This window comes from Pelodiscus sinensis, chromosome 28, assembly GCF_052426305.1.
Source record: "Pelodiscus sinensis isolate ZL-2025 chromosome 28, ASM5242630v1, whole genome shotgun sequence".
Taxonomy (NCBI): Eukaryota; Metazoa; Chordata; order Testudines; family Trionychidae; genus Pelodiscus; species Pelodiscus sinensis.
In genome coordinates this window covers 15,726,880-15,848,775 of record NC_143079.1, presented here as the reverse complement: position 1 = coordinate 15,848,775, position 121,896 = coordinate 15,726,880, and the positions used below count along the sequence as shown (strand labels likewise).

The 121,896-nt window shown below is 50.1% G+C and overlaps 1 protein-coding gene across 1 annotated transcript; it reads left to right on the top strand.

Moving 5' to 3' along the window:
• Positions 1–4,930: 4,930 nt before the first annotated feature.
• On the top strand, positions 4,931–58,758 carry TGFA (transforming growth factor alpha). Its single transcript, XM_075910695.2, has 6 exons — positions 4,931–6,275; positions 20,543–20,596; positions 45,698–45,815; positions 46,827–46,976; positions 50,293–50,402; positions 53,572–58,758. Exons 1-6 carry the CDS (start codon positions 6,236–6,238, stop codon positions 53,577–53,579), a joined length of 480 nt encoding a protein of 159 aa, XP_075766810.1. The 5' UTR covers positions 4,931–6,235; the 3' UTR covers positions 53,580–58,758.
• The last annotated feature ends 63,138 nt before the right edge of the window (positions 58,759–121,896 follow it).

Below are 121,896 nucleotides of genomic sequence, written 5' to 3'. Positions count from 1 at the left end.
TTCTGGGACTTTAGGGTTCACACTTCCTGGCATTTCTGTGTAGCCACAAGACCTGTGAACTCTCTTTATTCTTTGTTTACATGAAAGCTGAGATTCTCCTGTGACTGCAGGCCTGTCTGGGCTGAGGCACGAAGGAAAAGAGCCAGTACTGCAAGACCAGTAAGAAAACTGTCAGCCAGCAATCTCAGCAAGGGAGGTTTCTCAGAGCCCCTGCTGAAGAGTTGGATTCAAGCTAGATGAGTCAGGCCAGCATGGCCCCCACTGAAGAATCCCCCACGGAGGTGGGGAGGAAGATGGAAAGCAGCAATACCAAAGCGCACTTAGAGCAGTGAGGTGCTGGAGTTGAGGGGAAAGGCCGGTTTACCCACTTCTCATTGTGGGAGGTCAGGTTATTTTACCCCCTTTTTTTACCATGCTCTCACTGGGGTAGCGCTAAGCTACATCCTGGACCAGCAGTGGGCAACCTAAGCTAGTGCGAGGGCTGCATGAGTGGCCTCCTCCAGCTCCGTGGGTCGTGAGATTGTTGTACCCAAGACAGGCTCCAGGAGCAGTTAGTTTTGGTAACTGCACTTGTGTTCCTAGAATTTGCGGGCGGTGCTGACTGAACCGGAGCCGCTGGGACGGGCTGCGGAGGGAGCCCCCAGCTCTCACAGTCAGTGCTGTGTGCAGTCTGCCCGCCCCTCACTCCACTGGCCCTTGCTTTACACACGTAATACCGATAGGATGTGGATGGAAACCAGCGGAATCTTGCACGTGGCCAACACTAAACAGAATGTCTCACAGGCCACAAAGAACCCCAGGGGCCACACGTGGCCCTCGGGCTGCACGTTGCTCACCACTGTCTTAGACTGTCACTGGAATGGTTATCTGTGGCCAACGGGAGCTGCAGTCGCCCGTACCTGCAGATGCACAGGTAAACATAGTGGTGGCGGCTCGCCAGGGGCTCACCTGGTTTATATGGGTGTGTCTAGACTACACAACCTGCGTCTACACTACCGCCGAGTTCTGTCGGCATAACATCGACAGTTTTGTCGACAGTGGTAAACCTCATTCTACGAGGAATAACGCCTTTTGTCGACAGAGTTCTGTTGATAGAAGGCGTTATTGCATCTACACTGTCCTTTGCGTCTACACTCCCATGTCGACAGAGCAGCTTGCTTTGTCGACAGAACTGGATGCAGTCTAGACCAGGGTTCCCAAACTTTTTGACACAGGGACCAGTAAATCCATTCACAAACTTTTGGAGGACCGGTAATGTTCATTTGCATATTTGCATATTCATTTATCAAATGATGAATATTCAAATAAGTGGTTTCTGGTCCTCCCAAAACCCCCAGTGCCAGCTTTAGCAAAGCTTTTGATATGGTCACCCACAATATTGTTGCCAGCAAGTTAAGGAATATGGATTGGATAAATGGGCTGTAAGACAGACAGAAAGCTGGTTAGACCAGGGTTTCCCAAACTTTTTACTTTAGTTGGAACCTTTTTTTTTCCAATACTGCTTTTTGCAGCCCAAAAATATAAACACATAAAAAAGAAACTGAGAAAATACCAGACATAGAACATGTCTGATATTTTCTCATTAAGTAAGTTGTATTATTACTAGATGTATCAGTTTGTAGTTTCGAACTGCCTGGCTGGTAAATGTGCTCAGGCTGCATGAGTGTGTCTAGCAGCCAGACAGTTCACAAATACTCGAGGGGTGTGTGTGTGTGTGTGCGGGGGGGGACAATAGAATCCCCGGGCCGGACTAACTCACCCTTTGTGCTTTGTGGAGGGGAGGGGGAACGAGGGCAGCGCCCCAAGATCTACATATGGCCGGGTCAGTCCCACTCCCCGCAGGCTGATTCATTCCTCCACCCTGCTCCCCCTGCTGTGCCTCTGGCCAGCCCCACTTCCCCCAACCCCCTCCCAGGCAGCCAGTTCTCCCCCGCTTCTCCTCCCAATCTCCCTTGGCCAGCCCTCCTTCCGGCTGCCGCTCTCTCCCCCCCCCCCATCTTCCCCAGCCTGCTCCCTGCCCCCAACCTCACACCCCCTGGCAGCCCTGCTTCCACCAGCCTCCCAGTCTCCCCAGCCTGCCCCGATTCCCCCGTCCAGTGCTGCTTCCAGTGGCCAACTCTCCCCTCCTCCTCACCCCAGAATCCCCTGGCACCTGCACCTTCCCTTAGCCCTGCACCCTCCTGGTGCCTGCCCCTTCCCTTACTGCCCCTGTCCTCTTTCCCTCTTTTTCCCTAATACCCACCCCCTCACCACTCTCTGCCCCATTCCCCTCCTGCCCCCCTGTGCCCTCACACATGATTTGCTCCATCCTGGCCTTCCTCATGCCCACCCCTTCTTTCAAACCTTCTCCCAGCACCTCCCCCTCCAGCCCCCAATGCCCTTCCCCCCTCCTCTCTTCTCCCAGCATCACCCCTCCCCCCTCCCACTGACACCTCCCCTCCTGCCCTTTCCCTCATTGTCTGCACTTAGCTCCCTGGAATTTCTCTCTCTCTCCTGCACCCTGCCCCTTGGTGCCTTCCCCTCCACTGCCACTGCCGCCTCCGCCCCAGCCCACTGTCGCTGCCTCACCGCCCAAGCCCATTCCCTGCCTTTTGCCTTCCACATTGCGGGGCTGCAGGCCGTGCTCAGGCCCCGGAGGCTGAACCCGGAGTCAGCGTGGCCCAGCCACGTGCCTCCGAAGAGTTTTAAAATCCCGGGTCGTGACATCACATCACGCCCGGGCATCCTCCCCACCCATGTGCAACGCCGCACATGGGCAGCAGCAGGCGGTGAGGAGGAGCCGCGCACGGCGGGGACGCTCTGGGGGCGGGGTGGGAGGATGCACGTGGCCAACAGCAAAAGCTTTGCGCAAAAGGGACTTTTGCCCGACCGGGAGCAGCATAGCATTTCCGCAAGAACACTGACAATCTTACATGAGATCGTCAGTGTTCTTGTGGAAATTCAAGCGGCCAGTGTAGACAGCTGGCAAGTTTTTCCACAAAAGCAACTGCTTTTGTGGAAAAACTTGCCAGTCTAGATGCAGCCTAGACATACCCATATGGCAGGGAGGCAAATTTTCAAGTTGAGTTGGGTCTGCGCCATTCAGAGCTTTGTACATCGGGAATTCGTTCGAGCAGCCAATTGTCAGCCAGTAAAAAAAAAAAGTGAAGGATGTATTGATGATAGGTGGCTCATCGACCTTGCACACAACAGTGTACAGGATCCAGGGGCTGGCATCTGAAGCTGGACAAGCTTAAACAAATATTTAACAGCGCAGGTCATTAACCATTGAAATAATGTATCAAGGGCTGGTGCCTTCTCTCTCACCAGCAATTTTTAAAATCAAGATTGGCTGTTTTTCAAAAGGCGATGCTCTAATTCAAACAGGAATTTATACAGGGAAGTCCTAGGGACAGGAGAAGGCCAGGCCAGCTGGGGTGTGTCTACATTCACACACTGCATTGGGGTAGCTGCAGCAGTGCAGCACTTTAATAAGGATACTCTAAGACTTTGTTTACACTACAGACCTTACACCCGCACAGTTGTCCTATTGCAACACCACCACTGTAAAATCTTCTGTGTGGCGACCCTGTGTAGTACTGGAAGGAAAAAAACTACGTGGATGGAAGGTAGCAGGTTCTTGCGCGTGGCCAACAGTAAACAAAATGTCTCGAGGGCCACATATACACAAACACACACTAACATAGATCTCTCTCTCTCACACACACACACACACACACACACACACACACACACTCTCATACCGACATAGGTCTGTAGTGTAGACCAGAGTAACAGCAGTCCTAGATCTACAAGGTAAGAGCTGGCTCTGAGAGATCTGAGAGGAAGGGGCGTAGTTGCTCCGCCAGCCCTGAATGAAAGAATGTTCTTGTGGTTTGTGCAATCTGGGAGTCTTGGATCTGTGATTACATACACAAAGGGCAGGGCTGCTCCTTAGTTTCCTCCTGCTCCACGCCTCCTACAAACTAAGCACAGCGGGCTGAGGGCACAGCCCATTCCTACATAGTCTTTTTCTAAAGCGATTTGATATGAAAGAGGCCCTAGCGATGCTGAGTGATAGCCTCCCGGTAAGAACACAGGCTTTCCTGAGCCAGGCTCTCGTGGCATTTCCCATTTTTACTCCACGGCTTCTGTATATAAAAAGCTGCCATTTGCATGTGGAGCCAGGGCACTTCCTGCTCTCGGGAGCACCCTGCTCACTTTGACTTTGAGACACCTGAGATCAGGGGTGGGCAATAAGCAGCCTGCAGGCCGGACACAGTGCACCAGGATTAGCTGCTGTCCGGCTGCCAGACACTTTATTTACCTGAGCATCTGCAGGTTCGGCCACTCGCAGCTCTCCTCCCTGGCCAATGGGAGCTGTGGGAAGCCGTGTGGGCTGCCACAGGCTAATCCTGGTGAACCACATCTGGCTCACAGGCTGCGTATTACCTGCCCCTGCCTTGGATGTATTAGCTTCCATCTCAGCATCATTAGTATTCATGATAGTGCCTGGAAGATAGATCAGGGTCCCCTCTTGCAAGGGGCTGCACATAGGGGTAGTAAGAGACAGCCCCTGTTCCAAAGACCTTACAATGGAAACCGACCAAAGAAATGACTCCTGTTTTACAGGTGGGGCATTGAGGGCCAGTGACATTACATGGCTTGCTCAAGAAAACTGTAGCAGAGCCAGAAAGCTGAACCCAGATATTCTGCGCAGCAGGGCAGTGCCCCAACCCCAAAACCTATTTCCTCTCATTTGGTGAGCTCAGCCTTCATCCCTTGCACTTTTGGGCTGTCAGCTGCCTTCCCCTCTGCCCCAGGTGGCCTTCCAAGTTTTCAGAGCATGTTCCATAAGAGAGATTGGGGAGAGAGGGGGTTGTCTGTAGGCAAAATCGCTCCCTCCACCCCCCCGTGCACGGTGTCATTGCATGTCTGTGTACTGCTGTGCCGCACTGCCGGGCCCGGCCGTTCAGAGCTGCGCTGAGATACTTGCCGCTTCGTTCCCAGTCCGCTTTGGAACTGTCATTCCGCAAAGAGCACCGGGCACAGCGAGTTGCCGGATAGTCACTGCTGTGCCGAGGCACTAACAGGCAGCACCTTGACGGGCTGTTCTTCGGAGGATAGTTCGGGGAGGACGGATCGGCCCTCGGGCACTTGGTGTAGGTCTCTGTTGATAGGCTAACGCCTGGCAGCTCCTGTTTGCCGTGCGCACCTGAGCAGAGACCGGCCTCGTTGCAAATGGCTTCGGACCCGCAATCCAGCTCCCGGCTCCGCTTTCCAACGCTCAAACCTGAGCGTGCAGCCGCCCCTGCTTGGCTGCGGGTGTGAAACCCTCCCCCCTCTTCCAGAGGCAAGGGGCTGACCCACGTGCTGGGTGGCGAGTCAGTCCAGGCACTTCCACGCCGAAGCTCTCCCGCCGAGCGGCAGCAAATCCAGGTGTCGCTCCACGCCAGGCCCTGGGCCAGCCAGCTGGAAACGTGCCCGCGCGGTTCCAGTTGGTCCGGCCCGGCCGTCAGGGGCGAGATCTCGGGAGGAGCCGCGGAAAGGAGGCAGCACATTTCTGACCCTCGCCTGCCGCCTAGAGTTCGCGGCGGGCTCCCGAGCGCTCCGGCTGATCCAGCAGGCGCGGCCCCTCCTCTCCAATCGGCCGTGGGAGGGCAGCCCCAGCGGGTCCCGTCTATGCTGTAATGGCCGGAGGGGTCGTGGGTGGGCAGACGGGGAAACCCCACACGGCTGCCCAATAAAAATCTCTCCGCCGGAGGAAGAGGCTCATGTGCTGCGCCCGACCGGCTGCAGGGGCTGCTGAAGTTTAGGGCTCGCTCCCAGCCCGGGGGACTCGGTGTGCGCCCTAGCGCGCTGCGCTCCGGGGCTCTCCAAGGCGGAGGCGCACGGAATCTACTCTGCGCGCTGCTCTCTCCCTTCGGGATGCGGGGCCGACCTCCCTGCACTATCTAGGGGCAGCTCCCTGCTGCGCCCCCCGTCTAGGCGCTAATCTCTGCCCGCCCCACTTGTGCTCTTCCCCCAGCGCCTGCCCCCTTCCGAAGGAGGCCCCCTCGCAGCCCCCCAGCAGCCGCGGGTCCCGCGCCCCTCTCGGAGAGGTCGATGGTGACTCTGCCCAGGCCAAGTGGTTAAAAGGTGAATCCGCCTCCATTTCCGCCTGCGACGGAGCCCTGCCCACCTCCAGCCCGCAGGGAGCAGAGGGAACCGGCGTGCAACCACTTCGGGCGCAGCAGGGCTGGGAGACGCCTGCAAAATGGTCAGCTCCGCCGGGGAGGTTGCAGTGGTCGCTCTGGGTAGGTCGAAGCCTTTTGTGCTCGTGCGCCTCTTGCTTTGGGTCTCTTCTCCCCCTTTCCTCACTTTAGCACCTTTCCGCCCTTTTGTGCCGCCTTCCCTCCCCCGCCACTTTATCTCCCGCTTCTCCCTCCTTCGGTCTCCGCTTCCCTCGGCTGCTCCCCCGCCCCCCATTTGCTTGCTTTCCAACCCCCTTTCTCAGGAGGCAAGCTCCGGACCAAGGTGCGGCCTCGGCTCCTGCCTGGAGCCACAAGCACCCATGCTTGATTTCTCCCTCTGGTTCCCATGGGAAGATCGCTCTGACCCCAGCCGGTTCCATCTGCTGCTCCTTTAAGAAGTGGGGGTGGAATGGCAGGATTAACTGAATCAAGGCGACTTGGGGGTTAATTATATAAGCAGGAGGGCAACATAAAACCTTGTAGTGTGTGAGAGTGGGGGGGGTGCAACCTTTTTGGGGTGTTGTGATTCTTCCCCTTTCCCCCTAGATGCTGAGAGAAGGAATAGGGTGTTTGCTAGTCACCCATCTATAAGATGTCTCAGCCAGTTACATTTTCACTGCCCCTTCCTTGTGCCCTTCAGAGCCCCAACCACTTATGTCCAGTTTGAACTGTGTGTCTTGGGTGGCTTTTAAGTGAGTCTTCTCCCAGTCCTTTTATGATGAGGATTGCTCTGAACCAGGAGGCTGAAATGTAACTCTGTGTGAACCCTTATGAATTGTCTTCCTCTAGAGCAGTGGTCCCCAACCTTTTGGCTTGCCTGGTTTGCGTGCCTGGGGTGAGGGCTGCACGTGCACTGTGCACCCGAGGCCTGGGGCGCAAGAATGGGTTGGGCTGGCCCAGGTCGACTCTGCAGGCTCACATAAATGCCCCGGCGTCTGCAGGCACCGTGTTGTGGACCACTGCTCTAGAGCCTGTGCCTGTCAACAAGCAGTTGGCTGAGAATTTCAAAAGCAACAGAGGTTGAACCCCTCTAGTCTGGCACACTCGGGACTTGACTGGTTCCGAACGAGAGAATTTTCTGGAGGTCAATGTTGTCTAGCAGCATTACCAACACTTCCACTGCTTGCTGGGCTAAATTAGAGCTCAGTAACAGCACAGAACACTGAGAGCTAGCACTGGTGGCTGTAAACAAACTTTATGGGACCGTGGGAAAGTTGGCCACACCCATGAAAAATTGATGTCTGGCTAACTTAAAATCATTCAGGATGACAGATGTTTCTGAATTAGAGAGGTTCAACCTGTATCTTTGGGTATCTTTTGAATGCCTATTTATCTCTTGGGCAGTTTGCCATTCATGTGTTTGCTTCCTTCTGGGCCTGGTTTGCACTAGATGATGGGCAATATTGGTTTAAAATTTAAACTGTGTAATTAGTGTTGGGCCATTTAAAGCAAGACCATGATGTAAAGTTTAGTATCTGCCTGCCACAAGAGAAGAGTTTTACATGTTGGCATGAGGCATGTGTTTCCCACGTGCACGAAAATGCATATTTATTTCCTGTGTAAATGTAAGAAACCCTCTGTGGAAAATTAAGGTCCCAATCCCATAAAAGCGTATCTACCTGAGCGTTTACATTGGACAAGGTCACCCACGTCCAATTCTGCTTTTGGGCTAATGCCAATTGGGATTAACGCTCTTTAAATCAGTGGCATGTCATTGATATAAAATGCTGAGCAGAAGTGGGCCCAGTGGATGTTCTGGATCAATAGGAGCTCTGTGCCTGGATGGTTTCCACATTATACCATGGGGGGGGGGGGAATCCTATTTTAATAGCTAGATCTGTTCTGTGTCTGGGCCCAGTCTTACTGCAAACACTCGCCCAGAATGGGTTTGTGTCAAAAGTGCATTTCCACTGTGAGGAAATGCACCAGCAAGTTGGTCCCTACGGCTCCGTTACAGCATATGGAGCGGGTACCAGCAACTGCCTCCTGAACAGAGTGGGGCCTCCCATGTCTGCACAGCTATTGCATCTGCTACAGATCTTTGCCGGCCGGGGTAGGTCATGTGCCTAGAAATCCCCAAACCCGGGAAACCAAGCTTTGGGCTGAGTGCATTCATCTGCTTCTCCCCAAGTGGGCCTGGAAGCTCTGACTCCCCGGCAGCTGCAGGGGACGGTTTTGTCATGGAAATGGCTGATTTCACGCTGGGCAGACCCTGCCAATGAGTTGCAGCACTTTACTTCATTCTTCTGTAGGAAAACTGTGCTTGTCAGGCTCTTACCTCTCCTCTTGAGTATTATCACTTATTATTTCTATAACCCTGGAACTTAGGAGCCCTGGTCATGAATCAGACACCCAACTCTGCTAGGTGCTGTGCAAACATTGCCTCAGTTTACTTAGTTGTCAGGTTTTTTACATTCTCCTTCCTTTCACCAGGGTAAGTTATGAATAATTCAGTTGAGGTCAGTGAGAAAAAATCAGGCTCTGAAGCAGCTATAGACGCTGTCAGATTCTGATACCACTTTACAGTGGTGTAAATCTGGAGGAATTCCAGCACCTTTTGGTTTTATTTCTGTGTTGCTGTGACTTTGTCTGCAGGAGGGGATTTTAGTCCCAGTATAGCTGTATCTATGCAAAATCTTTGAGGCTGAAGCCACCTCAGTGCCTTGAATCACTGCTGGAAATCTCCACCAGGGCTGACAAGCCCAGAGTGCAGATCTGCACAGAATGAGCCTTTTTGCTTTGATGGGTTTAAAAAAAATCAAACAGGGGGCCTGATTTTTTTTTTCCCCCTCTCTAGAGCGGTTGTGGGTCAGCAGCAGTAGAGTTACTCCTGATGGAGGGCAGAATGGGGACTGGATGCCTGTTCTGCAAAGTACTGAACTTAACCCATACTCAGTTAAAATTCTGGATACAGGATGAGGGTGATGGTGTCTGGTTTGTCTTGATGGGCTCAGGACAGGTTATTGGTGAACACAGGCAGCCTGTTAGCTTCAGTGATAGCTACGAGTTCTGGACACTTCTGAAAACCCGTCTCTATGTGGTGTTCCACCTCTCTGAGGCCATGTTGTGGACTTTGTGTGTTTTATAAGGTGCATTGTACAAGAAAGGAGGTTCATGCCAGGCATCTGTGCAATTTCTAGTTGGATCATGGTAGCCTTGTAACAAGAAAAGCCCTCTAATCAGTAACTTTCTTTAAAAGTCGAAGGAGAGGGAAGAGGATGGTGGTTGTAGAACTTTGTTAGCAGTGAAAATCTGATTGGTCTGAATTTTCTAGCTAGAGAAACTCTCTTGCTTCTATGTAAAGGGACAGTTAAAACTCTTCTGGCTCAGAGAAGAGCTTGATTCTGTCCAGCTAAAACACCCTCCCCCTATGCTCATTGTCTGCCGAGCATGCTGCAGTCTGCAGCTCTGTCATGTATGGTCTGTGCTTGTTGTGTCCCGGAATTTCATCTGCACCTGCTCTGGAAAGCTGGTCTCTAAGTGGGAGCCTACATTTATCATTCATAATTACAGCTGCTGCACTTGGGGCTGCCTTCTCTGCAGCTTCAAGGTAAAAATAGAATGGGAGTTAAAAAGAAACTCTGAGTTCAGTGAGGTTACCTGCTTCCCCCTGCGTTACTAGCAGACTTACCCTTACAGATAGAAAAGCTTCAGAGGGGTAGGCGAGTTAGTCTGTAACAGGAAAAACTTAAAAAAACAACACAGAGGATCTGGACTTATTATACTCCTGTCGTCTTCAGAAGTGGGTTTGGCCCACGAGAGCTCATGATACCATCTTCATGTTTTGTTGGCCTTTAAGGTGCTACTAGACTATTCGTTGTTTAAGTTTTGCCTTACGGCTAGGAAAGCCCCAAAACGGCTGCTCTGACAGGCGGGTCTACCTGTTGGTGAGTGCAGAGCAATGGAACTTCAGAGAGGCGCTGCTGGCAGTTAGTGGAATAGTCCAGCAGCCTCAATGAAGGAGCATTTCTGGGAGAGTTAATATTTTACCTGCAGTCCTAACTGCAACCCAACATTCTGTTCTGAGCTCAGTCTTGGGAGTCGTGCAGTTCAGAGAGGATAGGAAGTGCAGGGTTTTCTGCCTCTTGCCTGAGGGAGCCCTGGTTAAGCTGTGGGGAGATGGGCTGTTTCAAAGGGAACTTGACCTGTTTGTTTACCAGGGTGTTATATGAAAAGCATTTGAGCTCTCCGGGGAACTCCAGGCAGGCGGAATGTAATTCCTCGCATTACAGCCGGGCTGCGATGGAGGCTTCCGCACGCCTGCTCTGGTGAAAAACCCTGTTTGTTCCTTTGCAAACCGAAAGAGCGCCTTGTAGTGCGAGTGCACGTGCCTCTGGTGGAGAGACTGAGAAACAGCCGAGTGTGCGGCATAGGTCCTGGGCACTGCAATTAGAACCGTAGACTGAGATTCAGAGAATTCACCCTAGTCCAAATTCTACAGCAGTCTCCAGAGTGCGGCTGTCTGCTATTTTCTTGTAGCACTCCTGCTCAAATAAATAGGAGTAAAGCTGTTGAGGCTTTGGATAGTGCCTTGTATTTTATTTTCCACCTCTTTGTTGATCTATTGATTGATTTCACATAGCCATTGAACATCAGCTCTTTCTTGAGTGGTGACAGTGAATTCAGTGAATTTTGTATGTCTCGTTGGGATTATGTTTTCTAATACAAATTACTTTGCACTTTATTGCTGCTGAATTTAATCTGCTATTTTATTTCCCTGTACTCCTGCACTGAGAGATCCTTTGTAACTCTTTGCATTCTGCTTTAACTATCTTGAGTAATTTTGTGTCATCTGCAAACTTTACCATCTCACTGGTTACCTCTTTTTTTTTTTTTTTTTTTTTCCAGATGACTTGTGATTATGTTGAATGGTGTTGGTCCTGATACCGTAACAAGGAGTGTTTTGTCTCAACGCATCTGTAATGGGTCCCCTCTGTTTTTTTCACTGTCTCAATTCATGTTGAAGAAAGGAATTGATTTTATTCTGCTATTTAATGAAACTTAGTAATTCCACTAACCATTGTCTGAATGCCTGTGACCGGTTTCTTTTACTGCAGGGTACTGATCTGTAGGCCCTCACTTTTAAGACCTAACAGACACTTGGCTTTGGTTGCTTTCTGTGTTGTTTACTCAGTCACTCCTTGCTAGCAGGGATGGTCTCTGAAGATGGCTTGCTAAGCAGAACTGCCACTCAGTCACTTAATTCATTTAGGGCGGATCTAATTTAATGAGGGGTTGTTGTCTGCTTATAATTAAAAGGACAGGGTATTAATATCATGTTCCTTGACATGGGAACAGTAAACATGTTGAAATGACCCTATTTCTAGACTGTATCTGCATCATCATCTAGAACTGGAGACTCTAGTTCTGCTCCAACTTCCATTAAAATCCGTTGAGATTTTTGGGGATTCCAGACTCAGGAATGTGTTGGCTCCTAACTCCCATTGTAATCTATGGAAGTTAGCAACCCAAATACCTTTTGGGTATCTTGGCCCTGTTCCTATCAATGGGGTTTGGTCTGGACTCTTAGGTCTTTGTGCTAATGTAGATGCAGAGGATCTCTTTGTGCTGCCCCAAGGTTTAATAAAAAGTTTCTCAGAGCCAATCTGGGGTTAAATTCAGAGACAAAACAATAGTGGAGGGAACAGGATGTAGCCAGACTGTTTTCAGAAAGGTGTGGTCTGGGATTTGTTCTAGGAATTGAGGGATCCAAAGGGAAGGCTTCAGCAGGGAGATGCTTTTCCAAACCCATTGTTGCTTGTGAGATGACGGCCCTGTAACTGGTCTGGCGTGGACAGCATCGCGGTTTTAGTTTTGACATCGGGTTGTTCAAAGGCTGATGTCTCGTGGCTTTTCCTTTACTTGATAAATGAAAAGGTTTGGAGTCCTCAGAGTCTCCCTTTGGGACGCCACACAATGAGCCTGGGTGATTCTTCTCAGAACGGTTCTGCTGAGTCGGTTCCCGCAATAGGCTTTCTGGAGCAGGGCCCGTGCATGGCTCCGCCATGGCAGCGTCTGCTTGGGATTCAGCAGCACTGCAGGCCCGGGAAAGGACCCTTGCCTCTGCCTCCTGCAAGGGAATCCGGCTCCCTCAGCCAGGCGCACAAGGTCCTGCCCCTGGCTAGCCGGCAGTGCCTCCGCCATGGCTTGGCAGAAGATAGCTGAGACTGGACGTGTGCTTGGCAGTGAGAAGGCTGGGCAGCTGATCCAAAGGAAACTAAGCACCAGCGCAGGAGTAACCCACAGGCCATTGTGTGTCAGGCATCTCCTATCTGTGCCTGAGCCAGAGGAGAGGAGTCTGTTAGGGTGTCAGTGTGGAGCTTGGCTGTAATGGCCTCCGTCTCAGAGGGACAGAAGGGGACACACTGCACGGACAAAGCAGGGGTTGTCCTTTCCTCACTTGTGCTCAGAAATTAACTTCCCACCCCAGTTCTGCTCCTGCCGTGTTTCTTCCTGTTCTCCTCCTCCCCTCTCTCAGCCGCAGGCCCTTCTCTGGCTCCCTCTCTGCAATGCCCGCCTCCTTCCTGCAGCAATGGCTGCCCCCAGCTCTGCCCCTCTCCTGTGTCCTCTAATGCCTTCCTCCCAGAGAGCCAAGCCTCTTGTCCGAAAGGGAAGGCCCAGGTGTCAATGCCACCCAGGTCCCATCCAAAGTCTGAGACGTAGACTTCCAAGCCGCTCCCTTGTGACTGCCGACGCGCTGCGGTTCATTGAGTGCCTTTTAGCGGGAAGTGCCTGGCTTCCGGTCGGTGGTTGTATTGAATTCCCCGTAGTGCCATTAGCTTTCCTGTTTTAATATCCTTGCCCCCGAGGAGCTTTGGGCTCTACGCTGGAGGCCAAACCTTCCTAATGAGTGAGGCCTTTGACAGTACGTCTACACGATGGTAGCTCAGCTAGAGCAGCGGGGAAGCTGCCAACGCTTCCTGCTGCAGCCACAGAAGGGGTTCTCCCCTTGCTGTAGCGAATCTCCCTCTCTAAGAGGCTGTGATGAGATAAACAGAAGCATTTTTCCAGCAACTTTGCGCAGTCTGTGCTGGGGGCCGCACTGCGTCTCTCGGGTGGGCGCTTTTCACATCCATGTTGGTGGTGTAGTTAGGGTGACCTAGCTCTCTAGTGTAGAGCAACCCTGAAGGACTTGTTTGGTTGTGCAGGGACCCCTGGGAATCCGGCAGCAAGTGAAAGGTTGGACTGTTCATTTGCATTTGCTTAAAATGGAAAACGTCAGGAGTGGATGCAAAGAGGGGACATCTTTGCCCAACCAATGACAGCTAAATCTTAGCATGGGCAGGGGCGGCCCTAGACTAGCTGCCAGCAACTGGTGCCCTAGGTGAACCATGCAATCAGTGCCCCCAAAAGCCCTCCATGATATTGCACCACCATTTAGCTTGGCGCCCTAGGCGACCGCCTAGTTCGCTTATATGGATAGGCTGCCCCTGAGCATGGGGCTCCTTCGAGCCCCCTCAAATACTGAGTTCTGGGAAAGGTGACCTACCCTGGTGCCCATCTAGCTCAGTACTCCTGTTCTGATGGCCTCCCCACATGGGCGGTGGTCTCATGGGGTGTGTCTAGACTACAGGGTTTTGTCGACAAAAGTGGACTTTTGTTGACAAAACTATACCTGCGTCTACACTGCCGCTGAGTTCTGTCAACATAACATCAACAGGACTCAGCAATTTTGTCAACGGCTGTAAACCTCATTCTACGAGGAATAACGCCTTTTGTCCACAGAGTTCTGTCGACAGAAAGCATTCTTGCATCTACACTGTCCTTTGCGTCAACACTGTCATGTCGCCAAAGTGGCTTGCTTTGTCGACAGAACTGGATGTAATATAGATTCTCTTTGTCGACAGAAGCTTCTGTCGACAGATACTGTCGACAACTTCTGTCGACAAAAGCCTGTAGTCTAGACGTAGCCATGGATCCTTGTTGGCCATGTATCAGTGGCATCCCCATATTGCAGGTCACCAGTGAGGACCAGACCTGACAGAACCAAAAACAAACTCCTTTGGCTCGAGCTGTGGAGACTTGTACCTTTCCAGGGGTAGCTCCTGGCTTCAATTGCAACTGGTGGTGAGGGATTCACATTGTAAACCTCAGTCTTTGTCCAGAGAAAGCTGCAGGTTTTCCAAAGAGATGAAGAGCGTGGGGCACCCAGATCCCGTTTGAGTTGAGTAGCCCATTGGTCTATGCTGGAAAGCCTGACCTTGCTACTTTCGAATGCTTCTGTCCTGTGGAGGTGACACCACACAGGAAAGCGTGATGACCCCAGAGTGGATTGTTACAGCTACCATGCTGCATGATCCTAAATTCACCACCCTCAGTGCTGGGTTGTCGCTCATGTTCACTGTAGTTTGCGCTCAGTCACCTAAACCCTATTTACTCAGCTGCCAGGCCTCGCTTGTGTGAATCACTGACCTCAGGCAATCACCGGGTGACTGAACCCGGAGAGTCTGTGGTTAGTGAGTCCAAGCTTTCGGATAAAAAACAAACTTGTGGGAAGAAGTGGAAAAGTCGCCCTTTAATGAGAACAGAAGAAGGGAACCGGTGGCCTAAAGTTGTGGAGTCCCTGGCAGATCAGTGCGGATAACAAGAGCATGGCGCATTAGACTAGGCCGGGACCGGGCCACCGGATCCAGCCTGCAGATGCAGCAGGGAGCCTTAGGCAGATGCCCCGTGCACACCCCTCGCCCCCCCCATACTGCTCAGAAAAGGCTGCTGCAGTTGTTTCTCTCTCAGCTGTGAGTCCGGGGAGGGGGGGAGTGAAGAGTGGTACTTCACATGCTGCTCCTGCCCTCAGTATACTCCCATTGGCCAATTTCTGACCAATGGGAGCTAACAGGCAGCGCACGAAGCACCCTTCCATCAGGCTCTCATTCACCAATGCACATGGCCCCTGCAGTCTGTTCCGGGGGGGCAGGCTGGCTGCCTGAGAAGCCTGGTTGGCTACTGTCCAGGAGTCACCTAGGTAAGTCTCCCTGCCAGGACCTGCCTCTAGCACCCCTAACCCCTCCCTCCCCACTCCTGTCCCCCTGCCTCACATAAGGCAAACCCTCTGTCCCTGTCCTGAACCCATACCCCCTCCCAAACCCTGCACCCCAATCTCCTGCCCAAGGTAACAATCCAAACCCCAGTACCCTGCCCTAGGTCACAACTACCTCCTTCACCCAAACTCTCTCCGAGACCCCCACATGCCCTCTTGCACCCCACCTCCATCCCAGACCCCACATCTCCTCCATTAAGATCATGGGCTTTCAGACCTTCCCTGACAGCTCTAAGTGTGATTGCTTCTGCCTCAGTGAGGGAGGTCAAATTAACTAACCTCGTGATCTCTTCTAGTCTAGGCATGTAAGCAATTAGTTGACTATCTGATAAGCAAAAGCTGATCGGATAGTTGACACACTAGTTGCTTTTCCCCCCTTGCTGCCTCTATCGGGAGGGGGGAGAGAAGAGGGGGGAGAGAAGAGGGGTGCTGGGGGAAGCCAGCTTAAAAAGCTGTTCTCCCCTCCCCTCCCTCACTACAGCTCCGTGAGAGGGGGCAGGGGCACGGGCACAGCAGTGTCATTCTATCTTTGAAATGTACGAGAGTCCCCACTGGGCTCTTGTACATATCAAAGCAGAAGCACCACTGATTAGCTGATCTAATTTTAACATCCCTAGGGCAAGACAATTCGATAGAACTCGCCACCAGCAATCCAGACAAGTTAAAAGTTCAAATCTCCCGACCAATTCTCCACCTTTCCAAACTTGCTCATTTTTTGTTTTTGTTTTTTTTTTTTTCCCAGCAGCTGTGGGTGGGGGGAAATGCTCTTTGTGTCGTCTTGAAAAGTAATTATGTTGGGATTGTTTCAGACACAGAGAATCCCTCACCAGCAGCCCTCTCTTGACATTCAGTGGAATTAAAAGATAAGAAAATCAAAGCTAGTGAAAGGAAATATATCCCTCTTTTCTGAATGGGTAGATTGAGGAACTCCTTGCCACAGGATGTTGTGGAGGACAAGACTGTAAATCTTGCTTAAGAGGGACTGGCTGCTAAGAATATTGAGAATTACAATAGTGCCAGAAGAACAGTGTTGGCTTGGCTGTAAAATGTCCTGCTTTGGAATTGAGTTCAGTCGATTCCGCTTAGAAGTTAGGACCAGACAGCATCTTCCTGCTGTGGAATTTCTTGCACTTTCCTTCGCAGCAGCTGGTGCTAGTCACTATCACAAAAGGGGTTGTTGGTCTGGATGGATTACAGGCCCAATCGGTGTTAGCAGTCCCTCTGTTCCCACATTCTAAGGGGGCTGTAACACCATATAATTAACTAACTTAAAGAATGTGGGTGAAGCAATATCTTTGGATCGTCTTCTGCTGGTGGAAAAGACAAGCTTTCCAGCTACACACGCTCTTCAGTTACAAGCTCTGCTGACAGGGAGAGCTTGTCTTTCACCGACGGAGAGGTGGGCCAATAAGTAATATTACCTCTCCCACCCGGTCTCTCTAACATCCTGGGGCCGGCAGGGTTACAACAACACTGCAAACCGTAATTAATGAGTTGTTGGTGGCACAGTATTTCCGGAGGTCACTGGTTGTTTAACATCACACATTTTCTGTATGATTTCACCATCTTTACAGACTTCCACTGAGAAGTATCTACTCTGTTTGGACAAGGTGGGCTGCTCAATTTTTAACAGGTTCCACACATGATCTAGCTAACAATTGTTGCCTGTTTCTTTGTGGGAGGTAAAGATCCTCCAAAATAACTGCTCTCTCTGAGGAGCTCCTATCTGTAGGCCACCTTGACTCATCACAGGCTGGATAGTTGAGGAGGAGACCAGCTTGGGGATGTGTAAAACATTCTTCTCTTCAGACTGGATCTGCTGTTGGCATCTCTCTGGGTCCCAGCCTGGAGGTGATGGTCTGTGAGCTAGGTTCTCTCTTGTGGAACTCCATGGCAGTTGGGCGGTGATGGGGAGTTTGGCCCCAAATGTCACCCAAGGGCACTTCCCGAGACTGGAAGCAAATCATGCAGAGGTGGTGCTGGAAAGGTTCCCACCTGGGTTCTGATGCACTTCTTGTTAAAACTCTGTGCTGCCCCCAGGTAGCCCAGCCGGGTGCGCCGTTGAGCACAGTTTGGGGGAAATGCCAGCATTCCGAGGGCTGAATCCTTTTTTAAAACCAGCAGGTGTGTAAAATCTAGGACTGGGGGGAGGGCCACCTATTTTGGGGGGGGGGCTGCTGACTCAGAAAAATCAGTCAGGTGGCAGTGGGAGGGGGCGCCTGCAAAGCTGGAGGGGAGGAGCCCTGACCTGGGGGCTGGATCCAGAGGACCACATCTGGCCTAAGGTTCCTCACGCGGATCTAGGCGGTGGCAGTGAGTTGCGTGGTCCTTTTCCTTATTGACGCTCGGGTGTTTTTGCCGGTGCCTTGTAGCTTCAATCTCAACTTCACAGCTGAATGTTCATAACCAGGCACCTGTTTGTGACATTACCAGTTTTTCTGGCTGGTGTTTTCATTGCAGACCTAGAACGCCAACCAACTTCACTTGGGATTATGAGCCCTTTGTTTGAGCAAGAGGTTTATGGTGGGAGTCTTAGTGGATTTGACCCAAAGCCAGCAGAACTAGTTGGCTTCAGTAGAGTGTTGCTTTAGGTCTGGGGTTTGTTTTGGCCCAGGGCTCAGAGGGGAGGGAATTCAAATGGTGCATGATCCAAAACCAGGCAAAGGTTGGAGAATCCTGCAGGCTGGAACAGCTGAGCCTCACTCTTGGCTCTGCTTATTAAAGATCCTCATTTTGGTCTTAATTGTGACCGTCTCTGTTTTAGGAAGGGGTATTTACATCCAGATTCCTAGATCCCAACTTGCTGCCTTGGCCTGGCCTTTTTCCAAGAGAGAACAAAAGGCAATTTCAAAGCTTTTTATTTGTATTTAAAAAAAAAAAAAATCTCCCAAGAGTCTGGTTCAGGGACACCCATCTTTGGCTGACATGGGATTTCCTAATTTTAATATTCTGCCAGGTGAACTGATGTAGTGAAATTCAGTCTCAAGGCTAATACTCTAAAATCATATAAGCCATCCAGACTGTGCTCCTCTTCCTCAGGCCTGTGACATACAAGGTCAGACTCCATGATTTGATGGCTTCTTCTGGCTTCACATTCTGTGAGCCTCACCAGCACCTCTGCCTGAATGAAATCTCTGGCAACTGTTTTCCCTAAGTCCGTGATCCCTCTTGTTAGATCAATGAAGCCTGGCTTTACATTTCTGTTGGACCTGATTTCCAGAGAATTGAATCTAAATTAATCCTAATTGTTTTCTGGATTTGCTATTAGTTCTGCATCTAGTGGTCAGTTTCCTCCTAACTCCCAGCATGGGAAAAGAATGCCCTTCACAAATATATAGTGCATGGAGATTTTTCCCCCCCTCTTTAAATCCTCTTAAAACAAGGATTGTTTAGAATCCTTCCTTTACGTTCAGACCAGTTTGGCTCTAGGCTTCTGTTGAGGATTGTGATTACATTGTTACACTTCTTTGCCTTTCTGATGCACACTTTGTCCATTTTTGTAAACAACTGGTAACACAAAGAGCTGGAACTCTACTTGTCTGCATGGAATTGGGGAGTGTGGAATTTGTGATAAACCTGGCTTTCAAATAAAGAGGGCTATTTTAATGTAGATGATGGACAATCTTTGAATAAGAGCTTTATGGTACACACAGTTCTTTGAGTTTGGATAGATGAGAGCCACCAGGACTTGGGATTCCTGGGTTCTTGAATGACTTGCCCATTGTGGTCAATGGTTACAGGATCACACCATAGCTGTGTGGTCTTAGGCAAGTTGTTTAACTATCAGCATCCTAATTTGTAGCTGGATATAACTATAGTGCACACAGATGTGCTCACCTCATTTCACAGATATCTTGGCACTGGAAAAAGTTCAGAAGAGGGTGTAAAAAATCTCCAGGGGTATGGAATAGCTGCCATATGAGGAGAGATTAATAAGACTTGGAAAAGAGGAGACTAAGGAGATATAATCAGTCTAAAATCATGACAGGTGTGGAAAAGTGAAGAGTGGTGTTTTGTGTTTTTCCCCTTCCTGTACCATGAGAACTAGGGGTCATCAAATGAAATAAATAGGTAGCAGGGTTAAAACAAACAAAAGGAAGTATTTCTATTAGGGCTGTCAATTAACATGCCTTAATGCCTGTGATTAACACAACACAATGAACACGTTAATTTTTTAACGTTAATTGCAGATGTTTCTGTGGCACTGCCCCTTTGAAATGCTGTCAGAGCATTTCAAAGGGGCAGCACAGTAGGAGCCTGGGGTCAGCTGGAGTCCCCAGCTGACCCCAGGCAGTGCTGCCCCTTTGAAACGCTGCTGCTGCGTTTCAAAGGGGCAGCGCACGCAATTAATCGCACGATGAATTTTTTTTTAATCGCTCGGCAGCCCTAATTTCTAAGTATAGTGAACCTGTAGAACTCCTTGCCAGAGGATGGTGTGAAGGCCAAGGCTATAACAGCGGCGAGGAGTCCTGTGGCACCTTATAGACTAACCAAAGTGGTGGAGCATGAGCTTTCGTGGGCAAAGACCCACTTCGTCAGATGCATGTAGTGGAAATTTCCAGAGGCAGGTATTTATAAATTTCCACTACATGCATCTGATGAAGTGGGTCTTTGCCCATGAAAGCTTATGCTCCAACACTTCGGTTAGTCTATAAGGTGCCACAGGACTCCTCGCCACTTTTGCAGATTCAGACTAACACGGCTACCCTTCTGATACTCAGAGCTATAACAGTGTGTTTTTGTTTAAGCTAGATAGCCATTGATGGATTTATCCTCCATGAAGTTATTAGCCAGGATGGACAAGGATGATGTCTCTAGCTTCTGTTTATCAGAAGGTGGGAATGGGCGACTGGGGATGGATTGCTTGATGATTACCTGTTCTATTCATTCATTTTTGGGGTGCCTAGTATTGGTCAGAAGACAGGACACTGCTAGATGGACCATCTGGTCTGACCCAGTGTGGCTGTTCTCACATATTAAGAATTAATGTTTGTAGAAGAGCATTGAGATCCTTGGATGAAAGTTTCCATAGATGTTAAGTATTATTGCTGCTCCTACTCTGTTTTGTATTGATGGAAGTATTGTGTGTGTGGAGAGAGAGACTCCTTCTGGCCTTAAAATATATGGATCTGTTCCCAAAACTGTTGACCCCTTTTTAGTCTCCTAAAGGTCTCTTTGTATGTTTGACTCTGCCCATAAAGCTAGAAGCTGAAAAGTCTTCTGTATGTCTCAATACTGACTATTTAAATCAACTGTTTGTTGTATTGTTTCTGACCCATATTTTTTTCCCTAGGTATTTTACTAGCTGTGTGCCATGCCCTGGAGAACACAACATCTGCCTTGAGCGGTAAGTTCACTGGCATAAAATATTAACCCTAGATCTTACAATCAAAATTACTATGCGTCTTCTGCATTGAGAGCTTTGCACAGTAGGGTTTCAATTAACTCCTCAGCCGCCAATGCTGGTTTCCTAATCATAATCTGTGGAGACCACAGGGTTTCTTTCTCATCATGCCTGTGCTCTTGTTTCCTGGCTTTCTCTTACTTATTCAGCTCAGATGTCACCTTTGTAGATCACTGAAAACCCCACAGATTTCTGCTCTGCTAAGTTCCATGAGCTTTGATTCAAATGTTTCCCAAGGCCTCTCTAGTGTTCCTTCCCAGCTTTGTGCTCTCAGCTTTGCTGTCTCTCTGCCCTGGTGGTGGTGGTTAGAGGGTTGGATATCTTGTTTTTCTTTGAATCCTCCCTCTGCTAGGAATTTTAATCTAGTTACTAGACCGGGAAATAGGATCCCTATTCTAGCTATGCCACTAAAGCTGTGCCCTTTGGCATGTCACTTAATGTGTTTGTGCCTACAAGAGGTCAATAGTACTTGCCTTCATGTGGAAGGTGATCTGTCACACCTGCAACCTTCTGATGAAAGTGCATAGAAGTACAGTAGAGCTGGTTAGAATTTCTTTTAAATGTTACATTGTATTTTTTTTATTTGAAAGAATTTACCAATAATCTGACTCCCATCCTACCCCCTTTTTTGACCCCGCTCTACTACTAGTGCACTGAAGCGGCAAACACAGGCTTACTTGGCCCACTGCTGTTTTGGAATCCGAACTGCTCCACTGCATGGCCTTTGTCCTCTGCAGCGAGCAGAGAGTCTCCTTTGCAGCTGAAACAGGAGTGGCCAGCTCTTTATGCAACCAATGGCCCAGAGTACAGCCCAAGCTTTGCTTTCAGTAGGAATCTCCCGCCGGCTGTGGTGTGCTGCATAGGGACAGCCAAGGAGTCTGGCCTTGAGTTGGTTATATGGTAAATGTCCACATCCCCGTGAAGGTGGAAAGCTGGGTAGGGAGATGGAGTAGGTGTTTGGATGGAGTGATGTCTGTCTGTGCTCGAAAGTGCAAAAAATCCTGTGGTGGCTCTTCATGGAGGTAAAGCTGGCTCGCCTCTTCTGAGAGAGAAGAGTTTGTGTGCTTCCAGCTATGCCGGCCTGCTGCCAGCCATTTCAAACGCTCGGGCTCACCATCGCACAGTGGCTTGCAGAGTATATAAAATAAGGCCCTCTCCACGACGGGGGCTGGCTGTACCCAGGAGCAAACAATGCTGTTGCTAGCTCTTGGGGAATGTTGTTTGTGTTTGTACAGCACCCAGCACAATCCAGGTGTGGCTTTGGAGAGCTATTTTAGTGTTAATCACAGGGTCCGTGCAGATCAGTGTGGCTGACATGCCAGTAGCCACGTATACAAACGATCCCGGGATGTGGCCTTATTCCATAGTATCCGTGGCTGGGTTGGTGCAAAGCTGGGATTGGGCTATTGCCTCCTCTTTACAGGATGCATCTTTTAGTGGGCTGGCTAGTCTGTGTGGAGCATGACCACCCTCTACTGGATGGAATCAGAACAGCTCTGCCACGTGTCGTAGTCCTCATGCTGCTCCCCAGGATTCAGCGTAGCATGAAGTGTCTGTCAGTGCTAATTGGCTTGCTTAGATTTACTGGCTGAAAACCACTCTCTTAGCCCAAAAGAGGCTATTGCCATTCTGGCCCTGAAAGGGGTTGAGCTGTCACGTTCATATCTGGGCCTGAACTTCCTCCAAGCTCTGGTGGTGAGTTGGCGCCGATCTCCTGGGTCCCATCCTGCAGTGACCTGGAGAGCCAGCCTGTGGGCGAAGCGCTGAGCTCTGGGGGTATGGTGCGTGCACGCACAATGGAGTTCCAGAGAATGAGGTGGTTTTGCAACATCTGCTTTGACTTGCAAATAGGTGGAAGGAGGGCCAGCCAGCACCAGTCCCTGTGTATATGATACTGTTGCTCAACAGCAGCCTTTCCAAATTCCCAGCTACTTCTCCATTCCATTCTCTGCCTGGCTTTTCTCCCAGAAGGCACTAGGGTGGGGTTGTGCTAAAATTAGAAAACTCACATTTCGTGTGTGGGGTGTGTGTGTTACCTGCTCCGGAATTCCTGCACCCTAGTCACTACATGCACGATTCTTGCTTCAGTTTTACCACCCTGACGGCGGCGGCGTGGCTCTCGATTTGTACTGGGGTGAAAGATTCGAGCCGCGTGCTCGGGTCCTCTCATCTTGCAGCTTCGATTCTTCTCGGGAATGTTGACGTGTCTGTTGGCTGAATAAATGGCTTCTTTCATTCCGCCTGGACTGAATGGCCCATTGAGAGAGCTGTGGCCCCTACTTCTTACAATGATGGGGCTGTCCACCCAAATCAAAATGACACCCGTGGGTTGGGTGTGTTTTTTTCCTTATTCTAATCATTGGCTCGGTGCGATTCTTTGGCCATACGCATGGTCTGCTCCTTTCCCTGTGCGGGATCCTGAAGTTCAGCGAGGAAGGGGAGAGCATCCTTTTTAGGTGTTTGAGTTCAGTTACTTGTGGTCCCCCATTCGTAGCATTCTCCCGTCATCTTGATCCTGCACCCATTAAAGTGAGGGCAAAACTCTCATTTTAAACACCCTGGTTCTACCCATGTACAGCTGCTAGCACCACGGGACACTTCTTGGGACCTGTAGGTGTTACCACGAGGCAAGGGACCCTTGACTATCTCTACCAAATTATCTTGCAGTGACTGTTCGTAACAATGGGCTCTCGTCTCCCTTTGCATCACCCCAGAAGTGCGCACAGTGCAAAGGGTAGGCTCTGGCTTGGAGAGGTCACCCCAGTGCAAGATGAGGTGATGCTATCTTGTAAAAGATTTCTCCTCCCCCACCCATTTGTGATGACCTCATTCTAATCACAAGGGAGTCTAATCGTCTAACGTGTCTAAGTGGCTGCTTTTTTCCGTGGGTGGTTAGCCTGCCCCTCCCCCGAGGGGGACAGACGAAGCTGTGAAACTCTGTAGAGTAAATAATGGCCCAGAGATCAAAGCCCAGCTCAAACTTGTGAGGTGGTTTCTGGGGGTCGCCTCTGCCTGTCGGGTGGTAATCACAGCTGGAGCTGCAGGGGTGCCTGGGAGGACGGCTCATTGCTCTTGGAGCCCTTAATTGTCCACACAAGGAGTGGGCAAGAGGTGGTTAGCAGGCCAGATCTGCACTCTGGGCTGGGAGGAGACAGCTTCATGCACTGTTCCTGCCCCCTAGCTCCCATTGGCTAGTTTCCAGCCAATAGGAACTGAAAAATGTTGCTGAAGGTGGGGGCAGCGAACGACGCTTCCTCGCGCCCTGTGCTGGAGCTGAGCCACATGGTGCAGCCCACCCAGCACACAGGCAGGGAATCTAGGTAAGCACCTCCCCCGCTACAGCCTGCCTCTGGTACCTCACCTCCTCTCCCTCCAAAACGACCTGCCCCAGGCCACCACCCAGACCCTCTGTATCCCCTCTCCCCACCTCCTCCAGGTCACAACTCTCCCCCAGACCAGAATCCTCCCCTACACCCATAATCCCTCCTGGACCCTGCACCTCAAACTCCTCCCCTACATCACAGAATTGGAAGAGACCTCGAGAGGTCATAGTCCAGTCCCCTGCCCTCAGCAGGACCAAGCACTGTCTGGATAATCCCTGGCATGTGACTGTCTAACCTGCTCTTAAATATCTCCAGGGAGGGAGATTCTACAACCCCCCCCCCCCCCCCCCCCCGGGCAATTGATTCCAGTGCTTAACCACCCTGACAGGTAGAACGTTTTCCTAATGTCCAACCTAAACCTCCCCTGCTACAATTTAAGCCCATTGCTTCTTGTCTGATCATCAGAGGCCAAAGCAATTTTTCTCCCTCCTCCTTGTAACACCCTTTTAGATACTTGGGACATGATTTGTAATTTTCCTCTGTCTTCTCTTGTCTAAACTAAATAAGTCAAATTCTTTCAGTCTTCCCTCCGAGCTCATATTCTCTAGACCTTTAATCATTTGTGTTACTCTTCTCTGGACCTTCTCCACTTTCTCCACATCGTTCTTAAAATGTGGTGCCCAGAACTGGACACAATACTCCAAGTGAGGCCTTAACCAGCGCAGAGTAGAGCAGAAGAATGACTTCTCGTGTCTCGTTCACAACACTCCTGTTAATGCAGCCCAGAATCATGTTTGCTTTTTTTTTTTTGCAAGTGTCACAGTGTTGACTCATTTTTAACTTGTGACCCCTAGGTCCCTTTCTGCAGTACTCCTTCCTAGACAGTCGCTTCCTGTTCTGTATGTGTGAAACTGATTGATTGTTCCTTCCGAAGTGGAGCACTTTGCATTTGTCCTTACTAAACGTCATCCTATTTACCCCCCTCCTTCACCCAAACTCCCTCTCAGACCCCACACTCCCTCCTGCCCCCCAGTCCTCTTCCCAGGCTCCATTCTACACCTCACCTGCTGTCTCAGACCCCATGTTCCCGCCACAGAAGTTTAGCCCTGACTACTTTCCAAAATCTTGAAGTGACACCCCCCCATTAAAAATTATTGCCCATCCCTGCTCTATACAGTAACTTCAGTCCTGCTAGAGGCCTCTGTCTCAAAGCTGATTTTTATTTGCAGCCTTAGGATAGTGGTGATTTTTTTCATATGGAGTGGAGGCAGTTTGCCCCCCAGAGGTCCCAGCCATCCACAGATCTCATCCACCTGCCATTTGAAGCCACTTCCAAATACTAGCAAAGCAACAGAGAGCCCCTTGGCGCTTGAGAAGCCTGGTGTGATCAGGGCAGCTAAGAGGAAGCCAGCAGACCCAAGGATCCTCCCTGGGTGAGTCACCACATCTCTGCACCTCCGTTCGCCCTCCCACCTTCTCAGTCCTCGCTAAGCTTTTTGCAGCAGTGTCTGAACAGCACCCAGCACAATGGGGCCCTGGTCTTAGGAGGGGCTTCTGGGTGCTATTTTTAGAGCACTAACATCAGTCCAGGCTGGGGGGCTGGCTCTTGAGGGCAATGGAGATGTAGCCTTTAGGGTGATTAAAAACAAAAAAGTCACCCAAAGGCTATGTCTACACTGCACCATTATTTCAGAATAAGCTATTCTGGAACTATTATTCCGAAATAGCACACCTACAGTAGAGAAGCCTGCCTCGGAGTAATTTTGAGGCTTCCTTGCAGTGTAGACATGCTATCTTGATTTAGAGCCCCGGGAGGAATAACTTAGAATGGCCCTGGTGAGGGGCTATTTCAAAATAGCAGAAGTGGAGCGTGTACACACACCTTATTTCGAAATAACTATTTCAGAATAGGCGTTATTCTTTGTAGAATGAGGTTTTCATAAACTGGAATAAGCTGTCCGTTATTTCGAAATAACGAAATTGCTGTATACACGATTGCATAGTTATTTCAAAATAACTTTGCTGTGTCTACACACCTAAGTGACCTAGGAGACTTGAAGGTCAGTGGCTCCTAAGTGCCAACTTGCTTCTGAAAATGAGGTTTAGGTGCTTTTGAAAATTCCACCCTGAGTCAACACTGCTACAGTTAGGGATGTTAAAGTAGCTAACTAGTTCCATGTAACTACTGAGAATCTTAGTGATTATACACTGCAGGCTCTACAGTATAAAGCTTATACTGCAAAGTCTGCAACACGAGGTGGTAGCTGGCTCCCTGGGAGTGGGGCCCGGAGCCGGCATGTAACCGTTATGGTAACCAAGAAGCTCGTGCTTATCTGTTAACTATTCAAACGGTTATGTTGTTACATCCCTAGCTACAGGATCAAAGGACTGCAATGGGGGAAGGAATTTTGTACCTTACCTGCGTAACTCTGCTTTCACTTATTAAAACGGAAGGAATCTGACCAATCCAACCTGCTCACCTCTTGTAGAAATCTTTAAGTGGACAGTAAGAACAGACTAGTCAGTTTCACCTGCTGCAGTCGGTTTCTAGTCTTTCGCTTTCATTTGCACGAGACCAGGGCGGCAGCGTTTGGGCTACAAATTCTGCAGGGGACTGTTTGGCTTTAAACAAATGTTGCCACTTGAATGCAAGAAGAGGATTTTATAGAAATGGCTCTCACCCTCCCGTTGTTGTTGTTAAATCAGTGTCTAAGTTTTAGACATACACGTTTTAGTATTTGTGCTGTGGTGGCCCTAGAAACTCCAGTCAAGGACAAGGTCCCCTTCTACTAGGTGCTGTGCAGTTCAGAGCAACAAGATGGTCCCTTCCCCAAGGAGCTGAACTTCTAACTTCAAATTACTCCATATAGCTGTTTCATTAGTTTCAATTTCTGAAGAAACCCTGGGGTAATGGGTTAGTAGCATAGTTCAGAAGGGGTGACAATTATTAGATGGTAACAACTAGTACAGTATCTCTCCTCTGTAGGTCTCAAAGCATTTTACAAAGGAGGTCTATGTCAACATGCCCATTTTACAGAGGGGGAAATTGAGGCACAGCACGGGGGAAGTGACTTGCCCAAGGATGTGCTGGGTGACAGTGGCAGGGCTGGGAGTAGAATCTAGATCTACTGAGAATCAGATTAGTGCTCTGTGCACTAGGCCACACTGCCTGCCTCAATTCCAGGGTTGGAAATCTCTCAAGAGCGTTTGTTCTCATGACCGTTCTGGTCTGGGCTTGGGTTACATTCCTGCGTCATGGACAGTCTTTTATACTACATTAAAAGCTGGTTTTATTAAACCATTGCCCCCATGCTGAGGGCTTCTGCGAGTTCTGTCGTAGCAGCATTATCTTCTTTGAACCCCTCAGCAGCTTCAAGCTGTATGGGGCAAGGCACAGGGCAATCTCTCCCTGGCAACCCTTTGGAGTGCTGTACTTGTGCACTCTGGATTTCAGGCTCACGTTGCAGGGGATGCTGTGCTCAGGTTCCCAGCACTGGAAGCTTTGCTCGTCCCTCAGAAGCTGTCCCTGGCGAATGGCAGTGGTGGGCTAGGCTGATAGAACAGGCGTCTGCCTGTCGGGCCAGGCAGGACCGCCACAAGCAGCGCACGTGGGCACAAGGTGTTCAGGGAGGGTTTAAGTTAGTTTAATGGAAAGCTTATCCCTAGGAGAACTGGGCTCGTATCCAGATTCGTTTCATTTTCCACTTCTAAAATCAGTGGTGTTGCAGTGCGGCTGCTCCTTGTTCACGTCCATCTAAGGCAGTGGTCCTTAAAGTGCCGTCTGCAGACCACTCGTGGTCCATAACCGCCTTACAAGTTGTCTGTGGTTCGAGCTCCGCCCCCTCTTCCTTCCACAGTGGGGAGCCTAAGCTGGGACTCCAGCCTCACAGTCCCCATGCAGCTCCAAAACTGGAGCACCAACTGCCCCCCTCCCTCCTGGCCAGGCACGCTATCCCAGCCTGCTCCTGCCCCCTCCCTCCTGGCCAGGCACGCTATCCCAGCCTGCTCCTGCCCCCTCCCTCCTGGCCAGGCACGCTATCCCAGCCTGCTCCTGCACCCCCCTCCTGGCCAGGCACACTATCCCAGCCTGCTCCTGCCCCCTCCCTCCTGGCCAGGCACGCTATCCCAGCCTGCTCCTGCCCCCTCCCTCCTGGCCAGACACCGTACTCCCAGCCTGCTCCTGCACCCTCCCTCCTGGCCAGGCACGCTATCCCAGCCTGCTCCTGCCCCCTCCCTCCTGGCCAGGCACGCTATCCCAGCCTGCTCCTGCCCCCTCCCTCCTGGCCAGGCACGCTATCCCAGCCTGCTCCTGCACCCCCCTCCTGGCCAGGTACGCTATCCCAGCCTGCTCCTGCACCCTCCCTCCTGGCCAGACACCGTACTCCCAGCCTGCTCCTGCACCCCCCTCCTGGCCAGACACCGTACTCCCAGCCTGCTCCTGCATCCAGCCTTCCACTCAGACCTCGCCTCCACACCCCCCTCCTCCACCCTACCTCCTACCCAGATCCTGCACCCTCATCCCGTTAGTTGGCAGCCCTGTCCCGCACACCGAACTCCTCATTTTTGTCCTACCCACAAAGCCATGAAGGGCAGGGAGCCATGAAATCCACTAACCCTGGAACCCCAGAAGAGTAAATCTGGCCTATGGTAAGCCCTGAACCTCAGTCCTCCCTGCCCATATCCTTCTCCTGACATTGGAAAACAAATGATGTATCCAGTTCCCATTGGTGGTCAGAGAGGCACCTTAAAATATCCCCAATAAGCAAGCCTGAGAACTCCTAACCTCCCCACAGAGATGTTGCCATGTCTGCAGCTGGAGGTCCCAGACTGAATGTAGGAAGGAACATATGACATCCTGTCCCCAGATGCTGGTACCAGATGCTTCAGAGAAAGGTGCCCAGCAGCCTACAGTACTTCATTCAGAATAACCTGTTCCCAGGGAGCATTTTCCAGTAGATCCCAGCGGGCATGTTCCCTGTTGCCTTGGTGGTCGTGTCCTTTCCGCAGCCTCTTTTGTATGTTTAATGTTTGTTCTTATCACTGGATAGAAAGTAGGGAAACCTTGCCCCTTAACTCAGGCCTGGGCAAAATAGGGGCGGCAGGCTCTTGAACACGGATCCGGCCCATGAACGCGGCGGAAAGCCTCAGGCAGACTCCCTGCCCGCCCCTTCCGCCTCTGGGAAGAGTGGCTGCTGGGCTGTTTGTGTTTCACAGCTGTGGGGGCGGAAGAGGGAAGAACCTTCATGTGCTATCCCCGCCCCTAGTGCAATCCTATTGGTTGGTTTCTTGCCGATAGGAGCTGCCTGTTTGAAGAATAGACAATGTGCAGAGCACCACTCTCCCCTCCCCTCAGGCGCGTACGCATGCATCTCGCACAGCTTGTGAAAAACATGCTGGGCTGCTGGCCAGGAGTCACCCAGGTAAGTCTTCTGATCAGAACCTGCCTCTGGTCATCAGTCCCTCCCTCCCCCTTCCCCAACCCACTGCCACCCCACACAACCCTCTCCCGTTCCCCCCAACCCATACCCCCTCCCAGATCCTGTACCCCCTCCTACACCCCAGTTCCATTTCCCCAGGTCATAACTGCCTCTTTTTCACGTAAACCCCATGTGCCCTCCTGCGCCCCAATCCCTTACCCCAAGCTTCCTTCTGCACTCAACCTTCATCCCAGACCTCGTGCCTCCTCCATTAATATCATGGAAGAGCACGGCCCTTGACAATGTTTGAAAATCTTGTTGTGGCTTCCCATCAAAAATTATTGCCCACCCCACCTTAACTGTTTCCTAGAGCATGAAATGGAACCCTTTGAAATAGCTGTGAGTGACCAGGAGAGAGAGTTTTTGCTTTCTGCAGCAGAAATCAGGCTTTCAGAAGCAAGTTCTGCAGTGGGTAGTGTTTGTAGCAACCTCCATCTGGTATCTGAAGCTGGGTATATGGCAGCAGAGTGGCGTAGTGCATAGACTATTGGATTGGGGCTTGGGAGACTTGGGATGAATTCTGCCTCTGGCCTCCAGGGTGAGCTGGGGCAAGCCACTGAATTGCCACGTGCCTCTGTTTTTCCCATCTGTAAAATGGGGCCAAGGATTCTTTGCTCCCTTTGTAAAGTGCTGTGAGCTCTGCTGATGGAAGAGCTCTACGTATTTCTCCTGTCATGTCCTTCCTTCCTTTGCAAAGACTCTGGGCTATGCGGACGTTATAGATTAAAATCTGCCCCTGCTGAAGTCAATGGGAGTTTTGCCCTCTGATCTCTTCTCTCTGCCTATCACAGGAAAGAAGAGCCTCTCTCTGCCATTGGGGGGGCCTAGCAGGAGGTATTGCAAAGGGGTCTGAACGTGAGAGAGAGGGCCGAGCACTTTCTGGAAACTGCCGGCTTGTCTACCCTTAGCTCTAGACGGTGCCGCAGCAGGGTAGCTCCGCCGTTGTAGCTGCGGTGCATCTGGTGAAGGTGGTCTGTGTTGCTGGGAAAGAGCTCTCCTGCCAGCATAAAAACCTCACTTCTGTGAGTGGCAGAAGCTGCTCCTGCTGCCATAGCATCATGCCCGTGTGCACGTATCCCAGGGTAACTTGTGGTGCGAATGCTCTCGCAGTGTCAGTGTATCTGATCTCGGCTGCACTGCAGCATTGGTTTGCAGCGGCCCCAGTGCTTCGTGAAGACGCTACCTTGGGTGTACTTTATCCACCTCCCTCTGAGGCAGTAGCTACCTGGATAGGAGTTCTCTGTTTCCCATAGTGCTGTCTACCCAGGCGTTGGGTGGGTGTAACTGCGTCATACCCGGGATTTACGCTGACACACGTTTTAACGCTAACAAGGGTCGGATCTTAAATTGGACTCTGAAAACCCTGGTGTGATGACACGTTGTGGACCCCCCCCCCCCCGATCCTGCACCCCCATCCGCAGCCAGATGTGACTCTCAGCTGGCCAGTAGAGTGGAAGGTTTTTTCACCTCTCGGAGACACGGTATAGCACAGGAGCGATGTTAACACAGGCACTGAGAGCAGACGGCTGTATTCCTCACAGGCCTTGAACTCCAACCCTTGACCCAGCCGAGACTGCTCCAGCTCTGTCCCTACCCCCCAGTCAGGTCTCCGTCCCCACCTATCTTCTTTTGTGTCTCTCTGGGAACAGCCTTGTTATTTGCTCAGGCTGGGACTAGGTGTCTGGACCAATCCACATGTGGAGTGAATCATCGGGAATCAAGGGACACAGCCAGGATGTGAACACGGAGGGTATGTCTACACTACCCCCCTAGTTCGAACTAGGGGGGTAATGTATGCATACCGAACTTGCTAATGAAGCCCGGGATTTGAATTTCCCGGGCTTCATTAGCATAAAGCCGGCGCCGCCATTTTTAAAAGCCGGCTAGTGCGAACCCCGTGCCGCGCAGCTACACGAGGCACGGACTAGATAGTTCGGATTAGGCTTCCTAGTGTAGACATACCCTAAGTTGCGAGACAGACAGCACCCCCACTACGGCACACTTGGCTTGAGAGAAATCCTGGCAGGTGACTTGATATCTGCTGTAACTTTGACCTGCGGCTCTGAAGGAACGGAAGCAAGCTGCAGTGGGGAACGAGGCCCCGGCTGGAGCCTACTGGGCACTTTTCGAGGGAGAATGGGAAATGTCTGTATACCAATCTGGCTCTGAGGACTCGCGTTGCCAGCCACAGCACATTCTGCATTACGTTCACGACTCCTGCAGCCTTAGTCATCTGTGCCGATTTGCATTGTAACAGATCGATTTATGCGAAGTCAATTGCTTCATTCATAAAACGCGTAGAAGAAGCTGTGAAACCCAAAACACTAACTCATTCTTTTTTTTTTTCCCCCCCCCGCCCCAGTAACTTTCCCATTTCACAGAACGTCAAGTGGGTTTTATGAATGGGCTAGAGGAGGCTTTTCAAAGGGCTATAAACATGTCAATGCTTCCCCTTCTGACATCTTCTGAAGTGTAAAGAAATACGGCTTGTGTAGCAAGCACATGTGTAGGGGGTTTGTCCTGATCCTTTGGCCAGAATGATGGAGACTTAACAAGCCGGATGTCATCTTTTTTTCATGGTTTGCTTGTGTTCAAAGTGAGAGAAAACTCCGGAGGGCTTCTAAGGGGCCAATTCATCCATAACTGATTATTTATCCAGTGCCATGTTGAAAGGCATTTGTGTCTCTTGGAAGTTATATTTGTAAATATCACTTCTGGCAGTGGAATAAAACCTCCTTTCTAGGCTGGAGGGATTGGAGTCCAACTGCATAAGGAAGTCCAACTGCATACAAGGAAACTCTGTGCTCTCTGAGTAGAAGGGAGAACTTGCCTTGAGTTTCTGTAGCCTCACAGTAAAAATCTCACTGTGGGGCAGACACTAGCAAAGCAAAAATTGAATCTTGCTAAGAAAACAGTTTTTTAAATTTAGAAAGAGGCAGGAACTAAGCTTCAGTTTGGATCTGAACTTCACAGCTTTGGCCCTTTTCATACAGGTTGATCCAAAAAGTTTTCTTAGGTTCCCTTCTGACCTTGGATTATTTTAATGTAATCATTCAGTCTCCCCTCCAGTGCAACACAGGCCCTAGAATTTCCCTGAATTAATCCTTGTTCACGCTAAAGCACCTTTTTGCGGAAAACATCCCATCTTTAACAATTGTTAGTGATGGAGACACAGCCTTTGGTAATAAAATGATCTCAAAGGTAAGAGATTTAACGGCAATAAGCATGCAGGTTTATGTGGTTGGGCAGAAGGTCGTTCCTTGTACTCCTGGTATTGATGCTAATCTGAAAGAGGGACTGATGGGTAAGGCACCGGACAGGGACTTGGGAAACAAGTTCAGATCTTGGCTCTGCCACAATGCCTGATGTGACCTTGGGCAAGTCATTTTTCCTCCCTATGCCTCGGTTCCCATCAGCTGCAATCAGTAAAGGGGTGCTGATTTACACCTTTGAAGGGTTGGTCAGGTTGAGCTGAAGGACTGATCAGACAGTTTCTGTGCCAGAGTTGGTCGCATCATAGCAAAAGCCTCAGGCCATTGCATTCTAAACCCTGTGAGTCTCCCATTGATCTCGCAGTAAGTAGAGATGAGCCCTAAGAGCAATCTGCCAAGGTTTGATTTACTGGGTCTAGTAAAGACCTGCTAAATAGACTGCTGATCATACCCCCGTCAACTCCAGTATGCCACCAGGTCGTGAGGAGTAAGGGAAGTTGACAGAGTTTTTTCCATTGACCTTCCACAGTGAGGATGCTGCAGAAAGTTGACCTAAGATATGTTGACTCCAGCTAAGCTATCCACATAGCTGGAGTTGCGTCTCTTAGGTTGACTTTCTCTCCTAGGGTAGACCAGTATCAATGCTACACACTTTAAGAGCATCTCTATCGGCAGACCTCAATGATTTGCAAGTTACAACAGGCTCAACCTCTCCCACACCCACAAGGCAAGTAGTAATATCCTCCATTTTGCAGATGGAGAAACTGAGGCACAAGATTTGCTCAAGGTCAGTCTGAGGCAGAGCCCTTTGCCTCAGTCCGCCATTGATACCAGATTGTGTCCAGCTTTAGGGGTCTTGGGGGAAAGAACTGGTGAATGTTCTGCATTGCTTAGATCTTTAGAACATGATTTCTCTCCACATAGACCCCTTTGGCACTATGCAGACCATGTCAGCAATCCCTTGGCAGTGCTGGGCTGCTGACTGACTTGTGCAACTCCCTGAAGAGGGGAAGCCGTGGAAAGGTCCTGAAATTGCATACGGGGAAGTGGCACAGTGTATCGAGTTGATCATGCAACCCAGAGGCAGTATGCAGGAGAGAGAGAGAGTGCTGTTCCCTGGCTGAGAAGTTCTTGCAGAGGAGGTTAGAAGCAGGGATCAGGGAGCTTAGAAGTGGGGAGTGTTCCTGGCTGTCATCCATGTGCCCAAGGGTTCATGATTTAGTTTGGGTGTGGAAGGTGGGGTTTCCATGGGGGGGGGGGGGTGAGGAGGAGAAGGAAGCAATGTTAAGCCGGTTTAGGTTTGTTTGACCTGGAGATAGGCAATTCCCAAATCTACCTTTCTAATCCCTCCTATGTGAAGGGGCTTTGGTGCAGGAGGTTCATTATGATCAATATAAGCCGCCTTCTGAAGCATCAGATACCAGGTGCCCTAAGGCAGCTTATGGGACTGGATGGGCCATTTCTTATATTGCTGTGAGAAGACCTTAAAGCAACAAGAGCAAACGAGGTCACCGAAGTCAGTGAAAGGAGTCCCGGGCACTTCATTAGACTCTGGATTGGGTCCCAAGAAAGTCCCTGGAGAGGGGAGGAGAAGAGCCAGGCAGAGGGGAAGATCGGGGGGGCCCCAGTGGGGGATGTAAAGGTAGAAAACCCAACAAGATCTCAGCACTGTAAGGAACTTCCCCGGGCTGCGGGAATCAGCCAGGTCGTCGGTCAGTTGCAAGGGAGAGAGGGGGGGCCCATTGTAGATTCCTCAGAGATTTGATGCCCCTGGAATCAGCAGTTGAGTTTTGCTCCTGATTGTTATCCATGTATTTGGCCAATCCAAAGCCCCAGGATGGGGTTCTGGACTGTGAACTTTGGGAAAATGCTGGATCTGGATGAAGCCTCTGGCTCTGGCACCTCTCTAGTCATTGCACAGAGGTTAACCCCACAACGTGCAGCGTGACTGCGGATTCACACATTGTTTGACTGGCCACTGGAAGGGGCCACGTTCTGCTGGAACCATGTTGAGGGAGAACCTGGTCTGAAACAGTTTAGTGCTGATCACTCTGGCTGCTCGTTGGAACCCAGTTTGATCACAGCCTGGTCCACACCACTCGTCAGCACCGCTGTTTTTCACAGGCCTGTGTGGGCAGCATACAATGGACATAACTGGTCTACTCTTCTGTATTTCCCTGATCAAGTGCTTGAGTCTTGGTATTTAGATTTCCAGGCCCCCAGAGCCCATGCCAAGGAGAGCTCTGCCCTGCTGGTCCATGGAGGGGAGTGGAACAAAAGAAGATGGAAGGAGGGTGAGAAATTACAGGAGGAAAGTGCATTGAACAACGTGAAGGACAAAGGAGAAGACGGGACTTTTTGGTTAGAACTCTGCTCTTCTTGGACCTATGGCAACGTAACAGATGCTGTAACGATCTCTCTGCAGCTCTTCACTTCTGTGATCCCGGAAGTCATGTTTACACTGCAGTGAGACCTGGCTGCTGGGAGTCTCAGCTGAGTTAGGCTCATGCTAGTGGGTTAAAAATAGCAGTGTAGATGTTCAGACTTGCCCTCCAGCCTGGGCTCTGGGATCCACCCCCCCCCCTGCTGGTTTTCAGAGCCTAGGCTCTGATAAGGGACCGTCTGAATGCACAGACCTCAAGCAGCTGAACCCGATCTCCGGAGAGCCCCAAATGGGGGGGGGGGGGGACTTAAAGATGGCAACGAGAGAACCTTCAAACACTGAATAACACCTACGTTTCCTGACTGCACAGGGAAGTGTGGAGAACAGCCGGTTCAGACATGGCACTTGAAGTCCTCCGCAATGGGACTAGTGCTGGGAAGGGTAAGAAGGGGGACTTGGTGGTACCATCCTCAAACTAATGAATGTGTTGGAGAAATGGAAAAGAACCTTTGAAAAATGGTAGGCCAGTGGCTTGAGCCGTGATTGGATGGCAGACATGGAGGCAAAAAGAGTTGACCGCTGAAAGAACTATGCCAGACTGGGAGGACGTGAGGGAAAGGAGCCCATCTGTAGACTCACCAAGGCAAGAAAACAACGAGTTTGCTTTCATTTGCAATATAGCCATATTCATTTACGATGAATAAATGACAAACTGACGGTTTTGAAAGAGGAGTGAATGAGGAGTCCAAGGGAAGAGCTTGGGCTACGTAAGCCAAATTGGGCCATGATTGACTGCATAGAAAGGAGAAAGAGGTGGCAGAGGCTTCTAAGGAAATGGAGACAGCATCTGGGCTAGATGGATGTGGTGAAGTCATTGGAAAAGGAAGGCTTCAAAGTATCTTAAGGGTTTTTTGTTCAGTGCTCTTGCAGGGAAAATGCCGTATGGAAAATGCCTGGCGGTGCCTACTTTAAAACATACAGGAGATATTAATTGGAGAATTAGCACACTAAGCTGATGTCCTATGGGAGAAGATTACTGAAAAGCATCTGCAGGGGATGGTTTAAATTTGGAAGGGTCAGTGGGGATGCATGCCAGGAAGTAGCACAGCTGGCTACCAATTTGTGCTACCAATCCTCAGAGAAGCTGAGGGAAAAGAGGCTGCAACTGGGTACTGTCTCTGGACCCGGAGAAGGCCTAGCTCCGTTGGTACCGGAGCATTGCTTGAGAGCGTGGGAGGAAGAAGCGTTGCCAGAAGGATCTGTCCTTCTGACTCTGAACGTGCCCGAGGGAGTGACTGCTGCAACCAAAACCCGATGGGGCTACAGTCAAGCATTTTCTGTCCTTGGCCTACGTCAGAGCTCCTGTTGTGGATGTGCTCAGGGAAAATGTGGAGGCGGGGGGGGGGGGGGGGGGGGAGCCAGCTTGGAACAAGATGTCCACTGATGATTTAGTGGTGTGTGGGAGACCTTGCGTGCCAACAGTGATAACGTAATTTTTGAGTGGGCTGGACTGATCCGCCCAAGGCTATGATAACTACGGGGGTGGGGAGATGGTCCATTATAAAGTATGTCAGAGGCAGAGACAAGAACCTGAATACCTAGGGTCCGAGGTTGCTGATAACTGACTGTGACCCTTCTGAGGGATGCCTGACATGGTACTAAACATGCGGTGTGATGTGCACACAGTGGGAGCTGACCCCAGTTCTATGGCAACAAGACTGAAACTAATTCAACCCATCTTACCGTGTGGTACTTGTCCAATCACCAGAAAAGAAACTGGGTTGATCTTCACCCTGGAAATGAAGCTGCTAAAATGGTTGGACGTTGCTTGATGTGGAAGCAGAATGAGGTTGCCAGGGGCCTCGCAAGCAAGTCTGAGGAAGGAAAGGCTACTTGGGTGTGAGTGCACTCAGCAGACCGGAGTGTTATCGGTGGAATGGCTCTTGCTGTGACTGTGGGGAGGAGATCACAAAGGGGGCAATTGAAGATCTAGTACGTGGACCAGCAGACTTCAGAGCAATCTTCACCACAGCCAGGAATATCCCATGAGTTTTGGAAGAAAACTATCGAAGTCATCAACCCCACAAAGGGAAGGGGCAAGAAGGAGATTCTAGAGAGTGCTGGACAAGTTCACTTCCTTTTAAGTGACCTGACCAATGGCCTTACCCCGGTCATTGATGTGATCACATGGATACATGTTGATTTCGATTAGTTTTATGTCCGTGTGTGCATCCTGCTTGTCTTGGGAGCAGTGGCAATAGACTGTTAGCATAGCACCTTGACTTTCTGCAGAAGAGAGCAATGTCTGATGGACTTTCTGGACAGTGCTTTCTGGCTACCCATCTGGAACTTAGTCAACAAAACAAACACAGATGGTAACATCCACCCTACAGTCTGAACTGGGCTGGTGGCTGAGACAGCTGTGTGGGATCCCAGTGATGTAATAGAGCACTGCTCAGAAATACAGGTCTCTCTGCATAGATGGCAGGATCAAGACTTGAAAGTTCATGATACCATCTACATCTTTTGTTAGTCTTTGAAGTGCTATTACAGGATCATCTAAGTTTATTTTTAACTCGGCTACCCCTCTGAATCTTCTAATACAGTCCATTGATTAGCTACATCCCTAGGTCCTTTGCAGGTGAGCTGGGAGGGGGAGATTGTGTGTTTGTGTCTTTCACTGCCTCTGTAAATGGACAAAAAGGCTGATTCTAGAACAGCAAATAGTGAAAGCGATAGAAAGGGTGGAGCTGGTTGGAGCGAAGGTGGAAAAGGCAGTTTTGATATGGCTCTTTAAAATGAATGAGGGAGCAAATAGACTGTGCCATCCTTAGGCAAGTCAATTTCTTGGGGAAAGTTTGTATAAACATTTGAAAAAACCTTGTTTGGCCACTAAGTGGAACTTGTGTGTAAAACAGCCCACAGTGGTGAGCATTTAGAAAAGCATTAGCACCCGCTTGCACCTCTTGCTGCATCCACAGCTGGTTAAAATGGGATCACTTCCTGACGCTTTAGAACCCTGGGTATGTCTACACTACCCCGCTAGTTCGAACTAGCGGGGTAATGTAGGCATACCGCACTTGCAAATGAAGATTTGAATTTCCCGGGCTTCATTTGCGTAAGCCGGGTGCCGCCATTTTTAAAACCCCGCTGGTTCGAACCCCGTGCAGCGCGGCTACACGGGGCACGCACTAGGTAGTTCGAACTAGGCTTCCTAGTTCGAACTACCGTTACTCCTCATTTCAATTCAAATCCCGGGATTCATTTGCAAGTGCGGTATGCCTACATTACCCCGCTAGTTCGAACTAGCGGGGTAGTGTAGACATACCCCCTATTTCCAGACACATTAGACTTGCAAGGAATCAGACTCAGAAGCTGCACGTGACGGTGCTGGCTTTAAGCACATCCAAGTAACACATTAGACCCTTGTTTGTCTCCCCTTCCCCAGGGCCAGTAGCCTTATCCCTATCTGTGGCCACTGCCTATGGAATATCGTTTGGAAGATGGCAGATGGGAGCATTTCGGCAGGCTCTAGTTATACCACCTAGAACTACTCATCTACTAGACAGCTCATAGGAATCCCGAGGCACATGCACAGTAAATTCTCATGGGGCAGAGTCGGGGAAGCTAACCTACAAGATGAAATGGCTTGATGAAATGGGGGGGGGGGAGGTCCCCAAGTGGCTGTAATTGGGGTGAAGAAAGCTCTCTGGTTTGGAGGAACAAATGAAAAGTCCCTTTGATGTGGGGTCTTAGAACAATAAAAGATGCATTGGTGCAGCTTCTCAAGTGGAAGCTACTCCACTGGTTGTCTTTTGGGGTTTTTGGTACATTAACTTTTTCTTTGCTCTTTTTCTTAAGGCCTATTTGGGAACAGGTAACTTTGCAGGGAGGACTGCTCCTTTCTTGCTACTGTGAAACCTGAGGATAGATGTTCTGGAGTGTAAATGTGACTTACCTCCTTCCAAACAATGTGCGTGCCAAGCGGCTGCTCATTTGAGGGGGTTGATAGAAATGGTTGAACGCTAGACTCTCCCACCCCTCTCAGGGGATCAGTCCCCACTTCTTGCTGAACCAGAACGCTACCATCAAGGGAGATGGGGGTGGGACTTGTGGGTAATACAAGGAGAATAAAATTGCGGGTATGAGGGTTCTTTTCCCAGCGCTGCCTTAACAGTCAATGTGACCTACAGTGAGGGGCGTAGGCCTAGATTTTAACAAGAGGCCACTAATTTTGGTTGCCAAACTTGATGTTTTGGGCTTAATTTAGATGTGCGGAGTCCCACGGTCCCCTCTCCTTCACTTGGCACCTGAAGGACATGGGCACCTTGAGAAAATTCTAAGCTGGGAACTTTAGGCCCGATCCACAGCTGGCATAACTCAGTGTTCAGCCATTGATATTCATGCTTCGATGAAGCTACCTCACCCCAGCTGAGCATATGGCTCCCTCTGCCTCTTTCACACTAGGCTGACTTCCTTCCACTTCAGAATCGATGGGTATTTCATGAGATCTCTAGGCAGAGAGCACTGGTAGAAGAGGACAAGGTTCATGATGTAGATATTGGGATAGAGAGTACGCTTATTAAGTTTGCAGATGATACCAAACTGGGTGGGGTTGCAACTTCTTTGGAGGATAGGGACATAATTCAAAATGACCGTAGCAAGTTAGAGAAATTGTCAGAGGTAAACAGGATGAGGTTTAATAAAGAGAAATGCAAAGTGCTCCACTTAGGAAGGAACAATCAGTTCCATCCATACAAGATGGGAAGCGACTGTCTAGGAAGGAGCATGGCGGAAAGGGATCTAGGGGTCATAGTGGACCACAAGTTGAATATGAGTCAACAGTGTGATGCTGTTGCAAAAAAAGCAAATATGATTCTAGGTTGTATCAACAGGTGTGTTGTAAGCAAAACTCGTGAAGTCATTCTGCCGCTCTACTCTGCACTAGTTAGGCCTCAGCTGGAGTACTGTGTCTAGTTCTGGGCGCCACATTTCAAGAAAGATGTGGAGAAATTGGAAAGGGTGCAGAGAAGAGCGACAAGAATGATTAAAGGTTTAGAGAACATGACCTATGAAGCCAGGCTTCATAAACTGGGCTTGTTTAGTTTGGAAAAAAGAAGATTAAGGGGGGGACATGATAGCGGTTTTCAAATATCTAAAAGGGTGTCACAACGAGGAAGGAGAAAATTTGTTCCTCTTGGTTACTGAGGACAGGACAAGGAGTAATGGGCTTAAAGTGCAGCAGGGGAGGTTTAGATTGGACATTAGGAAAAAATTCCTAACTGTCAGGATGGTCAAATATTGGAATAAATTGCCAAGGGAGGTGGTGGAATCTCCCTCTCTGGAGATATTTAAGAACAGGTTAGATAGACATCTGTCAGGGATGGTGTAGACGGAGCTTGATCCTGCCTTGAGGGCGGGGGGCTGGACTCGATGACCTCTCGAGGTCCCTTCCAGTCCTATTATTCTATGATTTTATTTCAGTGGTTTATTGTCGAGTAGAAGAGACGCATGACAGGCTGAGCCTAGATGAACTTCAGAAAAGCATCCAAACTGCAAACGATACTTGCGCTGCTTTGAGGGGCACTTGTCTTAAATTCTAGTGCCTTGTTGCAATAAACTGCTCGTCATTTGAGCAGTATCCAGGCCACAGTGACATTTGCAACAGAGCCAACCTCCTGTTCAGTATTATGTTGATTCAGAGTCTGTTTAGCCTGTTAGCCTTTGGAGAGGAAGAGAAGTGCTAAGGTAATATAAAAGTCTACAATTTGTACTGCTGGACGTGAAGTGGATTTTTTTCTGTTGGCAAATCCCTTTGTTTAAAGTCTTGTTCTATTCTGACATGGAATTAAAAGAACAATTTTTGAAATTGCCAATGAAATGAAATTTAAAAAAGCCCATGTGTTGAGATCAATTGAAATGGTTTCACTTTTATCCAAGCAAAATTTTTATTGTTTAATGGGAGGAGGGGAATTGAGCCTTTTTTTTATGCAGAAAATCAAAATTCTGTTTCCACCCTTTTAAAAAGCCACCCCTTTTTTCTCAATTTTTTTTCTTAGAAATTTTCTTTGTGGAATTCTTGTTTTTTTTTTTTTTTTTTTTTTTAAAGTGTTCTGCTTCCAACGAGTCCACACTTCCAGACACTCATTCCACTGGAAAATGTCTGACCCCCTCTATCAATGCGCTTTACTTGCCTATTTTGAAGTTTCAGTTCTATGTTCGGATATTCCTGGGGTGAGTGGTCGAGGAGAAGGCGGGGGGTCTCTGCACCCTTGTTAGTAAAAGTCAGGCTTCCATACTATCGGGGCTGCGAGAAGGGGGTTGGTTTTCTCACATTCATTTCTCGTCTAGCTAAGAGGCTAGATGCTATGCGGAAGCACATGTGTTGCCTGCTGCTCACTGAATTGCTTGTTGGTGGAAGTTGCCGGGTTGATGGCTCTCACATCTGCTGTTCATCCAAAGAACGATCTGTGCCCTTCACAGAATCGTAGGACTAGAAGGGATCTCAAGAGGACTCCTAGTCCAGCCCCTTGGGCTTATGGCAGGACCAAGCGTTGTTAGCATGGAAGGGCCAGAATGAAGCTGCTGCTTGTACGCTCTTTAAGCTGGCAACCCTGAACCAGGGATTGCCAGATCAGTGATTTTGCTGGGCTAGGGAAGGGAGGGAGCGGTATGAGGGTCGGGGGGGAGGGAGGACGTTTTACCTGGTGCTCCACGTTCCCCCCACTGCTCCAAGGCACCGCTACCCATCCCTATGGGAGCAGCAGGGAAAAGCCTGCGGCAGAGCGCGTCTGTGCTGCCAGGGTCTGTACCACAGGTGTTCCCAAATGAGGGACACCTGGAGTAGGGCAATTCTAGTGCAGAGCTGGGTTGGGAAACCTAAGGCCCCGGGGGCCAGATGCAGCCCCCTGCTTGCCTGGATCTGGCTCTAGAAGCGATGGGCTCCCCCCAGCATTGGGGAGCCTGTGCTGGTGCTCCAGTCCCACCCCCACGTCCCACTGTGCGTCTGGAGCACACAATCTACTAGTCTTGGTCTTCCTAGGCTCTGGTGTGGGAGGGGAATGCGGGGAGTGTTTCTCCTTCTCCGTCAGGGCCCACGTCAGGGAGGGTTTGGGGATTTTCTTTTTTGTTCTCATTTGTGTGTGGCCCTTGACTCTCTATTTATTTATTTATTTATTTATTGGTGAGTCCGTGGCCCCCAACCCCAAAAAGGGGTAGAGCCTTGAAGCTTTATTCTTAGTTGACTGCTGCGCTAGGCACTGTACACACACAGACCAAAAAGACAGTCCCTGCTCCAAAGAGCTCACAGTCCAAGTAACATTGCTTCCCTGTGACTGTGGGGCTGTTTCTGAGAAATCTGGTACTGTGGCCCCTTGCCTGCCAATAGGGGGCTTGCTTTTTTAAAGAACCCCTATTTCATCATTTCTTAACTTACCTGAACTCATCTATGTCCTAACCCATGTTGGGTTCCTTTCTAAGACCCATTTGTGTTTAGTCAACCTCTTACTGTTTAGTCTGCAGAAGAGAAGAGTGAGGGGGGGATTTGTTAGCAGCCTGCAACTCCTTGAAGGAGGGTTCCAAAGAGGAAGGACAGAGGCTGTTCTCAGTGGTGGCAGATGGCGGAACAAGGAGCAATGGTCTCAAGTTACAGTGGGGGAGGTCTAGATTGGACATTAGGGAAAAGGATTTCCCTAGGAGGGTGGGGAAGCACTGGGATGGGTTCCCTAGGGAGGGGGCGGAATCTCCATCCTGAGAGGTTTTTAGGTCCTGGCTTGACAAAGCCCTGGCTGGGATGATTTAGTTGGGATTGGTCCTGCCTGCGGCAGGGGGCTGGACTTGATGCTGAGGCCTTTTCCAGCCCTGGGAGTCTCTTGACTGTGGTGGTCTGTGTTACACATGATGTTAATATTGGCCCTTCTGGCACTTGCAACCCATGTAGTGAGACCAACTGGTCTGGAAATCTGATTGGTGGCTCCCACATGGCAGTTCTGGCTTTACCGCTAATGTCCCCAACCAGGCTCCCTGTTGCCGCCTCCTGTAAATACACAATTTGAACAAAGCCGCCATTTTCCGCAATATCCCCCCTTAACGCTCCAACCCTAGGACTGGGGAGACGTGGATTTAATGACCAGGCCTTCCCTAAATGCATGGAACCCGGAACGCCGGGGGGCTTTCAAACGGCAGGGATGGGATGCATGGTCTACACTGCCTAGTCCAAAAGCAAGGTATTTTGTTTTCCATGTCGGCTGTGAATGATTTAAAACCTCGCAGGGCAACATAGAAACAAGGCTAGCGACTGGGAGGAGCGTGGAAGTTTTTGTATTCTCAGATGAATTCCCTGGGCTCTGCCTTGCTCTTAATACCAAGATTTTTACCTTATAATGTTGCATTCTATAGAATGACCAGCGCTGAGATGCCATGTTCCACCCACTTGGTGGAAAAGATCCCTTTTTAAAGCAGGCTCCTTTCTTGTGAGTGTCTCCTACCTCCCATCTCTGTGCCATGCTCTTCTAGTGTTGGCACTTTCACAACAGGTAAACCAATGGAAGAGTGCAGCGTCTCCTTGGAAGGGCTCTAAACACACAAGTCTTTGATTATTTGTCCGCTTCCTCCTGGCTAGGAATTTTAAGCTTTAAGCTGTTTAGCAAATTCTTCTAGTGCAATGAAGGCTTATTTTGTGAGTATCAAAATTGACCCCCTATGACCCCTTCAGTATATCTGCTACTTGCCTCCGCTTTCATAGTTTGGAAGAACAAGCCTGGCTCCTGTTCAGTGGATAATCTCCCTTTGGGCTTACCCAACTCTTTTCAGCCTGTGATTTCGGTCATTTTCATGACCAGATCTGGGGCGAAATTCCAACTTGGGGTCCACAGATGTGACCACCTACGCCTGTCTGGCAGGATTGCCAATACTTACCTTAATCTAAATCCTGCAGTGGTGTCCGGCTTCTCTGGAAGGGGAAATGGAGTTTGCTCTTCTATAGAATTCTTCCCTTCCCTTCCTCCAAGTGGCTGGGGCAGGCAGAAGTCTATGGAGAAGGGTGTCTGGTTGTCTCAAGGGAATGGAGCCCTTTGCCTGCAAGTCACCCACTCAGCCAGCCTAGCAGTGCCCTGGTGACATCATGGCCTGAGAGACGTGGTCTGGTCTTCAGTAGGTGAACATCTATCGTGGAATAACCACGAACGGCCGCTAACGCTCACCCTGTGTTGGCAGCTTCCACTGAGAAGCCTAGAACCTGGCTGGGCTGTGGAGCACAAACTCCCCCTCATCCCAGAGGTGGTTCTGCCAAGTCAGACTCAAAGCACCTTGGTGGGGCAGCCAGGGAGAACCTTCCTCTGCTCTCTGTGTGGGCTCCATGGTGAATTTCTCTCCCCTGGTACCACCAGTCCAGCACCCTCCACCCTGGTTGCCATCCTCACTCGCGGGGGTGGGTTTCTTGTTCTGGCAGGCTCATACCCACCCTTTCCTGGAATCAAATACGCCAGCACCCCTCACCTGCACACAGGGCTCAAATCACAACACACGAGTCTTTGTGCGGTACCGAGTGTAACACCAGCAGCCCCTGGTCATCTGCAGGTGGAATCGAACTTGGGACCTCTGGAGCTTAGTGCACGAGCCTCTATTGCATGAGCTCAAAGTCTAAGGCTGTTGATAATGTTATTAATATTATTCTCCCTGTAAGTGGTCTCTGTGCCACTAGATGGGACCGTACTGCACCTGAAAGGGGTGTAGTTACACAAGTACAATGGGATCCTAGTCTGTTACCTGGGTGCTACAGTAATAGAAGTAAAATGTAATAGTATCAAGAGACCTGTCTGTGCAGGAGACTTGGCTAGAGAGATACCAGGATTATTTTAAGCCACCTAAAGGATCTGGGTGTCCAGTTTCCATTAATACGAACAGGAATCTGATATCTAAATCTCCTGGGCAGCTTTGATTGTATCCAGGAAAACCAAGAGGGTTTCTCTTCAGTGCCACTATACTTGTTCTGAGCTATCAGATGGAATTCTGTGGCAGGCGTACAATTACTCTAAATCTTAGAGCAAGGCTACTCAACACGCGGCCTATGAGCCACATGCAGCCTGCAGCACATTTGTTTGCGGCCGGCGGGTGGGAGCTAAAACAAAAAAGCAGTCAATGGAATGGTCTTCTGTTGCTGTGTGTGCTAGTAGTTAAATTCCTGGACTGTCACTGCTCATTAAAAGTGCTGTCATATGGGTGGAAATTGGGTAAATGTTGCATTGTATTAATATCAGCAGAACTGACTTTAGTGGGGCCTGTGTGTTGTGTAGTCTTGCCTTAATCTTTGTATTCATGCCTATCTGTGAGACAAGCTATTTGCATATATATTTGCATGTAAATGCAACCACACTTAAATTGCGGCTATTGGCATGTGCTGTGAGTATCATTGTTGGCCCTGGGCTTCCAAAGTAGCCCTGGCTTAGAGGGTGGTTTTGGGGGAGGAAGGGGAAATGCCTCTAAAGAGGTTAATGTTGGTCATTGAATTCTTTAGGGCTTTACTGTGTGCTGTGCCCCTGAAACTTTGCATCAGGCCCAAAAACTAAATCAAAGCTGGGCACACCGGTGCAGGGCAGAGCGCTGCCTCAGACTTGGCGTTAAAATGTGTCTTTATTGTCCACTCCATCTAGGTCCCCCAGTGGCTGCCGCTGTCAGATCCCACTTCAACGACTGTCCCGACTCCCACAGCCAGTTCTGCTTCCACGGGACCTGCAGGTTTCTCGTGCAAGAGGAGAAGCCGGCATGCGTGTAAGTCTCTCTTCCCATGGTGAAGGGCTTTGCTTGTGCGAACCCGGGTGAAATGGGAAAGAAATCCGCAGGACTGCCACAACCTGCCATTGCATTTCCCTTGGGATGAGACCAGGCACTAAAGCCGTGTTGCAGTATCTCTGGAGTCCCATAGCAACGAAGGAAATGAGGCAGGCTGGAATTCTCACAGACTGGAACCCACTTCCCCTTTGTCCTTCATGGCACAAAGGCGGGGGGAGAAGTTAAACCTGAGGACCTAATGTTAGGCTCCTCAGTCCACAGGACTCAACAGTCTATTGAATCTACTCACCCGTGGCAAGTAGATTTCAGCCCGGCGCCCCGTTTACCAGCGGCGTGCGCAATGTGGCTCTTGCACATGCACAGTGCAGGGCTGACAAGCGGCTTTCGCTGCGGTTCATCAAGCCCTGTTAATTCATATGTAGGTGTCTAAGGATATGTCTACACTGCAGTTTAAAAACCCATGGCTGGCCCATGCCAGCTGACTCAAGCTCCCAGGAGATTGTGGGGTAGAAATTCCTGAGCTCCTTACATCTCACAGGTCCCTGGGGGGATTTTTGGAGCCTGAATTCTAGCCCAAGCCCAGATGCTTACACTGCAGCATAATCACCCTGCAGGGCTTTAGCCTTCTGAAAATCCAGCCTAGACAGAGAGCTTTTGGAGGTCTAAAACTCTGCCCCTGGGGCTGCAAGGATCTACTGGCTTAGAGCATGTTCAGGGCTTTACCTTGCAGCCCTTGATTCTAACTTCACTGGAAGCATTGTCTAAGTAAGAACTGCAGGATCTGCCCTTTAATTTGGTGTGTTAAGTACTGCTAGTCTTCTCTGTCCTGCTCTCTGGCTGGCAGATTGAAGTGCCTAACTCCCTTTGGGTTTCCCATTGGTTCTGACTGCCAACTGCCTCTGAGAATCTATCCGACTGGATCATTATTTCTTGGGTGCACGTGCACTTTGGTGCTCTCTTCTTCAATTCTTCTCTCTCCTCTCTCTGCAGCTGCCATTCTGGGTTCGTCGGGACGCGGTGCGAACACGCAGACCTCCTTGCGGTGGTAGCTGCCAATCAGAAGAAACAAACAATCACTGCCTTAGTGGTGGTTTCCGTGGTGGCATCAGTCGTCCTTATTGTGGCCTGTGTGCTAATACAGTAAGTCTGCATTACGTGCTGTTGTGCTCCGGCTTACTACTTGATTGAGTCTCTTGAGTTCTTGTTGACTTGAATAGCAGCACATCAAGTATCCACCTGTCCTGCCATGCAGCATAGAACCACCGAAATGTAGGCTTCGTAGGTCATCTAATCCAGTCACCTGCATTGAGGCAGGGCTAAGCATTATCTAGACCATCCCTGTTAGCCTGTTTTTAACCTCCAGTGACCTATTCCACAGCCTCCCTATGTCATTTGCTCCAGCGCTTAACTACCCTGACAAGAAATTTCTCCTAATGTCTAACCTAAATCTCCCTTGCTGCAATTTTAAGCCCAGCGCTTCTTGTCCTCTCCTCAGTGATTAAAGAGAACATTTTTTCACTCTTCTCATTATAACACCCTTTGACATACCTGAAGACTTATCCTTCCTTCAGTCTTCTCCAAACTAAACAAACTCAACTTCTTTCAGTCTTTCCTCATAGCTCATGCTTTCTAGACCTGCCATCATTTTTGTTACTTCCTCCAGTTTGCCCACATCTTTCTCAAAGGCTATGTCTACACTGTAAGGGTTTTGCACAAAAATGTGCAGAGCATCCACACTTAAAGCATGCTTTTGGGCGAGTAAATCAACAGTAAAATGGCAGAACAGAGGCTTTTGGTGGTGTAGATATGCCGCGTAGAAGAAAGTATAACTCCTTTTCGCGCTACAGCTGTTGCACAAAAAGGCATATGTGGACGCTTCACAGGGGTTTCTTGAGCAAATAGAGCCTATCCGAAAAAGCACAGGTGCTGTGATGAGAATTCTGTGAATGGTCATCAGAGCTTTCTTGTGCAAGAGGTGTGGACGCGCTTTTGCACAAGAAGTTTTTTTGCTCAAGATCTCTTCCACAGAAGACTTCTTGCGCAAAAACCCTGTAGTGTAGACGTAGCCAAAGTGTGGTCTCCAGAACTGGCCACAATTCTCCAGCTGAGTCCTAATCATCATGGAGTCGAGCAGAAGAATTACCACTTGTTACTTTGTTTACAACATTCCTGCTAATACATCCCTGTTCCATATAAAGCCTAAAGTGAATTCTCTTTAAGTGGTCTCTTTGTTTCGGAGCCAGGCATGGGCCCAGGATATATCCTGTGCAGAATAATCTAAAATTATAGTAGTTGTTTCCTGGTAAAGTGTTCTGAGCACAGTACCGGGGGAGGGAGGAACAAATCTGTCTGAGAACTTACTGATTTCCAAGGCTATTTAAATGGATGAACGGAAAAGCTAACTTTAAAAACTTGGTGTTAGGTTCTTACCTCCACACCAAAATGTGGGCCAAATTCACAGGTGTAAAAGGTTGAGATTCACAGGTTTACGTTCTTAAACAGATATAAGGGCATCTAAATTCTGTAACTTGTATACTGGATGATTGCAACCTACAGCTGTTTCCATTAGATTGAGGATCCTCTCTCAATTGATCCAATGCATGTAGACTGCAACAACTGCTTTTGTGGCAGCTGCTAGCTCCTGACTTGACCCTGTACAGTGCTGCACCCCTGAATACGATTGGTGTTTTTTTTTCCAGCCAAAATTGATGCCCCAACTAACCTCTCATGCACTACTTCGAGGGAAGCTTGCTCCTCTGTTTAAGATGTTAGTGAATGGAATGCTTTCAGGAGGAACACAGACCTCTCCCGGGCCCACAATAGCTTTCTTGGTGCTACTGTGATCCAAGAAATGGGATTTTATGCTAATGTCAGTTTTTGTGGATAACTTGAATGACACGGAGCAGATGTAAAATATTCCAGTGTTCATTCTAAGGGCAGGTGGGTAAGGTACTCGGGTTGCAACATGAGTATTGACTAAGGTAACAATACTTCCCTGTAACTAGGCCTAGGTAAGTGTTGCTGTGGTTGATTTCCCAACCCAAGTGTTACAAGACACATTGCTTCATAGTCTTTCTGCATGCCCTAACTCTTCTTTCAGTTGGCTCTTGAACTCTTTATTCACAACGGGATTAAATGAACAAACCAGTTGGTACAATAAAAACCAGCGTGTTTGTCTTGCCATATTTGTCACTTTTCTCGTGGCTTATAAACATACATAGTTGTTTGGGGGTTTTTTCCCCCAACATGTCAATCTGGGCTACTGACAGCTGTGTACAATTTCTTTCAAATTCATTGAGGGCTTTTATTGCCTCCAGTTGTCTAAGGTCTAAACCAGAGTTTGAGCCACTGTGATTTATTTATCTATATTTAAGTAGCACCTACGGGCCCCAAATGAGAGAGGATCACATGGCGGTAGGAGCTGTACAAATGCATAGTTCCGGTCAACTTCTTACGGTCTAGATAAAGGGCAGGAGAGAAACATTCGCATCCTCCCAATTTCACAAAGGGGGAAAAACAGCAGAGTCCTGATGCATCTGACAAGGTGGCTTTTGCCCTCAAAAGCTTATGCCCAAATAAATCTGTTTGGTGTATAAGGTGCCCCAGGGCTCTTTGTGCATATACAGACTAACACCGCTCCCCTCTCTGAGACAAAGGGGAAAGTGAGTCAGAGGCCCTGATTCAGGTGAGCATTTAAGAACATGCTCATGTGCCTTCCTGAGTAGACACCGAAGACCAAGAGTAGGTGACTTCCCCAATATCGCACAATGAGTCTGTGGCAGAGGTGGGAATCGAACCCTGATCTCCTGAGTCACAGACCAGGCCTCCATTGTCAGGCTGTCCTTCCTCTGTCTAGACCAGCCTGCCTGCCTAGACTTGCTCCTGAAAGGTCTCGGGGGCATGCTTCCCGAGAGCAGGGTTTTGAGTCTTCAGTATCTGGTTCAAATTCCAGCCTTCGGGCAACTAACCAGATCTAAATTCATTCCTGTGCATCAATGGAGCTACGCCAGGGGTGAGTGTCCCATTTTTGCCCCTCTAAATCCCCCTGCTGCTTTGCCGTGAACCAGGCGTTCCTGTGGCCTTGCCTCAAGGCTGTCGTAGCGCTGCTGCTGCGCTAGTGATTCCTGCCCCCAGTGGGCATTCTGGCGCAGAGCCAAGTTGAATGCTGGGTGTAATTGGGGTGGCTTTTCCTGGATGCTTCCCATGGGAGCTGTGCCAAGCAGGCATCTGCCGTGCCGGTTCCGTGTGACCCCGCAAACGGAGGCGGTGCACCATGTTCCGTGTAGCTCCACGGCCGCTGGTGGGAGGAGTCGCTGCGAACAGTTCAGCCCAGTATGTCGCTGAGACTCCTGATCTTGAGCACGAAAGGCCTCGTGGTTGCTGATTCCCCCTTGGCTGTGCACAGGCTCTGGGCCGTGTCCCTGCCCTAATGCCCTGCCCTTCGATTGTCTTCCAGCTGCTGTAGGATAAGAAAACACTGTGAGTGGTGCCGAGCCTTCATCTGCAGACACGAGAAGCCTAGCGGGCTCCTGAAGGGGGGAGCTTCCTGCTGCCATTCAGAGACAGGTAGGAGGAGCAGCTGCCGTAGCGACGGGCTTCCCTCCAGTAGTTACCCGGCGACGGCGAGCCTGCTCTGGTGCCGAATTTCATGTCGCCGGCATGGGTAGCGGGTAAACGAGCACTTTGCTGTTGTGGCTCGGCCTGTGTGTGTCCAGGCCGGGGTGTGGCGCTTGAAGCCCTTATCAGATCCTTCAGCGGCAGGCCCAAGGAGCCCCGTGTGAGGGCTGCCGTCTTGGTCAACTCACCAGGGTCCTCTGTAGCTCAAGCGCTGTTGCAGCTCGCGCCTCCAGTTGAAGAGTCCAGGCTGCCCGGCTAGCGCTGTAGCAGACTCCTGTCCGTGTAGATCAGCCTGTGTTGGGATTCCTTCGGCGACCTTTCTTCCATCCCGTCCACTTGTGCATGCCACCCATCTGGGTGTTCGCATTGCGCTGCGCTTTCTGGATTTGGCCTTCTGTGTTTCGGGACTGGCTTGGTTACTTCCGGGCTTGCTGATGGGTGTGAGCAAAGGGAACAGTGGCCTGTGAAATGGACCTGAGTGGGCCACAGGCACAAGTGCACAGGCAGATGCCAGCCCCCGGTTCCTCTCCTTCCTCTGTGGCTGCAGCCCTGAGACCCTCTCCGCACCACCCTTCAGGGGCTGGAACAACTTGTTCAGTGGGGTTCTGCGAGCTATTGAACCAAACTGGAAACCTGGATATAATGGAAGCCACTTCAACCAGGTCTAGCACCTATGCCCCTCATCCTGGGCAGTGCCACAAGCCTCCCCTGCCCACGCACACACTCCCCTGCACCGAGTCAGAGGAGTCCTCAGCTGCCCACAGTGGGTCTGCTCATGTGAATAAGCACTGCTGGCTTAGACCCCATGCTGAGAAATGCAAATAAGTAAAGAGCGAGAAGTAACTTCAAATTCCTTATTGTGATCTAATAAAGTACAGGCTGAACCTCTCTGATCCAGAACGCTCTTGTCCAGAAACATCCGTCGTCCGGAACGATTTTACTTAGCCGATGTCCACTTTTCATGGGTGTGGCCAAGATTCCCACGGTCCCATAACGTTTGTTTACAGCCGCCAGTCCTAGCTCCGTGTTCTGTAACACAGAACACAGGGGGCTCTTAGGGGTAAATTTAGCTCTAATTTACCCCTACAAGTCCCATAAGCAGTGAAAGTGTTGGTAATACTGCTAGACAATATTGACCTCCCATGGTCCAGAAAGTTCTCTCATTCAGAACCAGTCTGGTCCCGAGGGTTCCAAACTAGAGAGGTTCAACCTGTAGTCACTCTTATTTAAGCGAGGGAAGATTTTTCAAATGTGCAGTGGTAGCTAACCAACCTTTGGAAGTTACATCTTTAGGGGGAGATTTTCAGAGTCTCTCCCTCTTTACGGCCGGCCTGAATTTTATAGCATTCAGAAGATGCTTTGCTGAGTGACTTTTACACCCTTACCGATAGATTTACAAGCCATTGGACGTGCCTCATTAGGGTTACTGTATCTGCAGATACACAAGTCCCATTTGTGGGACTAAATGTGCATTGACTGCGAGAGATTTCCAGTGAGACTGGAATAAATCACTTAGCCTTTTTTAGCATCTCTGAAAATACCGCTTCTGTGCTTTTGGCAATTCAGTACAAGGTATTCTTTGTCAGTGGAAGGGTTTTTTATGCACAACACACTGCAATAAATTCCAGGTGACATATGACATACCGTCTAGGCAGAGGCATGAGATACTCTGGCTCTCTTCCTGTTTTTCTTTAATTTTGTCTCCGCTCTAATTATTTATCTTAGTCAGCCTGAGTTATTCAGTCCCCTTCGCGAGTGCAAGGAATGATCTCTAGAAATGGTGTACTCCTCTTATCGTTAGCGTTTTGCTTTGAGATAATCACTTCGGTTTTGATAATGGCAGCGAAGGTGCCTTTATTTGTCTTGGGTTTGCAGACTGGTCTCCTGAGCCCTTTGTGTGTCTCAGGTGCTACAGACTGCAGGGACGATGTTTGTACTGGTCACAGAGTAAAGGAGCAGGCACTTGGCACCAACTCTTCATTGGAAATACCTTAGCCAGACATCAGGCATTGACACCGCCACATCAATCACACACGAACTTTTATGAGTAAGAGAGAAGTGGAACAGTGAGGGTAGGAGGGGTTTTTGGCTGCCCAAATTAAGTGGCCTGACTTTCAGAAAATCAGGTGGGTTTTTAGATGCAAGACTTGGGGTGCCCAGCTTATGAGTTACTTCGCTTCTCTGGGTTGATGTTGTAGTTATCCTTCCCAATGAGCCGGACCATGAAGGATCAATACCCATTAGCCAAGATGGCCAGGGATGCAGCCCCATTCCCAGGGTATCCCTAGGGGCTGAAACTAAGGGTGCTGGGGGTTCTGCTGCACCCTGGCTGGAAATGCTTCCCATTATAGACCAATTCACAGCTTGGTACAATGGCTCTCATCACCCCTGCTGCACAGATTGGGGGCCCGGGATAGGTTCCTCAAGAATTGCCCTGTTCTGGTCGTTCCCTTTGACACATTTGACACTGTCAGAAATGGAACACGAGACTGGCCAGACTGGGTCAGAACAACGGTCCATCTAGCCCAGGAACCTGTCGGCCAACAGTGGCCAATGCCAGGTGCCCCAGAGGGAGGGAACACAACAGGTAATCCTTACGTGATCCCTCTCCTGGCACTCACCACCAGACAAACAGAGGCTAAGGACTCCATTCCTACCCATCCTGGCTAGTAGCCATTGATGGACCTAACCTCCATGAATCTCTCTAGCTCTTTTTTGAACCCTGTTAAAGTCCTGGCCTTCACCACATCCTCTGGCAGGGAGTTCCACAGGTTGATTCTGCAGTGAGTGAAGAAAAACTTTTGTTTGTTTTAAACCTGCTACCTATTAATTTCATTTGGTGACCCTCGTTCTTATGTTGTAGGAATAAGTAAATCACTTTTCGTTATTCACTTTTTCCACACCAGTCATGATGTTATAGACTTCGATCCTGTCCCCCCCTTAGTCTCCTCTCTTCTAAGCAGAAATGTCCAAGTCTTTTTAAACGCTAGGCTGGACAGACCATTCATCTGATCCCTTCTGGCCATTTTTCTGGGACTCACTTGCTTTCTGTTGCTAGATTAGAGCCAGGTTTGCGCCCCTGGAAGTAGATTAACCCTTGGTGTGTTTCATTCTGCAGTGGTCTGAAGGAGACCTGGTTTGGACCAGGATATTAACTACCATGGCCAGATGGGACTGCTGCAGTGTAATGAAGAAGGCCCACATTCATTCACAGAAGAAAATGCTCTGCCGGCGATTGCTATCAAGCAGACACTACGTGACTTTGACTCTCTCTCTGCTCCTCTACTCTATGCTGGGTTTTCAGAACCTTGCCAAATTGACATCTGCAGGGGGCTACGCAATATGACGTGAAGGAGTAATTCGTCAACCACATCTCAGCAACCGTGGAATGTTTTACAAGACTTCAGACTCAGACACGAGACCTGCACATGGCTCAGCTTGGTGTTTCCGTAGATGTGACAATTGTGTGTGGGGGTGTAGGTTTGACACCAGTGATGGGAGAGCGGGTGTGCCGTTCGGGTTGGAGAGCGCTTACGAAAACTGTCTGTCCTGCGTCGAGACTTTATGGAGCCTTCCTGAAGGCTGGGTCTTTTGGTTCATGCATTTGTTACATATGTGACTCGTCTGGAGGAATGGCTGTATGGCTCTGACCGGAGAGCGCGCAGCCATTTCAAAGAATGTCCTCTTTGCCTGACTGCGGCTTTTTTTTTTTTTTTTTTTTCCCTTTGTGCTGCTGCCATTGACCTGCCAGATGAAATCTGTGAGGGGATACAGGACAAGGCGAACTGGCTGGAGCTGTCCTTTTCCCCTCTGAGGAGCAATTCCTCCTTGTTGGGAGACCCCTTGCAAAGGAAAAACAGCCACCCTCGAGCCAGCGAGGGAGGAGAAAAATGGGTTCCAGCTTCACATGATAAATGTGATGGCAGAAAACACGGCAAACCATTGAGGCAGAAAAGTGTGTTTGGAGCTCGAGATGGGGGTTAAATGTCAAATGGAACCTGGCTCCAATCAAAGTTGTGGAAATCTAGGTGTTCAGAGCCTGACCCAAAGCTTGTTCAGGTCCTTCCAATGTTGGGACGTGGGCCTTAGAGCTGTGACGCTCTGCATTTCTTTGTGCTCACTCGGGACTGTTCAGGAAACTTAAGAGTCGCTGTGTTACGACAGCAGAAAACCTAGGGCCAAATCCTGCAAACCCTTCCTTGCCGGAGTCCATGTGACTGAATGAGCTAATAGGGTTTGATGTTGATCTTGCTTACCCTGGTGTAACTCCCTTGGTTATTCCTAGTTTAGCTCTAGCATGAGATCATAATCAGGCCCTCTTAAATCAATGGCGTCATTCCCTGAATGTGGATTCTAACTTGTAGGTAAAAAATTCTATCCCCCTAGACTGTCTGTCTTGGAGGATGAACCTGCGCCATACATGATGCTATTGGATACTAAACTTGACATGTTCTCAGTGTTGTTCCAAAGTTTGTATTCTGATCTGCCTGGCAAGATACAGTCCTAGAACCAAGTTCACTCTCCTGAGCCTAAGTGAGGACTACCCCGCTAGTGGGGTCAGTGAAGTTTCCCCTGTTTGCACCTGTTGAATTTGGCCCTGAGTTTTGTTGTGATTTAAGAGCAGAATTTCACCCTTTTGTGTAGAAACAAAATATCAAGGGGGTGTGGGGGGCTTTCAACCTGAAACCAGATCCATCCTAGGGAAAATAGGAACAACACGGTATCCCATTTATCCTGTATGAGGAACCAGCTGCCTTCTGTGTTCATTTTCAAGCTCTTACCTAAAAGCAAATGATCTGATGAACTTCTGGTTTCCTATAGCCACCCGACGCCTGCCAGCAGAGCACCTTTTGAAATTGATACACAAGTGATGGTTTGTTCTGTACTTACTTGAGAAATGAGCTTGTTTAACCCTTTGTTGCGCTTTGCTCCTTGACTCGGTGTCTGGCGCAGTCTTACAATAGATCTGATTTTTAGACCTTATGTCCCCTCCCCTTAATTTCCTAAGGAGGCAGATTGTCACACCCACACACCCCTCCCAACCCCAAGCCAACAAGAATCCTTTCCTCTGTCTCCTTCCAGGATTTTTTTTCCCCAACTCAATTGAATTCTGTGATCTATTTTTAAAGCTGATCTGAAAAAAAATTAATTTTAAAATAGTGACATCTGTGTTTCAGATTTGGATTTGGGTTCTTAACAATGAAGCTGCAAACGCTGCATCTTGAGGGTGTGGTAATGGGCGAGTGTGATCTGCTCAGTTTCTGAGCAAGCTGTGAGACTCCCATCAGTGATTCTGGGAGCCCATCAAAGAGGGCAAAACCAGTGCATCTAGTGTCCCGATTCTGTCGAGCAGCCCAAGTCAGCAAAGTTTTCAGCCTCTGAGTACAGCTGAAGCACCTGCTTAAGCACTTCCCTGAATCAGGGAGTAATTGCTGAATTTACCCCTATTTCTCTAATCTTCTGAAACCATTAGAGCAACCTCTCCTCTTTTGGCCCAGAATGACTGGAGGAGAAATATCTGAATAGATATGCCGGGTCAGTGAGCTGCTACAGGACAGTAACTCTTCTCCGTGAGAGCCTTCAGATCTCTCTTGTAGGGAAGAACCCTATTGGTCTGTTCTTGGTTTTGAAGCACTTGAGCAAACCTGAGGCCTAATTCACTGCTGACGTAAGTGACTGAAAATTCTACTGATCTCAGCAAAGCTTGGACCTTTTCAGTGGCAAATTCAGCCCTTAGCATTGAAGCGCTGTTACTGGTTTGCCCCATGGCCATGCTTACAAGGGGTGTATCAATATCTTAGTCCTGCTCTTTGGAGTGCAGACCTTAACCTCTGACGGGTCTCCCAAGAAACGTCTAGCCTGATGGACAGTGCCCTTTTTCACCTGCCAATGTGCAGAATGCTCCAGCCATGAGGAACAGGGACTGTTTTTAGCATCTCGCCTGCTTTTTTTTTTTTTTTTAATTGTGTTTAAGATGTCTTGTGGAAGCCGTATATTTAGGGCCTGATCCCACAAGGCACTGAGTACCGGCTCTCAGCACCTTAAAAGATAAGGCTCTTTCTCTCGCTCTTTTGCTTTTTTTTTTTTTTTTTTTTTTTTTTTTTTTTTTAAATTGGGAATAAAACTAAATATTTGATTTCTTGTAGTCTAAACTATTTAGGTCTCTTTAGACCATGATGCACATGCCCATCAGTTATGCATCTGTTTCACAAGCCTTTTTCCTTTCATAGGATGACACTGCAGCCAGACCATGCCTGCAGCATGGGAGTGGAGCAATGTTTCCTACAGCTAAAGGTCTGGCTGATAGTTCTCTTATTACCCCACCTTGTCCTCAGACCTTCCGCTGATGTTCCTCCTCAGGAAGATGAATGCCATTAGCACTGGCATAGGAATTCATTCAAAAGCCTGGCACAGCTTGTCTTGTGGATGACGTTCTGTCTCTCTTCACCCATCCCTAATGGTGATATGGTTTTAACCCTGACTGCTGCTTGAATGTCCCAGCTCAGATAGTTTGCATGTCCAGCTGACGCTAGCAGATGTGTATGCAGCTAGGCAAGTCTCAGCTAGGGGCGGCTCTGTCCCGCGGTATCCCCTAGAAATGTACTGCTAGGCAAGAAGTTCACTTAGACCTCCTGAGTTGACCAACAGGTGAGAATGTCCATGTATCTGCTAATTTGACCTTTTAAAACAAGGGGGACTGATCATCAGCAGGGTGAATTACTCTACTTCCGCTCACTAAAATGCAGTGAGGATAAATTACACCACTGGATGATCCAGCCCAGGTTTTCAGGCACTAAATCCTCACAATTTTTTTTTCCAGTGCCACCCTACTGACGAAAAACTGGAATATATATCTGGCCCCTCTATCTCCTAATCCAATCTGTGATCTGTTCCTTGCAATTATTTGACCTTCCAGGATCTGATTTTTAAAATTGCTGCTGCTTTTAGGAAGATACCTAGAGATCTGACTCAAAGTAGGATCATGTTTCAATAATACAGAATGTCCTTTTAAAACAAACTGCCTAGTTGAAGAGGGATTGGAAAGGACAGAGTAGGAATAAAAGCTTGTGTGACAACAGGTATTTGGTTGAAAATGAAGGTTAGAATTCCCCTTTTCTTTCCCCACAATGGCTTTTCCTTGCACTTAAAGAGAGCGTGTCCATCCTGTACCATGTTGCAGGCTTTCATTGGAACTATTCCAGGATAACAGATTTTAAATGTCCATTACTCCACTTTTTCTTGACTGGGACAGTTGCAGTGGAGAAGAGGGAGCTAGGAAGCTGAACACATTGTGGGTTTGTGACAGTAGGAAATCAGAAAGCTACAGGCTAAATCCTTGCTGTCAATGAAATCTCTCTGGGAGTTTTTACAGCTGACCCTATTGGTGCTGGGATTTGGCTCTATGGTTCTAAAGGCAATCCAGAATGGTCACACAAGGAGCTTATGGAATGGAATGCTCTGTTGGAAAGATGAACACTTGAGTTGACTCAACATGAAATTCTGGTCCCGTTGAGGGATCCATGTTAAAGTCAATGAGATTAATCCAGACTTAATATAGCCCTCCCCACCCCAAAAAAGTCTCTCTAATTCAGCAAAAAGTAATCTCCTTGGAACATGCATTTCAATATCAATAAATGTGGCAGCCAGCGGGTGGTGGGGATTTTTCAAGTCACAAAGGACTAATAGGTGCCCAGTCTCCACAGAAAATCAGTGGCATCTGGGTCCCCAATTTCCATGTGTCTTTTGAAAATCACCCTGCTATCTTTCTTTTCGGAAAATTTTTTTTTGCACCCATAACTTGCTGTTTCCCCCAGTGTCTGATAAATTGCCTGAAACATGTAACTTGCATTTCCCATGATTTTTGGATACATTTTACCATAAAACATCCTGTGAGAGTGAGGTTTGGTTTTTAAAACATCACATTTATTCAGTCTTGAAATGTTATGGCGCTAGGACAGAAATATCACCTTGCAGGGACCGTGGCGATCTGAAACCAATATCTTTAAGTAGTAAAACCATCTTTTAATTCTAGGAAACTTCCTTCAGCTGGTATTCTAACCTCCAGTTGAATTGTTAACCTTTTGTAGTCTCTCTAAGTTTATTATAAATAACCAACCTGAAGCTTTTTTTAGTCATGGCTCCTTTGACATCTGTACATGTTGCACTGAAAAAGTTAATATTTAATGTTTTAACTTATTTTGTGTGGTTAAATTAATTTTGATTTCTGTAATATGTTGTGATTGGCTATTTCTCCCTTTAATACCTAAATTCTAGTTATGTAGAGTGATAAACATCTTTTTTCAGATGTTTTTGTTGTTGCCTTTTTATTGCTGTGCAGAATTCTTTTTCGGAAAAGTCCCGGCAGCATTAAGGTTACTTGACACTTTCAATAGTCCTTGATCCTAGCATGAATGGAAGTTCTTCTATGCTGTGGAAATATTAAAAATATGCAGACAGATTATTGGAGAATCATGGGGATAAGGAATGCTAATCTCTTTAGCAGGTCATCTGTCCAATGGTTCTCAATCAGCCAATTTTTGCTCCTTAGCCAATAACGGATATTGTAATATCCGTAACAATAGCTTCTAGCTCCTCTAGCCATCCTGGTAGTGAGTAGAGCTAGCATTTGTGTTGGGCTAGTAGCTTCCATTTTGAGAAGCGTTAATCTAGGCCACACGATCTAGCCTGGCCAGATCACAAGTGTTCCCCACAATATATTCCTTGGTGCATCTGTTCCATCCAGTTTGAAATAAGCCAGTGCTACTTCACCATTTCCTTCAATTCTCCCCTGCCCCACCCCTTCGGCTGGTATAAGGGCTTCAGCCTAGGAACACAGTTCGGCATGGCTCTTTCATACTGTGCGGTTTTTAGGAGTCAGGAAGTCTATTCATTGGCTTAAATTCAACCCTAAAATCATTTTTTCCAATCAAAGCTCTTCACAAATTAATTGAAAATGGGTGTGTGTGGGGGGGGGGGGGGGCTAGATAGACCTCTGTCAGGGATGGTCTAGACTGTACTGAGTCCTGCCATGAGGGCAGGGGACTGGACTCGATGACTCTCGAGGTCCCTTCCAGTTCAAGTGTTCTATGATTCTATGCCTGGCTGCAAAAGAGCTACACTCTTCAAGAGCAAATCTGGACAAACTCCGTGTGTGTGAGTTCCAGGTCTGGGTGAGAATTCTGGGTTGGGATTCCCTGGAACTGTTTCAGGAAGGTGGGCAATCCCCTGGATATTGCAGTGCTGTTAAACATGAAGGGTTTTTATTACATGTCCCATACCACACTCTGGCAGGTGGAGAAGAAAACACAGATGGAGACAGTTGTATGGAATGACAGGATCCTTGTGATGGATGGTAAGGTAGGAGGGCGATCTGAAATGGATCAGCTACAGGCTTAAATTGTGCAACCAATGGGGAACTAGACCCACTTGTGTTGTGTAAGCCAGTGCTGCCAACGTGTTACAGGTCCCGTGCTGTGCTAGTCTATAGAGGATCCGCCCCAGTAGAGAGCCGTGGCTAGTTAACCTGAGTGTAGCGACCTGCTTTTAGCTCTGGTGGTGCCCAGTTCAGTCCCCTCTGAGTCATTGCCATCCCAGCCATGTAATAGAGCTGAATTTGGTTCACAGAGCACAGGCCGAGCTTATACCCTGTGGCTGTGTCTAGACAGGCAAGTTTTTCCGCAAAAGCAGCTGCTTTTGTGGAAAAACTTGCCAGCTGTCTACACTGGCCGCTTGAATTTCCGCAAGAACACTGACTATCTCATGTAAGAAATCAGTGCTTCTTGTGGAAATACTATGCTGCTCCCATTTGGGCAAAAGGGCCAATGTAGACCGCTTAGATTTATTTTGTGCAAAAAATCCCCGATCATGAAAATGGCGATCGGGGCTTTTTTGCACAAAAGCGCATCTAGATTGGCATGGATGCTTTTCCACAAAAGCACTTTTTGTGGAAAAGCATCCTTGCCAATCTAGACGCTCTTTTCCGCAAATACTTTTAACGGGAAAGTTTTCCGTTAAAAGCATTTGCGGGAAATCACACCAGTGTAGGCATAGTCTGTGGGTCTGGCTACACTGCGCACTGAGGACTCAGGTTTGCGTTGTTGAAGCAAAAAAAATGCTTCTTTCTGTTTAGGCAGCTAACAAACAGCTTTATTCATTAATAAAGCACAGCATGAGCCAAACATGGTCCCAGCAAAGCCAGGCCCAGTAAGGCTGCTAATACAATCAATCCTAGTATCTTTATACCCTTAGCCAAACAATCCGACGTCAGGGCATCCAATTACAGAAATCCTCAATTAAACTTGGAAAAACAGAGCTTTATCAGCAAGATGGCAGACAGGTAGGCGGGAGTACATCTCCTGTCCCAACCAGCCCAATTAATACATTCCAATAGCCCGTCCTGTAGGCCTCTTCTCATGGGGTGACAGAGACCAGAGTGAACTTTATGTGCTAAAGAGAAAAGCTGAACTGGTTTCTGTTATACAAGATGGTTCTAGCTAAATATGAAATGGTTTCTACAGCGGCCACAGCCCCTTTCCACGTTGCTGGCTTCTGCAGCATTCCTGAGCATGCTCAGTCCATGTGAGCATCTCCAGCTCAACCCAAGCAGCGACTCAGGGGTGGGGAAGGGCCCATGAGCAGTGTGAACAATGGTCCTAACAAATGTCCGGCTCGATCCACGTGGCTGGGGGGTGGGAGGGCGGCATTTAGTTAGGAGGCAATTGGCTAAATGGAAAGAAAAGGGAAGAGAGTGAGGGGGAAGGGGCGCGGAGGGGCAGGGGTAAAAAGAGCGGGAGGATTGGTGCAAACAATAAAGCAGGGAAGAGAAAGTCTGGTCCAATCTGTAGCAAGTTCTCCGAACATCCAGAGACCCTGGCTGCCTCTGGCACTACCCCTCCCTGTGGCTGGTTCATCCCTGTCCTTTTTCCCTCCGGGTTGCTGTTCAGAGTAGTGCGGACCTATGGGATAAACAACCCGAAGCAGGTGAACAAATGGACCCCATCTGCTCAAACAGGGCTGAGAGTTTGGGGGCTTGCCCCTACACAAATAGATTTGGAGAGGTCTACACGACAGATTTTTGTCAGAAAAATGATTTTTTTCCCTGACATGCACAGTGGGTGTCCTTGCTGAATCTCCCAGATACAAAATGAAGCTCAGATGTTGGTGTTTCCCGGAAGCACTTCTTTTTAAACAACCTACTAAAGGAGTTAAGACTTAGAGGTTGCTGAGAGGGCCACGCTGTCACAGGGAGTAAGACTCTAGAGCTGAGATACCCAACACACTAGCCACATGCTGCTATTTGGCTGGCTGAGTGTGGCTAGTTCGTTTATAGCCGTAGTACTGCTTCAGAACTGGTGGGATGCAAGGCCCTAGAGGCTGCATTCCTGACGTGGCTTTTCTCCTCTGGGAGTTGTTCCCGTGTTCACTAGCAGAACCCATTGTAAAGAGACACTAATCACAATCCAGCTTGGAGGTGCTTAGCCCTTACTGGTGGGGCATAGTCTTGATGAAACAGTTGACTTCTTAGCTTGCAAGGCCACAGAGAATAATGGGATAAGAGGTAGATGGCTAAGCTATCCCCATGGGATCTCAATAGCGCCTGAGAGCCCCGGTCACGGGTCAGTGCCCCTTGGCGTCAGTGCTCTAGAAGATGTAGATATTGGGATAGAGAGTACGCTTATTAAGTTTGCAGATGATACCAAACTGGGTGGGTTTGCGACTTCTTTGGAGGAGAGGGACATAATTCAAAATGACCTTAGCAAGTTAGAGAAATGGTCAGAGGTAAACAGGATGAGGTTTAATAAAGAGAAATGCAAAGTGCTCCACTTAGGAAGGAACAATCAGTTCCATACATACAAGATGGGAAGCGACTGTCTAGGAAGGAGCATGGCGGAAAGGGATCTAGGGGTCATAGTGGACCACAAGTTGAATATGAGTCAACAGTGTGATGCTGTTGCAAAAAAAGCAAATATGATTCTAGGTTGTATCAACAGGTGTGTTGTAAGCAAAACTCGTGAAGTCATTTTGCCGCTCTACTCTGCACTAGTTAGGCCTCAGCTGGAGTAGTATGTCCAGTTCTGGGCGCCACATTTCAAGAAAGATGTGGAGAAATTGGAAAGGGTACAGAGAAGAGCGACAAGAATGATTAAAGGTCTAGAGAACATGACCTATGAAGCCAGGCTTCATGAACTGGGCTTGTTTAGTTTGGAAAAAAGAAGATTAAGGGGGGACACGATAGCGGTTTTCAAATATCTAAAAGGGTGTCACAAGGAGGAAGGAGAAAACTTGTTCGTCTTGGTTTCTAAGGACAGGACAAGGAGTAATGGGCTTAAAGTGCAGCAGGGGAGGTTTAGATTGGACATTAGGAAAAAATTCCTAACTGTCAGGGTGGTCAAATATTGGAATAAGTTGCCAAGGGAGGTGGTGGAATCTCCCTCTCTGGAGATATTTAAGAACAGGTTAGATAGACATCTGTCAGGGATGGTGTAGATGGAGCTTGGTCCTGCCTTGAGGGCGGGGGGCTGGACTCGATGACCTCTTGAGGTCCCTTCCAGTCCTATTATTCTATGATTCTATTTGGCTGGTGGTATGCGGACAAACTGATCGTCGGGGTCCTTCTGACCATAACATTTGTGCAATGCTCTTAGCGCCTTTCTTATGAATGTCGGTGAGTTCATTCAAAATCCCAACCTACTAGATATTTGAGAGAGTTTGTGTCTGTCTCTCTCTGTTTAAGAACTCCTCCAAAAGGGTAAGAGCCACCAATTTGGTACACAGCTTCCTCTTATCCTAATTTAGGACACTGGGAGGGCCTGGAATGGGCTGGCTTCTCAGAAAAGAGACAATCACCAGGCAGCTGAAAGGGGCTGGCTGGAATTGTGCCCCCCTCCAGGACTGCTCCAGCCCTGATCCTCCCCCTCCCACCCCCGAAGGAGATGGTGGGCTAAAGCTTCTCTTGCCCGATTCACATGGGAACATTGAGAGGGAGGGGAAAGTGCGCGGTTTCCTGCATTCCTCCCTCTGGCTGGGGAGCGCAGGGGGCAGATGAATCTGGACTTGCCCCTGCTGGAGGACATGCTGCCTCCTCCTCCACATGTGCCCCCTGGAGCAGCAGCGGCCATAAAGAGGCACTTCTCACCTGCCCCAAGTTGCTGCAGTGAGAGGGCTGGGGTAGCCCTCTTTCTCCAGGGCAGCCCGCGTGCTGAATCCCTCCTCCCCAGCCCAGAGCAATGATTTAAATGGAGAAAAACAAAAGTTAAGGAGCCGAGCAAGGCCGGGTAAATCTTCTCATTCAAAATAAAACCAAAGCTTGGGCCTGATTTGCCCCTGGATTACGGGTTTGATGCCAGGGTGACTCCCCTGAAAACAGTGGCAGGCAGCAGGCACTCAGCGGCTGTCAGTGGAGTTACAGGGGCACTGAGCAGTGCATGGGTGCATCAGACCCTCTATTTCAGTTTCTCTCTCAGCCATGGCATCCCGGAACTTTTACTTGTCCACTGCATGGGCACGAGCAGTCAGGGAACGGATACATTGCACCATTTACATTTTATCCAGGAGCCAGGTTGCTACTTGAACGTAGGATTAGGAAACAGGCTGATTTCTCCCACCATGTGGCAAAACCAGCCCCAGGAATTCATCTCCGTCTCACCGGCAGCAAGAGGGGCCCTTTCTAGCAGCACAGCCACACACAAGCTACAGCGGGGAGATTTAAAATATGTAAAGCAAAATTGGTAACAGTCTGTCCCTCGGCCTGGTGACAAACCAGAGCTTCCCAGCAGTGGGGCAGGCCTTCTAGCAGAATCTCTCTTTGTTACAAACAGTATCATAATTGTTCCCAACACACCAGCTCCTGGCTGATCTCGTTCACGGAAACTGGACACAAACAAAGCAAGGCCCAGATTAGCTGCTGCGGTGGGTCTGCTGGGCCTTGTTGGAGACTGTGGACCCGAAAGCACAGGCGGAAGGCTGGAAAATCACACCAGGATGCTGGTAGGTCTGTGTGATTGGTGACTCCCCACCACGTTACAGAGCTGCAAATAACCCGTGTAATCTGGCAACTTCTGCTTGCTCCCATGAGAGTCAATGGTCGTCGTCTTTAGTTTTTTAGTGGGTGCAGGATCGGGCCCTGCTTAAGCACGTGCGTTTCAGCAGAGGTGTAAGCAGCACAACCAACATTCAGAGCAGCGCTCCCTGGTCAGGTACTGAAAGTTAGACCCTGTTTAATTACCTTATCGACCCCCGGCCTAATGCAGCAAAGGGCAGCGCGTGCTTCAGCCCCCGCTGTACGCCCCCAACGCTGAAGGCCCAATTATGTTCACTTGTTTCTAAACCAAAAAACTAGATTCCTGGCCGAGCCGCCTGGTCCTATCACCGAACTCACAGCCGGTCCATGCCGCTGGAGGCTGCCCTACTTTCTGTCTGTCGATACTTCGCGTTGTCGGACGTGCCCGCGCCGGGGGCAGAGGGCCGCAGCCTGTTAAATCAAGAGAGAGCCCGTTAGCACTGATGGGATGTGACGAGCCACTGAAGCAGAAGTGCTGTGGTTCCCCCCGCCCGGGCTGGGTGTTCTGTTGCCATGGAAACTCCCAGGCGAATACCCTCTGTATTACATGTACAGAGAAACAGGCTGGGGGCCGGCGTCTTTCCCTGCTGCCTCTAAAAGAGCTCTTAGGGCCATTCTTCCCCCTAGTTTTCCATCCAGCTGCAGAATAAATTTTGTTCTGTGCACTGAGGCATGTGCCGATGTGCACCACCAGTAGCCACACGTGCTGCTGGATGGGGGGTTGCTGTGGGCGCTTTGCTAATCAGCTGGGCAGCATTTGAATCGCTCCTGGGTGGTGGCCCAAGTGCTCAGCTTCCAGGGAACACTGATTGGGGTGGGGAAAAGTAGCAGCAACTTTCTACACCATCCAACGAGAGGCTTCCTACGGAAGAGTGTCTGTGGCCACATTTCAAACCAGAGACCTCATCGGTAGGACATGCACATAGGGGGTGGGTGCAGGCAGGGCTGGGGGAGTCCAGGCCTCGACCCCCACAGAACCATGGTGAGGTGGAGGGGCACACAGACCCCTAGCCCCGGAGCAGGGGGAGGGCGGGTCCTCGGACAGCAACACTCCACCCCGGGACGCCGACAGCAGGTGCTGTGGGGATGGAGTGTGGGCGGGGCCAGGTTGGTGGTTTGGGAAGGCAGAGCCTCCCCCCACCTAGCCTAGCCCATGGACCTGTATTTTGAATCTGGTTTATTTCTCAGCTTAATAAGGCCCCAGTTGGATTATGGCAGTCGGAGGAGTAGCAGGAGTTGGCCGGCTCAGGGCCTGGAAGAAGAGAAGCTTCGGTTTGCACGCTGCTTTGTAGCACTAGAGTGGCGCCAATGACGTTAGTCGAGCTCTTCTGGATTTAAACCAGCGTAACTAAGGGAGAAGGGATGAGACCGTGGTTAGGGCCATAGACAGTCTTGGCCTCAAATTCCTGGTGGGCCTCAGACTCAGGCTCAGTGGGGCTCAGGCTGCAGGGATAAAATTAGCAGGGTAGATGGCCAGGCTCAGGCTGAAACCCAGACTCCGAGACCTGCCAAAGTGGGGATGGGGGTGAGCCCGGGCCCGGCCCTAACATCTCCACTGCTATTTCTAGCCTCACCCACCTGAGTCCGCTGCCCCGGGCTAGCTGGAGCTGGGCTGTGGGTCTTTCATTGCTGGGTCGCCGTAGCCTTAGTCTCTCTCCGGGCGTGTTTCCCAGCTGGCATGGGGGTGTTGGCTCACCAGATACTGTGGAAATGAGGCCATAAGTGCCTAAGATAAGATAGGGAACAGGATAGGCTGTTGGAACTGAGGTAGTGGGGGGGTGATTCACCTCAGACAAGTTCAGGCAAAGCTCCTGCTTGTGTTACAGGTGACTAGAGGGCACAGCAAGTCTCTCGGGGACTACAGGGCACGCTCCTGCCCCCTCCCGATTCCCACCCGGGGCCAGGCTTTCTGGACCAAGGCCACAGCAGAGACAGGCTGAAGCGTTTGCAAGCGAAATACCCCCGTGGTAGGAAAGGTCCGAGGTGAAATGACTGGTCTAAAGGAGGGTCCTAACAGAGCTGGGACTAAGACTGATACCTGCCTCTTTGAGGTGCCTTTCGTCAGTAGCTCTCAAAGGAAACTAGTGTCATCACCTCCATTGTAAAGATGGGGAAACTGAGGCAGACAGTGGTACAGTAGCAATAGAGCCCGGAATAAAACCCATATCTCATGCCCCATCCGTTAGCCCACATTGTAACCCATTAGGGCCTGGCTTTATGAGCATGGATATCATTGACGTGCCTAGCCCCGCACACCAGTTTTAAGGGCACCAGGCTCTCCCTTCCTGTGCCGTAAGCCGGTCTGCATCCTCCACTTTTCTATTTTTTTTTCTTCCTTTATAGTTACCTTGAAAATCCATCACCTGCTCTAGCCGGGAGGCGGGCAGGGAGGTGCAAGCACCATTCTCCTGCAAAGGGCCACGTGGAAAAAAAAGTACAGGGAAGGAAAAAACGCGAGCAGAAGCCTGCAGATTCTGATTGATCTGGGAGACTGCAGTGCTGCATTCCGGTCAGCAGGAGTAAGAACATAAGAACGGCCAGACAGGGTCAGACCAAAGGTCCATCCAGCCCAGTTTCCTCCTGTCTGCCCACAGTGGCCAATGCCAGGTGCCCCAGAGGGAGTGAACAGAACAGAGAAACATCAAATGATCCTTCTTCTGTCATCCATTTCCGGTCTCTGACAGACAGAGGCAAGGGACTCCATTCCTGCCCATCCTGGCTAATAGCCATTGATGGACCTAACCTCCATGAATCTATCCAGCTCTCTTTTGAACCCTGTTAAAGTCCTGGTCTTTACCACATCCTCTGGCAGGGAGTTCCACAGGTTGACTGTTCACTGCGTGAAGAAAAACTTCCTTTTGTTTGTGTTAAACTTGCTACCTATTTATTTCATTTGTTGACCCTAGTTCTTATGTTTTGGGAACAAGTAAATAACTTTTCCTTATTCACTTTTTCCACACCAGTCATGATTTTGTAGACTTCTATCATCTCTCCCCCCCCACCCCCCATCCCATATCCTCTTTTCTAAGCTGAAAAGTCTAAGTCCTTTTTAATTTTTCTTCATATGGGACCCGTTCCAAACCCCTAATCATTTTTGTTGCCCTTTTTTGAACCTTTTCCAATGCTAATAGATCTTTTTTGAGATGTGGTGACCACAGCTGTACGCAGTGCCCAATTCCTGCTGCTTCAGAGAGAAAACCGGGATAGGGTAATTATTGAGTGATCCATCCCCTGCTTCCCCACTTCTAGCAACCAGAGGCTTAAGGACAACTAGAACATTGGGTTGCACCCCGAGTATCTTGATGGCCCTGTCCTGCATGAACTTATCTCATTCTTTTTTTCAACCCAGGCATGTCTAGACTGCAGGCTTCTTTCAGAAGAAGCTTTTCTGGAAGAGATCTTCAGGAAAGAACATCTTCCGAAAGAAATCATCCACACTGCCAAAGCACATCGAAAAAGCGATCTGTTCTTTTTATTTTCTTTCCGAAGAACGCGATTGCAGTGTGGACATAATTTAAGTTTTTTTCAGAAGAATGGCCATTTTTCTGGAAAAACTCAGTAGTGTAGACATATCCCCAGTGATGTGTTTGGCCTTCATGATATCCCCCAGCACTGAGTTCCACAGGTTGACTGTGCGTTATCTGAAGAACTTACTCATGTTTGTTTTAAACCTGCTGCCTGTTAATTTCATTGGGCAACCCCCTGGTTCTTCTGTTATGGGATGGGCACCCTAAAAGGCCTCAAACTGCAAAAACTTAAATTGAGATCCCAGCAGCCCAAATCTGGAATTGAACCAGAGAGGGTGAAGCAATTTGTTTTTCTCTGATGTCTTTTTCAAATTTTGCAAAGGATGTGGATTGGCCACTTCCATATTCTTCTGTGACTAATGACAGTGATTGTGGGTGTGATCAAAGAGCTACATTCCTAATCTGTTTCCTTAGTCACTTTGATCTCTCCGTATACTTGGGAAACAAGTGCAAAAGTCAAAACAGGAGAGGGGAAAAAACTTGACGCTGCATTCATTTTTGATTTGGGCCTGGGAACTGAGCCTCTGGGTACACCCTTCCAGAGAGTCCGTCTCTCTTGATTCTAGATACTGGGGACTATGGGAGAGACAGTGACTAAAGTGCTAGACTTGGGTGGGGGGGGGGCGGGCCTGAAGAATTTGTTCTGCCTCTGAGTCACCATGCGGCAAGTCATTTTTCCGCTTTCTGCCTCATTTTCCCCATTGGGAAACTAGAGATAATGATACTTCCTCCACTGCTGCAAATCCCCTTCCAGTCCTTGGATAAGAGCTGCCGACTCATGGGTAGTAGAATTGTGCCCTGTGCATGCAGCCATGCGCTTTCTGTCAGTCTGAAGGCCCCCCCTCGCGAGTATGCCAGCATCGCAGCCAGGGCTCTGAATGTCAGCTTGGGTAGCCAGACTGGCACTAGCTGTTCTCTGTGTAGCTTGCTGAAAATGGCAGTGAGGATGCCACAATGCAGGCTGCAGCAGGCACTGTGCAGGCCCCCGTGGCGGGGTGGGGAAGGGGCAGGTACATACCCCGTAGCGGGGTGGGGGAGGGGCAGGTAGGGCTGAGCAGCCCGTCCTGGCCTAGCCATAGAGAACCAGTTTGGGCTTGGAGTCATTGGGCGGAGCAGGCTCTGGGCTCCTCTAAAATCCCAGGCCTGAGAGCGCGTGCAGAGCCGTGGTGCGCAGGCTGGGGGTAGGTGGCCAGGAGAGGAGCCAGCGGGCCCCCAGGCTGCTCCGGACTCACGTTTGTTCTCACAGGAGGAGCAGGAAGGGCAGCGCCTCTGAATTCTTTGCTCCGTGGATTAGTTGTTCCCTGGGCAGTGATTCAGCGGGCGGGATGGGAGAGAAATGCAAGCTATGCGCACAGTGACTTCTCGCTGCGGTATGCCTGGGCCCATTCCCAGGGAAACTCCACCGGCAGGTTCACTAGGGGGCAAGGCCCAGATCCATCCTCCAAGGTATTTAGGTTTCAAAGTGAATTAGGTGCCCAAATACCTTTGAAGATCTGGGCCCACACCTCTAGACCCTGGGGGTGCGTCTACACTGGGCCACTTATTCCGGAAAATCAGCCGCTTTTCCGGAATAACCCGCGAGCTGTCTACACTGGCCCTTGAATTTCCGGAAAAGCAACGATGCTGTACTGTACAAAATCAGCCGCTATTCCGGAAACCGTACGATGCTCCCGCTCGGGCATAAGTCCATTTTCCGGAAAAGCTTTTCCGGAAAAGGGCCAGTGTAGACAGCTTTTCCGGAAAAGCAGAAAAAACGGAAAAAAGCGGTTTGGACGCTGGGAGACCCCGTAGGAGCCGCGGACTTCCTGGTAAGCCCGAGCTGTTAAAGGGCTCTCAGGCTGCTGGGCGCACGTGCCAGGAGCCTGTCTGGGTCAGCTCTGCCGCCTGCTGTGCTGCCCAACACTTTTTTCCTTTCGGCTCACCGCACCATGGCAGCTCCTGCTGGAGAGCCCCCTGGACCCCCAGCGGAGGAGGCCCCCAGGGGCCGCAAAAGGCGGGCCCCATCCTGGAGCCCCAGGGAGCTGGAGGCCCTCATCGAATTATGGCAGACGACAGCGGCAGTGCATCTGGTGAGGAGGCCAGCGTTGCCACCCAGCAGGCCCCCTCCAGCAACTCCTCCGAGGACGGGGAGGAACCCACTGGTGAGTCTGTGCAGTTTGCACTCCCAAGGGTGGGGGGCGGAGGGCGGGCGGTGGGGAGCCAGGTGCCCGGAGGGGGGAGGGGGAGAGCATGTCACTCAGGCCACGTGAGCTGCACGCTGCATAGCATGAGGACAGCAAGCAGCAGGTGCAACCACGTGCAACCTGGTGACCGAGCGGCACGTGACCACGGCAGGCAGCTGCAGGCCACGCCTGGGACCCTGCTGCTCACACACATTTGGCAGGACCAGGGGGAAGGGTGGATGCCGGACGGAACTGGCCAGGGCCCCAGGGACTCAGCCCAGAGCCCGCAGCTCCAGCAAGGGTGCAGACCAGAGAACGGCACACTGTCCCATGCCTGGCTGTGAGGCACAGCCAGCTTCTAATTGGGTAGACCGCAGCGTCACGGTCCTGTGACCGTGGCCCCCACCGAGCCCCTCACCTGCTCCCGGTGCCTTGGCTGGTTCCCCAAGGGAAGTCCCCACTGGGGCCACACATGTTCCTGGGCTACCGGGCTTGCGGGAGGGATCGTGGGAGGGAGAAGGGCCCCTGAGTTGTGCTGCAAGGATGGGACATCCCCCCACCCCGCAGTCACCCTTCTGGTTCCGTCCAGGAGATATCCCACACGAGGGGATCTGAGAGCCCAGACCGCCTCTGCCAGATGTGCTCCCAGGCACTGCGTGGGGATGCATCTCGCTCCCTGTCAAACAGCAGTGATTAACCCAAAAGCTTTTCACAGTCTCCACCGGCAGGGAGTTCCACAGGTGAACGCTGCACTAGCACCCTCCCGCCCTGCATGGGGCCAGGATACAGAGCGGTGCTTACAATACCCTGGAGGGAGGACCCTACTCCAGGGGCAGGCAGGAGGGGAACCGAGTGGGCCCAAGCCACACAACTGTGGGGTCACCTGGGTTCGGGGTGGAGGGCATGCGGTGTGGGGACAGTGGACGGCCTGCCTGACTGACCCATCCTTTCTTCTCTTCCTTGCAGCGGGACCCAGCACCAGACCCTCCATTGCGGCAGCAGCGCCACCCCCAGCAGGCCAACCCCGGAGGCACAGGCTCCGCCAGAGGGACCAGCTGCTTCGGCGCCACGTCCATGCTGTGGAGGCAATCCAGGCCTCCATCGAGGAGCGGGTGCAGGGGGACCTGCAGTGGCGGCAGGATGCCTGGGCTGCCTTCCTGGCCGAATGCAGAGGGATGCGCACCACCATGGACACTCTCACGGCACATATTGTGTATGCCATTCACTATGGCATGGGCGGAGCCCAGGCCCCCGCCATCCCTCCCGTAGCACAGGTCATGCCCCCTCCCATCCCAGCTCCTGGCCCTGTTCCTGCCCCTCCTCCTATCCCAGCTCCTGGCCCTGTTCCTGCCCCTGTTCCTGCCCCTGTTCCTGGCCGTGCCCCTGTTCCTGCCCGTGTCCATGCTCCTGGCCACCTCCGCGTGCAGCCTGCCCCGACGCGGTCTGCCCAGCGTGGGCAGGCTGGCCCCCGGAGGAGCGTTCGCAGGGGCCGGCCATCCCAGTAACTGCCTCCCCCCGTCCCAGTTGCAGGCCTCCCCCTCTCCTGTCCCAGTTGAAGGTCTCCCCCTCTCCTGTCCCAGTTGAAGGTCTCCCCCCTCTCCTGTCCCAGTTGAAGGTCTCCCCCTCTCCTGTCCCAGTTGAAGGTCTCCCCCTCTCCTGTCCCAGTTGAAGGTCTCCCCCCTCTCCTGTCCCAGTTGAAGGTCTCCCCCCCCCCTTGTAAATAAACAGATCTCTACTTTGCTGTTCATTCGTGTGTTGGGTATTGTGTAACTCTAGGGTAGTGTACAAAATGATGTGAGATGCCAAGTAGCCACTTAAATGTAACATGGTGGCAAACTGTGGAGAACGAAATCTGTACTCTATTCACTGGGGGGGGGGGGGCCTTCGTAAGTGGTCAGTAGTTTGTGGCGCAGAAATAAATGATGACACTTTTCAGTAACAGGTAAACCACAAAATATTATTAACATAGATTACAAACTAGCAAGAACAGTTACAAGATGCACACAACAGAGATTATTAAACAAACTCTAGGCACAGGGAGGACGATTGTGGTGTTGCTGGCCACCTCGATCCTTTGGTCCTTCCGGGCCTCAGGAGAGGAACAGCCAGGAGATCCCTCGACGGATGATCGTGCTGTTGCTGGCCATGTCAGTCCTTTGGTCCTTCCGGGCCTCAGGAGAGGAAGAGCCAGGAGATCCCTCGACGGATGATCGTGCTGTTGCTGGCCACCTCGATCCTTTGGTCCTTCCGGGCCTCAGGAGAGGAACAGCCAGGAGATCCCTCGACGGATGATCGTGCTGTTGCTGGCCACCTCGATCCTTTGGTCCTTCCGGGCCTCAGGAGAGGAACAGCCAGGAGATCCCTCGACGGATGATCGTGCTGTTGCTGGCCATGTCAGTCCTTTGGGCCTTCCGGGCCTCAGGAGAGGAACAGCCAGGAGATCCATTGAAGATGGCACTGATGTAAGCCTTCCACACAAGTCCCAAATCCTGTTGGCTGTTCCTCAGGACGGCGATGGTGGCCTAAACCCTAGCCTAACTTAAAAGACAAACCCTAACTACGCCCGACGCACCCGACGAACAGACTCGATGACGGCCGCGATGTGCTGTGACCCGACGCTTTACTATACTATTGGGGGGGGGGGAGGTAAGGGGAGGAGGTGGGGAAGGGTAGGAGCTGGGACAGAGTACTCTGGGGTGACCCAAGCGACCCTGCTAGGGGGCTTGGGCAAACATCTCCACCAGGGCCTCTCTAATGCGCACCGCCTCCTGGCGCGCCTGGCGGATGGCAGCTGTGGCGGGCTGGTCCAAGGTCTGTGCCTCAGCTGCCACCCATGCAGGGAGGAAGGCCTCCCCACTGCGCTCCACAATATTGTGGAGCACGCAGCACGCGGCCAGCACCTCCGTTGCATTCTGCTCACCCATGTCGAGACGGGTGAGCAAACAACGGAAGCGGCCTTTTAAGCGACCAAACGCCAGCTCCACTGGGTTTCGGGCCCGGTTGAGGCGGTCGTTGAACCGGGCCCGGTTCTGGTCCGGCTGCCCCGTGTAGGGCCGCATGAGCCAGGGCATCAGGGGGTAGGCCGCGTCCCCGATGATGCAGATGGGCATCGGTACATCCCCAACAGTCAAGTCCCGCCGGGGGAAGTAGGTGCCCGCCTCCAACCTCTGAAACAGTCCAGAGTTCCGGAGGATGCGGGCGTCGTGTGCCCGGCCGGACCAGCCGCCGTAGATGTCCAGGAAGCGGCCCCGGTGATCCACGAGGGCCTGCAGGACGATGGAGCAGTACCCCTTGCGGTTCATAAAGTGGGCTGCTCGATGCTCCGGGGCCCGGATGGCGATGTGGGTGGCGTCCAGGGCTCCCCCGCAGTTGGGGAACCCGAGGGCAGCGAAGCCGGCCATGGTCTCATCGACGTCGCGCAGGCGGATGATTCTTGGCAGCAGGACGTCATTGATGGCGTGGACAACCTGCAGAAGGGTGCAGAGAAACACAAGGGAACACATTACATACAGCCAGGGGTGAGTGTGCGCTCCCTTGGGTCCCCCCCCCTTGATTCCCTCTGTCCACACACACACACACACACACACACACACACACACACACACACACACACACACACACCAGGGCCCCCCATGTCCCCCCCACCAGTGGGCCTGTGCAAGGGAGGGATGGCCAAAACCCCTGGGCGACCCAGCCTGGAGTCTTGGCTGTCCCTGGGCCTGGAGTGGAGCACCCTCCCCCCATCCCACTCCCCCTGGGACTTACCTGGATGACGATCACGCCAACGGTGGATCTTCCCACCCCGAACTGGTGTGCCACCGAGCGGTAGCTGTCCGGTGTGGCCAGCTTCCACAGCGCGATGGCAACCCTCTTGTTGACGGGGATGGGTGCCCGCAGCCGGGTGGCGGTTCTCTGTAGCGCGGGGGTGAGCCAGGTGCACAGGGTCAAGAAGGTCTGTTTTCTCATCCGGAAATTCCGGACCCACTGCTGGTCGTCCCATAGTCCGAGGACCACACGGTCCCACCAGTCGGTGCTGATGTCCAAACTCCAGAGTGGCCGGTATACAGTGGGGTGCTGATGAGACAGAGTTGCCAGGGCCTCCCTGGTGAGGGCGTCCAAGGCGATCTCTGCCTCCTGGTCCATGAACAGCATGGCACCGGCCTGCAGCACGAGCTGCAGCCAGCGGAACAGCACCAAGAGGGGCCCGACCAGGCACATGGCCACCCGTGGCTCCATAGTACACAGAGCTGGGCAAAAAAATAAACCGCAGAGAAAAGCAGTTGGGGGCCAAAGGGGGGGGGTGTCCCCAAAAGTCAAAGGGCACCCACAGACCTGCGAAGGGTGTCAGTCCCTGGAAGAGGCCCCAAGGCACGGGAGCAGGAGACCAACGGCTGCCCGGCGAGACCCCTTTAAGCACGTGTCTGAACGGCGCTCTGGCCCCGCCCCCGGAAAGGGCTGGTGGCCTTTGCCCTCTTCAAAATGGCTCCGGGCTTTCTGCTTTTCCGGAAAAGCGCGCCGCCAATGTAGATGCGCTTTTCCGGGAAAGCGCATCGTTATCGCGGAAACTCCGTGGCCAATGTAGACGCTCCTTTTCCGGAAAAGCTGAAAACGGAATGTATTCCGTTTTAAGCATTTCCGGAAATTCATGCCAGTGTAGACGTAGCCCAAGAGAAGAGAGTGAGAGCTGGGAGGGCAGGCAGAGCAAACTGCATTGACCCAGGTCCTTGAAATTGGGTCGCCCCAAGGTAGTGGCTTGTGGGCATGGCTAGAGCACAAAACCACTCTGATTTCAGTGCCTTGGAAGCTTTGTAGGACCCTGCCAGCAGTGGCTGAGACCTGCTCAGTTGGATCCCCAGTGAGAACCCAAGGGCTTTCCTGAGTCAGGGCCTCTGTGGTTCAGTTCCACATCTGTAAAATGGGGATAATCCTACTTCCTCGGGCTTCTCGGTGACTGTAGACCCTCCAGGGCAGGGGCTGTCTCTTAAGAACTGCATGCACAGCAACTAGCCCAGTGGGGAAAGTCTTGGTTAGTGCCCCTTCCGGCTACTGTAAAACAAAGAAAGCAAATCCCTACTTGTCTGACCGGACTAGAGCCAGCAGACCAGGTGTTTTCATATCCCTGAGTCATCCACACCCATGTTTTGAGGGTAGTTAATTATAAAAGAAAGAGCAGTCAGGGTAGATGATGGTTGTGCATTCTCCAGGATGTTTACATTTGAGGACCAATAAACACACAACTAGCACCGGGCAAATCTCTCTGATCCCTCTCAGGGGCAATAAAATCTGAGCCCTATAACCGTGTTTAAGGGAGGACAGGAAGAAGATAAACGAAAAGGTTATTATGTAACACCTAGGTTAGCATTACCACAGCCAGGGGTATCCCAGTGTGCTAGGCATTGTGTAGCTTTATGAGAAATGACCATTGGAGCTGGTCAGAAATGTGTTAACATATTTTTTGGATGAAAAACACCATTTTCACTGAAAGCAGCGTGTTTTCCTGAACATGTTGCTTGTGGCCAAAATTGTTCAAAAGAATCTTTTGAAAAGGTTGAAACTTTCCCTTGAGAATGAGAAGTTTTCATATTGAAACACGATGGCTTGTTTTTATATTAAAAAGCGTTTCTAAACATTTTGACGGGTCAAAATCACACCACCACGCTTCTGGTTTAGTGATTGGATTTGCTCAAAATGATTTTCCTCCTGAATTTCATTGCTAAGGATGTTTCTAAACGTTTGTTTGGTTTTCATTCCATTTTGGAATGGAAAAAATGTCAACATGGTGGAATTTGTCACGACAAGGAAAAACCAGTTCCTGGCCAGTCCTAGCGACTGCCTCTCAGAGCTTAACATCTAAAAAGACAAGAGGCAATGGGTGGGTGAGACAAACAAATGGGGTGGGGAGCCAGGAAAACCAAACCAGACCAGCATTCTCTTAGAGGATGCATAATTCTTAACCAGTCCACAGCAGTGATCACAAGAAAAAGTTGTCGAGTGGAGTGCTGGCCTCCTAGAAATCAATGGCAAAACTGCCATTGACTTCAGTGGGGCCAGGATTTTGCACACAACCTCTCCTATAGTGCTTTGCAGTGGCTGCCCTCGTGTCTTCTTCCCTGACGGTCATTTTGGCTGTATTGAACTGGGTGATCTCTGGTCTAAGTGGGTTTTAGTTACACTTCCTATTGCTCAATCTACAGTAGCTTATTAAACATTTTTAGGTATTACTTCACAAGATGCACAACCTGTGGAACTCCTTGCCAGAGGACATGGTGAAGTCCAAGACTATAACAGGGTTAAAAAAAGAGCTTGATAAATTCTTGGAGGTTAGGTCCATCAATGGCTATTAGCCAGGATGGGCAGGAATGGTGGCCCTATCCTCTCTTTGCCAGAACCTGGGAATGGGAAACAGGAGGGATCACTTGGTGATTGCCTGTTCTGTTCGTTCCCTCTGGGGCACCTGGCATTGGCCACTGTTGGCAGCCAGGATAGTGGACTAGATGGACCTTTGGTCTGACCCAGTCTGGCCGTTCTTATGAAAACTTCACCATTAGGTTCTCAAAACTTACTTTTCTGTTCAGATCCCAAGAAAAAAACACACCCTTTCAGTCTCAATATTGCAGCAAGGGTTGGAAATGCTTGCACCATTTCCCTTGTCTTATCGTAACAAAATTTCTCAGAAGAGAGAGGTTATTTTAAGGTTTGGACCTATGGAAGCTGATGCCCAAATAAATCTTAGTCTTTAAGGTGCCACAGGACTCCTCATTGTTTTAAAAGTTTTCTTGGTAAGTTATACATATAGGGGAACTGTTTATTTAGGGGGTTCTAACAGGGTCACAAATGATGGCCATGTAAAAATCCGCTAGAGAAGGTTAATCATTACAACACTGCATTGATTTTTTGGTTTAGAGGAGCGTTATCCAGTAATAGAGTCATCAGTTGTTCTACTTAGCAATGTGTTACAAAGTGGGTGGGCCTGTTCATGCTATCCAGTTCAGGCTGCTTCTGGTGCACTTATTAAAGTGAGTGAAACTACCGACTTGCCTCATAGTTATCAGACCAGGCTTGTCTATCAAACATTAACATTAAAAAATGTGTAAAACACATTGGCCAGGCTTTGGGACTTGTTCTGGCTATCTAAGATATTTTTATGGTCCCCATTCCTGCAATTTTTATGGTCCCCATTCCTGTCTGAGTGCATCAGAATCTTTAATACACTTGACCTCATACAACCATGGGAGGGAGGGTGGGCAATGCTGTTATTCCCATTTTATAGAGGCACAGTGAGGCTAAGTGACTTGCCCAAGGTTACACAAGAAGCCTGTGGCAGAGCAGAGGGCTGAACCCACAGTTCCCAAGTCATAGGCTGGAGCCATGGAACCATCCTTCCTTTCATCAGGCCCTTTTGGGTTGCATCTGATTGAATTCAAACTGCAGAGGGTCTGAAGCAGCAGCAGCTGCCTCTGAGTTACACAGAGATGGGAAGGAAGCAGCTGTCTCACACCACATTTATGACCTTTAAAAAGTGTTAATGAGGGGAGGGGGAAAATAGTTAATAGTAGTTCTTGTGACTTTGTTTTTCAGGGCTCTGCACTTTGGGTGAGGCGGAGGCTGGCATGCCAATGAACTGCTCTGGTGTATCCTTGCACTGGGACCCACGCCACATCCCTCTCTACTAATCAATACAGTTGTAAAGCTAGACAGTATCTATTGCTTGGCTGTTGACACAGCCTGCCTCTGAACGTCTTTCTCTTGCCTTGCAGTGCTCTGTGGCTCTGCACCTCACTGCTAACCCTGGAGGGCCTTTGGCCACTGATGGGCAATCTATGCTAGCGAGTGGGCCACATGAGTGGCCTTCTCCATCTTGGGGGGGGAGGCTGCAAGATTGTCATATGAACGGCCTCACTGGGTCAGACCAACAGTCCATTCAGCCCAGTATCCTGTCTGCTGACAGTGGCCAATGCCAGATGCCCCAGAGGGAGGGACACAACTGGCAATCCTCACATGATCCCTCCCCTGTCACCCACCTCCACACAAACAGAAGCTAGGACATCATTTCTACCCATCCTGGCTAATAGCCATTGATGGACCTAACCTCCATGAATCTATCTAGCTCTTTTGGAAACCTCTTAAAATCCTAGCCGTCACCACATCCTCTGGCAAGGAGTTCCACAGGTTGCACCGAATGAAAAAAAACCAAACTTCCTTTTGTTTGTTTTAAACCAGCTACCTTTTAATTTCATTTGGTGACCCCTAGTTCTTATATTGTAGGAATAAGTAAATCACTTTTCCTTATTCACTTTTTCCACACCAGTCATGAGTTTATAGAGCTCTATCATACCCCCCTCAGTATCCTCTTTTCTAAACTGAAAAGTCCAAATCTTTTTAATCTCTGTTTATATGGGACCTATTCCAAACCCCTAATCATGTTTGTTGCCCTTTTCTGAACCTTTTCCAAGGCCAGTATATTTTTTTGAGATGAGGCAACCACATCTGTACACAGTATTCAAGATGTGACTGAACCATGGTTTTATACAGAGGCAATAAGATATTTTCTGTTTTATTCTCAATCCTTTTTACATGATTCCTAACATTCTATTTGCTTTTTTGCCTGCTGCTGCACACTGAGTGGATGTTTTCAGAGAACTATCCACACTGACTCCAAGATCTCTCTTGAGTAGTTGTAGTTAAATTAGTCCCCATCATATTGTATATATAGTTGGGATTGTTGTTTCCAATGTGCATTACTTTACATTTATCAACATTAAATTTCATTGAACATTTTGTTGCCCAGTTGCTTAGTTTGGTGAGATCTTTTTGAAGCTCTTCACAGTCTATCTTGAGCAGTTTGGTATCATCTACAATTTTTGCCACTTCACTGTTTACCCCTTTCTCCAGATCATTTATAAATCGGTTGAATAGGATGGGTCCCAGGACAGACCCTTGGGAGACACCGCTAGTTACCTCTCTCCATTCTGAAAACTGACCATTTATTTCTACCCTTTGTCTCCTGTCTTTTAACCAGTTATCAATCCGTGAAAGGACCTTCCCTCTTACCCCATAACAACTTACTTTACTTAAGAGCCTTTGGTGAGAGACCTTGTCAAAGGCTTTCTGGAAATCTAAGTCTTGTAGCCAAGACGGTCTCCTGGGATAGGACAGTATTACTAACTGCGCTGGTGTGTCTAGGATACGCGGGGGGTGGGTCCGACTGATTGAATTGATTGGATGCAGAGGGAGTGCCCAGATCTCACAATGATTTCTGCAATCGACATGTGCCTCACTTCACGGGCCTGGGCTTAGCGTGAAGGTCACTTCCATACTACAGGTAGGGGAAAAACCTGCACACAGCCTGGAATCGGGCACATGGGCAACGGCAAACAAAATGTCTCTCGGGCCCCAGAGAGAAGCCATGGGCTACAGGTTGCCCACCGCTGCCTGAGGCATAAGTAAGCAACTCGTGTTTAGTTTGTGGTCCTCTGTGACCCCTAGATCCTTTTCTACTGAAGGAGCAAGAGAAAGAGAGCGGTGCCTCTGTCCCAAAGAGCCTGTCGTCTAAACAGACAAGATCAGTGAGAGGCGTAGTGATGGGGCTTGCCCCAGCCCCCTAGCGACAGAGCCAGGGTGTCCCGGTACCCAGTCTTGTGCCCTGTTTCCTACGCTCTTCGATGGAGTTGGCCTGCCAAGGTGTGGCTGGCCTCTGTCACAGTAGGTGTGCTCCCTGGTAGCCTGAGCAGGGCTGGGGGAACCCCCTTCTGAGCTCATCCAAAAGCTGAAACTGGTGCATCATCATTGGCTCCGGTTCCTGAAACTGCAGGGACTCTCCCACTGGCTTCTAAAGGGCAATGTCTGAGAGCGGGGAGGACCAGCATGAGCCAGGATGGCAGGCCGCAGGGCATGCTGGGTAGAGCTGTGCACCCGGGAATTGTGCAGCTTTCCGTGGTTGGGCAGTTTGGAATGATCCCCTTCCGCTGCCGGAGAAAGGGGCGAGATCCTACCTGGGAGAGGCAGCGGCGTGTTATCACCTTTCTGGCAAGACTAGCTGTGGCTGGGCCTGTGTGGGGTGGATTTTATGAGGTGCATACCAGGAGACCAGCACACCTGTTGCCAGGCGGGGCCAGAAGAAGCCCTGATGCTTGAAAAGTCTGCTTTCCGTTTAATAATTAGCTCTTCCCCTATCCCCCATCCTGCTCATGTTGATCTGCCTTGAGCTGTTCCTGGCAGGGCTAATTTGGGCAAAACTCCCTTTGTCTTCTGTAGCCACGTGGTCTCAATGCCAGGACTGATCAGTTACACTTTGCTTCTGTAGCATCTGCAGAAATCAGAGTTCCTGAGTTGTCTGGCCTGTGTTAGGCAGCTCAGGCCAGGCGATCAGCATGGACCCCTCCGGTCCTAATGTCTGGGGGACAAGACTGCAAAATTAAAAGTGCTGCTCGTGGGATCAGCACCAGACCCTCCGAAGACACAGCAAGCAGGCTTGGGGACACTAGTTGCCTTGCTCTGATCACTTTTTATGGTGCCTCTGCTTCCCATTCTGCCCCATAACTGCTGAGCGCTCTTCCTGATTCAGGGCGGCAGTGTGGTCTAGTAGTTAAGGCAGCAGTCGGGGGATCAGGGTTGTGGAGGGAGAATTTGCTAAATTTCAGCATCTGGACACCTGCGTTCTATTCCTGCTGACAATCATCGTGGGCCTGTCACATGGGAAGCGGGGGGATGAGACCCACCTATGAGTTACGTGCAAAAAACTCGCCCCCACAGCTGGAGAGGGAGAGGAAAGCTGATTATCTAAGGATGAACGACATACAGGCCTGTTTTGCCTAGGCAAGCCTTGCCCACGCAGCTCAGTGTCATAAACCTGCAGATATTAGGGCCATAAAGATAATGCCTGAGCTATGAAGAATTCTAATTTTACTAAAAATAGCAAGGGGGGGGGAAAGCGGGTCATAGTCTAGGCCTCTCTGAGAGTGGAGAGGATGGAATTAGAAAGAATGCGACTTGTTTGAAACAACAGATACTTGGGAACCTGCCAGGTGCCCTATAAACACCAAGCCGAGCAATCTAGGCGCTGCAGAGCTATGCCAGCTGGCCCCAGGCTGTGGTCCTTGGTGTTGTGACATCAGGGACGGAACTGTGATCCCAAATGAACGTACAAAGCCCATCCGAGTGCGTCCGAATAGCCTTCTCCACGTGGCGCGTCCTCACGTGCACCGTACGTGCGAGGTTACACCGCAGGGAGTAGGCTGGTTCTAGTAGGGTTGCCAGGTGTCTGGTATTGAACTGGACAGTCTGTTATTTTTGCCTCCCGTCCGGTAAAAAAAATCAGAAAATACCAGACACCTAAAATGTTCGGTACTTTCTGACTTTTTTTCCCGGCCAGGAGGCGAAAATCCTGGGCTGTCTGTCTCAATACGGAGGCAGCCTGGCAACCCTCGTGCTTACCGGGCAGCTGTGCAGCCTGGCACAGGGAGGCAAAGTGGCCGGAGGCCGCTAGCAGCCTCTTAAGGCCTAAAAGCCTCACCACGCAGTTTTTAAAGGGATCGCGGTGTGTTGTTTTTTTTGCTTAAGAAACTTTTTCCTGTCGTGTGTTTTGTTCTGAAACCATCTGGCAACCCTAGTTTGTAGAAGGAGGCTTTCTATTGGGGGGCCCACTGGGGGGCTGCATCTGGTTCAGCTTAGTGGTGGTGGTACAAGTCGTGGGAATCAATACGTCTCAAAGTACGGTCACGCCAGCAAAGAGGTGGGCACCCCCTGGGCTAACACCAGGCAAACACGAGCCTGGCTAACAGCAAAGGGGCCCTGGCTGCAGCGAGAGGGAAGGAAACCTTGCAGTTGCCCTGGGTGCAAAGTCTGGATTGGTTCTAGGAAGAATGCGCTCAGACTTGTTTACGTAGGACCTGATTTGACCCATCGCTCAGTGGGCGTCTCTGTAAACTTGAATCCCCTTTCATGCTGCAGTCCAGTAGGTGGATGCAAAACGGACCTGGCTGCTCCGAACCAAGATTTCGGTGGGAGTTCCCCCTGGGGGCGAAGGTGCCGATTCCGGGCCATGTCATATTTCACCTTTCACCCATCCGTGTGGCAGCAGAATGATTTGGGCATCTGCATGAGGTCCATGGGATTGCAGGACCAGTGTAATTGTCCTGTTGCAGACCCCTGGGGCAGCAACACTACAGGTTGAAATCCCAGACCAGGTACGGCCTGTGTCTGCTACGAGCTGTGATTGTCTGGAAACTGCTGCAGGCTCAGGGTCTGTCTATTCTGCACCGGGGTCTGTGGGACCTGGGCTTATGGATTTGGTGTTGCATTTGCTTATGTCCAACTTTTTACAGTTGCTGGACTTGGATCTCACAAGTCTGCTCCCATGCTCCTACCGCACTACACAGACCTTCTGGCTCAGGTCTGCGGCTTGAGCTGCTTCCACACTGCAGGTTGGCAAGGCTCGGCCCCAAAACCCTGCACGGCTCAGGATCTGACCCCCACCCCCACCATAGTGCTCCGACTTGGGCTCCAAATCCTTAGAGATCCAAGTCAGATTGATTTGTGTGTGGACAGAAGGGAGGTTGGGCTCAAACTGGAGTCAGAGCGCAGCCTCAGTGCACCGTGTAGACATAGGCAAAGAGGACGCAAATACGCTGACTGTGCTTAAAAACTTTCCAGTGTTGTCTTGGATAACGTTGCCTGGGTGTTCTGGAGTTTCCCCATACAAACATTGCAATGCTAAGGCAGCATCTTGTAGGCATGGAAAGCAAGCGTTTTGTTTCTAAGCGATACTGTCGGATCTCTGATAAAGTCCCTGGCAATCGCTATCTAGTGAAAGCAGGAGAGGTCAAGAGGGAGGGTCAGGCAGGGAGGTGGAATGGTAACTTGTTTGAATGACTGAAGCATGAAGCCCATGCCAGTCAGGGGTTCATTTTTTCTGTAGTTTTGATGGCAGATGATTCACTGTTTGCTTATTTCAATGAGACAAGGTCATTCGGGCAGGTACAGAGGGCAGTACAAAGACCAGCTCCGTAACCAGAAGTCTGTTGTTGTCACCAACTTTTAACAGCTGATGTCAGTAGAGCTGTGTCTGGCGATACTAGAGCTATGTCTGGGACTTTTACCAAAATAATTTCACCCCACTGCCAAGTGCAGCCTCCTCAGCGATGAAACATGGGTGCCGCTGAGGTGCTCTCAAAGGTGAGCCAATGTTTAACAGATGGGGAAACTGAGGCACAACGTCATTCCATGAATTGCTCACGATGACACAGCTGGGAATAGAACCCAATTTCACTCTTCCCCAGTTCCATCCATTGCCCAAGTACATTGAGAACTACCAGCAGGGAGCTCAAATGGCGCCCTCATGCCCCCTCGCTTGGGCCAAAACTTTGAAAGGTCTCTTGTGCCCTCCTTCCTCCAGCCCAGCATCCCCCATCTCCGTGCACCTAGAGCAGAGAGATACATCGGCACCAGCAGCTGACACCATTTTCTACTCTCTGGGTCCTAGTGGCGCCCCCCACAGTCTGGCACCTGAGGCGGCCACCTCAGTTCGCCTCATGGTAGGGCCTCCCCTGACTACCAGGGGAACCTTGGAGGGCAGACGGTGATGTGATAGACAATGACCAAAGTTAGAAACTGTCCTCTCTTAGCAACCTGACTCTTGCCTAAAGGGCCCTGTGATCTTTTCATTGTTCCTAACGGCCAGGACCTCCGTTTTATATCTAACCCAAAAAACCCTTCCCGGGAAAGGTTCCATTTAGGGAAGGATGGCCATGCTGCAGATGAAAAAGGCAGGCCCCGTGGAAACCTTTTTGGCGGAGGCTGTCTCTCTGTTCTGCATTTGTACAGCCCCTAGCACAACAGGTCTTGGCCACGGCAGGGGCTCGCAGCCATTGTGTTAACACCAATAGTAATAAGTGTTCAGGAGAATGTGAGGGGCACACATTCGAGAGGCTTACTGCCTCGTGCTGTCGGTATTCTGCATGCTGGAGCGGCGTCCAGAGATGCTACCGTGGCCTTGTGGGTTTGTGTCTTCCAGTTCTACGGTCCACCTGCTCTTGTGGATCCACAGTACAAGCTCCCACAGGGACAGCGCCTCTCACAACCCTCTGAGGCTTGGAAAACAGGGACACCTGGCAAAGGCCCTCCCAGATTCCTCGTGTCCCAGAAAGGGAGGCTTCCAGAGGCTTTTTATAGAGCAAAGGTGCCCCAGGGAACGGAGGGCTCCCCATAGCACCCGATGCCTGGGGAACGTGTTAGGAGGCACAGGGGGTCCAATCACCCCCAACGGGAGGTGGTGGCCTGCAGGAGAACGCGCTTGTTGTGGCCCATCCCACAGCTCAGACTGGGCCCGGCTCTTGTTCTCGAGTGGGCATCTTGCCAATGTGCGGTGCCCCTTTGATAGAGGAGAAGGGGGAGCAGCCGGTGGAGAAGAGCCAATTCCCCAGGGAGCTCCGTCAATATGGGCGTATCGACTCTTGTACCCTGAATGCCTGGACAGTAAAATCCTCCCCCCCGCCCCGCCCCTGGACAGTAAAACTGCAGATGTGTAAGGGCAGTCTGAGCCCCTGTATCCCAGAGGTGGGGATTGAAAAGCAAGCGGGTACCAAACCCCAGCCGCTCCCCAGCACCAATGCTAAGGGCCTGCTCTAAATCCAGTGGTGATCAATGGACAGGTTGCATTGGCAGACGAGCCCCAGTGCTCCCTTCAGCGCTCCCGAAGTCGGAAGGGGGCGTGATCCCCTGCCAAGACCTGGCTCCCAGGTTCTGTCCCTGAGTCTGTCATTTGAGAGTAGGCTTGTCACTCCAACGTGTGTCATTTAAACCACCTGCTAAAAGGGTGGTAACTCACCTTCCTCCCGGAGCTAGCCGAGGTAACACAAATATTTAGTACTTCAAATAAAACTTCCATGACAAAATCCTAGATCACCTGGCCCCCTTCCCTCCTGCATGAACATGTCTGATTAGAATAAGAAATGCTCAATGAGAATGAGACGTTCATCTGCTGAAATTAACCAGATGTTCTTACGCAGGTTGGTGATGAAGCAGAGGTTCGAAGATTGTCTAGGGGTGGCGTTTGTGGCGAGGGACTGGGGCTGCGAAGGAGGAAAGCCTGAGACTTAAATGCACTTAACCAATTACAAACTTTATTAACTACAATTTGATTATATTAAATCACGGTCTCTGATTCGTCTTAGACAGCACAGCATGCAAAAAAAGAATATAACAAACAAAACCAAGACAGCAATAATAAAAACTCCTCCCATAGCCAATCCTTCTATGGTTATCTTTGAACGGCTGGTGGAGTTCGTCATTAATCTACATATACTTAACAACCTCTAAATATGAAATGGTTAATACAATATAGTAAGCAATACTCACAAGCCCAATAACAATTACGATGCACAGACACAAAACAACATGTTGCATGCTCCGGATTCGTACACCCTTTCGTGATTCGGTGGGTAGGAGGCGTCCTTGGCTGATCAACCCCTCAGCCAGGTTGGACGATATGTGCCTTCTATTTTGATACGGAACCTCTCCGAGCTTAGGGTGCAGGGTGCTTTATACTATAATTTTGACATCCGGTACCATATTATGGTTATTTGATATCCGGTACCATATTAGGGTTCCTTCCTTGTGATATGACGTCTGCCTCAAGGCATTGTGGTCAGTGCCTGATGCAGACATGACTGGCACACATGAAAGCTAGCTATGTTTTTGCTTCCCTGCTCCAGGTGCTTCTTAACAGATGTATATGACAGTTCATTTCTCTTATTCCTATCTTGTCCTGGTTTTTTAGTGCTCATTAACTTAGTGTATGGGACAGTGTGTCCCTACTCTTATCTTTTTGGCCCACGTGCTTGCCAAGTTAAGTTCCGTTTACTGAGAACAGTGCTGAGCACCCGAGGGACTTCAAGCTCTGTTTCTGGATCCGCCTCAGCGGCCTGTGTTTTTCTTGTGAGGGGCTTTAGCGTGGCAGTATGGGCAATACGCGTGAGGTCGTGGTCAAAAGGACCTGCTACATGACAGTTGGCACTTAGAATAATGGGCCTGTCTTATGACGAGGAGGCATCGGACACACCTCAGCTGGGATTTGCCTTTCCAACAGCAAATACCCCACCCATTTGGGGGAAGTCCAGTTTGCTAAGCAAAATAATCTGTGATTGGATGACTTTGTTAGACCATCATGTATGTTAGAATTGCTGCATTCCAGCTGTTCCAACAGCTGCATCAAAGAAGGGTGTTTGCCGGTCCAAATGCTTTGGGGAAGAAAACTGGCATCAAGATAAAGCAAGTTGCCTGCAGAACTAGTGGAGAATGAGATCAAGAGGTAAGACGAGGAGTCAGAGCTGAAGTGTCCTATTCATGAGGTTGCTCGTTTGATGGACAAACCTCTTACCGGGAAATCCACTTCCTTGCCACTACAACACAATTAAATGATGGACAAATTTCCACCACCCTATACCAGAAACCTACTGACCACTACACTTACCTTCATGCCTCCAGCTTCCATCCCAGACACATTTCTCAATCTATTGTATACAGCTAAGTGCTAAGATACAACCGGATTTGCTCTGATCTCAGACAGAGACGAACACCTACAGGCTCTATATAGAGCATTCCCAAAACTGAAATACCCACCTAGAGAAGTACAAAAACAGACTGGCTGAGCCAAAAAAGTACCGAGACATGAACTAGTTCAAGACAGACCCAAAGGAGAAAACAACAGAATTCCACTTGTCATTACCTACAGTCCACAACTTAAACCCCTCCAACGCATTATCCGCAATCTACAACCTATCTTGGAAAATGATCCCTCCCTCTCAGAGACCTTGGGGGAAAGGCCTATATTCGGTTACTGACAACCCCCCAACCTGAAACAAATTCTTTCCCGTAACCGTGCTACACAGCGACATCATAAGCATCAGGGAACCCAGCCCTGCAATCAGCCGCGGTGCCAACTCTGCCCACACATCTATATAAGCGAATTCATCACTGGAGCCAACCACATATGCCACCAGATCAGAAGCTCATTTAACTGCACATCCAGTAACATGATCTATGCCATCAAATGCCAGCAATGCCCCACTACAATATATATTGGGCAAACTGAACAGTCCCTACAGGAAAGAATCAATGGACACAAATCAGATATCCATAAAGGGAACATACAGAATCCTATTGGTGAACGCCTTAATCTGCCTGGTCACTCATTAAGAGATCTTCAAATTGCTGTTTGTTACAGACCAATTGCACAAGCCAAATACACAGGGAAGGGTTGGAACTACAATTCATTCACAAGTTTAATTCTCATGCCAATGGTTTGAATTGAGATACCGGATGGCTGGGACATTATCGACCTACCAAACAATGAAGGTGCCAATGGTTCTTTGTCTGTATAGAATCTGGTGTTAGTACTCTTCCTCTCTAATTGCGAACTATGGTTCTTATCTGCTCCTTTTACCTATCCAGTCTTTAGGTGCTTATAGACGATAAGTTTTGCCTGTAACATGCTGCTCGGCTTTCCCTTTGATATTTATATAACCACTGCCTCTTCCCCTCCCCCCCCCTTCCCATTTTTTCCTCCCCCTCCTCTTCCTTATTTTTGGTTCTGGACATCCAACAGGCTGGTCATCTGAAGAAGTGGGATGTGCCCACAAAAACTCATGATACCGTCTACATGTTTTGTTAGTTTTTAAAGTGCTACCAGACTATCTGTTGTTTTTTAAGTTTCTCTTAACTACAGATGGCCCAAAGCAAAGAATTTGACTGTACCCTTTCAAAGTCTGCAAGCATTCCCATCAACTGGAATACATCAATGAAAGCAGGGGAGCTATGCTAATTTACACCAATAAAGGAGTGGTCACGCTATCTGTATACCCACCTGCCTGTACAATTTTAATTTCAGCTGTAATTCAAAACCAGAAGGGGCCTGTTTCCTAGTGCTGACTTAGCAGTAAGGCTACTCTGGAGCCATGTTTTCAGCCAAATCTGACCACTCAGGAGATTTTAAGCAGCCACAGTGCCAGAAATCTTACAATCTTACAAGATTATCTAAATCAGGAAGAGCTACAGAATCTCAGCCTGTGCCCTGATTCGATCGACTGATGAATAAGTTGATATTTTTTTCATTATTTGACCAGCGTCAGTTTTTGCTGAGGCAAAGGAGGCCTGCAGGAAAGTCTAACATGTTATTCCCATTGACTGAATTTTGCCACAGACTTTGGCGGGGGCAGAGATGTGTCAGATTTGACGGGCACAGAACAGCACTAAGATCAAAAGGCCTGTTCTCGTTCGGAGATGAAGCCCCACGTACTTTTAGTTTTGCTGAAGTGTAATCCACATAAGAAACGAATTGCAATACCCCTTCCAGCTCTGTGCATGGGAAAGAGGGCAACAAATTGGGGGGGAAATCAAAGAAAAGGAATGAAGGTTAAATCTTGCTCTTTTCACTCAGCTGAACGGTTTCATTGTCTTTCAGTTCCATAGGTCTACCCGTCTGCCTACGGTAGGCGTTTTGTCCCATGTGGCTGCGGGGTTGGTTTTTCCTCCAGGGTAGGGACTATCTTTTTGTTCTGTGTTCGTACAGCACCTAGTGCACTGATCCATGCGCTATGACAGGGCAATACATCTTGAAAAGGAGCCACGTCACAAGTTTCGGAAGTGGTCGCAGGCTGACCCGGAAGGGGCGGGGCTTTAGGTGGAAGGAACGGGACCTCGGGCAGAAGGGGCAAGTTGGAGAGCTACCCTACCCGCAGCTTTGCTTGGCCTGGGGTCCCTGCCCCCGACTTCTGGCCAATGGAAGGGAGCTGGAGCAGAGGGGAGGGTGCTGGGGGCTAGAGTTGTCTGGGGTGGAGGCTTCGAATTCACGTCACAGGCCTCACAGCTCCTGGCTCTGCTGCTCACCTGCCCTTTGAAAAGAAGCACTTGAAAGGGCTCGGGGGCCCCGGCTCCAGGCAGCAGGGCCAGGACTTGCGAGCCCTTTTAAGTGCTTCTATTTAAAGGGCTTTTGCCTTTCCTGCGGCTGCCACAGAAAATGTGAGAGACCTTTAAATAGAAGCACTTGAAAGGGCTCGCACATCTCTGTACCCCGGGCACCGTGCTGGGGGTGGAGCCAGGAACTGTTGCACAGGCCGCACCAAAGACCGAGGCGGGCTGGGCCTGGCTGCTAAGAGGGTTTTCCCCACCCCTGCTCTGTGACTCTTGCACACTAGCGCGATACAAATAATAAAGAATAATGGATGGAAAGATGGATCTGTCTGACTTGGCTGGGCTCAACCCAAAGGAGGGGGTGGATATATACACTAAGCACGAGAGCCATGATTATGGGTAGAACTAGAGGATCAGTAAGAGCAACGGGGTAAAATTAAGAAAAGTGGGATGTTGATTAAATCGCATGGCAAAGGCTGAGGTAAATAGCATGTGGCAAGCGATGGAAACACAGGCCTGGGGTCACTGAACGCTGGAATCTGAGCAAGCCCGAGAGATGGACAAGGAAAGTCATCTTCAGCATATTACCAGGCCTGACGACTTGGGGCCCAGCAATTCAAAGGAACCTGGGGCTCCCAAGACGCCAGCGCTGCAGTGGAGGCTGGACCCCTAGGTCCCCACCCCACACACTCACGTCTTCCACCCGAAGCCCAGACCCTTCCTGGATGTGGAGCCGGGCCTCCTCACTCACCCTGCCCCGGAGCCCGCGGAAGCTGTCATCTCCCTGCCTAATACACATTTCATCTCCAGATTCCAAGACACTTTCTCCTGGAGGCCAGGTATTGTTACACCCATTTTATTGCTGGGCAAGCTGAGGTGCCCACCATTACACAAGTCACAAGCAGAGCCAGGACTGGAACCCAGGACTTCCGGCACGCCCGCGAGTGGACCTATTCACTGGGTCACTTTGCTTTATCGAGCCAGTTACGGGTGCACTAAAGAAAAACAGGGGACTTGGGGGTCTTTTTCTCACCATGCCAGGTGGCGGCTGCTAGGCAGAGGCTTCCAACCCCCCAAATCCATCTCCTTGATCCCGCTGCCACTCACAGCAGATGGTGAGGAGGTGACTAAGCGGATAGTGAGCTCACTGAGCGGTCTTACCAAGGATCTTGGAGACAATGCGCCGTATTAATGGTCGGAAAGCAACGCCGCCAGATTACACAGCAGCTCCTAACTCTCTTAGCTGCTTACAGGGAATTTCCCCCCCCCTTAAACCAATTGATGCGCTCAGACATTCTTTGTGCAGCAGATGGATTAACCATTTGGAAGGCAGCGCGTCTGCTTGAAATACCGTTCAGTAGAGGATCACCCAGCCTAAAGTCCTGACCTCTTAGCTGTGGCCACGAGGGCTCCTCCAGTTGATCCTGCCTGGAATTTGTCAAAATCAAGCGGCTGCCCAAGTCCCTGAAGGACGAAGGCAGCTCCGTGGTGCTGGAGGCCCGGGGTCTCGTGCATGTTCCTGCGTGGCTGAGTAAGAGCATCCGTGCACGCGGGGGACCACTCCAGGCAAGCAGATTTTAAAAATACACGAGGCACTGGAAAAGCTGCCTGGTGTGGAAGGGTTTAGGTGAGCCTCAGTCTAGGTCCCAGAGAGACAGGTGGCCAAGCACCAAACCAGCACTAACGGGCTCCCGTGTCGCCAGCCTTCGTGAAGAGAGGAGGGACCGGGTGGACATGGATTCTGACCTATCCCGTCCTATCTCCAGGGGGCTCCTGCAGACAGACCCAGTCGAGGTTCCAGGCCAGTGCCTTGCCTGCAGGAAAGGACCAAATCATCCGGAGCAGGGATTCATTCAGAGAGCAGGGCTGCCATAAGCACCTGGCTACCTTTAGCAATGGGTGTATACTCCAGATTAGGCACATGCGTAAGGACCTGGCTGACATCGGGGCCCAGCCCAGCCCCTGGGGCAGTGAAGCTCAGACGACAGGTCCACGTTTCAGGCATTCTGCAGAGCACACGCGCGGATTCAGCAGGGCCCAGGGGCAGAGGCCGCGTGTGTGCAGCTCACGTCTGGGTCTGAGCAATGTTCCTGAGTCTGAAATGAAGCCACAGCCTCCCTGGGATCAGGACGGTGGTTGGGGTCTGATGTCCTAATTTGCTGAATCCGGTGGAAATTCAAGCTGCACGGAAGGTTAGGAACCTCTCTCGCCTCCCTTCATTCACGCCGAGAGCACGGTGCACGCGTGAGGCTTCCCCTTCTGCCTCGGAGAGCTGCCTGGCCAGGAAGGAATTGCAGGCCCCGGTCCTTAAGAGGCATTAAAGTCTCCTCTTGGGAGACTCTTTTCCCAACCCTGAGAGGGGGTTGGTTATGCTCGTGGCTCTGCAGCTGCCTGCGGGTTACCGTGTTGATACTCGCTGAGCGCTCCAGGATCATATTGAGATGGGTGGAGAAATGAATTTCCCAGAGACGTTTGCCGCATGGCTTGGGCACCGCGGGCAGGGCTGGCTCGAGCCATTCCTGAGCTCCAGGCAGCGGGCGCGCGATGCATGTGTGGCCCGCCCCTGGGCATGCTGCGCACCTTCCAGTTGCAATCGGGCACACGGCGCCTGTGGCAGCCCTAAGGGGCGCCACGCAGCCCCTGGCCCCAGGTGCACGGCGCCTGATCACAGCTCTAAAGGGCGCCTTGCACCCGGGCGCGCGACACCCCTTACGGCTGCCATCAGCCCCCCCCATAGGCTGGCACCCAAGGCAGCTTCCAGGCTAGCCCCCCCTTAATCCAGCCCTGACCACAGGGGTGGGTCAGGAGCCAGCCTGCCCTTCTTGATGATCAGACCCAGCTGGGAAGGGGCCTGCAGGTCCCTGGGAAAGGACTGAGACAGCTCAGACAGCTCAGTAGAAGGATTAGGAAGCCTAATCCGAACTAGCTAGTCCATGTAGCCGCGCGGCACGGGGTCCGAACTAGCCGGCATTTAAAAATGGTGCCGGCCGGCTTTATGCAAATGAAGCCCGGGAAATTCAAATCCCGGGCTTCATTTGCAACTCCTTATGACTACATTACCCCCCCTAGTTCGAACTAGGGGGGTAGTGTAGACATACCCGTGCTAACATAGAGTGAGGATGGGTACAAACATGGGAAGTGAAGAAACAGAAGAGACCTAGCTACGTCAATACTGGCAGCTTCTTGCGCAAAAACTTGCTGGGTGTCTACACTGAACGCATGTTCATGCACAAGTAAATTTACAGTCTAGCGTCAAAAAACAGGGCTTCTTCCGGAAGAGTTATTCCTATCCCCACGAGAAGTAAGCCCTCTTGCGCAAGAGGGCAGTGTAGACAGGCAACATGAATTTCTTGTGCAAGAAACCTCTATGGCTAAAATGGCCATCAGAGCTTTCTTGTGCAAGAGAGCATCCACACTGCCACAGACGCTCTTGTGCAAAAGCACATCTCTTGCGCAAAAGCACATGCCAGGGTAGACGCGCTCTTGTGGAAGACTTTTTGCACAAGAACTCTTCCGCAAAACAGTTCTTGCGCAAGAAGCTGCCAGTGTAGACGTAACCCTAGTGTTCTGGTTGAGACAGAATATACCATGGAGTCTGATTCTGAGTTTGCCACATGACTATAAATTCCACTCAGGTCTGTTTACTGGTGTAAATGTCGTAGGCCAGTAGCTTTGACTTCTTAATGTTACAAGTGACTTAATGTTACAAGTCACTTTTCCCAAGAGCTGCACCTAGACTGGCAAGTTTTTCCACAAAAGCAGCTGCTTTTGCAGAAAAACTTGCCAGATGTCTACAGTGGCCGCTTGAATTTCCACAAGAACACTGATTTCCTACTGTCTGAAATGAGTGCTTCTTGCGGAAATACTATGCTGCTCCCGTTCGGGCAAAAGTCCCTTTTGCACTAAGCTTTTGCGCAAAAGGGCCAGTGTAGACAGCTCAGATTTGTTTTGCGCAGAAAAGCCCCGATTGCCATTTTTGCGATTGGGGCTTTTTTGCGCAAAATCACGTCTAGATTGGCACGGACGCTTTTTCACAAAAAGTGCTTTTGCGGAAAAGCGTCCGTGCCAATCTAGACGCTCTGTTCCGAAAATGCTTTTAATGGAAAAGTTTTCCGTTAAAAGCATTTGTGGAAAATCATGCCAGTCTACACGTAGCCCTGCAGTTCAGAGGGGTGACTGCACCCCGTGTAGACATACCCAAGCTAGCTTTGATTTAGCTAGCTGGACTAACAATACCCATGAAGCTGCAGCAGCACAAACCCAGCTGGGATCCTGCAGAGGTATTGGAGTGGCAGTTCTGTGCTGCCTCATCTTCATTGTTATTGTTGTCCGAACTAGGGTGGGTTAGACAATTGCAGTGCAGCAATCACAGTGTAAACAAACCCGATGCAGGGTTAAACCGGATTTTGATCCTGGCCGTGTACCTTATGCAGCGGTGCACGGTGCAACCTGTGGCCCATTGGGGTTCTATATGTGGTGCTTTGTTAACGTTGCCCACATACAGGGATGCCAGATTCTGCTGCTTTCCAGACATATTTTTGTTTTCCTGCTGGTACCACTAAAGTGACGCACGTGTAAAGCAAAGGCACATGCAGCGAGGAGCGTGCTGATTGCAACATTGACTGTGAGAGCCGTGTGCGCCCTCTGCAGCCAATCACAGCGCTGCTGCGCTTCAGTGGCCACACCCTGCAAATTCTAGGTATGCAAAGTGCAAATAGAAAAAATACAGCGTCCCAGGAGGCCACCCCTTGTAGCCCTCTGAGATGAAGGATACCACTCACATGGCTGCCCATCGCTGTCTTACTGGCTCATTGATGCCTGTGCACAGCGCTATCAGAACCGGTATCATTTCACACTTAATTTGCATCCCGTTTTTAAAGGACAACGGGCCTAAATCTGGGACCTAGACTGACAGTCTCTCTAGCAGCTTCTTTCTTCTACTGCTCCATTAATCAGCATTTTACTCTTCTCCGCAGCAAAAGGCAAATAATCTCCAGACAATTGGCTGCATTGTTTTTCTCTCCTTCCCCCTTCTCCCGCCCCTTCAAGCTGTGTTTAATCCAACAGGATCTAGTGTGGTGGGGCTGGTTATCTGCCAACCACTATGCTTTCTCAAGATGCAGCCTGTGTTTTGCTTACTGGCTCTCTGGCCTAAGGGGGCAGGGGTCATGGAAGGGAAGGGAATGGGTGTTTCAGTCTGATGGAACAGTCCTGTGCTGTACCTTTGCCATGCATTTGGCTGTACCATCACCACGGGCTGCTGCTTCTTGGTGGGAATGGTTAATTCTCCGAGCTAGAGTTTATTTTAAAAAAATGCAGGGAGAGGAGACTATTCATGCGAAGAGTCTGATATTCCTTCCTCTCTCCAGGCTTCCATGGGATTGGTGGTGGGTCGTCATCTGAACCCTGGCATTAAATCAGAGAGCAAGCAGAGGTGGCCGGGGCTGACATGCACCCTTTGTGCTGCGGGGGGCTTTCTGGAGGAAGCCTTGTTGTTTCCAGCAGAGACTGCACAGAATTGGGAGCCCCTTCAGGGTCCTGCCTGAGGGAGGGAGGGCCCACGAGGTGCATTATCTCACAGGCTGTGAGCCATGTAACTAATTGGCCCGGGTAGCAGTCTCCTGCTTTGTCAGCCTGCTTTGTGCCTGGGTATGATAGACAGGCAAGCCTTTTCTCCCAGAGCCGCATGCTGAAGTACAGCGGTTTATCTAAGAGCCTGCAGATGGTGAGGATTAGAAGGCCTCATGGGAGTTAACTAAGTATTATGTAGAGGGGAGGGGGACCCATTAATGGCCCAAACATGCACACCGGGGGAGTTTGGAGAGCCCGGCTGGAAACCAAAGCCACACTTTTATCATCCCTGACCATCCACAGCTGCCTCTTGCTGCCACGGGGTCCCCGGTGCAATTTTAATTTGACAAAGGGAAATTTACAGAAAGCCGCAAGATGGTCTAACGGGATTATTCTGGGGCGCTGATGCTCAGTGTATCCTGTGGCACGCGGTGGCTTTGAGGCCAGAATCATTGCTGTACGGCCCTGCTTCACCAAAGCGCAGGGTGTGTGCTGGACGTGCAGGGAGCGGATGCACATGCTAACCGTTACGCTTCATTGCGGTTTAAGCTCCTGCTTACAGTTAAGTGCCCTTTCCCTGAATTTGTTTATTTTTGGGCCCCAGTCAGGTGTCTTTCCACAGCAGCCAGTGGGGCCTGGTGTTTATAAATGAACTTTCCATCCATACATGTTACATTTACAGGTCTCTCCCTAATTCATACTGAGCCCTTGTCAGGTAACTTCTGATCTCACTTAATCTAGTTTTACTCTAGTGTGACTCCAGAGGCAGCTTCAGTGGCCTTCTGATTCACCACAGTGCAAGTGAGAGCAAACAAGGTTGGTTTGGGACCTGATTCCACCCTCTGCTGTGAATGTGCATCACCTAGCAAGGCCAATGGGAAGTAGGTGAAGGTGTAACTTTACCTCTTAGGCAGGGATCTCAAAGGAGCCTAGTCATGTGCCCAAGTCCCCTAGACTCCTTTGAAAATCTCAGCTGGAAGCGTCTCTCTTCACCCTGGTATTCTTCTCTCTCTGATAGAATCCTAGAGCTGGAAGAGACCTCAGGAGGTCATGAGTCCAGGACCCAGCCCAAGGCAGGACCAATCCCAACTCAATCAACCCGGCCAGGGCTTTGTCAAGCCGAGACTTAAAAACCTCTAGGGATAGAAATTCCACCACCACTCTAGCTTAGGTGAGGTGGTGGGAGAGCATCCACAGATGCATCCCAGTGCTTCACCACCTCCTAGGGAAATAATTTTTCCTAATGTCCAACCTAGACCTCCCCCACTGTAACCTGAGCCCATTGCTCCTTGTTCTGCCATCTGTCACTACTGTGAACAGCCTCTCTCCAGCCTCTTTGGAACCTCCCTTCAGGAAGTTGCAGGCTGCTCTCAACTCCCCCCTCACTCTTCACTTCTGCAGACTAAACAAACCCAAATCCCTCAGCCTCTCCGCATAGGTCATATGCTCCAGCCCCCTAATCATTTTGGTCGCCCTCCGCTGGACCCTCTCCAATGCGTCCACATCCTTCCTATAGAGGGGGCTCCAGAACTGGACACAACACTCCAGATGTGACCTCACCAGAGCCAAATAAAGGGGAATAATCACTTCTCTAGATCTGTGGGCAATACTCCTCCTAATGCACCCTAATATTCCATTCACCTTCATAGTTTAAAGTTTCAGACTAACACAGCTACCCCTCTGAGACTACCAAACAGTGTAATCCTGGTATTTAGCTCTGTGAAGAACCGAGGGAGAGAATTAGCCAGGGTACAGAAGATAGGTTTCACTGTCCCTAGTGGAATAACAGTCCTTAGAAGCCGATACTCCAGTAGTGGAATTGTTCCACAGGGGTGGCTGAAAGACTGCTGGGGTGCGCTTGAAGGACCCCGCTTTGTCGGGAATTAGCCTGTTAGACAGATGCTCCGGCGCCCAAGAAGGGTGCTTGGGGACAGAGCGGTGTGGTGGCAGGCCTGAATGGCGCTGGTGCTGTTCTCGATCTCTCAGATGTGCTGGCCCAAGCGGCTGGCTACTTAGCCTGGCTGCTTTGGGCGGACAAAGGGTTGGTTTGCCTCTGCGGTTCCCGGGTGTTGAGGTGTCTCCAGCCCAGTGTGAAAGCAATTTAAAATCTCTTCCAGGGACTGTGCTATTGCGATCCGGTCCCCACCAGCTTTTCATACAGCTCCCTGCTGGGTCTTGCCACAGCGCAGCCAGCACTTGCCAGAGCTGCACTCCAGGCCACTACTCCTATTGCTAGTGAGTTGAGTTACACCAGTGCAAAAGGCCATGCGGACACTCTTCCTTTGGTTTCAACCAGACTTACTTCAGTTTCATTTCAGAGTTGGTCCACATTGTGCAAGGTGCACTATGGGGTGTACATTTTAATGCACACCAATGTGTTTCACACTCACTGGCTTGTATAAACCCTATTGGCATACACTAAAAGCTTCCCCGTGTACTTCAATGTAATATAGTAGTCATTAAAGTGCACGAAGGAATGTCAAATGCATGCCAGCAGGGCCCACAGCGGTAATTTGGAGTGTATTTAGAATTCATACCCAGTGCTGCGCTTTGCAGACAAGCCCTAAGAACAGGTTTAAAGTAACCCAAACAATGCCTCTCCTAAACCTCTCAAGTCGGAGCATCCACACAGGGCCGAATTAAAATCGGTGCAAGTTTGTGTGCAGAGAAGAGCTAAAGGAGCAAGTGGGATGTTAATTTTGTGTATGGGCAACCTTTTGTGGGACAGGTTTGCTGATTATATTGGTCTAACAGGCTGAAGCAATAAAAGTCAGGTCTTAATGGAGGTGTGTGTCCACACACAACAGTGCACCACATATTAACATTCCATCTTTTGTTAAATTAGCGCGATTTCTGGGGGACGATGAGGTTGAAGACTGGATTTCCCCACTGCCTTGCCCCTTGGGTAACCCTTTGCCTCTGTGCCAAAGGAGTGCTGCGGCAGAATTCAACACCACTGTGCCATCCGATTTCACAAAGGGCAGAACCGGTCTTAAATGTCGTCCCCCCCTAAAGATTTTGATTAGGGCCATCAACCTTGGATCTAATCCCTATAAGAGAATGGAAGGGGGTGATTGGTTTTTTTTTAATGTAGACATCCTAGTTCTAAGAATTCATTGTGGACTTAATACACTGCCCTTTAGGTCAAAAGTTCAAATCTGACCTAACTCAGCAGTAACTGCCATCTTCCTTTGGGTCAGACCCTCCACCGAAGCCAGGCCTCATCCAGCTGGATCCTTCTGGTTGCTGGCGTGTAGCAGAAACCCTTCACAACGCAGAGAAGGGCTGAGTGTGACGCTAGCGGAGCCTGACTTACCTTTTCCCTTCTGCTGATACTTGTGGGGTAGCTCTGTTGCCCTCGATGGTGTGAAAATGGTGTGACGAAGGGGAGAATCGGGCCCTGGCAGTGGATTCTACAGAGAGGCAGGTCTGCACAGAGTGAACATTCTCGTAACCCTCTCCCTCAGCCTGTTTATTGCAAAGAAGTGGTGGAAAAAAATACCGTGGTGTCTGGCAGGTATCAGGAAGCCAGCGGCTGGCTCTGTTTGGCATGTTTTGCCTTGGTTTGTATGTGTTTTGTGAGGATGCTTTGCTTTTAAAAAATGACACACTTCTGTTTGATTAACTAACATCTAATCCTCTGGATCGGATAACATGGTTTTTCCATGAATCACAGGGAAGGCTTTGACTGACTTACGATGCTGAAGCAGCCAAGCCCAGAGACCTGCGCAACCAGAAGGTAAGACACAGGGAAGTATTCAGTTCTGTGGAAATGTCTGAATTTTGTTTCCAAAGGGCTGTTTGGACCTAACTAAATACTAGCCTGGAAGCAGGGGAACAGCCTTCCAGTGTCTTCTCCACATTCTATGGAGCAGTGTCTGAAGACAGCAGGCTCAGATCTTCATGGGGGTAAATTGATTTTTTGTCACCGTTGCTCAGTGGAGCATGCACCAGCTAAGGTTCTGGCCCCTCGGCGTTTGCATTTTGCCGTCTCGGCATGTGGTGTCGCATGTGGTGCACTTTGAGGTTAAACCCCAGAAACCTCTCGTTCCATGGGACGTGGGTGGCTGAAGTGGTTGCTAATCCAACGTGGAGTCTCTTGCAGGTTCACATGTAAGCCAGGCCGGTAGTGAGTTCAATGGGTTCGCATGGGAGTGTTAGTCTGTGGGAAATGAGCCCGGGACTGTTGTGTGTTTCTCTGTGGATGCTCTCCCACCACCTGTAAAAGAGCCAGGACCACTCAAGGTGCCTGTTGGCAGTGTGAGGAGAAGAGCCAAACCTCACCTAAGCCTGAGGGGTGACTCTTGGATTAGAGCGAGCTCCATGAAAGTTGGACACCCGACTTCCACGGACTGTCCTTCGCCTTGATCGTCCTTGGCTTTGACTGCTCTTTGAGGTGGTCAGGGAAGGAAGTTCAAAGGACCAGCTTGTCCCTTCCAAGCCCTTTAAGGGGTTTCCTCTCATGGCCCTATCAAAAGGTAGAGGGGCAAGGACAGTATTAGATTCTCAACCTGGGAGTCACACACAGGTGTCAAGGAGTCTTGCATGCACACACACGCGCACACACACACACCCACGCATGCGCACACACACCCACGCACACCCACGCACACACAAACACACCCATGCGCGCGCACACACACACACCCACGCACACACACACCCACGCACACACACACACGCACGCGCACACACACACATGCACACATGCGCACGCGCGCACACACGCGCGCGCACACACACGCACACACACACACACACACACACACACACACACACACACCCTTTCCCAAGACTGCTAGATGTTGGCTTCATGGGACACATGCCCCAGGGTGGGGAAACGGCTGAGAACCACGGTTTTGCCTCCTCCGTAAATGAAGTTCACACGTGTGGCCTCCAGTCACGGAGTGGATATAGGCTTGTGATTTCTGCCGCTGCCTCGTATTGTCAAGCAGGAAGCGGAGTGGCCTCACTCTCAATGAGTAACGCCTGGGCTAGGTACATGGGCTTATGTGCAAGTGAGGTATACGTCACGGTGCCTGTCAGGACAGGAGAAAGACCCGGGGTGGTACGAGCTGTTGGAATGCGTAGAATGTGCTTGGTGCCCAAAGAGGAAGCAAACCAAATACGTCGTGAAAGGAGAAAGGTGGAGGGGAATGGCTTGGTAAACTCCTTACGAGCTTCCCAGTCATGGGCGGCGAGTTGTATGGGCTCGTGGTGTCCAGGCTCCACCAATATTTGGAGCTGGAGTGGGCCCCACCCGCCGCGCATCCTCCCACCCCAGCCCCAAGAGCATCTCTCCTCCAGCCCTGTCCCCATCCCGTCCCGGCCGTGCGCAACCTCCATTGAGTTTCCCCTTGCCGGCTGCTGCTGCCATGCACAGCGTGCTCAAACTGGTGGGCGGAGAGACACTCGGGCGTGACGTAATGTCACGGCCAAGGATTTTAAAATTGCTGGGCGCTGCGTTGCACCATGAGGCTGAATTGAGGGTTCAGAGTCCGGGGACAGAGCGCAGACGGTAAGGGAGGGTGAGGGCTGGGAGAGGAAGGGGCTTGTGTGGAGGAGGAGGGGAAAGGGGAAAGAAAGGGGAAGGCACCAAAGGGACAGGGTAGAGGAGAGACAAATGCCAGGGGGCCAAGTGCAGACAATGAGGGAAAGAGCAGGAGGGGAGGTGTCAGTGGGAGGGGGACAGGGTGATGCTGGGAGAGGAGAGGAGAGGAGAGGAGAGGGGAAGGACATTGAGGGCTGGAGGAGGAGGTGCTGGGAGAAGGCTTGAAAGAAGGGGTGGGCATGAGGAAGGTCAGGATGGAGCAAGTCATGTGTGAGGGCACAGGGGCATGAGGGAAACGGGGGCAGAGGATGGCGAAGGGGTGGGTATCAGGGAAAAAGAGGGCAAAGGGGGTAGGGGCAGTGAGGGAAGGGGGAGGCAACAGGAGGGTGCAGGAATAAGAGAAGGTGCAGGTGCCAGGAGATTCTGGAGGTGAAGCAGAAGGGCAGACACCTGCAGGGGAGGGACCAGCACCAGAGGAGAGAGGCAGGGCAGGTGTTAGGAGAGGGGATGACGAGGGGTAGCTCACATGATCAGAGTGGGGCTACTGGAGGAGTGGGCACAAGGGAGAGAGAAGGGCTGATGGAGGGGGGCTGGTCACAGGAGGGCTGAGGGCAGTGAGAAGGACAGGAGTCAGGACAGCAGAGGAGGGTGAGGAGTTGGGGCAGGGGGGCAGCAGGCACCAGGGGAGCTGATGGAACAAGGGAAGGGGACATGGCAGCAGAGAGAAAAGGTAAAGGTTTAAAAATATGTATTCACTTGGGTGCCACAGTGGCACATCCAAACAAGCCACATGAACTCAGTACTGGTGCACAGCACAAAATTCATTTTGCTCATGGGGGGAAACTCTTAGGCTATGTCTACACTGGCGGCTTCTTGCACAAGAGTTCTTGTGCAACACAAGAACACGTCCACACTGCCATGAGCGAGCTGTGCTTTTGCACAAGAGCATCTATGGCAGCGTGGATGCTCTCTTGCCCAAGAAAGCTCTGATGGCCATTTTAGCCAGAGCTTGCGCAAGAAATCCCTGCTGAGCATCCACACTGCCCTCGTGCACAAGAGAGCTTACACCTGTTAGAAAAGAGCGTAGCTCTTGAGCAAGACGCCCTCTCTTACCACGCCGGACTGTGAATTTCCTTGTGCAAGAGCAGGCGGGCTGTGTGGCTGCTCTGTGGGTTCTTGCACAAGAACGGCTGTACTTGCACAAGAAGCCACAAGTGTAGACAGAGCCTTAGAGGGAACACTTCCCCCAGCCTCTCTGCCCCCCCAGCCTCTCTGCCCCCGAGTTAATGTCACACACGTTGGGTTAATGCAGCTGCAGGATAGTTGCATGAGGGGGGGTTGGTGGGGGCCAAACTAATCCCTGCTGGTAGGAGGATGGTGGGAAAAGCCCTTCGAGAGGGGTGACATGACACTGTTTACTTCTGGTCATGTGTCCATCTTGCCCCAAGCATGGTACCTCCAGAGGCGTGGCTAACGGAGGGGGGGCAGGGGGCGTGGCTGATGGGGGCAGAGGGTGTGGCTAACGGAGGGGGGGACAGGGGGCGTGGCTGACGGGGGCAGAGGGTGTGGCTAACGGAGGGGGGGCAGGGGGCGTGGCTGATGGGGGCAGAGGGTGTGGCTAACGGAGGGGAGGGACAGGGGGCGTGGCTGACGGGGGCAGAGGGTGTGGCTAACGGAGGGGGGACAGGGGGTGTGGCTGATGGGGGCAGAGGGTGTGGCTAACGGAGGGGGGGACAGGGGGCGTGGCTGATGGGGGCAGAGGGTGTGGCTAACGGAGGGGGGACAGGGGGTGTGGCTGATGGGGGCAGAGGGTGTGGCTAACGGAGGGGGGGACAGGGGGCGTGGCTGATGGGGGCAGAGGGTGTGGCTAATGGGGCACCACCAAAAATTATACAAACCTGCCGCCCATGTTCCCAGTTGAGACTCTGTCTCTCCCTGGTATCCCACACCCGACACTGCTGTGTGCAAAAACATTCTCAGGGCTCCCGTGCACAGACAGACAGGTATGTGATCAGTCTAGTGGCTAGAGCAGCAGGCTGCTTAGCTAGGCGTCCTGGGTTCTGGTTTTGGTTCTGCCATTGATCCCTGTTTGATCTTGCGCCAGTCTCCTAGGTACAGCTATATACATATAAATGTCCTGGCAACGGCCGGCCTGAGGATAAAATTGTCATTCAGGCTTTGAGGGGCACTTGAGCTCTATGACCCTTTCTCCTCACAGGGTTCCAGAGCTTGGTTGTAGCCTGAGGGTATGTTTACACTGCAGAGCTTTTTCGGAAAAACAGCTGTTTTTTTAAAAAAAAATCCCTTCACTTACATCCACACTGCAATCGCGTTCTTTCAAAAAAATCAAAAGAACAGAGGGTTTTTTTCTGACATTGGTAACCTCCTTCTAGGAGAAAGAAGCCTTTTTCTGAAAGAGCTCTTTCGGAAAATGGCGGGTGTGGACGGGGACGAGGGAGTTCTTTCGAAAGAAGAGGAAAGAGAGGAGAAAGCACAAATGCCCTGGTGGCCACTCTGTCCATAGCAATCACAGCTTATCTGCGAGATAGAGTCCATTCAGTGTGGACTCTATCTTTCGAAAAAGCAGATTGCTTTTTCAGGGCGCTTTTGCTGTGTAGACACTCTCTTTCAGAAGACTTTTTTCTGAAGGTCTCTTCCAGAAAAGCTTCTTCCAAAAGAAGCCTGCAGTGTAGACATAGCCTGAGCCCCAACCTCTACCCAGCAATTTTCAGCCCCCTGACTCAGGCTACCCACAAGTTTGTATCCCCATTTGGACATGGCATTAGAAACCCCCCTGCAGTGTAGTCAAGATTTCAGCCACAGGTAAGTAGTGAGGACGGTTTCGGGACTGCACATTACTACTTTAAGGATGGTGAGATCTGCAGCTAGCCTATAATAAGATGAGCTGTGCCGCTGTGTTTAAGAGAGCAGCCTGTTTTGCCTTGTTCTGTTTTTGATTACTCTGTGGTATTGTTCTAGCTTATACAGTAAAGTAGTGTCACATTGCAACCTGCCATCGAGAATTTGATTATGTTTATCTAACTTCTCTGTGTCTCTGATGTGCAAGTGGCTAATTATTAGCATAATTGTATTAGTACCTTATATTAGTACCATGAAAACTAATACTTAATTAGTAATGTAATATGTAATGACAGGGGTGTATCATGGCCTAATTCATGAATGCATATATAGTACATCAAGATCCTCAGCTGAAAAATATCCTCGAAATAGAAAGTATTTATTTTTCTACTTGAGGCTCTCCTATGAAATCAGGGGAGAAATTAATAAGATCTATAGTAATATAAGAACAATTATACTGCTAGCATGCAGCTAGCTGTATATTAGTAAATGATTGTCAAGCATTTCTGGAGTAAAATGGCCTTTTTAATAAAAAAAAGTTTTCAATTTTTTTATTTTTTTTTTAGCAAAAACAAAAAGACAGCTAATGGGAGGAAGGAAAAAATAAAGTTATGGGTTGGGAAAGGAAATATCTGAGGAGGATTCAGAAAGCCAAATGTTTTTGGTTTAGGGGAAGGGGCGTTACTGAAAAACCCCAAACTTTTCCTGAGCATTTGAAATATTTTAACAGATTGACATTTGGCATATTTTTTCAGCCAGATCTTGTCTGTGTGCAGTCCTTGGATGTGTGCATAGAACTCCCATTGAAGTCAATGGAAGATACATGCATGTTTCCAAAGGCAGATTTTTTTACTCCAAGCAATTAATTATCATGCTTAGCGCGTACAGAACATTTGCCATCTTCAGAGCTCTGCCCATGGTAACTAAGATTTGTAAGGAAGGAGGAGGTGAGGTATTGCCCCCATTTTACATATGCAGAAACTGAAGTTGAGAATTTAAGTGACTTGCCCAAGGCTAAAGATGGACTCAGTATCTAAGCTGAGATCAGCGCTCCTATGACACCCTCCTCTTATTGCTTTGTACAACACCTTCTTCTGGAATCCACATCCACATGTACAGCCCAGTGTAATAAGCTCGTTTAATTTGCGAGGGCAGGACTATGCACAACTGCCGTGCAAGTGGCTAATCATTAGCATGATTATTAATAATTTACAGCGTTCCCTTGTCTCACGGGCCTTGATAATCATGGGCTCCAGCAAAAGGACCAACAACAGGCCTCAGAAACAGTCCAACTGGGCAGATCTGACTTTCAAGCAACTGATTCTATAGCTTGGATGGAAAACGGGACAGGTGAACATCCCTCCATGGGGGGCAGCTGCAGCTTGGGAATACAGGAAGACTCCTCCCTGCAGCCTAGCAATCACAAGGTGCCATTTCCTGCTTGCATTACACGTGTCAAACTAGACTGTCACAGTGATCCCATCTGTCCGTGACCCTGACGAATCCATGAAAGAACTCAGTAACAAACCGAGTTAACTAATCAAACCCCTCAAAACAAACAAAGGCACATTTCCTACTCGCCTCTCGTCTTCCGCCATGGGCTTCCTTTGCTTTTTGAGCTTGTTGCCGTACGGGCTCTCTGGGTTTTCCATAGTGTGCATCTCTGTAGTGTCTAAGCTCTGGGGCCAATTCACCCTTGTCCAGCATAGTGTACGGGCACTTCAGACCTGACCTGAAGCCCGCTGCAGCCAGAGTGGAAGCAGGCATTGACTCTGATGGGCTTTGGATCAGGCATTCATTACTCCAACTTCCCCAGCGGCAAATAGTTTGCTTTAGTAACATTCATGCCCCCACGTTGAGCTGGTAAAGATAGGACTTCACAAGGTGCAAGTAGGTCTCTTGGTCTACACTAGGGAGTTATTTCGAAATAACAGAGCATCCACACTACCAAGCCCGTTATTTTGAAATAACAGGCTGGTAATTTCAAAAATAATCATTCCTGCTTTCCACAAGGAATAACGCTAATTTTGAAATCGTTATTTTGAAATAGCGGTAGTGTGGACACTCCAGTGCCGTTGGTTTGAAATAATGACTCCCCAGAGTCATTCAAACTAATTACTCCCCAGTGCTTCCAGCAGCTCTAAGTCAAGGTAGCGCACCCACATTAACGGAGCCTGCCTTCGACGAATTTCAAGGCTTCCCCATAGTGTGGACAAGCTAGTTCCAAAATATTATTTCAGGAGTTATTACCTGGAAGTAAGTTATTTTGAAATAATCTCCTAGTGCAGACATGCCCTTGGTGGGGCAAGTACCTTCTCTACTTGTGTCTGGAACCAGCCCCCTGGGATAACTCCAACTGATATGCGATCGCAGCTGGAAGCATCTCTCTTCAGCCTTGTGTCTCTCTTCGATTCTCTCTCTCTCTCTCTCTGCTCTTCACTGCCAAACACTGTAATCCTAGTATTTAGCTCTACAAAGAATCAACGGAGAGAATTAGTCTGACAGCGGCCGTACAGAAGAATTGCAGCACCACCTTTTATGTGTGTGTGCCACAGTCGGGGACTTGTGTTTATTTTGAAGCCTAGAAACACACCGGTACGCACACTGCGTGATCCACAATACTCCGTGTCTTGTTCACTTTATAAAACGTGAGGCTGGGTTTGGATGCCTGCATCGCTATTCGAGAGACAGGCCTAAAACTACAAACACCTCCCCTAACTGAGGGGTGGCCTTTGTCATTATATCATGCAGAGAAAAGAATTTTGGAGGCCGGGGGGATTTTTTGATTATTCCTTGGCTGCCTCCCATCCTTCCCTCCCCCACCCCCGAGCCAACTGTACTGCAGATCCCTATGTCCCATTCTGCGCAGATCCCTATGTCCCATTCTATGGAACTTCTACTGACATTTAGGCCTGGTCAATACTAGGGATGTTAAATATCAATTAATTGAATAGTCGATTAACCTTATGAATTCTTATCGATTACTCGACTATTCTGTAGTCCCCGAGGGTGGGGCCGGCAGCCAGTGCCCTCCAGCCCCACTCCCAAGGCGCCCCCTGCCACTTTGCACTGCAGCCTCTGATACAGAAGCAGCAGGGTGGGGTGCCAGACGGGAGCTATTCCGTGAGGGGAGCCAGTTTAAAAACCAGCTCCCCTCGTGGACCAGCTGCCTGTATCAGAGGCAGCAGTGTGGGATGGCAGCAGCCCGTCTCGGGGAGGGAGCTGAGCTCCTGGACCCAGTGTGAGCCAGAACTGAACTGGCCTGCCTGCCCACCTGGCTCCAAATACATTTTAAAGGCAGAGCCGCAGCAGGGGTAGGTCCCACACCCAGCATGAACCAGGACTGAACCAGGCTGCTGGCCAGCCTGCTAAACAATTTACTGGTGATGGGAAGGGGGAGGGAAATGCGTGTAGTCTAGAGCATTAACTGATACGCTTTTGCTTATCGGTTCATCAGTTAATCGACTACACTATTACATCCCTAGTCTATACTAGACCAGGAAGGTCAGCTTAAGGTACGCAACTCCAGCTATGCATAATGCAAAATGCACAATGCACAGCTGGAGTTGGCTAACCTTAAGCCAGGGCTACTCCACTTTGGAAGCTCGGGGGACACGATAATACTCACCGCACATGCCAAGGGTGCGCGCAGCTTAAGTGTGGTTGCATAGATGTGCAAATATATATGCAAGTATAAGCAAATAGCTTATTTCTTATTGATGGGCATAAACACAAAGATTAAGGGAAGACCACACAACAACAGGTGTGCTGAGCCCCGTGGAAACCCAAACTGCACTGCAGGCCACAAACAAATGGGCCGGATGGGCCATGTTGAGGAGCCCTGCCTTAAGCCAAGCTGCGGTGGCGTCCACACCGTGGGAGGCCAAGAGGAGCAATGCTCCTGTCAGCTTCCCTTATTCCTCGCAGAAAGAGGAGTCCTGGATGCTGACGGGAGCTGCCCTCAGCATTCAATGTAGGGGTCTGTACTACACCTGCTAAACCAAACGGTATCGAACCCTAGAGCTGGAAGAGACCTCAGCAGGTCATCAAGTCCAGCCGCCGTGCCCAAGGCAGGACCGATCACAACCAGGAGCGGCCTGAGGCCGGCTGCGGCAGCTGGTGCCCCAGGAGGAAGATGCGATCGGCGCCCCCGCCAGCACGGCCGTCAATGGCCGTGACATAATCACGAGGCACCCCAGCACCCCGTGACATCATCATCGGGCGCCCGGGCTGGCGGCGCCCTAGGCAACTGCCTAGTTTGCCTAGGCTCACGAGCCGCCCCTGATTGCAACTAAATCAACCCAGCCAGGGCTTTGTCAAGCCGAGACTTAAACACCTCTAGGGAGGGAGATTCCATCCCCTCCTAGGGAAATAGTTTTTCCTAATGTCCAACCTAGATCTCCCCCACTGTAACTTGAGCCCATTGTTCCTTGTTCTGCCATCTGCCCCTACTGAGAACAGCCTCTCTCCAGCCTCTTTGGAACCTCCCTTCAGGAAGTTGAAGGCTGCTATCAAATCCCCCCTCACTCTTCTCTTCTGCAGACTAAACAGACCCAAATCCCTCAGCCTCTCCTCATAAGTCAAGATTGACCTCCGTAACATCGATCTCTCATATGTCTAGACGTGCCCTTAGGGAGTTCTAGGTGGAGGAGACAGTGTAAGCAAGCCGGCTGCCTCTGGGATGCCCTCTCGTAGGCTAGGGTTACACTATAGCCTGCCTGCCTCAGTTTCCCCACTTGGATTTTTCAAACTTTAGACTTTTCTTGATCCAAAAATACGCCTCCTGGGGCACTGGGTTTGATAGTATAACAAAAGTCCCTTCATAAGTCTCCCTGACCCAAGGTTTCTATTCCTCCTTCCAGCCCAGAGCGCTTTCCTCTCTGTCTGAAGCCAGCCACGACTTCCTTTCTTTTTTACTGGAATCACTGGATCTCTCTCGGGTGGGCTCCTCAGGGTTGGCTTCAGCCCAGGCTGCCCACAATGGGTGCACATCTCTAATACAGAGAAATGTCCCCATCCCTTTCCCCTTAAACAGTCTGCCTTAGGCTCTATAATGACATAAGCCTTGTGCTGCCTCTCTGTATCCAAATGTTCACTAACTTCCCTGTAGGAAATGTATTTTTTCCTGCCCCTCTGGTTTTACATATTTCTCCATAGGCATTTCACTAACCTGACGTTAGTGAGTCCGTGTGCAGTGTTTTGGCCACCTTCTAAGCATTATTTTTAGTTGCTCTTGTAGCCAGAGGCTTTGTCTACACTACGCACTTTGCCAGAAGAGGCAATGCAAATGAAGCTCAGATTAGCATTTTCTTGTGCTTCATGTGCATAATCTCTTCCAGTCTGTTTTTGCGCAAGAGGTTTTTCCTTTTTGCGCAAAAAAACCCTTTTTGCTCAAGATCCTTATGCCTCTCCCGGGGTTTTATCACAATGATGTGCTTTTTAAAAATTAACAAAAGTGGGAGCTTTTGATTCCCCAAAGAAGTTTTTTCACAAAATTTCTGACCAGCTTTATGGTAAGCCAAATTCCCTTAACTTTAAGGCATTATCCAGATATTTTTAGGTTCAAACTAATTTTGATTGCGATCTCTGTGTGTCAGGGCAATCACTTATGTAAAAACAAGGCACTTTAAAGACCAACAAATTTATTAGCTCAGCTGCAGCCCACTAAAGCTTATTCCCTAATAAATTTGCTAGCCTTTAAACTGCCACAGTACGCCTTGTTGTTTTTTGCTGAAACAAACTAACACAGCTATCTCTCTGTGCTTGTTCTGCATTTTTCATAATGGGGGCCTCCTTCCAGTTCTAGCTTTCGGAGGCTACTGCAATATACATGTTAAATAATAATAGCTCTAAACATTGTGTCTTGAACCCATATGAACTTCATATTGAAACTAGCAAATGAGATTCTTAGTAGAACTCTTTAATATTCACTGCAGCACGTAGGGAAGGATTAATTCTTTCTTAAGCACTGTATAGGGGTGAATTAAAATGACCAGTTAATTGTGACTGCTATAATTATGACCCAAAATAGTTTATTCAAGTTAATATTTTTTAAATTCTTTCTGCAGCTTATGCACAAACACATACAGCAAATTCTCCTTGACAATAGCCATTAAAATGTACACAGTGCTTGAACTGCCATCAGCTGGTGAATTAGACACTACTACATATTTTAAGTACTTATGGACTTAATTACCCTGGTATCTGAGTGCCTCACCCGTCATATTTATCTTCTCCAAAGCAGGGCAGACAACAAAGAGAAACAGCAGAGCTGCAATTCATTTGCAAATTTGATGCAATCAAATTAGGACTGAATCAGGACTTAGAATGGTTCTCTCACTTCAAAGGCAATTTTCCCTCTCTTGATAGTCACACCACCCCATCAACTGCTGGATGTAAGCCTCATCTCCCCTAACTGAATTGGCCTACTTGATAAGTAACTCCCTTCTATTGGTTGTGTGTGTGTGTATTGGTGTGTGTGCACATGCACGTCCCACAGGACTCTTGGGTGAGATTAGGTTTCAAATGGCTTTACAAAGTGTGTGTGTGTGTGTGTGTGTGTGTGTGTGTGTGTGTGTGTGTGTCGGGGAGGGGAGGGGAGGGGAGGGGAGGGGAGGTCAGTCCCGTTATCCTTATTTATCAGCCATGGTCACTCAGAAGGCCAGATCTGGGCCTAGAAGTGGAAGTGGTTGAAGTCTGTGAGTGCTGTATGCTCTCCTTAGGCCCTCATGTTAGTAGGTATGTCACTTTGACATGAGCTAAGAAGCTGTCCTTTCTCTCTGCGCCGATTAGCAGCATCTCCCTGACGGTGACATTCACCCCTGAGTGGAGGACCAGCATATGGACCTCAGCACCACTTAAGCTTTCAAAATAGGGACTTACCTGGTGCATAGTCTCTGTGCTGGCCCCTTCATGGGCATGAATTTTACACTTAGTGCCTGAACAATAATGATGGTGACTGTCCCCCTGCATGTCCCCCAACCATTTGGGGTTGGTCCTGCTTTGGGCAGGGGGCTGGACTCGATGACTCCTGAGGTCTCTTCCAGCCCTAGGATTCTATGATCACCTTCTCGTCCGGTAGCGTGGTGCTTTAACATCACTGGGGGCCTGCAATCAGTGGAATTACTCGCCCCTGAGCTGCTACGCCGTGTAAGTAAGGATGCCTCAACCCAGCTTTAATAAAATGAAGGAGCTGCCAGTTTTCCCTACTCACTCCTGGCACTGGGTGTGCCCCTTTTTCCCAGCCATTTCTGACAGCAGTGCTGAAGTTGTGCCCCATCTGCTGAGGACTTAGCTACTTTGAGACACTGGAGAATCACAGCTGGGACCGAGTCGAGGAAGAGCATGTCTGGCGTTTACTTCCCGCAGCTTTCACAAAAGCCCTGCAAGAGCATGTCCCCTGTCCGTAACAGCAAGGTATTCACACAGGGCATGTGCACAGAGCTTGCTTTACATAAACATGAGGCTTTGCAGCTGATCCGTGCTGTTATTTTACCTGCAATGTGCACGTATCTTCCTTGAAGTGGCTACTGGACACTTGGCAATTATCCCGTATGTGTGGGGACAGGAGCAGTGACAATGCAAATAGTTGACTCAGAGCTAGTTTTCCCTGGAGTGGTAAGCAAGTTAGATGGCAGAGCTCTTAGTAAGTAACTGGCTGGGTTTTCCCCCACCGGCTGTTTTAATATTCTCCTCATTTTATTTCTCATGGCGCAGTATCTGGAGCAGGGGTGAGGAACCGCTTTTGGGTTGGGGGCCGCTGACCCACAGAAAAATAAGTCAAGGGCCGGAGGCCGTGGGGAGGCAACAGAGGGGTTGGAGTGCCAGCGTGGGCTCCCCAAGGCTGGGGCAGGCCCTATGCTTTGGGGGCCAAACCCAGGCAACCCAGGGGCCACATCCAGACCCTGGGCATTAGGTAATGGAGATTCTCCTTTAGCTAAAGCCCTGAACTAAAGACTCCATCCAGAATCAGTGCCTCCTTGTGCTAGGTGCTGTACATGGGTGATGGATTTGCCGTCTAAATGGATGAGTCAGACAAAGGGAGGGGAGTTATTGCTCTGTCTTACAGATGGGGAGTTGAGGCACAATGAGATTAGGGATCTGACTCTCACGCCATTAACCCTGCCTCCCGGCCGCTTCACCTTGCTGTTTGCTTTACCAACCTAGACAAATACAAGAATTACCTCCCAGGGCAGTGACGTGAGGCTTAAATCCTTCTTAGCTTTGACATGCCGTGAGAGCCTTAAATGGAAGGTGCTCTAAGAAGTGGAGAAACAAGGTGATGCTAGTGTGAATGAGAACCACTGCCATCCAGTGGATGGCATCAGATTTGATCCTGTGTGTCAAAGGTCCTATAATGCTAATATGTAATGGAGATTCTCCTTTAGCTAAAACCAGTGGTTATCAACCCGGGGCGCACGGACCACTGGGGATCAGCAGATTGTCTAGGGGGTCAGCAAAATGTTATCGTAGCCACAGAACAATGGTTTTCAAACTGGGGTCTGTAGACTATGTCTAAGCATGTCAAATATTTGTAAGGGGTCTGCAAGTGAAAAAAGGTTGAAGACCCCTGGCTTAAGCCCTAGTGCCTTGTGGTTTTGGAGCAGGAAGAGTTAGACACAGCTGTGAAGTTGTGTGTTGCCACATTGTGCAGCAGAGCGACAACTCTGGGATCTGACCTGTCTGGATAGCCAATAGGAGCTGAGCGGCGCTATTGATAATACAATGCTTTGTAACCAAGTCCCGATGGATGCAACCCAATCCAGAGCCTGGGAGCTGGCCTGTCTCCCGCTGCTCGAATGGTCGGACACGGTGACAGCTAATGCTGCCAGGGCGTGAGCACACATGCACATGCTTGCGTCGGTGCGGGGGGGGAAGGGGGAAGTGGCCCCTAATGATGATCGAAAGCAAAGGGTGTGCGCACCCGAATGCCAGCGGGCCTGTTGATGCGAGATTGCCTTCCCACGCATTCCTGCCGCCACCCGGGGAAGTCTGTCCAGTCAAACCGGATCAAGCGAGGCTGTGCTCCCTTCGCACAGGAATAAACAGTAATCCGCAGGCTGTTTCGATGGACCCTCAGCACAGAGGAGGTTCAGATAACAAGGTTAATGCCTTTTCCTCATTGCCCTGAAATTAGCGATGGCTCGGGATCTAGACCTGGACACGCCTCTCCTCCCTGCCCCAAACTTAATGGGAGCGAGACTCTCGGTGATGATGCCTAGATGTGACTTACAACGCTGACTCGTCTCTCAGCATTAGCTGAACATCCATTCCTGGTTCCAAGCAAACTGAGCTTGGAGGAGGTTTGGATCTGAATTCAGAGCTGGCATCTGAACACCTCAGATTTCAGAGAGGTTTGTAGGTAGATCAAAATGGTGCTGCACACCATAGGCACTGAGCACTTCCCCCCTTGGATCCTCTTGCCTTGAAATAAGTGCTGGAGCTAGAAGTGACTCTTCTTTTGGGATCTGCAGTATAGGGGGTCTGTGACGTTCAGCTGAGTGGTTCTGATTGTTCCTAGTGAAGAATAGTAAAGCGCATTCATTCTAACAGGGTCTTCGCTTTGAAATACACTGTAATGCACTTTATTACAGACAAGAAAGCAAAATTGTATATGCTGGCATGAATGCACAGAGGCGTGAGACCACGTGAGTTTTGCACCTACATGGGGAGGATGCTCTCATGGCTAGACTGATGGACTTGGGCTAAAGAGACTTGAGTTCAACTCCCTGATTCAGCCAAAGAATTTTCTATTGGACCTAAGGCAAGTTATTGAATCTCCTTGAGCCTCCGTCCCCCGCCTGGGAAATGGGGCGTGTACTTTGGTATCTCATGCTGTTGGGAAGCTAACATCAATGAAGTGTCATGAGACATTAGCATACCACAAGCACGAGGGTCAGATAAATACCTAGGTACATGTGATCGAAGCAGATCTGAGAGCTTGTTGATTGTTGTCCAGAATCCTTATAGTCCAACCAGCATCCAGATAGAAATAAACATTTTGCTGGCGTCCTTCCCCCTAAGTTTCAGAGGAAAGCCGTGTTAGTCTGTAACTGACAAAACTTTAAAAACAACAAATGGTTCTGCAGCACCTTATTTAGTACCAACACTCTAATTGATAAGACTTCCCCCCTTCTCTTTCCCTCCCCATCCCCTCTCTCTTTTTCTGCTCTTTATTTGTATCTCTGGACCCTTCCTCCATTCATCAGAAGAAGTGAGTTGTGCCCACAAAAGCTCAGAGAATCATAGAATTCTAGGGCTGGAAGAGACCTCAGGAGTCATCAAGTCCAGCCCCCTGCCCAACGCAGGACCAACCCCAATTAAATCAACCCAGCCAGGACTTTGTCGAGCTGAAACTTAAAAACCTTTAAGGATGGAGATTCCACCCCCTTCTTCCGTCCCAAGGGCAGGACTCTGCACTTCTCCTTGTTGAACCTCCATCAGATTTCTTTTGGCCCAATCCTCTAAACTGTCTAGGTCACTCTGGACCGTATCCCTGCCCTCCAACGTATCTACCGCTCTGCCTAGCTTAGTGTCACCTGCAAACTTGCTGAAAGTGCAACCCATCCCCTCATCCAGGTCATTAATAAAGATGCTGAACAAAACCAGACCTAGAATGAATCCTTGGGGCACTCCGCTTGAAACAGACCGCCAACCTGACATCGAGCCGTTGATCACTACCCATTGGGCCCAACAATCTAGCCAACTTTCTATCCACCTCACAGTCCATTTATCCAATCCATACTTCCTCAACTTGCTGGCAAGAATATTGTGGGAGACCATATCAAAAGCTTTGCTAAAGTCAAGGTAGATCACATCCACTGACTTTCCCACGTCCACAGAGCCAGTTACCTCATCATAGAAGCTAATCAGATTGGTCGGGCATGACTTGCCGTTGGTGAATCCATATTGTCTATTCCTGATCACTTTCCCCTCTTCCAAGTGCTTCAAAATGGATTCCTTGAGGATCCCCTCCATGATTTTTCTGGGGACTGAGGTGAGGCTGACTGATCTGTAGTTCCCTGGATTGTCCTTCCCTTTTTTAAAAATGGGCCCTACATTTGCCTTTTCCAATCATCTGGAATCTCTCCCAATCTCCACGAGTTTTCATAGATAATGGCCAAAGGTTCCGCCATGACATTTGCCAACTCCCTCAGCACCCTCGGAGGCATTAAATCTGGGCCCATGGATTTGTGTATATCGAGCTTTTCTAAATAGTTCCTAGCCTGTTCTTTCTCCACTGAGGGCTGCCTTCTCCTTCCCATACTGCGTTGCCCAGTGAAGTAGTCTGGGAGCTGACCTTGTCTGTGAAGACAGAGGGAAAAGAAGCATTGAGTTCCCACATCATCTGTCACTGGGTTACCTCCCTCATCCAGCAAGAGCCCCGCACCCTCCCTGACCACCCTCTTATTGCTAACAGGCCTGGAGAAACCTTTCTTATTACCCTTCACATCTCTTGCCAGCTGCAATTCCAATTGCGCTTTCACCTTCCTGATTACTCCCCTGCATGCTCGAGCAATATATTTATACTGTCCCTGGTCATCTATCCAAGTTTCCACTTCTTATAAGTTTCCTTTTTGTGTTTAAGCTTGCCAAGGATTTCCCTGGTAAGCCACCCTGGTTGCCTGCCATATTTGCTTTTCTTGCTGCGCGTCGGGATGGTTTCTTCCTGTGCTTTCAATAAGGCTTCTTTAAAATACGGCCAGCTCTCCTGGGCTGCTTTCCCCTTTGTGTTAGCATCCCAAGGGATCCTGCCCATCAGTTCTCTGAGGGAGTCAAAGTCTGTTTTTCTGCAATCCGGGGTCTGTATTTGCTACTCTCCTTTCTTCCTTTGGTCAGGATCCTGAACTCGACCATCTCATGATCACTGCTGCCCAGGTTGCCACCCACAGCTACTTCCCCTACTAGATCCTCCTTGTTTGTGAGCTGCGCATGGTCCCTGGTTGGTTCCTTCAGCATTTATACCAAGAAGTTATCCCCAACATTCTCCAAAAACTTCCTAGATTGTCTGTGTCCTGCTGTATTGGTCTCCCAACAGATGTCATGATACCGTCTACAATTTGTGTTAGTCTCTAGGGTGCTGCAGGACCAGTCATTGGTTTTTAAGTTCTTCCCCCTAAGGTATCATTTGCAGTCACTGTGTATGTCTATGTAACCCACCCACCCACTGGGTGTAGTTCACCGTCTCATGGGGTGGCACCTAGACCACTTAGAATGTGTGTACTCTACAGCCTTAGCCGAGCACCTGCTGGCTTTCAGCTCAAGTAGTAGAGGCTCATGCATTAAGCTCCTGCAGTCCCAGGTTTGGTTCTGCCTGTTGGCATTAAATCTATGCCTCTGTGGCGGTAGTAAATCCACTTCCCTGAGAGACAGGAGCAAGCTCGCTGGAGGTCAGCACAGCTGCCTCTCTGGGGGAGGGAGGTGTGAATTTTTAACATCCCTTTGCAATGTAGCTAGGTCGACTTAACCCATAGGTGTAGATGAGGCCTCGGCTTTGCTCGTGAAGTAAGAGGGCTCCATCTGCTAGCAAGCAACGCGTGTGGCTCAAAAAAAAGGGAAAGGATGTTTGCCAGATGTTTCTTATGGAAAATGCCGACTCTGCCCCAGCTGGGCCGGGCTCTGGGATGTGAGGACATGGGACTTCCTCACCTGTACCCAGGCTTAGCTCCTGTACATCTGCCGACTGCTGTGAGACCTGTGGTCAGTTTTTCCAAGGAGCTCAGTGCCCAAAATGTCGTTTATTTTGTTGCCAAACTGGAAGCTGAGACAGGCATGGTGGAATCTCCCTAAAAAGGTGTGTGGGGGCAGGTATCAGAGCCCAAACTGTGGCCCCATCTCCTCCTCCCCATTTCCTCTGAGGCTTTGCCCCCCCATCTCTACCCCCAAGCCTCTACCCCCCACTTTCTCCTTTCTGCCCTCCCCCCACTGTTCCTCTCCCCTATTGATAGTAACAATTATGGGACCATGGCCCTCTGTTCCGGCATCCTGATCTGAGATCTTAAAAATCTGACCCAAACCCTTTCTGGACAGAGCCCTTCTGGCCTCACGGATAGGGAACTGCACTCGACAGCACCATGCAACGGATAAATCATCCATTGACATGGAATTTGCCTGTCTCAGCGGTGCCCCTTCAGTACAAGCGGTGACACACAGACCTGTTGGATTTGCAAGCTATTGCTTCAAGTGAGCGAGGGGAAGAGATGGGGGTCCTACTGCTGCTGGCAGGCTTGGGGAGAGACGCATCTGGGAGCAGCGGCCAGATGGTGTCCTGTGCTCGTTCATGATAACATTGAAAGTAAAGACCTGTTCCTGTCATTGAACTGCTCTGGTTCCTATCAGGTCACGACTTGATCCAATGGTGGCACGATCTCCCAAGGCTCCTAGATGAATCATAGAATCATAGGGCTGGAAGAGACCTCAGGAGGTCAAGTCCAGCTCCCTGCCCAAAGCACGGCTAATCCCAACTAAATCAACCCAACCAGGGCTTTGTTAAGCCGAGACTTAAAAACCTCTAATGATGGAGATTCCATCACCTCCCTAGGTAACCCATTCCAGTACTTCACTGCCCTTCTCTGCAGACAGCCCGTAGGGCGGGCAGGTGAGCTGTGCCGCTGTTTCAGGGAGCAGCCGGCTGGTCTGGGTTACTGTGTTTTTATGGTTGTGAGTTGTTAGCAATGAAACTGCTGCAGGAGGGTCTCTTTTCCAGCTGGCCTCTCTGTGGGTATGTCTACACTACCCCCCTAGTTCGAACTAGGGTGGTTAATGTAGTCATACGGAGTTGCAAATGAAGCCCGGGATTTGAATTTCCCGGGCTTCATTTGCATGATCCCGGCCGGCGCCATTTTTAAATGCCGGCTAGTTCGGACTGCGTGCAACACGCCTACACGCGGCACGAACTAGCTAGGCTTCCTAATCCGAACTAGCTAGTTCATGCCGCGTGTAGCCGCGCGGCACACAGTCTGAACTAGTCGGCATTTAAAAATGGCGCCGGCCGGGATAATGCAAATGAAGCCCGGGAAATTCAAATCCCGGGCTTCATTTGCAACTCCGTATGACTACATTAACCCCCCTAGTTCGAACTAGTTCGAACTAGGGGGGTAGTGTAGACATACCCTGTATGAATGTAACACAAGCCATTTGGCTGAGATGCTCGAGAGGCCAATGTAGAAAAGCAGAGAGGGAGGAAGCCCAGGCGCTTGTGTTATTTGAAGCTAAGTGACGGGTGTTGACGATGCTGCCTCCGTTGATACATGGTAGACCTGACTCTGACCTGCCAACACTGAAGACCTGCTGCTGTATTTCCAATCGGGTCCTCTCTGTCCTTGTGCCAAAGGGATCCACTTCTGACCCACTTGTTTGGAAAGGAACATCATTTGGGGACATATTAACAGAAGTATCATAAGCAAAACATGAAAAGTCAGTCTTCTGCCCTACTCTGCTGATTAGACCTCAGCTGGAGGATTGTGTCCAGGTCTGGGCGCCACATTTCAGGAAAGATGTGGAGAAATTGGAGAGGGTCCAGAGAAGAGCAACAACAATGATGAAAGGTCTAGAGCACGTGAGCTAGGAGGGAAGTCTAAAAGAACTGGGTTTGTTTAGTTTGGAAAAGAGAAGGCTGAGAGGGGACAGCTTTCAAATACCTAAAAGGGAGAAAAATTATTCCCCTGAACCTCTGGGTATAGGACAAGAAGCAATGGGCTTAAACTGCAGCAAGGGAGGTTTAGGTTGGACATTAGGAAAAACTTCCTAACTGTCAGGATTGTTAAGTTCTGGAATTAATTGCCTAGGGAGGGTATGAGATCTTCATCCTGGAGATATTTAAAAGCAGGTTAGATAGACACCTGTCAGGAATGGTCCAGCTGGTGCTTGGTCCTGCCGTGAGGATCTCTCAAGATACCTTCAAGTTCTTTTATTCTGTTATTCTATGAAGATTGGGGTGGGCTAGTAAAAGCCATTGGGAGTTAAGTGCTAAGGGGCACCTGACTCCCTGATATTTCTTTATTAACCCCCTTCTCCCAATGTAAATAGCTGCAGCTTTGATTTTTTTACCAGTTGTCCCTACTGAGTCATTCCAGCGAAACCAATCACGCTCCACATCCTGCTCAGAGTCAGTGCGGCAGGACTTAATGAAGCCAGGTGCTTTTGATGTGATCGTTCAGCTCCACTCCCTCTTTGATCTCTTCACTCCTCTTGACATGCCCTTAGGAGTTCCCGTCACCATCAAGAGCCTGCGGGTTTTTTGGTGGGTTGGTTGGTTCTTCCGCTGAACCAAACTGTTTACTCCAAACACACACACATGGGGCTGAGCTGGCAGGACTGTTAAAGGCTCATGCTCAGCTCCAGTGGCTCCTAGAGGAACATCAGTCATGCTCCTCTTGCCTGTTAGGAACGTGAGGCTCAGCCTAATCCTCCGTAGCCAGCAGCCAGCCCCCAGGAACAAAGGAGTGACGTGGAAGGGACTGTTTCATCTCAGGTGCCAAATCAGTTCTGGAAACGTGTCCAAGAGACATCTGGGGACAGCCGCTCAGGAGCGCAATGGAGACATCTGGCTAAATTCCCTGTGCTGGGCCTGGCTCTGAGCTCTGCGAGGGCGACTGTCAGTCAGAGCAGGGAGTCTGCCTGACTAGCACAGGACGACGAGGGTCAGGCTCCTGGGTTCTATTCTTGAATCTTTTCCTGATAGCCCCTTAAGCAAGTCATGTAACTTCCATTTGCCATCTGTCTAATGCTGCTCAGCCACCGCTATACACCTGGAACATAAAAGCACTAATGATCTATTCTATTTCTACATAAATAGAACCACTAGCCCTAAATGAAACCCTCACCCTATGCCTCTCCAAACACCGGGTCTGCTTCTGGCTCTGACACATGATTCCGGGGCATGGCACTTGTGTTCTCTGTTGTCCATCGGTCAGAGGGTGACATGTAGACTTCCCTACCCCACTGGGAAGGGGGGGCACTGTGGGGATAAATTCCTCCTGTGTGAGGTGCTCAGTTATTACAGCCATGGAGCCGTGTCAGTAGCTAGAGAGCACAATTAAGCTCCGGGCGATTTCTGTCCCCCTCAAACGCAGCTGTGGCTGGTTGCCTGACCCTTTGGAAGGTTAATCATGTTTAGATTAATGGTCGATTGTTTGGGCTGTGATACGGTTCTTCTCTCCCTCCCGGCCCCCGAATCGGGCTACATGGAACTAGCGCCACAGAGTGCAGCATGTTGTGGGGCGTCTCAGGGTTGGTGACAAGGGCATTTAAAATGAGGGCAAAGTAAAACCACACAGCAAGGTAGAAACGATTCAGCCTCTGGTATCATTCTACACCCGCCCCCTAAAGCAGCACACTCACCCTGGGATGAGGGCCTGGTGGTAGGAGATCGAGGCTGGCGACAGACTTCACAATGGGGGTGCGTGGGGCGGGGGGGAGGAGATGTCTCCAAGCCCCCGCAAGGGGCAGGGTTAGGGGTGGCCAGCCCTCAGCGCTGCATGGACCAGGCTGCACCTCCCTCGGCGATGCCTGGACCGCACTGCACAGGGCTCCGGTGGTGGTTTTAACGGGCTGCAGTATCGGTGGCCCAAAGCCCTGGGCCCTTTTAAATCTCCGAGCCCTGGGGCAATTGCCCCGTTGGCTCCCCTTGTCGTTGGCCCTGTAAGAGACAAAAGGGCCAGCCCTGCCTCTGGCGTGCCACAGTGTCCAATGCTCTGAGCTCCTCCGTGGGGGGAAGGGCCGGGTAGCAGAAAAGCAGACAGAAATGGACGAAACCCAGGGAAGATCAAGTCCCTGGACCACATGGTGGCTGCCCTGTTCTAGGGCCCGATCATTATTTCCTTAGGCTTGGTGCCATATTTGGCCTTTCACCTACATAATACAGAGCAGCTCTTATTCCATAGGTCCCCCTATTGATGCGTGTAGCTGCCCTTTCAGCTCACTCCCCTTCAGGGCTCAAGTGGATTTGCGGTGCCTCCGTCCCTATTCCTTGTGGCGGCACGGACGGGGATATTCTAGCTCCTACCACGGAGCAAGCTCTGCCTGGGAACCGTTGGGCCATTAGCCAGCTTAACCACACTTGTGCTAACTTACGCGACAGCTAACGCCTCACCCGAGACAGGCCCGCAGGTGTCTTGCCTTATAGCTGAGTGCAAGGAAAGTAGCTACATATACTGAAGGGAAGCCAGTGAATATAATAGGGAAGCTTGCCCTGTGGGCTGGGCTGCCTTCCGCAGCAGGGTTTGAAGCAGGGAATCCCAAGGAGTCCCAGTAGCTAGGACTGACTGGCTAAGAAAAAATCTGATGCAGGTAAGTAGCAGAATGTGCCTTCTGACAGCTCTCTGCACCTGTAATAGCCAGACTGTCTCTCCATGGGCTGAGTGGTAAATACATGGCTGGTGAGATCTATTTCATGCACAAGCTTCTTGGGACGGGTAGATTCCCCCCCTGCCAGAATTTCTTAGAAATTACAGGGGTGGAGGATGGAATGAAAACCAGCCTCATCCCTTCAAGTTTATGGGATGCTCCAGGGGCCACCCTGTTAAATTAGCATCAAGAGCTCTGATTAGGAGGGGGAAAGGTGTTATTATCAGTTCTTTCATTAACTCCACACCGCGTCCTGCTGCCGTCACCTCATTTGATCTATGAAAGCAGCACCACAGACACCCAGAGCAGTGGTTCTCCAACTTTTCGGCCTGTGGATCACCTGGCTCAATGCAAGTCTTTCCGAGTGCTACAGCTAGGGAGACTAGTTCAATTTAAATTATTAAACAGATAAACTAACACGAGAAAGTTAATCAAACTTCATTTTAAATAAAGTAAAATATTAATTTATGTCCAACAAAAAAAAAAGGATTCAATGTTTGCTTTATTTATGGCAGGGTGAGGTACCTTTTTTAGGACAGGGGCTGAGCTCGAACCACAGACCATGTGGGAGGTGGCCATGGACCACTAGTGGTCCGGGATTGCCCTTTGAGAACCACTGGTGTAAAGGGTGAAAGGGTGCAGCTTGGCCATCTTTTCTTTTCCTCTTGCAAATCTTTTTTCTCTCTCTCTCTTTTTTTTTTTTTTTTTTTTTGCTATGAAAGGCAGATTCAGGCCAATTGAAACAATCCCCACATTTCAATGCAGTTTGGGCCAATTGTTTCAGTCTAACAAAAAAAAATGATTTGGCTGTATGTTAAGTTTCAGAATTTCACTCGGGTTTATAAAGAAAAGGTTAGAAAACAAATCTTGAAAGCAAAACATTTGGGTTGACCCTAAAAGATTTTTTTTAAAACCCTTTTCATTTTGCTGGAGAAATCCCAAAATAAAATTGGTGCCACCCAAAGCAAAAAATCATTTTCTCCGCAATTCCAGCCTGCGTGCTCCAGGGCAAGCTTCCAGCTGCGGGCAAGGCAGCCCTGCAGATGGGGCATGGAGGACAATGGCTTTTTCTGCCCTAGGTGGCAATCCAGGTGATCCATGCCTGCAGGTCTGCTCTTTCCCGACTTTCACTTCAGTCCACACTGCATTGTCCTGTGAGCCTCCTGTCTGTACTGATGCACGGCAGGATGCATTCGTCAGCCGTCGCGTCCAGCTGAGCCAGTGGAGGGGCATGTTCCCTGCACCCAGCTGGCGACCCGGCTCTACCTCGGCTGCAAGATCTACTGCTCGTGCTTTAACGTCTATTTGTACAGTCCCACACAGATACAAAATTTTGTATCCGCATCCGCAAGAGTGAGCCGCAGCTACGCGATCCAACGTGGATTAGCTGCAAACTTGCAGGGCTCTAGCTATTTGGGGAATCAGCCTTTGGGAGGCCAGGGTGGCCGTCTGCTACCGAAAG

What these genes read in the sequence shown, in the direction of transcription:
- TGFA (XM_075910695.2), top strand. Translation starts at nt 6,236, where the DNA reads ATGGTCAGCTCCGCCGGGGAGGTTGCAGTGGTCGCTCTGG. An exon ending in GAGGAGAAGCCGGCATGCGT is followed by an intron (nt 45,816 to 46,826) that starts GTAAGTCTCTCT and finishes CTCTCTCTGCAG; the next exon opens with CTGCCATTCTGGGTTCGTCG. An exon ending in GTGGCCTGTGTGCTAATACA is followed by an intron (nt 46,977 to 50,292) that starts GTAAGTCTGCAT and finishes ATTGTCTTCCAG; the next exon opens with CTGCTGTAGGATAAGAAAAC.